Here is a 121,902-nt window from a genome sequence, read left to right on the forward strand (position 1 = left end):
TAGCTTTCTTTAAGATTGTACTAATTGAACTGTTGCCAGCATACAAGGGCTACGGCATTCTTACCTGTCATTATATACCATGGCTCGAAATAATAACTTGAAAAATAAGTAAATAAATAAATAACTTGTCCATTTCAATAAGTGACTAAAATGTAAATGTTTATTCCTTCTGACCCACCAATTCCCCTGTGAGAATCAAGGACATAATCATCAATGTGTGCTGCCACAGGCACAGATGTTCCCAAAGGTGACACTGTGATACCAAGGATCTTAAAAGGCAGAAGTGTGTTAAATCCATGCAGAGGGGCATTATGGGAGAAGACTTAAATATTTTTACTTTACACTCTTCTATATCGTCTTAATTGTTCTTAGTAAGCATGTGTTACCTTTATAACTAGCAAAATGAAGATATTTCCATACCGAGGAAAAAACCTGCAGAAACCAGCACCCCCTTTCCATTTGCAGTTAGGGTGCTGGTTCCGTCCATCAGAACCCCAGCTCTAAGCCTTCCATGACCTTGAGTTTTCTGGCAAAAGGCTATGCTACTCCTGATTTCATAGGGTTATTGTCACTTAAATGAATTCATTCCTGTAAAATGCTTAGCACAAAGTCTTGTGATTAGTAATTATTAATATTAACTATATTGCTATTTTATTCTGATATTTCTTTTAGCTCCTTACAACCTTAGCCACTATTTCCTTTTATTGTTAATCCTCATCCTAGGGTATTTTTCCATTGATTTTTAGGGAGCGTGGAAGAGAGAGGGGAAGACAGGGAGAAACCAAAGGCCTTGGGGAAGGTGGGAGACCAAGTGTGGATAGGAAGGGAGGGGGGGGCTGGGGGGGGCAGCGGTGGGGAGCTGGAGGGAGGAGGGCGAGTGGGGGAGGGCCGGAGGCGGGCCTGGCCGGAACCGCAGGCCGCCCTCCCCGTGTGGACTGAGCCCCTCCTTCCCCAGCAGCCGCCCGGCTTCCTGGCCTTTTCTGGCCGCTGCGTCCACGCCTCTGACGCGCTTGTCAGGCCGCCGCTGGGGAGGACTCCGCAGGAGCCTCAAACGCCACCTCCTCCCGGCCTCTCTCCCAGCGCTGCGTCTATTTTGGGCACCGCATTATTTCCTGCTGTGATTTTCAGCTTCTAATTCGGGCTCTGAGGTAAGCCGTGACATCCGCTGCCTCCCGCTCCCCGGCCCGCGCTGCGCTGGGGGCTTCGGGGATCATCAGCCACAGCGCCCCCTCCCCACCCCATAAGGTTTCCAGGAGGAGGGGCTCTGCGCCCTGTGCAGGGTGAGAGTCTGGCTAGAATATATTTCTAGGAAGATTTAGAAAAAATGGCAGGGACTGGGCATAATTTATACCGTCGTGTCCAGATCCACCGAGGGGACCGCAGATGCTAACATGTCAATGGTTTTCTCCTTTGGACAAGGCCCCTGGGAGAGTCTGATGAAGGATCTGCACCCTCTCCCCAGAAAGTACCCATGTGCACCCCTTCCCCCCAAATGCACACAGAGATGCAGCAATTCTGCTTATCATGGCAGGGTTGTGCTTGGGACCCCAGGGGAGAGGACCCCATGTGAAAAGCCCAGCACAAAGGCCCCTAGAATCCCACAGATGGCCTCCTCCAGCCAGTTTCCTCCGGATCAGATTCAGTGCCCCCCCCCCCCACCTCCTCCCTCCCTGGGATCAGCCTCATTCTGTCTAATCCATGCGTCTTTGTGCAAGGATCTCACCCCCAAATGGGTAAAACGGGAAGTTCGATGGTAAGTGCTTACTTGGTGTAGGTGGGCGAGCCCCTGAGTCCGGCCTGCCTGGTGTTGACAAGAACGCGGACTCCAGTTCAACACCTAGAGCTTCAGGTCCTTGGCCTCCGGAGCCTCCATTTCACTGGCACAATGGGGCTCGGTTATAAAGCTGGAGTTCAGCTTCCCTCTCGGGACTGAGCATCGGTGCAAGCTGAGGCTCCTTCACAGGCGTGTCTGTGTCAGGGAAAGGACCGTTCGTTTCCTTTGAATCACTCACACCTGGGCTGTTCCCCCTCAGAGTGGGCAGCTCTCCACAGGTTTTTGTTTTTGTTTTTAATCCAGATCGGTAAAATAGGGAACAGTCCAAAATAAGAAAGTGATGTCAGATGACACCTCTCTAGAATGATGAGAAGACCACCACACACACACACCCAGCAGCTATCACAGGAATCAAGCCTTGGAAAGCTGGCTGATGTTGACTCAGCATCTCCCCCATCCCGACACCCCCCCCCCCCGCCCCGCCCCCGATGTTAAAAGGGGATCCTCCATCTCTTCCTCTCTGACCCCTCCCTAACACCTACAGGTACGCCTCCCACCTTCCAGTCTCTAGGCCCTGTGCTTGCTATCTTAGTTCTTCCTCCCCCCCCCCCCCCCCCCCCGCCGTGAGATGCCTCTAGAGTGCAATACGCATGCTCAGTGTGATGGCCCCACGCTCTGGACTCTGGGGCCTAATTTCTGACACTCTCTGACACTGTAAAGGGCTCTTCTCAAGCTCTCTCCTGAGCTTCTCCAGCGACACCCAGCTTGGTCCTCTTTGTCCCAACTGTGCTTTCCCTGTGGCTGGCTCCTCGTCCTCCTCTGCGCCTTGTTAAGGATGGCCATCCCGCAGGGTTCCTCACGTAGCCTTCAGCTCGCTGTCCTCTGCTCTTGGGAGAGGGGTCTCATGGACTTGATGGTTTCACTAGCCCCTCTAGGCTACCAGCTCTGACCTCTCAAGTTCCAGTCCCAATTTCAGCTGTCCACTGGACAACCGTAAGCCCTTTGTCATCTCAAATTCAACAGATCTTCCCCAAACCAGCTTTCCCTTTTCTGTTTGGGGTTTGGCCATTCTCCTGGTCACCAGGCACAAAGGATCCATCAACGTTGACTCTTCCCTCTCCTCTCTGTCCACCTCCATGCAGAGTCCAAATCCTGCCCAGTCCCCCTCTGGGATCTCTCTCTGGCATCCATCTCTTCCTTCCTTTCTCACCTCCACTCACCTGACCCTGGCTCTCAGTTCTGATGGCCACAGTAGCTTCCTGGCTGGTGTTTCTGTCTCTGGTCTCTCCATTATTTAATACAGGTTAACTTCTGGGTCAAGACCCATCTCATTATAACTTTCTCAACCACCTGAGCTGCTTTAACACATCTCACCTGGTCCATGCACTTTGCCAGTGCATCTTATCTTGCCAAGTGGTATCTCTCCTACTGCTATTTAGCTTTTCACATTTCTCACCTAAATGGGAGCTCCTAGAGCCCTTTCTCAGCCCTTGATCTGAGCTTACCCAGGGCCAGCCGGGATCCCTGGTGCTGCACCCTGGCACTTAACACAAGTGCTTCTGATTCCTCATTGTCTCCCCTACTTTTCATTCTGGCTCACTTCAGCCCTCTTTTTTTATTAACCAAGGAGTGTGCCCTTCACAAGATAGAAGAGAGGCCAAGTCCCAATGCCTAGAGGGACCAGCAGGTCGTGAAATGGGTGAGGAGGGCCAGGTGTGCAACGACAGCAGTGGTGGGGTATGGCATCTAGATCCCATGTCCCCAGTCCACAGGGGTTGCTGCCACTCAGCCCTCCTTTGTTGACATTAGGCCCCGTGTGGCCAGGTTATCCAGTTTTACAAAAAACAACAAGTTTGGATTTTTACAGGAAACTTCCCTATTTTTAAAAACATGGTGCAGACCAAATAAAACACCACTGCAAGCTAAATTCAGCAGGTAGCCCTGGACACAAAGGTTTCCTGCCTTGTAAGTATTGGTGACGTAGCACAAAGCACTGTGGACTAGGAGTTTCTCACCATGGTTATGCCAGTCAGGGGCTGTGTAACCTTGGGTAAGTTGCATCCCCTCTCTGGGCCTCAGTTTCCTCATCTGTACAATGAAAGATCCTATTAAATGATCCCCAACGCCTTTCACCTTGGTAAGTCTGTGGTTCTATGACTGATCCCAAGCGGTGGGGAAATCCTGTTTAATGGAGTCGTCTGGCTATTGAGATTTACCATAAACACACACCGAACATCGCTGACCACATTTCAAAGAACTAGAACACAATAAGGCATTGGTTAACTGAAATTCTCCAGGGTTAACGGAAAATCCCCTTTTAATCAAGCTTATTGTTGAAAGACTTTCTAAAACACCGGAGTTCAATTTCCTGCCTTTCTAAGCACAGGAGCGGCGGTGATGCTGGGCAAGGGGAACTGATGAGTCAGTGTCTGGGATGGTTCTGCCACCTGGGCTGAAAGGGCAGCGCAGAGGGACCCCGGGGTCCTCGCAGGACACTCCCAGCCCGGGGGCTGCTCAGAGCAAGGACCACCTGGCTGGGGCCCCACCAGCCTCTTTGTGGGACTCAGACTCCCGGGCTTACCAGCCACTTTGGAAGAATACTCACTTGTAAGCTGGGGATTCGCTGGAAACTGGCACTGCCTGGGACCTGTGTCAAGGCTGAATGTCGTGACACAACCCAGAGCCCCTTCCCACCAAAGAGCCGTGGAGCCCAGCAGGCCTTGGTCGGAATCCGGACTCTTCCGGGCTCTAGCTGTGTGAGTGAGCAAACGGCCAGTGTCCTTTGGCTTCAGTATTTGCCACAAGATCTCCCCTCTCCTGGCCTTAGCCACACTGCATAGCGGAAAGGAAGGAGGCTCCTTCGGAACCAGTAGCTCTGGAGTTTCCCCCTCTACGGGCCACTTGCTTAGATCACAGAGCTGGAAGGGACCCCAAAACTCCCATGCTCCCCCCTCTCACATTCCAAGGAATAAGCAGAGGCCCAGGCTCAGGCAGTTGCCGGAACCCGTGGGTCTGGTTGGAGGCCCCTCTGGTGCTTTCCCTGGCCCGCAGCCTGCCTTGTTTATTTGTTCAGCATGTTTGTTTCGGCCGTGGCACAGCCTGTTCTGGCTCTGGGACATTTAAGAGGTGAGCCAAGAAAATCACAGGAAAATGGTTTGTTCTTGGAGCTAAGGTGCAGGCAGCCAGGGTGGGAGACAGGTTTCAGGCCAGGTCTCTTTCCTTCTGCTCTCGGGAACCAAAGGGACTCCGGTGGGGCTTCCTGGGCCTTGGTTTTCCCAGGACCATGATATGGAAAGATTGGAACATGCAACCATAAGATAGCTGGTTCTCATCTCCGTCATTGGCTCCATTCCACACCCCAGCTTCCACCCACTGAGCTCAAGCTACAGCCTAATCCACTTGATCAGCCAGGAGTGGAGGTGTTGGGCTCAGCACCTGTGCTTCTGCCCCTCTGCCTGCAGCAACCTCCTTCTCTCTGCTTGTGAATCTTATTCTTCAAAACCCAGCTGTTATATCACTACCTCTAAAACCCTGAACTCCCTCTCAGATAGTCTGCCAGCAATTTTGCTTTTGTCCAATGGGTAGTCAGTGTAGTAATTCCACTTACTAGCTCCTGTTCACAGAGCACTTATTTGCAGTTATATAAATATTTGACTACCAAAAACTTGGAAATAAATAATAAGTGCACTTGGGGGGGGGGGGATTCTATTTTAATTGATTTCAGAGAGGAAGGAAGAGGGAGAGACAGAAACATCAATGATGAGAATCATTGATCGGCTGCCTCCTGCACGCCCCACACTGGCGATCAAGCCCACAACCCTGGCATATGCCCTGATTGGGAATCAAACTGTGACCTGGTTCATAGGTCGATGCTCACCCACTGAGTCATGCCAGCCGGGCTAAATGCACTTTTTGGCTGACAGAATAATTAATATCAATCTAAGTCCAGGGTGGTAGAGGGAAGAAAGGATGACAAAAGGAATTCTGGTGGCAAAAAACGTCTTATGCAGCCCTAGCTGGTTTGGCTCAATGGATAGAGTGTTAGCCTGTGGACTGAAAGGTCCCAGGTTTGATCCCAGTCAAGGGTACATGCCTGGGTTGCAGGCTCGATCCCCAGCAGGGGGCATGCAGGAGGCAGCCAATCAATGATTCTCATCATTGATGTTTCCATCCTCTCGCCTCTCCCTTTCTCTCTGAAACCAATAAAAATGTATTTTTAAAAAAGTCTCATGCAGCCTTTTGACACACATGGCCGCCTCATTTGCCCAAGAGACGTGGCACATAGTAGGTGCTAGAAATGTTCTCTGAATACCATGGGCATGTGCGGATGGGGGAGCGTGTAATGAGGATGACATCCCCTGGCCCCGGGGTCACTGACGCCTCTGTCAGTCCTAGCTGGCTGTCCCCAGGGGGCCAGGCTAAGAACCAATTAAGAACTGTCCTAGCCTCAGGCTCCTTTCCCCTCACGGGTGACATGCCAATCCTTAGCCCGCATCCACGCAGCACTAACACTGGTGAGAACCTGGGGACAGCGCCATGTGTTCTGGAGCCCGCTGCCCGCTGCAGGCCCTTTGCTCCGCAGCTCTGCAGAGTCTGGCCAGCTGTGGGAGGTGCTGTTCTCCTTCACTTCCAAGATTAGCTCAGACCTTAAAAATCACAGCCTGGCGCCTGTTCCTCTCATGCCAAGGAAAACAGTAGATGTCAGAAACCTCCTTAGGTATCTGGAAGTGAACAGCTCCTTCTGCTCCCTCCCTTCCTTGTATGAGGTCACTAAATCAGGATGACAAAGCACACAGTGACATGTACTGTTGGGACTTGTTCCCACATGGATTCCAGGCCTTCTCCAACACCTCTCTTCCCCATGCTCAGAGTGGCAGGCCCAGGTGTGGGCAACCAACTGAGTTGGATGCTAGGGATCCTGGGAAATGGAAGGCATCCACTGTAGCGATAAAGAGTAGGTCCTGGATGGACCTGGGTAAAAGAGGGAATCGGATGTTAGCACCACCGGACATCTGCACAGAGGCTCCCAGGCATCAGCATGCTCTCATTTGTTCTCATTGGAGGTAAGGAGCGTGAGAATTCTTTTGACTTCACAGATGAGAAAACAGGTCAGCAACTTACTCAGGGCTACATGGCTTAAGGGTCAGAGCCAAACGTGAAATTAGTTTTATGACTCTAGTGACATCTTCCCACCTCACCACAAGTCCTCAAACTTCAGTCACTGGTAAACCTGCTTCATACTTTTGCCTCATTGCATAGCAGCCTCCTATTATTTCTTAATGTTTTTCTTTAAATAAATTCACTTTGAAAATTGACCTTGTTCTAAGCAACACGTGTGTGTATGTGTGTAAATAATAATGTATGTACTAGTGTATGTATCATTGCTAAAACTGAACGTTTTCATCCTCCTCCCCTAAGTCTCCCCTTACTCTTGTAACACCGGGGAGACTGGTGCCCCCTTGGAGAAACTGTCCGTTGCCCTGCACCCGCCTGCATGGCTAAGAATGCACCTTCACAGGCTGGCAGTAACTAAGTGGCCGCCAAGCAGGATCGCTCGGGGCCATCACCGTTGTTGTTAGGGCTGTGCCTCCAAATCACCGAATCACTGAATCCTGGAGGATAAGAGAGACATCACAGAATCCAACTCCTAAGGGGCAAGGCCTTACACAACGTACCCAGTCACAACCCTAAAGATTACGGAGGCACCATTCAAAGGTATAAAGATGAATCAGATGAGTCCTTGCTCTTAAAAACAAAGGTTACAGAGAAACCAAGATGGCGGCATAGGTTAACGCTGGAGATTGCTGCCTCGAACAACCAATCAAAAATACAACTAAAAGACGGAACGGACATCATCCAGAACCACAGGAAGGCTGGCTGAGTGGAAATTCTACAACTAGGAGGAAAGAGACTATCATACCCAGACTCAGAGGAGGCGCAGTGCTGAAGTGAAATACTAAGGTGCGGAGTGCACGCGGAGCGGGCTGGCGGAGGAGGGCGCGGTTGTTGTTTTCAATTGGGAGGGAGTTTCAGACTCTGAGCTCCAGATCCGGGCGAGTCTCTAGGGACCCAGACTCAAACGGGAGAAGCGGGACTGTCTGGCTTCGGTCAGAACTCGAAGGCAGCTTTCTCTCCGAGGTTTGCAGCGGTTGCTGGGACTCTGAGAGGCAGAGCCCCTAGGGACGGAACTGAGAGCAGCCATACCTGCTCGCTCTGCCTGCCCTGTAGGTCCCCGGGGACCCGCCCCGCCCAAGCCCTGTGCAGAGCCATTTGCCGGATAGCCTCAGGCAAACACTAGATTAGCACCACCCTAGAGATCCAGCACAGAAGTTCTCCCACTGCAGACACAGCTGACTCTCATAGCCAGTTGACCTGGAGGTCAAATCACCCCCAGTATTGCCGACAACAATTAAGGCTTAACTACAACAAGACTGCGCACAAAGACCACAAGGGGGTGCACCAAGAAAGCATAAAAAATGCAGAGACAAAGAAACATGACAGAAATGGAGGATATAGAGCTAAAAACCGCAATTTTAAAGTCTTTCAATAATTTTTTAGAAACTGCCGATAAATGTAGTGAGATCCTCAAGAAATCTAATGAGACCCTCGATGTTGTGATAAAGAACCAACTAGAAATTAAGCATACACTGACTGAAATAAAGAATATTATACAGACACCCAACAGCAGACCAGAGGAGCGCAAGAATCAAGTCAAAGATTTGAAATGCGAAGAAGCAAAAAACACCCAACTGGAAAAGCAAAATGAAAAAAGAATCCGAAAATACGAAGATAGTGTAAGGAGCCTCTGGGACAGGTTCAAGCGTACCAACATCAGAATTATAGGGGTGCCAGAAGATGAGAGAGAGCAAGATATTGAAAACCTATTTGAAGAAATAATGACAGAAAACTTCCCCCACCTGGTGAAAGAAATAGACTTACAGGTCCAGGAAACGCAGAGAACCCCAAACAAAAGGAATCCAAAGAGGACCACACCAAGACACATCATAATTAAAATGCCAAGAGCAAAAGACAAAGAGAGAATCTTAAAAGCAGCAAGAGAAAGAAACTCAGTTACCTACAAGGGAATACCCATACAACTGTCAGCCGATTTCTCAACAGAAACTTTGCAGGCCAGAAGGGAATGGCAAGAAATATTCAAAGTGATGAATACCAAGAACCTACAACCAAGATTACTTTATCCAGCAAAGCTATCATTCAGAACTGAAGGTCAGATAAAGAGCTTCACAGATAAGGAAAAGCTAAAGGAGTTCATCACCACCAAACCAGTATTATATGAAATGCTGAAAGGTATCCTTTAAGAAGAGGAAGAAGAAGAAAAAGGTAAAGATACAAATTATGAACAACAAACATGCATCTATCAACAAGTGAATCTAAGAATCAAGTGAACAAATAATCTGGTGATCATAATAGAATCAGGGACATAGAAAGGGAATGGACTGACTATTCTTGGGGGGGAAAGGGGTGTGGGAGATGCGGGAAGAGACTGGACAAAAATCGTGCACCTATGGATGAGGACAGTGGGTGGGGAGTGAGGGCAGAGGGTGGGGCGAGAGCTGGGAGGAGGGGAGTTATGTGGGGGAAAAAGAGGAACAAATGTAATAATCTGAACAATAAAGATTTAATTTAAAAAAAAAGGTTACAAACATAAACAACTGAAAACTAGAAGAATAAGCAAAGGGTCTGGAATCAGAGAAACTAGACTTGGTTCCACCACCAACTTGCCTTTGAATAACCTCCTTCATGTTTCTGAGCCCGTGTCCTTAAACAGAGATGATAGTATTCCTTCTTTTTACCTTTTAAGACAACAGGAGATTCAGATCTTCTAAATGGGTGTGATATATCAAAACATCAAGTTTTGCACCTCAATTCAGTACAATTTTTACTAATTATACCTCAATAAAGGGAGAAATGGGGGTGAAAATGCTCTGTAAAAGACCATAAAGCTATAATATAGTGTGTAAGTACTAGATAGGCAATGCCCAAACTCCTGAATAGAGTATTTGCATTATGACTGCAGAATGACTCTCTCCAGTGAAAACTACCAGAAATAGCTTGGGGAGAGATTTGGGGAGACCATATGGGCCTGACCAGTGTCCCTAAATTGCTGCTTCCAGGTCTTGGGCCTATGAAGACGATGGTGAGCTGCACCAGCTTGCTGCCCTTCACTCCTTCAGAAACCTGCTTTTATTCGGATTCTCATTCTTTCTGCTTTGAAATATGTCTTTTAGCTTCCCACCCCATGGCCAATTTTTTGCATAATAATGGATCTTTGCTGCCCTCTGGTGGCCACTCCCTGCAATAGCTTCAGTGACTTTTTAAGGGCTGTGCGTGACAGCCTGAGGAAACCAGAGCCAACCCTCAAGATCAAGATTTTCCAGGGCTGACAGAGGGCTTACAGCCCAATTAAAGGCAGCTGCTAGAGTCCAGAGCTCCTTGACGGGAAGGGGCAGTTCCACAGGGTTTTGCCCAAGTAGGACAAAAATCCAGGCCTCTGTCTGCATTAACGCCGCTAACATGTTCAGTTCCTTGACTGGAACTGAAGCTTGTCTGGAAATGAAGATGGCCCTTCTTCCCTCTCTGCCTAGAAAACCCCAGGGTAGGAGGGCCGGGACTAGAACCTGCCCTCCAACCTTTTTAAAGCAACAGTTAACTGAGCACTTGTTTGTGAACTGGTAGATGCCAAAGGGTGCAATGCAGGTGGGTACAAGATAAGATATATAGTTCCTGTCCCCAACTCATAAATGCTACAAGCATACTAACCTAAGCACACATATCATTTAATGGACACCCGGCAAGTCGCCTAAGGGCTATTATAGAAGTAGAAATAGCATGCTACAGGGCTGGTGGGGAAGGAGAGGCAACAACCACAGGAATCGGGGTTTCCTCAAAGTAGAGTCACTCAAGTTGGACTCTGAAAATGAGTAGAGCCTTACCTAGCAGACATGATACTAATAATTACATGTTGGGGGAGCTGTTTATGTGCCCAGCATGGTTAAGGATTGTGTAGCTACATCAGTTATTTAATCCAGCTGCATGTTATGAGATAGGTACTATTTTCTCTAGTTAATAGACAAGGAAACCAAGGCTCAAGGCCATGTATACAGCAAGGATTAATAGAAAACAGAAAGTAAAAGCAAAAGTGTTTGGGGCAAATTATTAGCATTACAATATCAGGTACACCTGGTCAGGTGGCAGAAAGGAAGGGACAAGGGCATATGGAGGGGGTGGTTATGATGATCAAAAAGTACAAAAACCATCCTAGCCAGTTTGGCTCAATGGATAGAGCATCCACCTGCAGACCAAAGGGTCCTCGGTTCGATTCCAGTCAAGGGCACATATCTTGGTTTCAGGCTCCTCCCTGGCCCAGACCCTGGTCAGGGCTCATGCAAGAGGCAACCAATCAATGTTTCTCTCTTTCCCTCTCTCTTCCACTCTCCCTAAAAATCAATGGGACAATATCTTTGGGTGAGGATTAACAAACAAACAAAAATGTACAGGAACCCAAAAGGTGAAGGGATTAAGTACAAATTGGTAGTTACAGAATAGTCATGGGAATATAGAGTACAGCATAGGGAATATAGTCAATAATATTGTAATAACTATGTATGGTATCAGATAGGCACTAGTTTTATGGGGTGACCCACTTTAGTAAGTTATATAATGTCCAATCACTGGGTTACATACCTGAAACTAATATAATATTATATGTCAACTGTAATTGAAAAATAAAAAATTATTTTAAAAAAGTACAGAAACCCTATGATAAGGGATTTGAAAGCCTCAAGTGAATTTAGACCTCACTCTCTGGATAATGAAACCCTTTGAGCTTTCAGATCAAAGGATTCTGCTCAGGATGCACTTTAGGCTAATTCAGATGTACTTTAGGCTCCTTCAGGGAGGAGGCAGATAAGAGGAAGAGAGATCTGTGCGCAGTCAGCATTGTGCAGAGCGTGGGTCAGGTCAGTGGGCGATGCAGACGGAAAAATCCTAAAATCTCTACACAGAGAACCTGTTCAGATTGACTGGGGGGACAAAGAAGGTGCAGCTACCCTCGGTGGGAACCACTGTCTCCTCACACACTGAGCCCACCAACCTGCATCATCAAAGCCAGATCCAACTGGAGAGAGATTTCTGGTCTCCCATGGACTGGAAGTCTCATTCTCACCCTTTTTTTTTTTTTTTAATATATTTTATTGATTTTTTAATGAGAGGAAGGGAGAGGGATAGTTAGAAACATCAATGATTGAGAAACATCGATCAGCTGCCTCCTGCACACTCCCCACTGGGGATGTGCCCGCAACCAAGGTACATGCCCTTGACCAGAATCGAACCTGGGACCCTTCAGTCCACAGGCCTATGTTCTATCCACTGAGCCAAACCGGTTAGGGCTCACCCTTCTATAGTTGTGCCAAACCTCTAAAACCAAAGCAAGGCAGTCTGTTCAGATTGCAGAGAAAAAAATCTTGAGAACTGTTCTCAATGCCCACATCAAGTGAGGCATCTCAAGATCAAAAAGCCTGCCACAAGAAGACATCATACCAGTTTGATGCTGTGACCTGCCTCCCAAAGGTCAAGGGAGTTTTATGTCATTTCCCAGCAGTCCCACCAAACCTGCTTGGGTCCAAACCCTGCATGGGAAGTCAGCCCACCAGGGGCTTGGATTCCTGCTTCTGATGCCACCGGACGGGCAGGCTTCCCCTCTGGCTCCCACTCTCAGGAACCAGCCACAGCGGCTGGTCACTTGTCACACCCTATCCAGGAGGTGGCAGTATGTCAATGGTAAAGCAACAGATCCCCAGCCTGTGACTAATGGTTTCATAAGTTGTTAGGAATTGTGTCACATTTCCCAAAAGAGCTACGCCAATGAAGTTAGTAATGAGTAAAGGCTTGGGCTACCAGGACATGGTGTGGCTTCATACTTCCTATCCTAGATTAGGACAGTTCCAGAGAAAATATTTATAGCAGGCACTCAGCAAGCATTTCTTTTTTTTCTTTTTTGGTTAATCGTCACCCCAGGATATTTTTCCATTGATTTTTAGAGAGTGGAAGGGAGGGGGAAAGTCAGAGATAAACAATGTTGTGAGAGAGATACATTGATTGGTTGCTTCCCGCATGCCCCTTGACCAGGGCTGGGGATTGAGCCCACAACCCAGGCATGTGCCCTGACCAGGGGTCAAACCATGACCTCCTGGTTCATAGGTTGATGCTCAACCACTGAGCCACACCGGCCGGGTGATATTGTTTTTTGAGAAATGAAAGACTTACCACTCTTAGCAGACCAGACTTCTCACACCTGTCAGGATAACTAAAGTTTCTTCTTACTGCGTCTTGCCCACCTCATGGACACTGTCTGATCCCTATGAGGAAAGCATCGTCCTTGCCCTCTCGCTGAGCACAGCATTTCTCCTGCCTGCTCAGTATACCTGCCTCCAGCCCAGTCCACAGCTCTCTACCTGCTTCCACACTTAGGCTTCCTTTCCTGTAGAAGTGAGGCGTTAATGATGGGGGTGGCGGTGGGGTGAGATAAGGCATCCTCTTGCATTTCTTCATGCCTCCAGAGAGAAAGGAACTTCTATTCCTCTCTCCACAGAGGTGAGAAGCCCCACACTGGGCAAGACACATCCAGCTTTTCATTCTGTGACCTTATTTGCACCTTTCTTTCCACTGGAGGAGTAACTACTCTGATTGGTCAGAGTCCAGGACATTCAGAGGGCTGAGTTTTTATCAGGACTGTGCATGAGGTATGCTATGGTCCTGAACCGGGTCCTGGTAAGTCCCGGTCTGTTCTCAAATCTGGCAGGAGGATTACAGTGGGAGGGAGTAAGAAACCCCCACTGTGCATCTATTTTTCAGTTCCCAGAATGACAGGGACCCCCAGGGTCACATCTATGTGTGACCTTATATTTCAACACTCTTTGAGGAGGCAACATCAGTGAATCCTGGGGCCTAACCGCCAGAAGCACCCCACCGCTCGGGAAAAGCACAGGCCCTAAAACTTAATGAAAGACGTGTGGCCTGAAACAAACACGAGCCATCTTCACCGTCTCACTTTCGCAAAGACATGTCTCTTACTTTACTAAGTCTCAAAATATATGGTTCCTTTTTACATACATACACAAACACTTTTAAACATAAATATCAAATTCAAGAAAATCAGGTGGGTAGATAAATTTAGGAAGCCAACAGGATAGGAGAGAAGGCCAATCACCAGATTTTACAAATGATCATCTGAAATCCTTCTCTGGACATTCAACTTGATATGTTATCCTAAATATCCCATATCACATGGTCCGCAAGGTCTTCCTTTAGGATTCTGAAGCAATTAGTAGCCATACTTGTCGTTAAGATGGGTCCTGCCATCTCCACTTTGACCTACATCAGAGTATAAAAAAAGAAAGGAAGACATTCAATTTTCCAAGGTCAGGAGGGAAAAGAAAAGACATCAGTGGACCAAAAAGTAAGACACAAAGCACATAAAGGTTTCATTTGACTTTTTGCATACAATTTCAAAATATGGTCCTCTTTTCACTTTACCCTAACATTAGCAGACAAAAGAGCATATGTGAATTTCTATTAATTACTAATATATTAGAAACCCAATCCACAGAAAAATCAACCTGTGATGAGCATATGGGGAAACAAGAATCTTCTATATGGCCATAAGGATATATGTATGAATGTAAATGGCCACAATGTCTATAGAATTCGATTTATAGTATCTTTAGCCCTAGCTGATTTGGCTCAGTGGATAGAGCATCAGCCTGCAGACTGAAGGATCCGGGTTCGATTCAGGTCAAGGGCACATGTCAGGGTTGCAGGCTCAATTCCCAGTGGGGGGTGTGCAGGAGGCAGCCGATCAATGATACTCTCTTATCATTGATGCTTCTATCTCTCTCTCCCTCTCCCTTCCTCTCTGAAATCAGTAAAAAAAAAAAAAGTTCATAGCCTCTGATCCAGCATGTAATTTTTATGAATATTTTTCTACACATGTAGCTCTGCACTTGTAAAATTACATGTTAGAGGTTACTTATTACAGAGTTGTTTGTAATGGCAAAAGAATGGAAACACAGCAAACATTCATTAAATAAATAAAGGTATATCCATACCATAAAAGAGAACTATGCAACCATACATACACACACCCCTATAAATAACTATGGAAGAGTCCCTAATATAGTGATAAGTACAAAAGAGCAAGGCACAGAATATGCTTCCAATTTTGTAAATTACATTGTTTGCCTTATCTGGAATAAGAAAAACATTTATATGAATAAGCATTCAAAGTGACATAATTAGAAAATATTTCATTGTAGGAAACCCCAAATAACACCCCTTTCTGCCTTATTTGGAAAACATCTCAACAACGTTTTCTAATATAAGTTTTGTATAGTATGAAAAGAAAGGGTTGATTAAAAGGATAAACTTATTTCTATGATATCCTACTTGAGAAAGAAGGCGAATATTCTTTTTTTTAAAATATATTTTATTGATTTTTTACAGAGAGGAAGGGAGAGGGATAGAGAGTTAGAAACATCGATGAGAGAGAAACATCCATCAGCTGCCTCCTGCACACTCCCTACTGGGGATGTGCCCGCAACCAAGGTACATGCCCTTGACCGGAATCGAACCTGGGACCCTTGAGTCCACAGGCTGATGCTCTATCCACTGAGCCAAACCAATGAGGGCAGAAGGCGAATATTCTTATTTTATTCTTGTGTTATTATTTATTAAATATTGTATTATTTATTTGTATTACAATTGTAAACCTACTTTTGTCCAGCCCTATATATTACATATTCGTAAGTGTACATAACTAAATCTTAGAGGAAAAGAAAAGTAAAAACAATCTACCTTCAGGTGGGACCCACACACAGTAGTCTGGGTCATCTTCTGGATATGTGGAGGAAAGTGTTGGTGGAAGCTGGAAAGAAAAGATAGGTTTTTTTATTCAAATTTTTTTAACTCTTTAAAAAAATTTTTTTTAACTCTAAGAATTATTGTCCTATGCCTGTCAGAACATCCCCAGGTTATATGTTAGGTTTCTCTCTGCCTCTCCCTTTCTCTCTCTCTAAAATCAATTTTTAAAAAAAGATATATTTATTTTTTTTTTTTATTTTTTTATTTTTTTTTTTTAAGAGAGAACAGCCCAGCCAGAGTGGCTCAGTGGTTGAGCATCAATCTATAAACCAGGAGGTCACTGTTCGATTCCAGGTCAGGGCACATGCCCAGGTTGCGGGCTCAATCCCCACAAGGGACATGGAAGAGGCAGCTGATCAATGATTCTCTCTCTTCATTGATGTTTCTATCTCTCCCTCTCCCTTCCTCTCTGAAATCAATAAAAATCTATTTTTAAAAAAAACAACAACAACAAAGAGAGAACAGTTCCCATTAATGATCTTGACATAAGTAATCAAAAAATGGGAGCATTCTCTCTCTGAACCTTGATTATTTTTTTTCCTGTAAAGCGTCAACGAGCTGATTTCAGAGAGAGTGAAGTGATGTTTTTTAAAAGGGGCAGTTAACACAGGTCTGAGTTCTTTCCTGTAGAGAAAACTTTGGCATTTGCCTTTTGATCTAAGTACAGGAACAAATTAGCATAGCTGACTTGATGGTTATCCTTTGAAAGACCTGTTTGCAAGTTGGTCTTAGCTGGCATCTGGGAACTTGGATATCAGGAAGGTTCCTACTATCCTAACTGATAAGAGCGGCTCACTGTGCCTGAACTGTTAATAAAAACAATGTGATTGATGCTGAACACTTGCTTTCCTTCTGGGAGAATGGAATTTGGGTACATGCCAGTCATGAGGTGAGCCTATGTGATCTCAGTCCTTAATAAAAACCCTGGATACTGAGTCTCTAATGAGGTTTCCTGGTTAGCAACATTTCACAAATTGTCACAACTCGTTGTCAGGGGAATTAAACACATCCTGTGTGACTCCACTGGAAAAGGACCGTAGGAATTTTGTGCCCCCGACTTCACCCCGTGTGCCTTTCCCTTTGCTGACTGTGCTTGGCATATACTTTTGCTGCAGTAAATCACAGCTGTGAGTACAACCACATGCTGAGTCCTGTGAGGCTTCTTGTGAATTACCTAGCCTGAGGGTGGTCTTAAGGACCTCCCCACTCAACCCAGCAATCTCATTTCTGGGAACTTACTATATCCATACAAAATTATGTTTATACAAGATTATTTATAGCACTGTTGTAATAAAAGACTGGAAACAACACAAGTGCCTGTCTACAGGGAGCTGGTTAAATAGAGTAGATTCATACAGTAGGAAGCTCTTGGTGTACTCATAAACAGTGATTTCCATGATAGGTTAAAAAACAAACAAGATGTAGCCCTGGCCGGTGTTTCTCAATGGTTAGAGTGTCGGCCTGCACACCAAAGGGTTGCAGGCTCGATTCCCAGTTAAGGGCACATACTTGGATTGCAGGTTCGATCCTCCGTTGGGGTGCGTGCAAGAGGCAACCAAGTGATGTGTCTCTTTCACATCAGTTTCTCTCTCCTCTGTCTCTCTCTCCATCCCTCCCTCCTTTCCACTCTCTCTGAAAAACAATGGAAACAATATCCTCAGGTGAGGATTAACAACAACAAAAAAATAAGATGCAGAATGCAGTACATTACATCCTACCTTCTGTGAAATAAAAGGAGGAAAATAAGAATATATTACTCAAGTGACTTTGTATGGCATACTAGGATATGAAGATTCACAAATTAATAAAAGAAATATGTGAGCAATTCTAAGGAGCAGAGTAGATGGAGATAATAGAGAACTCAAAAAGTAAATGCTCAAAAATAAAAATAGAGCCCAGGCTTCTAGAAGAGAGGATATAAGGCAGTTGGGAACTCTGCTAAGACAGTCCCTTCAGATTCATTCGTTTGGATGTGGTCCATGACAAGGGGATTCATTTCTACTTCCAGAGAAGTGAAGATTATGACTAAAGCACTTACTTTGCCTGGACCAGGAGCTTTCTTTTTCTTCAATTCATCTCTATTTTTCCCATATTCATTCTTTGATACTAATTTAAGGAAAAGAAAAAAAAAGAGGCAATAGCTATTTCAAAATAAATAGAAAAAACATTCTTTCCACGAGAGCATTATATTTAGTGAAGAAAACATGTACCAATCAAATTCTCAAAAATTCCTTCTACTATTGTAAAGACTATATATTAAGATAATTTCCCCTTCACTAATAACCCTAGTTTTCAAATCCTAAAGCTATTCTACAAACTTGAATATAATCACTCCATTTGAATAGGTGAAGGAAAATGGAGCTGACTTTACTTACCACAGTTTAACCATTACAGTTAAAAGCAGTAGAAAAACAGAAAAAAGTCCTTTGACTAGGCCAAACTGTCAACCGATTTCTTTTAGTAGTTTTGGAATCACTCCCATGATAGGCACGCATTCAATTTGGGGAAAAGTAAAATTGTGGAGGGCTTTGCATGGCCCGAGGAAAAGAAAGACAAATGGGATGGTATCAAACATAAACCTCTCAGATATTCCAGGTCTCCCCAGGGCCCGGCAGCAGCATCCACCCAGTGTCTGAAAGGCCATTCTCTGTGCTGCCTCAGGCCAGCTGCCACCCCTCCTCTGGGAAGAGCAGCAAAGGAGTCGGCTGTGCCACTTGCCTGAGGGTTCCTCACGTGATGCAGCTGTTTCACTAATGTCTTGATCATCTTTATTCTGTTCCACTTGGCTGAGTTGAGACATGTTTTCTATAAAACACAAAACCAAAGCATATTGTTATTATTTAATTCCTGGTGGGAAACCAGGAAAACAAAAACAGAAGCAAGGAAAGCTAAATACACAATCATCCAGTTTTACTATCATTAGCTTCAACTAAAATTAAGTTTTCAATAAATGTGCCTCCAGATGTCTAACATAGAATCACCAATTTCCCACTTTAAAAACTGGCCACTTCTAAGATAAAACTTTTAGCAATACTTACCAAAGCCTTAAAAATGTACATATTCCTTGAAATGTACATATCCTAGAAATTCTACTTCCAGGAACATATTCAAAGAAAATAATCAGAGATGAGCACTAAGATTTTATTATATACAAGTATGTTTAAAATAGCCAAAATTAACAGATACCTTCCCTGTCTAACAACAGGGAGTTGATTAAATAAGTTACGGCACATGCATGTAATGGACCACTATGTCCCTTATTGAACCACATTTTTAAAGTATATTTTAAAACACAGGTTATAAAATGGCATGTACAATATGATCCCAATGTTGTTAAACAAACAAACAAACAAAGTACAAAGTACAATACTAGCTTTCCCCTTTCTGCTGTACGGACCAAAGACCGGCTATAAAAGTAATGTAAGAGCCATTTTTGAAAAGCCTAAGCATTTTGCCAATAACTAAAGGAGAACGGGAAGAAACAAGATTTACCTCTCAGAGAAGGAAATGGTAATTTTTTAAACTGAAGGTGATTCAAGAGAAGGTCTCCATACCAGGCCTGGTGTTTTATGCAGACAAGACATGCACACACTCTCACACACATTTAATGCCAGTTCTTGGTTGTTTTCCCCCCTTGCTCCCTATTTTCTGTGCAGACTCAATCCTGCTAGGCAGTTTGGCCATAAGGAAAATAACCCTGCAGTGGACCAGGATAAGAGGATACTAGAAAGATAAACAATCATCTTTCGGGATGGGATCATGGGCGTTTTCTATTTTCTTCTTTGGCCTTTCCTGTATGATTCAGTTTCTAAGTGAGCATAAATGCCTTTTACAACTGAAGAAAATACTTTTAAAAACTGATCAATTCCCTTTTTCTTCAAACTTTGCTGTGGTGGGTAAATGCTATATGCAGGTTCTCTGCTAGGCACCATGGACAAAAAAATGAATGTCATGATGCTTCCTGAGAAGTATGTCCAGTGGGTATAATTATGCTTAGCATCTGCTTTGGGATGGGTGACAAATGAGTAAGGGAGGCTTGTCTTGAGACCACCTGACCAGGACTCACCATCTACCATATTCCACTGCTCTCCAATCATATAGTGGCAACAGCTCAGGACTCACCACAGTAGCCAGAGCTTCAGATTCTATAGCTTTCAATTTTCCATAATTGAACAGACTGAACATACCTGCCCTTATTTTGCAATGAGGATAAAAAATGACTGGCAGTTAAAGCAAGCATGTTTACAAAATCAGTTGTATCACATATCACAAAGTATTGCAAAGTCAAAACGTGCACAGGCAAGAACTAGCTCTGCTTTTTCAAAGCTACCCACAATTAACTCAAATGCATTATATAAAGAAATACCTTACCATGCTGTTTTGTTTCTTTAGAACACGTGAGATCAATGGGAGGACTCATCTCCTGCACTGCTTCTTCTGGCCCTCTCTTCTGCTGTAGCCTACTGCTTCCAGCCTCCACTTTGTTCTCTTCCTGATCCTCCTTTTCTTTCTCTTCTTCCTCTTCCTCTTCCTCCTCCTCCTCTTCCACTTCAGGCTCATCCTTCATTTTCATTAGAGCTGGAGGGAGTTCAGGACGCTTGGGGGGTAACTTCTGTAAGGGAAACAAAACCCTGAACAAGCTGTTCTACATAATGAGAAAGAAACAAATCTCTCCAGAGTTAAGCTAAATGTGTAGAATGTCTAACCTCAATATGCTGATAAACCCTGCAGAAGTTTGCTGGAAGTGAGACTTTCACCTGAAATTTTATCCATCTATGAACCCTTAACGAGTATTTTTGTTAGTTTCTAGGTCAAAGAATATTAAGTATGAAACACTGGAAACAGCATGTAAAGAACTAAAGCATTTATTCCAGGTGAGTATCAGCTACAGGAATTCTGTCCTGTTACCCACTTATGATGTTAAAGGATCTTAATTCATTACAAAACCTTCTAGGGAGTAAATCAGACACACATTTCTAAGAAATAAATCAGTGATTCCAAAACAATCTTTTCATCTTAGATCTAACACAATTTCAAGGAAATAAGACATAAGTAAAATAGGTCCCGAGAAAGGCATTTCTTGAAGAATAAGGCCAACTATTCTTATATATATTTTGTTTTGTTTTGTTTTTTTGAGAGGGGGGGAGGGGAGAGAAACACTGATGTGAGAGAGAAACATCAATCAATTGCCTCCTGTATGTGTCCCGACCAGGGATCAAAACCACAAACTAGGTTTGTGTCCCGACCAGGAATTGAACCCCTACAACCTTGGGGTGTATGGGACAACACTCCAACCAACTGAGCCACCAGGTCAGGGCAAGAACTTTCAATAAAATTATTAGGAAAAGTAGATCACAGCTTAAGGAATAGAGAGAAGGTACCAAAGTATATGTTGGGTATATTATGTTTTAAACAAAGGATTTATTTCAGTAATCATCTAAGAAGAGCTTTTTAGTCAAGGTTTTTCTTCTAACTAAAGCCTAAGTATCCTCCTCCCAACCCCCTCCCTCCCCACCCCACCCCACCCCATCCCTGACACACACAAGACAGAAAAGCTTCCATCTAAGATTGGGAAACCACATACTCACTCAGAACATATGGGTAGGATTTCAGACCTCTGCCACCAGAGGGCAGTTTTCCCTAACTGTTGGCTGAATTAGGTACCCCCAAGATTCATATGTGAAGTCCCAATCCCCAATACCTCAGAATGTACCTATATTTGGAGATGAGATCTTTAAAGAGGTGACTAAGTAAAAATAAGGATGGAGCCCTAATCCAATATAAGAAGGGAGGTGCACATGCACAGAGGGATGACCATGTAAAGAGGCAACAAGAAGGCAGCCTTCTATAAGCCAAGGAAAGAGGTCTCAGAGGTAACCAACCAACCCTGCTGGCACCTTGATCTTAGACTCCTAGCCCCCAGAATTGTGATAAAATAAATTGCTGTTGGTTAAGCCACCCAGGCTGTGGTATTTTGTTATGGCAGCCCTAACACACTAAAACACAAGGTGTAGCTCTTTGGGTTGATGAAAACCTTTTAAAAGCTGAAACTACAAATAGGGATGGATGTACCTAAAACAAAAATATACATAAGTGAATATTAGAGAATAGTAGAAAGATCACAAACTCAACAGACAGAAGACCTGAATCTGACTGCCAGTCCAATTACTTACTAATGATGTAATCTTATATGTAACCTCTCTGACCCAGTTTCCTCCCGGTGAGAGGTAATAATTCCCACACATCACAAGGTTTTAGAAGGACTGAATAAAGGAAAAACCACATGACAGAGCCAGGTGCATAGACTATGCTACTAACAAGTGTTAGCTGAGCCTGGAGAGAAGCATTTAATGCAGGAGACCCTTTCTTAAATGTAATAGTCATCACATATTAGTCCACTGGTATTCTAATTTATAAATCAGTTACATGTAAACTGATTGGCATAAAAGAATTCATTCTTTTTGTTTGTTTTTCTCTTTTTAAATTCCTTTTTTCTTTTTTGGGTTTTTTTTCTTTCTTTCTTTTGTTTTTTTCATTAATTCTTGATAACCCTAAACTGAAGAGAAAAAATCCAAGAGCCAAGACCTGGGAAAGATGTGATCATACCAAGTTCACAGCCCTTTTCCACATTACTATGAAAAAAAAATGACTCATTCTATGAAATGAGTCATTTGAGCTTTGAAAAGAGAAAAATTAGCTCAGATAACTCAAAAGCTATAAGTTTAACACCTTGACCCACAACTTACCCCTACTGTCCCAGTTTTTAATTTGAATTTGCTTCCTCCTTTCATGGCACCAAAGAGAGGCAATGTAAGCTTTTTAGCTTTGTTTTCAGCATCTATAGTGTGACTTTCAGTCCTAGAAAGAAAGAATAATTATACAAATCTATTCCAGTGAGGCCAAGAATTTATCTAAAAACACAATGACACTGACAAAGAAACATTTAGGAAATCAAAAATTTCCACATATGAAAGAGGACTTCAGGCCAGCAGAGTCTGAATGGACAATGACACTACAGATAGTCAAATACAGAGCTATTAAGGACAAGAAGAGGCTCCGGCTCCTACCTTAGTCTAGTAATTTACACCATACTACATGATTTCATATTCATAAAGTGATGCTTACAGTACAAAGGTCACTGGCAATGTGTAAGATGATCCCACCCCCATTAAGTGGCAGGAGATGGATCCATGGTGTAAAGCCCTATTTTCACCAACATCTGAACAGGGGACTCAAAGTACCTTACTTACCTGGAGTCCACACTTATAACCACACAACTCTGAGCACAGTTGATTAAAAAGAAAAAAAAAGTGTGTGTGCGTGCGCGTGTGTGTGGTGGGAGGCAGGATATCCTATGTAGTGAGTAATGACAAAAACATAATAAGAGACCCTACAATGATGAGTTTGTCAATGTTCTCATTGGCTTGACGACGTCATAAAAGCTAAGCCCACTAGGGTAAAGTTGAGGAAGGGCAAAATGAAGATACTGTAGAAAGAAGAAAAAAATAGTCTCTCCCCGCCCCCCCGCCCCCGGCCTGTACCACCCCACCCCCCCCCCCCAAAGAATAGCAGCCTGGCCAGCATGGCTCAGTGGTTAAGCGTGGACCTATGAACCAGGTCACAGTTTGATTCCTGGTTGGGGCATATGCCAGGGCAGTGGGCTCAATCCCCAATGTGGGGCATGCAGGAAGCAGCCAATCAATGATTCTCTCTCATCACTGATGTTTCTCTCTCTCTCTCTCCCTCCCTCTCCTTTCCTCTCTAAAATCAGCAAGAATATATATTTTTTTAAAAAGAGGTGCCTCTCAATATGTAAATATTCATCTGCAATGCACCCAGCATCAAGTGCACGTTTTGTACTCAGTGGTGAGTACGAAGAGAGAGATACAGGAATAAACGCTGACAATCTAAAGCAGCACTGTTCAATATAGAATTTTCTGCATTGATGGGAATGTTCTATTTCTGTGCCGTCCAATACAGTAGCCACTAGTCACATGTGCCTCTTGAGCACATGAAATTGCCTAGGGTGACTGAGAAACTGAAATTTGAATCTTACGTAATTTAAATATCATATGTGATTACTGGGTGCTGACTGGACAACACTGACCTAAAGGGAAAAAAACTTTCTGTAGTTAACTACCTTTGTAAGTGAATGAACCCATCTAGGCAACACCACTTTTGGAGATGCTCACCTGGTTTCTGTTTACTACGAGTTGCTTAATTCTAAAACAACCTACTCAACATTTTCAGTATCTGTTGAGACCACATAGAATAAATCTTTTAAAAATATTGTCAAGTTGTAAGACTGGGATGGAGACTTGACTTGGGGTGGTGTACAGATTATGTGTTGTAAAAGTGTGCACCTGAAAACAGTGTCGCCCCAATCAGTTCTATAAAAGGAAAAGAAAAAAAAATATTGGATCTCGCTCTCTCTCTCTCTCTCTCTCTCTCTCTCTCACACACACACACACACACATACACACACACACACAAACACACACACACTAGCCAACTTTGGGAAAAATTAATCTCGAAATCTTATTTATAAATTACTCAAAAATCTTCTGGATGTCTGCAAATGGATTTGGGTTAATCTCTTCTAATAATTTCCCCAAAATCAGTTCACAATAGAATCAACTTCAGGGGATTATGCTTTCTCCCCTTTTAAAGGAAGAAATTACCCATTTTTAAAAAGTATTTTTATTAAACTGTAATCAACTGGTTCTTAGGAATAAGAGATACAGGCATTAGCCCTGACTGGTTTGGCTCAGTGGATAGAGCGTCAGCCTGCAGACCGAGTGGTCCTGGGTTCGATTCCGGTCAAGGGCATGTACCTTGGTTGTGGGCACATTCCCAGTAAGGGGTGTGCAGGAGGCAGCTGATCGATATTTCTCTCTCATCGACTTTCTAATTCTCTATCCCTCTCCCTTCCTCTCTGTAAAAAATCAATAAAATATATTTTTAAAAAAAGAGAGAGATACAGGCATTAAAATGACTATCTGTGTGAGCACACTATGCAATAAACAAATCATGTGTAATAGAATTGTAAACTTGAAACTTATGTAATGTTATTAACCAATATCACCCCAATGAATTTAATTTAGAAAAAAAGAATTTAAATAGTCTGTATTCACCTGTAGTTTTAAAATCATAGATGGTATTACATTATAGTATTTGTATTTCTCTTATGAGTGAGGTTGAGCATCTTTTTATGTAATTAAGAGCTATTTGTGTTTCTTTTTCAGTGGCTGTCAGTTGACAACCTTTGCCCATTTTTCTCTTGGGTGTATGGTTGTCTCTTTATCATTCATTAGTCTTTACACATTAGGGAAATGGGCCTTTTGCACATGTTGCTCTTTAAAAGGTTTACTCTGCACTAAAAGATGAAGTATAAAATTCAGAGCTTTCCAATGAAACAGATATTAATAGTTTCCTCTAAAAATCTGTAGGTGTCTAGAGTTCACAAATTAAATGAGTTTTTAGTTACTCTATGAAATGACTGCCTTCTGTGCTTTAAAGTGTTTCTTATATTCCATGTCTATTCAAAAATAATTATCTAAAAAGATAAAAATATAATTCAAAATGTTATCTATGCAAACATGCTTATTTAAACTAGAGGCCTGGTGCATGAAATTCGTGCACTGGGGAGGTGGAGGGGGATCCCTCAGCCCGGCCTGTGCACTCTCGCAGTCCAGGACCCCTCGGTGGATGTCTGCCTGCCGGCTTAGGCCTGATCCCTGGCAGGCAGACATCCCTTTCGCAGTCTAGGGCTCTTGCAGTCTGGGACCCCTCACTCCTTACTGCGGGAGAGGCTCCTGCCACCGCCGCCGCACTTGCCAGCTGTGAGCCCGGCTTCTGGCTAAGCGGCGCTCCCCCTGTGGGAGCACACTGACCACCAAGGGGCAGCTCCTGTGTTGAGCATCTGCCCCCTGGTGGTCAGTGCACATCATAGTGACTGGTCATTCTGGTAGTTCCACCGTAATGGTTGCTTAGGCTTTTATTATATAGACTAGAGGCCCGGTGCACAAAAATTTATGCACTCGGGGGTAGGGTGTCCCTCAGCCTGGCCTGTGCCCTTTCACAGTCTGGGACACCTCGGGGGTGACCACTTGCTGGCTTAGGCCTGCTCCCCAGGGTATTGGGCCAGGATGGCAATCAGACATCCCTCTGGCAGCCTGGCAGCCCTCGGGGGATGTCCACTTGCCAGCGGGGAGCAGACCTAAGCTGCAGTCAGACATCCTTAGCGCTGCTGAGGAGGCAGGAGAGGCTCCCACCACCACGGCTGTACTGGCAGCTGGCAGCCTGGCTTGTGGCTGAGCAGAGCTCCCAATGTAAGAGCGCCCTGACCACCAGTGGGCAGCTCCTGCATTGAGCATCTGCCCCCTGGTGGTCAGTGTGTGTCATAGTGACCGTCATTCCCAGTCTTTCTGCTGTTAGGGTCAGTTTGCATATTACCCTTTTACTATATAGGATAGAGGCCTGGTGCACAGGTGGGGGCCAGCTGGTTTGCCTTGAAGGGTGTCCCGGATCAGGGTCCCGCTTGGGTGCCTGGCCAGCCTGGATGAGGGGATGATGGCTGTTTGCAGCTGGTCACACCCCCTTCAGGGTGTGCCTGGCCAGCCATTTTCAGGCTGGCGGGCAACTGAAGCTCCCAACCTCTCCTTTTTTTCTTTTTTCTTTTTTTTATTCTGGGATTTATTTACCTTCTATAGCTGTCACTGGAGCTGAGAGCCGGCTCCAGCTCTGAGGCCCGGCTCCAGCTCTGAGGCTGTGGCTGGCTGAAAGCAGGTATCTGGGTTTGTTTACCTTCTATAATTGAAACATTGTTGCTGCCGAAACCGGTTTGGCTCAGTGGATAGAGCGTCGGCCTGTGGACTGAAAGGTCCCAGGTTCGATTTTGGTCAAGGGCATGTACCTGGGTTGCAGGCACATCCCCAGTGGGAGATGTGCAGGAGGCAGCTGATCGATGTTTCTAACTATCTCTCTCCCTTCCTCTCTGTAAAAAAATCAATAAAATATATTAAAAAAAGAAAAAAAAGCCTTTAAAAAAAAAAAAGAAACATTGTTGCCATCACTGCTGCTCTAAGCTCTGAGGCCGAAGCTGGCTGAAAGCAGGTATCTGGAGCTTGTTTAGCTTCTATAATTGCAACTTTGTTGCTTAGAGTGTAGCTTAGAGCAGGGCGAGGCAGGCAGGGAACGTTGGCTTCCTCTGTCACTGGAGCAAGCAAGCCTCCTGTTCGCTTCAGCTGCCTGGCTGCCGGTCACCATTTTGGTTGGCAGTTAATTTGCATATCTCTCTGATTAGCCAATGGGAAGGGTAGCAAAGTTATGGTTAATTACCATGTTTCTCTATTATTAGATAGGATTCCAAGTATATATCACTGTGAGCACTTTGTAAATTATATGAATGTCTAATCACTATGTTGTACACCTGAAACTAATATAATATTGCATATCAACTGTAATTGAAAAATAATTTTAGAAACTTTAAACACAAATAAATGAATAATGATTACAAAGAAAAAAATTTTTTAAATAAAACTCCAAGTATAACTAAGACTTACTTTTTTAGTTCTGGAATCTCTGCTGGCTTTACAATTTTTATCAACCCTTTCAGTCTCTGTTGTTCTTTCCTCAGTTCAAAAGTTCTCAGATGAAGTTTCTTCCGGGACACACCATCTAATGCACTCCCTGATTTCATTTCCGACATAAATGCATCTAAAGAGTCCTGAGATGCTGACTCAGATAGAGCTGTCAGGAAAGGGATAATGCATGTTAGAAAGATGGTTGCAAATTTTTAAAATACAGCCAAAGTCACTAACATAGAGTTGGACAAATGACATTGATATTAGGAATAAGGAAACAGGTTAGAGCTGGGAGGCTGTGGGACATCACCTTGCCTCATTCCCTTCATCTATTAAATAGAGAATTTACATTAAATAATGTATAATGTCCTTCCTAGCTCCTTAGAAAGGCTCCATATTCTGTATATCTTATTAACCAATGTAGCCCAGTGCCTAGTATAGTGCACTACATATGGTCAATACTCAATAAGTATTTGAGTCATTGCCTTACCTTTGCTTGAGGCTTTCAGTCTCTCAGAAATGTCAGAGAGTTCCCTTTCAGCATCATTCAACTTTGCCACCTGTGACGCCCAAAGTAACAGGGTTAGCAAATGTTTTTCTTCTTTCAAAATATGGTGGCTTCCTCCTCTTATTTTCACTATTGTTATAAGCTTTAAGAAGATTAATTCGAAGTCTGGTTAAATCTGTTCCTTACAGAGTTAACATTTTTCATTTGTCTATTTAATTCTAATTGAGCCCTAACCGGTTTGGCTCAGTGGATAGAGCGTCTGAAAGGTCCCAGGTTCGATTCCAGTCAAGGGCATGCACCTTGGTTGCATGCACATCCCCAGTAGGGGGTGTGCAGGAGGCAGCTGATCGATGTTTCTCTCTCATCGATGTTTCTAACTCTCTATCCCTCTCCCTTCCTCTCTGTAAAAAATCAATAAAATATATTTTTTTAAAAATTCTAATTGAATTAGTTCCTGAATTAAAGAACTCCGAATTAAACAGAATAAATGTATAGAATACAGACTTTATTTTAATCAAAATAAAAAGTTCAAGCTATTTGTTTTCAATAATAAATCAAAAGGATAAATGCTGGTCATGTTTTAAACTCTGAATACCACTTAATATAGTGAAAACACCTGCTACCTTATGATAATTTCATGAAGACTACACTGCTTAAAACTATTAAACATCAACAAGAACAAATAAAAGACTATTATCAAATAATACTCCTCAAAATTCCTTTCATGATTTTTGACTGCCAGAAACCTAAAGTCAGTTTCACCTCAGAATGTCCCAATTTGGAACTTTTTCCTTTTTCTTTTTTGTTTTGTGTGTGTGTGTGGGGGGGGGGGGGGGAGGGAGTGTAACATCATATCCAAAGAATGTTCATTAACAGACCAATATTCACCTAGAGGTGGATAGAGACTCTAGCAGCAAGCCAAAGTTTTTCCCAACTTGCATAAGACTAGTTGTTGCCATCAAATTTGCAGATCACAAACGTTATACTTCAATACCAGATTTCAATGCTATTGCTTTTGTGATTAAAATAATTTAAATACATTATTTTATTTAAAATATTAAACTACCACAGCTACTTCTATAAGTAAAACTTGCCAAGGATTCAAAGGTCTCTGGCTTCTCATCAATCTTCCCAGCCTTCTTCATTCGGTTCAGCCGTTTCTTCTCAACCAGGCCAGTCCGATCAAGAAATGTGTCATCATCACTGTCATAAAAGTCTTCATCTTCCCAGTTCTTTGCTTTCCTTTTCCGAGATACTAGAGGTAAATAAAATATATGGTAATAAAATAAGTTTTGAAAAAGAAAGAAGGCAAGTAGGTAAGCAGCTTAAAATATCACCACCTGCCCTAACTGGTTTGGTTCAGTGGATAGAGTGTCGGTCTGTGGACTGAAGGGTCCCAGGTTCGATTCCGGTCAAGGGGACATGCCCAGGTTGCGGGCTCGATCCCCAGTGGAGGGCATGCAAGAGGCAGCAGATCAATGATTCTCTCTCATCATTGATGTTTCTCTCTCTCTCTCTCTGTCTCTGTCTCTCTCTCTCTCTCTCTCCCTCCCTTTCTCTATGAAATCAATAAAAATATATATATTTTTAAAGTACTTAATAAAAAAAAATCACCATCAATTATTATAAGACAGGATTCAACAAAAGGCAAACTATATATGAAAACAAAGGACTACACCTGGGAGACACTATGCTAAGTGAAATAAAACCAGACACAAGACACATATTACGTGATCCACTTATAGCAGGTACCTATAATAGTCAAATTCATAGAGACAGGAAGTAGAACAGTGATTACCAGAGGCCAAGAGGGAAGTTAGTGTTTAAAGGATACAAAGATTCGATATGGGATGATGACAAAGTTCTGGAGATGGACAGTAGTGATGGTTGTACAACAATGTGAATATATTTAATGCCACTGAACTTTACACTTAAAAATGCTTAAAATTGTCAATTTTATGTTATGTATATCTTACCACAATAAAAAATTAAAACAAAGGGCTAATTTATTTAGTAAGCAAAAGGCTCTAAAAAATCAGTGAGTAAAAAAGGGAAGTGATAAATGAGGAAAAGGCCAATAATCCAAAAGAATATTTGAAAAAGAATAAAAGCAGTTCATGTTAAAAGAAATAAAATGATCAACAAACATTTAAAAAGATGTTAAACTTTTAAAAATTAATTTAATACAAATTAAATCAATGAAATACCACTTCTCACCTATTAGAGTAGAAAAAACATTAAAAAGTAAATAACAATCTAATGAACAAAATAAACTGATGAACAAAATAGATACAGAGACATAGAAGCATCGAACAGACTGACTAATTTCAGAGGGAAGATGGGAGTGGGGTTGGGGCAGGGGGGAGATTAACCAAGGAATTTATATGCATACTAGAGGCCTGATGCACAAAATTCATGCAAGAGTAGGCCTTCCTTCCCCTGGCTGCCAGCACCGGCTTCCCTCTGGCACCTGGGACCTGGGCTTCCCTCCAGCCGCCAGCAGGCACCTGAGACCCGGGCTTCCCCTGCAGCCCCAGCTTCGTCCAGAAGGTTGTCTGCAAGGACGTCCGGTCTAACTAGAATATTATGCTTCTATTATTATAGACTAGAGGCCCAGTGCATGAATTTGTGCATGGGTGGGGTCCGCCGGCCCACCCTGATGGGGGCCCATTGGGCCGGGCCAGCGGGGGAGAGGGGCCACGGGCGGTTGGCGAGCCGGCCCCGCCCAGATTGGGGTGTTGGGGGTCGACTGGGAGATGGGCAGGCCAGGGGGTGGAGGGGGCCGATCGGGGCCCATATCAGGCTGCTGGGCTGCCACAGTGCGCTGTCATAACCACCAGTGGTTCGGGTCGTTCTGGTCGTTCCACCGTTCTGGTCTCTGGGCTTTCATAGAGAGAGATATGCATAGCCAGGGACACAGACAATAGTGTGGTGAGGCCTGGGAGAGGAGGGTAGAGGGTGGAAGGGGATCAATGGGGAAAAAAACAAAGGGGACATCTGTAATACTTTCAACAATAAAGATACATTTTTAAGAAAAGAACCCCTCCCCCCAAAAATTTTAAGGTGTTGTAAAATTGTTTTATGGGGTGAAAAATGTTCATCATTACAGTAAATTAAAGGATTAAAGAAAAAGTATAATTCTATTACACAGAAAAAGTTTGAAGAAACAGTTTTGTCTGTAATACAGCAGGCCCGTGTATAAAGTTATTTTGTTTTAATGTTGATGGAAAAAAAAGGTTAATAACAAAACAAACAACAAAAACGGTTAATAAGCAATTTGGCAAGAGTATGAGGAGATGGACTCTCAAACAGTATGCTGGGAATGTATACTGATATAAACTTTTTCATGTTCAATCTTACATCTGTCGACATTAAAAACATATTGATCCAGCCCTAGCTGGTTTGGCTCAGTAGATAGAGCATTGGCCTTCGGACTGAAGGGTCCCGGGTTTGATTCCAGTCAAGGGCACATGCTCATGTTGCAGGCTTAATCCCCAGTAGGGGGCATGCAGGAGGCAGCCAATCAATAATTCTCTCTCATCATTGATGTTTCTATCTCTCTCTCCCTCTCCCTCTCTGAAATCAATAAATATATTGATCCAACAATTCCACTTCTAGGAATTTATACTATGAAATCAAGCATCATTATTTCTAACTGAAAATGGAAAGCCCATCAACAGGGGACTATGGTAACTATTAGTTTTTTGTCTACTCTATACCATCTTACTTCCCTTGTTATGTTAAAATTTAGAAGTGCCCCCTTTCCTGTAGAAAACTCTTTGACCAAACTATTCACTAAGAGTAAAGCTAGAATAATTATATTTTCAGAATGAAGGGTTTAATAGTTTACTTGCCACATATCTTTTCTTTTTTCAGGAATCCACTAGGAGATGTCCACCAAAACAAGAGAGCAAACCAAGAAAAATGAAAAGATGTGAAATCCATTGAAGACTATCATCATCCATGCCCTCGACTGTTGTATCTTTTTAACCTGCCGAAACCACGGAAGGATGTGTCCCACTAAAACAAAGGAGTAAGCCAAGAAATCTGAGCATATGAGAATCAAGAAACAGAAATTCCAACCCCAGAGAGAGAGGAAGGGAGAGATAGAGACAGAGAGAAACATCGGTCAGTTGCCTCTCCTATGCATCCCAACTGGGGATCAAACCCGCAAGCTTTTTGGTGCCCAGGATGATGCTCCAACCAACTGAGCCACTTGGCCAGGTGCCAGTTTTTAAAATGAGATAAGCAATGTAATGATGTGGATAATTTCCACAACACATTCTTATGTTAAAAAAAATAAATCACAAAAGAATATAAATAATTTAACTGCATTTGTGTAAAAGTGTTTGTTTTTTGTTAAAGGATCCAGTTCAAAACACACATCTGTATGCAGAGAACATGTCTAAAAGAACATAAACAATGGCTACCTTAAGGTTTGAGGTAGAGAATTTTTTCTTCTCACTTCATTGAAGTCTGTACAATTTACATTTTCCCCCTAAAAAAAGGTTTTATCTTTTATGTTAAAATTCCCTTCCCTCTTTCTTTTCCTTTCTTTCTTTTCTTTTTTTTTAACCATTTGCACACCATAAGCATCTATAGAGGCAAGCAGCAGACTTTTTAAATTCAAAATATCGTGGCAGTTAACTGGTTAAGAAAAAAGTGTTCCTACTCACCTGCCTCCTGCCGCAGCAATCCCAAAGTATCAAGGATTCGACAAGCTTCCAGTGAACACTGGATCATTGCTTCTTTTTTCTTTCCTAAGTGAATGGCCTCAGCCACCAGCTGTTTTCCAGTTGAATCATCCACGGGTAATCTGCATTGGTTTAGAGGAAATTATAGCACAGCACTAAGCTCCAATCCTCACACAAAATAATTAATATTTTATGGTAATAGTCATGTTTTTTAAGATGGCTTTTCAAACTCTCGGTTCATTTTGTTCTATCTTGCCACGGTTAGATTTCGAACCTTTTCTTTCCACCTCTTACCCATTCCACCCCACCCCTCAATAATATAAGTGTTACTAAACTATCAAGACCCCAAATCAGGAATAGCCTAAAATTAAAACTAAAGTTACTCTTTGAATTGTTATCTATAACCATAAATTAAACCTGAAATTGTCCACTTTCCAGAAATGGACATTAATGAGAAGAGAACATACCTCACCCTGCAGAGCCAGGTGCTATGTCCCTGCTCATCAAATTCATATTCTAATTCTTCTCCTTTGGGAGAAAGGAAGACAAGACAATTTTAACAGGATCTGAAAATTACTAGTTGATACAAAGGGAAAAGAGAACAAAAGTTAAATAAGAATATCAAGTTCCCCTACTACACTGAGAACTAAATTTCAAAAGCATCTCAGCCCTCATTCCTAGGAACTATTGTCTGATAATAAAGTTAGGATGAGCTTGAAGCACAAAAAAAGCAAACTCAAATCAAAACAATCAACTCTCACCCTGACTGGTTTGCTCAGTGGATAGAGCATCAGCCTGCGGACTGAAGGGTCTCAGGTTCGATTCCGGTCAAGGGCATGTACCTTGGTTGTGGGCACATCCCCAGTAGGAGGTGTGCAGGAGGCAGCTGATCAATGTTTCTAACTCTCTATCCCTCTCCCTTCCTCTCTGTAAAAAATCAATAAAATATATTAAAAAAAAAAAAAAACAATCAACTCTCCATACATAGCGTTGTCCACTACATAATAGCTTTCACTTTTTTGTATAAGTTGGAGACTTAAGTTGTTAAATTGTCACAATTGCCTGGTTTCTAGAAGTATAAATAGTAAGCACAGAATGTAACCAATTCATATCCTATCTAATAAAAGAGTAATATGTAAATTAACCATCACTCCGCACAAAGATGGCAGCGCCCATAGTGGCCACGCTGCCAGCCACGCGGAGAGAGGGGAGGGGAGGGTCCTTGGGCAGGAGGCCAGGGCGAGGGACGTTAGTGTCACTGCAGGCCAGGCTAAGGGACCCGTCCCCCGCCCCGCCCCCCCCAGTGCACAAATTTTGCACTCACACACACACATATACATCTATGCATACACACACTTAGATATTCTTCAACAAATCTCTAATGCAACAATCCTCTGTGGAATTATTTTTTAAATCCTATAAAATCAAAATCCATGCCAAGAATTACAAAAGATCAGGTGAATTACAAAGAAAAAAATTACAAGTTGGCTCAATCTCCTGCCATCAAAATGTAGGATCTTTTGAGAAGAATGAGGCAAGTCAGAAAAAAAAACTTCCATTTTTCCAAGCTAAGAAAGACTAACAAGAACTTCACTATTTTCAAAATAAATGTGACACAACTGACCACAAGGGCAAGTACTGAACAAAGAAGACAGCAGATAAAATATGGCATTCTAAATACCTAAAGATCTAGAAAACAACACTGCTATGGACACATTCTAACAGGAGGGTCAGAATCTGTTTACATACCTTCTCGGTCAAAAAAACCTTGGAGAGCCTTTTTTGGATCCTTTATATAAAAGGCCTCCCTTTCCTGCTGAAACTCTAAAACAATGGGATTCTCTTCAGCCTCATCTTCTACAGCATCTTCTCCTACAGAACATGGGAGAGAAAGAAAAGACAATCATTTATAAAAAGAGACCATCTGAATGACACCCACTATCCTTTCTTCATAAAGATACAGTTATCGGTGATGAAAAGAAGAGGTGGGGGGGCAAACAACCAAAAAAACCACCAGTGTTGACATCTTCAGATTTTCTAAATTGTGTGACAAGTTACAACTTGTTTTTGTGGCCCTTCCCCTCCCCCACCCCATCACTATGTTTTAAAAGCAAAATTACCTACCACATTTTCTATGAAAAAAAAATCAAAAAAAAAAATCTAAGCTCCAGGTCTCATACTTTGCCTCCAATATAATTTCCTAATACTTCTCATATCTGTCAAATAGTCTGGTCTATTCATTATTCCCTTAAAATCATCAAACCCTGCCCTGAACACCACTCAATGCTCAGCTTCCTAAGGGATACTTTTTCTTTCCTTCAAGTCACTACTCAAAACTCTTCTGCTTATAAACTTTCCCAAAGATCTAAGTCAGTGCTGCCCAACAGAAACATAATAAAAGCCATGTGTAAATCTAACATTTGTAGTAGCTATATTAAAAAAAAGGACAAAGCCCGGCTGGCATGGCTCAGTGGCTGAGCATAGACATAGGAACCAGGAGGTCTCAGGTTCGATTCCCGGTCAGGGCACATCCGTGCAGGAGGCAGCCAATTGATGATTCTGTCTCATCATTGATGTTTCTATCTCTCTCTCCCTCTCCCTTCCTCTCTGAAATCAATAAAAGTATATTTTTAAAAAAGAGAGAAACAGGTGAAATTACTATCATGTTATCAATGTAGAAACATTATCAATGAGATAGTTTACATTCTTTTTTCATACTAAGTCTTTGATATCCAGTGTGTTTTTTGCCTTTACAGCACATGATGATTTGGACTAGCCACACTGAGTGTCCAGTAACCACATGTGACTAGTGGCTACCATGGACAGTGCAGGGCTAAGTCCCCAGTGACTGCTCTCTTCTCTGAACCCTTACTCCAGCATGGTTTCTAGATTTTATTTGGCATTTGCCACAGTAATTTCATATTTATCCTGCCCTCCCGACAGCATATTAAGGCCTTTTCTATCTTTTCATATTCCTAGCTCCCGAGTACCCATTCCTAGCTCCTCTGGCAAAGGGTCCAGCTCTCTCTAATGAGATATTTCACACTTCTGGATATTTACACAATGCACAAAATATTCAAGGTCATATCCTACATTGAATAATTTTCCATTTATGTGTTTAAATGTAGTTCCAGCCCTTTCAGTGATAAAGTCGATAATGAAAAAAATATTTTTAAATGGTAAAAACACCAAACTAATTGTATGCTAAGGGAGACTTTCCAACAAGGGAGTGAACTTGTAAAACAAATGAAAAGAAACCCATAGTGTCCATAATTCAATTGTTTTACTGCAGAAAAGTAAATGCATCTCCCTGGGTTTTGGTAACCTCGTGTGAAAATTGTATTTGTCCCATCTATCATGAAAACTTGCTTGATAAAAAAGGTCTGAGTGTAGTAATGACTTTTAAATATTAACCTCAGTAGCGAGTTTGATGTCTTACCCATTCCCCAGGTGCAGCCCATTTCGTCATCTTGACCAGCAGTATTTCTCTTGCTTTCACTGGCATCCATCTCCTCGTCTTCATCTGAGTCTTCCCCTAGCATCTTCTTCTCCAACATCATTTGCTGCTTCTTGCGCAATTCCTTCAACTGCGTGACTGTCAACTCGGACTCGGCCTCTCGGTCCTCCTCTGGTCCCTGGTGAACCAAGCGAAGGGACGCGTTTATTTAGAGTCCAGGGTCGCTGACGCCCCTTCCAGGGAGACGGCCGTGCGCTCTGCGGTCTGGAGACGAGGGGCCAGCTCCCTCCACCTTGGCAATCGCCGAGTAGGGGAATCGCCTTCCTGGGCGAAGGCTTCAGGAGCTCGGGGACCCAGCCCGCTGCGCTCCAGGGGTTCCATCCTGGGTTTCCCTACTTACCTGCAGGAGGAAGAGCCGGGTGCTGCAGCCGAAGCGAAGGACGTGCCCGACGTGGACCCGGCAGTAGGTGCGGGGCGGGATGCGGGCTTTGTTAAGGAAGGTGCCGTGGGTGCTCCCCAGGTCGTAGAGGTAGAAGCCGGGCCCCTGGCCGTCCGAGGGCCCGTCGGGGCCGCCCCCGTGCTGCAGCACGGCGTGGAAGCGAGACACCGACGGGTGCTCCAGGCACACGTCGCAGCTCGGCAGCCGCCCGAAAAGGCAGCGACTGATCCCTTTCAAGCTGCGGGTGCCGAGGATCGTGCCGCCCTTCAGGGTCTCGAGGCTGTAGGGGCCCGAGACGGGGCCGCCCCACGGCGGCTCTCGGTAAGGGGGGGCCCGGGCCGGGCCGTCGGGGGCAGGAGCCGCTGTGGGGGGCCGCGGCTTCTCCTCCGGAGGACTCCGCGTCTCCGCGCGATCCGGCCCAGCCGGGGGGACGTCGGGGTCCCCGGAATCTGCGTCCGGCAGTGCCGCGGGCCCCTCCTTCACCTCCTCAGGGTTTGAAGGATTGGCGGCCGGGAACTTGCCCCGCACCGCCGGGGGCACCGGCTGGGCTGGCTTTTTGAAGTCGCCATTGAGTTCCTGTGAAGCCGTTGCCTCGGCCAGAGGGAGGCTGTCAGCCATCCTTCATCGGGTGCAGCCTCGAAAGCTGGTCCTGGGAAACCTCACCCTCGGTCCCTACGTTCCTCCCCGCGCCCCTCTCTGCCCCTGCTCTTGGCCGCGGAGGTGCGGGTGCGCGAAGAGGTGCAGACGACAGGAAGGTCATAAATAGGAGGAAAGCAACAGAGGCGGTCGGGCGGCTGTCGGACGGGGACGCGTTTAGAGGTTGCACATCGGGTTCTAAAGACTTCCTAGGTCCCGGTTCGGAGCAGCGCTTCCGGCAGCCTCGGACCACTAACCCGTAAGCCAGCCTTCGGGGCCTGAAGTAATCCTGGCCGCAGCCCCGGAGTCGATCCGCTGCCCGGCCGCGCTCCCACGACGCGGCAGTGAATGGTGGCGCCTTCGGGCCTCCGTCCGGGACCAGCCCTCCGTCCGGGACCAGCCCTCCGTCCGGGACCAGCCCTCCCTGTCTCCCACTCCCCCGCCATCAGGCGACTCCAGGACCCTGCGCTCTGTGCCTGCGCCGGCCGAAGAGCTCCCGCGGCATCGGGGCATTCCTGGGGCTTCTTTCGGTGAAGTTAGGGGGAAAGGGCGACTTTTTAATCACTTCGTTCATTCATTAATTCGGTCATCCTTTTATTCTTTGCAAAACGAGTTCCTGAGGCAGCAGAGTGAAGTGGTTCCGAGTGCAGACTCCGAAGCCTGGCTTGGTTTCCCCCTTGGCCGTTTGTGACAGTGGGCAGGACAGGGGGCCTCAGCGTCCACACATGAAACATGGGATGATAGCAGTATCTCCTTCAGGGGGCGGTTGGGGAAATGGAATTAAACAATGAAGGCAAAGTCTGGCACATATAAGCACTCCGTAAATTGCAGATATTACCGTGAGCCAGACGCTGTACTAAGATCATGGTTTTGAGAGGTAGATGGGAGGATAACGTCAGTTGAGGTAAGTACCGGTGTAAATCCAGGGATAAATGCTGTGGTCGCACATGCAAAGGGCTGAGAATATAATGGAGGGAGATGTACAGGGGAGGTTAAGGAGGGCGGCGAGGGAAGCTGTGCTTGACAATGAGTACAAGTCCACCAGGGATGTCACGGGACTTCTGGCAGAGAAATCCCTTAAAGGGTCAGATGTGGGGATTCGTGGCGTTCCCGGGAGACTGAGAAGTGTGCTATGGTTAGAACTGAGAGGGTCCTTTCCCCCCGGAAGCTCCTCTGCACTTCCGCGGCACCGCGTCTGCGCCTCCAGAACAGCACTTCGCACATATTTTCACACAGAAATGTTCTTTTTATGCTTCTCTCCCTCGCCTCAGGTCAGGGATTTTGCCTTGGCCTTTGTCTCCTCCCATAATGCCTGGCATTTGGTACATGTTTGCTGAACTTGAAGAGACATATGAGCAATGAACCTGGAGAGCTGGGTTGCAGACAGATTTTGAACTCTCTTGAATGGAAGGCCAAAGAATTCTGACTGCCTTTTTCCAATAGGCAGAGGGAAGCCATTAACCTGAGTTTTTAAAGAGCAAGTTTAGCAGCACTGGAGAATAAATTAGACACAGGGACAGCCTGGAGGGAGTACCAGTTAGGAGTCAACAGAAATGTCTCAGGTTCTTCCCATATGTATGTCAGAAATTGAACACGTTAAGGTTACTGTTAGTACATTTCCCCCCAGGACCAGTTAAAAGTTTCCGTACCCGACGCACAGAATGAGAACCGCCTCTTCCTGTTTTTCACTCTACTCCCTTTTCTCCTGCTGATCCTGGACATACGTGTGATGATACTCTGAGAAATATTTCAGGTCTCATTTAAGTAACTGGGCTTGCAGTTTGTTCAGGATTGGGAGTGATGGTGATTCTAATGGTAAATTAGTGGAGTGAGATGGAAAATAGAGTCCCAGTTGCTGTAATCCAAATTCCACCTTGTGGTTCATTCAGCCCAGTAGGTATTATCATCATGTGTGATTTGATGACTGTCATGTAACAGTTGTATTTCTCTTCATTTCTGCAGGGAGAACATCTTTGGTCCTACAGTGTTGCTGACACTGACATTTTTCTAAGTGGTCTTGAACAGCCTACTTTTTATGTAAATAACAACTAGACTTCATATTTTCCACTTCAGAAACCTATAAGCTATAGCTGCCAGAGAGTTAAAAAACACTACTTTTAGGATATCATCTACATTTAACTTGAAAGCTCTTCTTATTTAAAAATGTTGAGATACTGGGGAGAGATACCAATCTCATCAAGCCAGACCAACAGAAGTTCCTTTGATTTGCTGCCTCGGGAGTTCCGCCTGGTGGAAGTCCATGACCCACCGCTGCACCAACCCTCCGCCAACAAGCCCAAGCCCCCTACGATGCTGGATATCCCCTCAGAGCCATGCAGCCTCACCATCCATACCATTCAGCTAATCCAGCACAACCGGCGCCTGCGCAACCTCATTGCTACAGCTCAGGCCCAGAACCAGCAACAGACGGAAGGTGTAAAGACTGAAGAGAGCGAACCTCTCCCCTCTTGCCCTGGGTCACCACCTCTTCCTGATGACCTCCTGCCTTTAGATTGTAAGAATCCCAATGCACCATTCCAGATTCGGCACAGTGACCCGGAAAGTGACTTTTATCGGTAAGTTCAGGGTTTACTACATCTTACTTTTCTCAAAACATCTTTCCAACAGCCGTGTTAAGCATGCAATAGCTTTTCCATGAGGAAACTAAGAGTCACTGACTTGGCCAAAGTTGCTCAGGTAATTAATGGGAAGTCTAAGGCTTGAATCCTGATCTCCAAAGTTTGTATTTTTTTTTTCTGATGCAACAAACATTTATTGAGTGCAAACTATGTACCATGCACTTTACTAGGAGCAAGGTACTACACTGTGTAAAACAGGCCAGTGTGGATTTAGCTCAGTGTCCTCAAATTGAGATGCAGAGAGTTATTCTGGCATTATTATTCTGGGATTTTTAAATTATTTATTTTGATAACATAGTTTAAGGAATAATAATATAAAAACATTCTTGATCCTTGCTATTCCATATCTGGTTGAAGACCAGCAGCATCTGCTTCACCTGGGAGCTTGTTAGAAATGCAATGTCAGGCCCCACCTAGACTCACTAAATTATAATCTTCATTTTAACAAATCTCCAAGAGATTCATGCGTGTATTTAAGTTTGAGAAGTCTTGCTCCAGATCCTCTGAATGACTGACTTATAACCTAGTACTGCTACTAGATGTCAGTGTGTATGTTTGCATTTGGTGCCAAATTACTACCTTTTTCTTTTCATTTTGAAATTTGCCAGACCTTCAGAAACATTTTTTTTTAATATATTTTATTGATTTTTTACAGAGAGGAAGGGAGAGAGAGAGTTAGAAACATCGATGAGAGAGAAACATCGATCAGCTGCCCCCTGCACATTTCCCACTGGGGATGTGCCTGCAACCAAGGTACATGCCCCTGACCGGAATCGAACCTGGGACCCCTCAGTCCGCAGGCCGACGCTCTATCCACTGAGCCAAACCGGTTTCGGCCAGAAACATTTAAATAACAGTACAATGAACACCCAAGTACCCTTAACCTGGATTCACCAATTGTTAACATTATGCCATATTTACTTTCTCCCATATGTGTGTGTACACACAAATACATATACACACACTTTTTTATGCCAAATATTTTAAAGTTGCAAACATCACAGTATTTCATGTCTGAATTCTTCAACTTATCCTAAGAATAAGGACATTTTCCTGCATAATCCCAGTGTTATTATTATACCAAAGTAAATGGATGCTAATTAAATGATATCATATAATAAGTCCATATTCAGATTCCACCAGTTATCCCCAAAATACCTTTTGTAGATAATTTTCCACAATCCAGGACCTAATAAAAGATTCATGTATTGCATTTTATTCTTTTAAGCGTTCAGGTCATTTGTTTTGTAGAATGTGCCACTTACTGGATTTGCTGATATTTCCTCAAGATTAGATTCAGGTTAAATTTGTTTGGCAAAAGTCTACATAATATTGTATGTATATCACTTATTGTATCTGCCTATTGATGATAATAGTACTATTTTAATTGTCACAAACTACTGAGAAAAGAACAGGAATAGACATAATACGTAAAAGTTGCAGTGTGCCAAATGGAGGCCAGATGATGTCACTGTGAAGTCTTGGGAATAGTGAATGTAGGAGGAATAACTATGTAATAACATGTATGGCACATATTCTTATAGAGATGTCCAACTTAAAAACACTTGCTCTGTAGCCATCAGTGCCATTTTGAGGGCAATTTAGTGGTAACAAAATAATACCGTCCATCATATTAAATTGATGGTGTTATTTAGAATTTTGCAGTTTGTGTCAATTTTCTAACTTTAATTGTGAAGAAGAGCTATAAACATCCAAAGTTCATACCTAGTTTGTTTTATACATATTTAAGAAGCTGTCTAACAAAAATAATTTGGATCAGTTATGGGAGTGCCAAAAGAATTATTTTCCTTTGAAAATATATAGGTCCATGTATTACTCAAGAGAAGCTATCTGTTTATTAGGCACTTCTGAGGCCTAAAGAGTTTGGCATAGATCTGGCCTGGGAAATGATGATGGAAACAGTAAATGGAAAGTTATTTGGCAGTTGGTTTTCTTATAATCCAACTATTGTGTGAATTGCAGTAGTTGCTACTGAGCAGATAATAGTAGTGGGTGGATAGTTCCTCCAGCACTCTTTGTACAGCAAATGGTGACACGTGCCAAGTACGGAGCAGGGAAGAATCATTTTCTGTATCCTATTTTTTATATTTTAACTACTTATTTACTTCCTTTGTCAAGGGGAGGCAGAGGATAGATAGGAAATCTCAGGAGACAGGTACATTATTACAGTATTGTTAGAAGTTATTTTTTAGGAGACCAGCTTTTGAAGTTTTTTCTTGGAGAGATTAAGATTTGTGCAATAGTGATTAAGTGCAATTTGTTGTATTATGAAGAACATGGGATCTGGAGTCAGAAGCTCCACATGACACTTATTAATAATACCCAGACAGCTTTTGGCAAGTGAGCCCCTCTGAACCTGTTTCCTCACCTGCCAAATAGGAATAGTAATATGGATGCTACCCATTTCACAGCATAGGAGAGGATAAAAATGCTGTGTAAGCTGTATATGTTTTGAGTTGCTTTTATAAAATTGAGTTGCTTTCCCAGTTTTACAAATGGACTGTTGCAGTTATGTAAGAATCTCCTAACTGGGACTGTAAATTTTGGAAAGGCCATATGTTGCCCAGCATGTGAGGAAACGATGTTCTAGTGAAATAACCTGAACACCATTGAGCAGTGTCTGAGCTCTACTGTTAAAGTCAATCAGATCCTAACAGTAATAAAAATTGAGCAATTGGTATAAGAAGGAAACTTCCTTTTTACTAGACACCCTTTTACACTGTTCCTTATAGGTATGTATCGCCTATTCAAGCTTTATGTAATTGGAGGAGCTCAGAGATAAGACTGTGGGTTGCTTAGACACGCCCCATCAAGCAGTAAAGGAAACTGGGGCCCTGACCGGTTTGGCTAAGTGGATAGAGTGTCGGCCTGCGGACTGAAAGGTCCCAGGTTCGATTCCGGTCAAGGGCATATACCTTGGTTGCGGGCACATCCCCAGTAGGGGGTGTGCAGGAGGCAGCTGATCGATGTTTCTAACTATCCCTTTCCCTTCCTCTCTGTAAAAAAAAATCAATAAAATATATTTTTTTATTAAAAAAAGAAAGAAAGAAAAAGAAAACTGGGCTGTGTAACTGCATAGAATTTTCCTGGAAAGCTGGGCCAGTGGTTTGATTGGAATTGTAAAACTTCTAGGGAGACAGGACAGGTCACCCTTTTGCAGGAGCACTCATAACACTACTACCGTGTGTCTGCTTTCAGTGGGAAAGGGGAACCTGTGACTGAACTTAGCTGGCACTCCTGCCGGCAGCTCCTCTACCAGGCAGTGGCCACCATCCTGGCCCATGCAGGCTTCGAGTGTGCAAATGAAAGTGTCCTGGAGACCCTAACTGACGTGGCACATGAGTATTGCCTTAAGTTCACCAAGTTGCTGCGCTTTGCTGTGGATCGGGAGGCCCGACTAGGGCAGACGCCTTTTCCTGACGTTATGGAGCAGGTATTCCATGAAGTGGGCATTGGCAGTGTGCTCTCCCTCCAGAAGTTCTGGCAGCACCGCATCAAGGACTATCACAGTTACATGCTACAGGTGAGGCGACGCCCTGGGGAACGCAGTCTAGGGTGCTCAGCAGGATCCCACAATTGCTGTAGAATGCAGAGCACAGGATCTTGGAACAGAGGACGTAACCTACTTTCCTCATGGCCCTAGATGAGACTCACTGGCCTCATCAATCACCTGGCCAAACAAAACAGTGAAGTGATACTGCCCACGGTGGGAAAGCAGGGAGAGACACCATTTTGGGTTAGAACCAGAAATATCTCCTCTCTTAACCACTGTGGCCTTATGCAAGCAATTTGATCACTGTTTCGGTTTCCCCAAACCTAAAATATCGTAAAGAATTTTTAATGCTGTGTAAGCTGTATACATTTACATATACAACAAAAAGTCTTTGCCAAGTGGTCCAGAGTTCCTATACCATTCATTACCCACCTGAGGTACATATGTTAACTGTTACTCTTTTTTTAAAAATATATTTTATTGATTTTTTACAGAGAGGAAGGGAGAGGGAGAGAGTTAGAAACATTGATGAGAGAGAAACATTTGATCAGCTGCCTCCTGCACACCCCCTACTGGGGATGTGCCCGCAACCAAAGTACATGCCCTTGACCGGAATCGAACCGGGGACCCTTCAGTCCGCAGGCCGACACTCTCTCCACTGAGCCAAACCAGTAAGGGCTTAACTGTTACTTTTATAGCCAAAAATGTGATCTTTTGTCCCATTTCTGATTTATCTCTATTTTTCACCTTTATGTAACTTTCAATTAATGACACACACACACTCTCTGCAAACAAATTTTCTTTACATGTCTATCATTTACAAATGCAAACTCAACATCTGAAGCAGATTCCTCCCATTGGCAGTGGGTGCTTTATTCATATTCTGTTGGCTTCTCCAACTTGTTTCCAACATTTCTTTGGAAAATTGTCTCTTGCTTGCCAACAGATCAGTAAGCAACTTTCTGAAGAGTATGAAAGGATTGTCAATCCTGAGAAGGCCTCAGAGGACACTAAACCTGTAAAGATCAAGGAGGAACCTGTGAGTGACATCACCTTCCCGGTCAGCGAGGAACTGGAGGCTGACCTTGCTTCTGGAGACCAGTCACTGCCCATGGGAGTCCTCGGGGCTCAGAGTGAGCGCTTCCCGTCTAACCTGGAGGTTGAGGCTTCACCACAGGCTTCAGGTAAGAGAAATCAACTTACACTTGATTCTGGGATATCTACCAATCTCAGTACTTTTTACCTTACGGAACTATACTCTGAAGAACAAAAGCAGGAAAGGGCAGAATGAAAAGTCTAAAGACAAGTACAGCTTCACTGCTCTAGAGATACCAACATTCTTCTCTTCGTAATTACAGAACAAGCATTTTTAAAATAATTCCTAGTTAGGATATGGATGTAATATATGTTGTCCTACTGTTTACAAGTTAATGACCCAGCTAGGTAGGCAGATGTCCCCTCCCTCCCTTAGTATCTGTGTTGGTCCTTCCGGTGCTTGTACTCAATTAAGACAACTTCCAGATAAATGAGGAGTGTTAATTGCTCAAGGATATTTGATAGTCGGGCTTCCTTGCTAGAGTAACGCAACAAATTGGAACTAAAAGCGCTTGCAAGGGGCTACACAGGCAGCTGGCCCCTTCTTCCAGATAGACTCCACGATGACCTTACAAACCAGGATGACTTGATCCTTAAGTCAGTGAGACTGCAATTAGTCTAGACACTTGGTTCTTTACAAATATAATTTGTCATTTCATCAATGCTCAAAGGAAGCAAACAGCGAATCCTCCAGTGTGGCATAAACAGAATTAGGCCATACTTCTTATAACTGTGTGGCAGAGCCTTTCACCATGGAGAATGCCCACAGAACAGTATTGCTAGGACACACAGAGGGCCTTGTTGCAGACTTGGGGGCCATGTCTCTTTTCAGCAGTCCATGAACTGCTAGCATTGTGGAGTGATCATTAACTTTTCATAATGAGATAGGACCAGGGACCCAAACAAAAGGCAGGAAAACAAGGCAGTCCCATTAAAGGAAGGAAGGACAAGCAAACATAACTGAGCAAGAGCCTGTGCTTGTGCCTGCCTTTGGGCCATGAGACAGGGACTCTTGCCACATGCATGCAGTTTTACTTCCCTGGTTCAGAAAAATGGGGGTGGATGAGGAAGGGTGAAGGAAGAAGTGGAAAGGAAGATCTTCAGAGTTGGTCTAACTTTTTGAAGCAGAGAATTATAACCATATTCTCCAGCCAATAGTCAAAATATAAGCTGAGCTCAAAGGCCATCAGTCTGCTCTGGGGAGGATATTTATTCTACTTTGTTCCAGCCTCGGCTTACCAGTACAGTGGGTCCTCGGGTTACATCAGAGATCCGTTCCTACGGCTCAAAGTAACCCAATTTTTGCCATAAGTCGGAACCCACCTACATAAGCACCTACGTCACTCACATGGAGCACAGACACAGCAGTAATGAAGTGAAACAGTAAAAAAAATTTAAAAGAAAGATAACAATTCCTGACCTTTACTTGTGGTAAATAATAAAAAAAACATAACGCACATATGTACATATGTCGAAATGACAGAACTTTTTTTTTTTTATAAATAAATGGGTGACGTAACCACGAAACGATGTACAGCTTGTCCGACGTGACCCGAGGACGGTCTGTAGTTATATATATGTTCTTCCATTTTTAGGTACAGAGGTAAATGCTTCCCCTCTTTGGAATCTGGCCCACGTGAAAATGGAGCCTCAAGAGAGCGAAGAAGGCAATGTCTCTGGGCACGGCGTGCTGGGCAGCGACGTCTTCGAGGAGCCCATGTCAGGCATGAGTGAAGCTGGAATCCCCCAGAGCCCGGATGACTCAGACAGCAGCTACGGCTCCCACTCCACTGATAGCCTCATGGGATCCTCCCCCGTTTTCAACCAGCGCTGTAAGAAGAGGATTAGGAAAATATAAAAGGAAAAGAGATTTCCTGTCCAAACCTACAAACCCATCAGAAAACCTGATATATTCAGATTTGTTTCCATAGCGATTTGACTCTTAAACACACTGGATTTTCCTGATTTCAGTGAAATTGGACTTAACCAAACAAGTTTGCATATTACTTTTGCATTCAGTTTTTGTAATTTTCCACACCAACCAAGCCACATTTTACAGGTATGTCATGATGCTGGGATGGTAATCAGGAGATCAGAGCACTGTCTTTGACGGCTGTCCTTGTGACTAGACCTGTTGCTTAGCTTCTCTAAGGCCATTTCTCTTGCACAACTGAGAATTGTACCACTTTGACCCATGTTGCAGGGCTGCTGTGAAGACTAAGATGCTATTAAACCTCAAAGTTGTGCTTGAATAAGATTCACAAGTAAATGTATGCTGGTATCAGATGTCAGTTTTTTTAATTTACTTCATGTTTGGTTGCATTGGGAATCCAGTACTAACACCTAGCAAGAAATCGCTAACCTCTGCACAACTTACCCATCTGGGAGTCTTTCTAAAACTTTTGTTGCCCATGAAGTCTCATAAAACCAAATCTATGGTAACACAGCCTTTTTGCTTATCCAGACAGCCTCTCCTATCCCATCCAGATTTTTTTCTTGTTTCTTTAGATTTGTTTCATCTATCCTCATCCTTATCTTTATTTCCACTAAGATTTTTAAAATATTTTCTCTATGTACATTTATTTAATTGCCTCTTTCATTTTCTCCTTTGTGAATAAAACAAACAGGAACTGTCCAAAGATAGGTTTGTGTTTATTTGTTGCATCTGCTCGGCCATCAGAGGCCAGCAGTCCCATTGCTTTGCCAGAATTCTACATCTGCAAATTGTGCTTCTACTAGATGGGTAGCCTCTAAAAAGAGGCTTTCTACTCTACATCATATCCTGAACTTTACTATTGTCACTCAGCCATTCCAGTACTGCCCTACTTAGCATCTGATAGTCTCAATCAGTATTTATTATGTAAATGATGCAGCTTTGGAATAATTAGGAGTAATTAGCACACATGTGCTTTATGCCTTGGTAATAGGTGCCTGCGTGTTAAATTCTGCTGAAGTTTATGGATGCAGATTACTAATCTTGTGCAATTTAGAGCACTCCTTTAATCAAGACCAAAATCAAGACATTATGCCTGCCCTTATGGAGCATAGAGTATAGGCCATACAAGTTATTCTTTAAGGAAAAAGTATTCAAAGGCACTAAGGGGAAAACCATGTATGTTCAGAGTTTTGCTGTGCAAATGGTTTCCTCTTATAGATTCAAAATTTTAGACCAGTGGTTCCCACTAGGTACAGAATATTGAAATTAATACTTCATGGTAAAAAAAAAAAAAGCTTTTATTTTTAGAATGTTTAAATTGGAGAAGAGGCACCAGATGGTCAAAGTTGGGGTCCTCTGATAAAGCAGGTCATATGGCTGATACCTGAGAGTCATCTGGCCTAGAATTGTCCCAGGTTGTTTGGGTTGTTAGATCAGTGGTTCAAACAGATTGCTGGGCCCCACCCCCAGTTTCTGATTCAGGTCTTCGGTGTTCCCTTTCTAACAATTTCCCTGGTGATGCTTATGCTTCTGGCCCAGAGACCACACTTCCAGAACCACTGGAGGACAGATTAGGCAGGGAAAAATTCCTCAGGAGAAATGCACTACATTTTGAGATATTGTGAAGAATGGAGGCAAGGTAAACCATGATTGTTATATATGGAATGTACACCTGACCCAAGTCCATGGCCTTCAGAAAATCACCAAGCATATTTTGCATTAAGTTCAAAGTAAAATGCAAACAGGGCCTGGCGCTATACCTGGTTACTAGGTGTGTGTAACCAGGAAAACTTCAGTAAACATCACCTTACTGAGTCAGGTTTGGACATGTGTCCTTAAACCTCTCTGATCAACAGAAGTGAAATTATTTATAATTATATAATTTTCTTATTTTAAATTCTGACAGGCAGTCTTATACCAAAGTTAAAATTAAAACCTCTATCCAAGTCACCATCAAAAACAGGATTCTTATTAATTATGTTTTGTCCACTTTCTTCAACAAACCTATAATGAGCTACCAAGCATTTCATATCAACATTGACTGGTTGCCAAGGAGACTCCACTGCCACTCTGTACAAGCTCATGTTTCTTATCTCCCATTCTGCTAAAAGGAGGGAAACTCATGGGTCAAGGGCAAGATGCTTGGGAAATAGAGGCTATAAATACAGCCTAAGAATAGAGATCTGAAGTGAACAATATGTTCTCTCTTTCATCCGTTAGCAGCAAAAGTACTTGAGTTCAAATGATAAAACGTGAAGGTTTACAGGCAGAACACCAGCATCCAGAACAGTCAGAAAATCCTTCCTTGCAAAATCCTAGGGAAAGGCCACGGGGAATCAACATCTACCTGCCAGGTCCAAATTTCTTCTATCCTTGGCTTCACCGGAGTCAGGAAAGCTCCCTAATAAGAGAAACTCGGCTATTCTGTACAAAATTGTTCTTTATAGGAACCCCGTCAGAGGTAAGGATAGTTTCTTCACCGAGTTCCAAACCTCTGGACTCTAGAAACTATCTGTTTCTCTTCCAGTGCTGTGCCATTGATTCTGCATAAAATCCTGGAACGCTGGCTCCTCGTGACTTTCCTCCGTAGCTGCAAGGAAAGAAAGGTCAATTCTTTTTCAACTCCCATTAGACAGGTCGGTGAGACCTGCTGCCACCCGTCCATCAGACACAGTACTGTTTCTAAGAAACTAAGTGTTCACTTCTCCCAGTCAGGAAAAATCTCCCAGAGCATACTTACCCTGTGGCCCAAAATGTACAGTTTCTTTTATCTGTAAGTGGGGGAAAAACCCCCCTCATAAAGTAACTAAAATGAGGTCCCACTTCTAAGTATTTTCATCCAAAGGAAATGAAAACGTATGTCCACACCAAGATCTATTAATGAATGTTAATAGCAGCTTTAGTTATTAGAGCTAAAATCTAGAAATAACCCAAATGTCAACCAGGTGGTGAATGCATAAACAAACTGTGATAGATCCATATAATGGAGTATTACTCAACTGTAAAAACACTACTAATACATGCAACAAATCACACAAGCATTATACTGATTGAAAAAAGTTGAATGCAAGTTAAATACTGTCATTCCAATTATAAGACAATCTGGAAAAGGCAAAATTATAGGAACAGAAATTAGATCAGTGATTGCCAGGAACTAGGTATGCAGGAAGGGACTGAATAAAAATGGCTTGAGAGAACTTCGGGGGTAATGGAAGTGTTCTGTATATTGATTATGATGGTGGTTACAAGACTAGATGTGTTAAAACTCCTCAAGAGGCACGTGCGCTCGCTCTCTCTCTCTCTCTCTCTCTCTCTCTCTCTCTCTCTCTCTCTGTCTCTCGCATGCCTGAGTTTTTCCCATCCTTTTCTTCTTCCCCAAAGGCACCTTACCTTTGCCTTTCTCTCTCCTAAGCTCCAAGGGCCGTCTTGGAGGGCCTCACTTCTACTACCTCTGTAACTTTCTAAATAAACTTTCTCTTATAATTTGGGGGGAAAAAATGTACAACTCACCAAACTAGAAACTTTTAAAAGGTGGGTTTTACTTTATAAATTATACTTCAATAAACCTGATTACATGAGGCACTTTACATGTTAGCATCCAGTGCACTGGAATAAAGAGAAGTTTGCTCTTGGTCATAGCGAGGATCTAAAAGGGCTGTTTCAAGAAATAGATTCTGTTCACATTCCATAAAACTATGCCAAGTTAACCCTTTTGGGTTTCCAGAGCCATTTTAACCTCAAAGTGTTACTTGCAGTCTCTTCTGACTAGTTCAGGTCTGCTGAGGCCTCCGTATGTATTCTCAAAGCAATTACAATAAACAAAATCCTAGACTCCTCAGACTGAGTCAGGACCTAACTTGAGAAGACAGACTAATAAAAGGCCTGTAATCAGCTCAATATTAACCATTCAGCAGGAAGGCCAGGCACTCCCAATGCATGAGACTCTTTCCTGGTGCTATACCTTAACAATCTCCTCTCTCCCCAATTTTTTTTTCTTTTTTGTTAATCCTCACCCGAGGATATTTTTTCCATTGATTTTTTTTCTTTTTAGACAGAGTGAAAGGGAGGGGGAGAGAGTGAGAAACATCAATGTGAGAGACACATAGACTGGTTGCCTCCCATACACACCCAGACTGAGGCTGGGGGTCAAGCCTACAACCGAGGTACATGCCCCTGACCAGAATCGAACTTGCAACCCTTCAATCTGCAGGACAATTCTCTAACCACTGAGCAATTGGCTACGGCTCCTCTCCCCTATTACTGGATGCATATTCAAGACCTTCTCTTAACAAGAAGGTCCTGACAAAACTAAATGAGGATAAGCAACTAGTCTGTTTTCATGAGCCACCTCTCACCTCTGTGGTCAATATCATCAGTGTCGCTGTCTGCTTCTTCATCTTCTTCATCCAAGGTTCCCCGAGTGAGGATCAAGTCAGAAGGGTCCCGCCCAGAAGGTAAGCTGTCTACAGAGAAAACACCAGCAGCATGTCATGAACACATGCCTCCTCCAAAAGGTGATTCTGAGTCGGTAAATAACTACAATTTTTAATTTGGCTGGATGAAAGTAGTCATGATAAAATGCAAGATAATACTTCTCCCAAATGTATTGTTAATACCACATAACATTTCAAGTCTAATTCACAAAGTGCTTTCACTATTCTAATAAGAGGTCTTTTTATTGTTTAGGTTTTGTTTTTCTTTAATATATTTTTTTATTGATTTCAGAGAGGAAGGGAGAGGAAGAGATAGAAACATCGATGATGAGAGAGAATCATTGATTGGCTGCCTCCTGCACACTCCCTTTTGGGGGTCGAGCCTGTAACCCGGGCATGTGCCCCTGACCGGAATCAAACTCAAGACCCTTCAGTCCACAGCCCAGCGTTCTAACCACTGAGCAAAACCATCTAGGGCTGAAGATCTTATTTTTAAACTAAGGAAAATAATTCTCAAGTAGCTTGTCTTAGTAGAAATGTCATTCTTTATAAAAATATATATTTTTAATTGATTTCAGAGAGGAAGGGAGAGGGAGAGAGATAGAAACATCAATGATGAGAGAGAATCATTGATCGGCTGCCTCCCACATGCCCCACACTGGGGACCGAGCCCACAACCCAAGCATATGTCCTGACGGGGAATCCAACCATGACCCCCAGGCTCACAGGTCGATGCTCAAACCCTAAGCCATGCCAGCCAGGCTCACTCATTTTTACTAGCTGACAGCTTGGAACAGACGATGGACTTATGCTCAAGACGTTCGAGCAGATCCAGGGTGCTGGTGAGTCAAGGGTCAGTGTGGAGCACCGAGGAAGCTTCCTGGTGGAAATTAAGTTCAGAAAGGGTCGGAAGAGAGCACCGTGTAAAATGACCCAGAGTAGAGGAACCAGGGTATTATTCAGAAATAAGATGGGTGGGGGGAGACTATGGAAAACTGAATATAATAATAGAGGCAAATTCCCTACTGAGGGAAACTCCACAGGGCTGAGCTCCAATAATCAGGAAGAAGTATAATCAGGTTATTCCTTGGCAGGGGATTCCGCCTACAGGGGTCGGTTTCTGTAAGAACCTGAAACCGTGCCAAGTAACCTAAAGCCATGGGAGGACATGACCACTCTCTCTTCAGGTGCCTGAGAGGTCAAGCAGGATGAGCTGGGGAATAGGGCGTCAAAAAGCAGCAACACCAAGGGGCACAAAGCTCAAGTGGCCCGGCCCTGAGAAAGGATGACGGCATGGTGTGCCAACAGTCACTGCTTCATTCTGTGCCCAACTCAGAATTACACAACCATACTTGCGATTTCCCCAAGTGACTGACTGAAACTCCTCCAACTTTTAGCAGGTTATCTAAGGACAGCAGACCCTTTGCAACAGATTTAACAGTTGCCACTTCGTGTATTCATGAGTGATTCCAAGGACCACAGCACATAGAAATTGATGTTGCTGAGGTGTGCAACCAGGACGGCATAGGCAAGTTCATGTAACTGGTCAACCCAGTCCATTTCTCGCATCTCCTCCAAGCAGCTTTGCATGTTCTCTACTAGGAGTATAGCAATAGCTTTCCTGAACAGAACTTCACTCCTTTAAAGGCCAGCCCATCAGTAAGTGTGGATGGGTGGGAGTGTATACATTTAACTATGAGTACCAACCTAGAAATCCCTAGAGAATCAATGACAAAACTAACTCAAAAGTAGCAGAATAAAAAAACTAATGTACAAAAATTGAAAGTTTTGTACACACAAACATCATCAGAAGATATAATCGTTCAAAAAAACTATTTTCAACACTAAAAAGAAGAAAAAAATCCTTGAAATAAATTTAATAAGAAATATGCAAACCCCACATAAGGAAAACATCCCCCTCTTCTCTTTCCGCTCTTAAATATAAGTGTCTTCCTGCCGAGTAGAAATAACATATCCACTTTCAGTCCCTAACACCAAAGACCCTCCAATACCTGTCGCAGCTCCTGTGTCCAAGGCAACAGAGCCCATATCTTTCTGAAGGCGTTCTAGTTGTTCTTTCTGCTGCTGGCTCTGTGCACTGGCCTGTACATGTAGAGAAAGCTATCATTAGATTCAAAAAAGGGCCCCAAGTCAGATGTATCTTCTGACTGGAGATGACCAATTATACAAATGCCAGAGACTTCCTAAACATTGAGGCAGATAAGGGATGGCTGATATGGATAGAAACACTGAGTAGTATGGGCCCAGATTAGCAATTCAGGCTGGAGGGCTCTGGAGACTGAATCAGAAGTTCCAGGAACTGGACACAAAATACACCAAAAGACCGCTCAAACAGATACAGGAGGAAGACTCGGTGATATGGAGCCCAGTGCGGCCAGTGGGGACAGGACACCTGATCCGTTGAAATGAGAGTTGTGAGCCACCTCTCTTTTCCTAAACAAAACTCTACAACTAGCCTTTAAATGGACCTCGGAGTAGGGGTGGGGGTAGGGTGCAATAAGGGCTTAGCACATATCTGATTTTTAAAAGTTTTTTTAAAATATATTGATTTTAGAGGGAGAGGAATTGGAGGGGGAGGACACATCAATTTGTTGGCATATCAGAACGACACTCTAACCAATTGAATTTCCTTGCCAGGGCAGAAAAATCTGGCTTTTAAAACTTCAAATAAAGAAAAGTTAAATAACTTAAGGGACCTTTCTACATCCAGAAAGCACACATAGACATTTACAAATTTAAATTAACAAGTATCTAAAAGACACACTGATGGCCGAAACAAAAGTATTAATGGCAGGAGGATAAGTGTATGGTTTAAGGTTGTTTTTTTAGTGGCCCTAAAACACACAAACAGCCTCCTCTCTTACCAGTGATTTCTTCAGACGTTCATATTCAGGACGATACTCCCTGAAAGAGAAACAATTTCTAAATTGCTGTGTTTAAAATATGTCCTGCCTGCCCACACTTCCCTTCTGTTTTCCTAGGGATCTGAAAATAAAAAAAGGTCTTACTTAACTGAACGTCAGGCATAACAAGTGTAACTCACTGAAATGCTATCCCTATGGAATTAAAAGCCAGGGTACCGCCCTAGCCGGCTTGGCCCAGTGGATAGAGCGTCAGTCTGTGGACTGAAGGGTCCCAAGTTCAATTCCGGCCAAGAGCACAAGCCTGGGTTTCGGCCTCGACCCCCAGTAGGGGGTGTGCAGGAGGCAGCCGATCAATGATTCTCTCTCATTGATGTTTCTGTCTCTCTCCTTCTTCGTTCCTGTCCAAGGTACCTGTCCTCACCTGGGAAACTAGAAAAAAGAAAAATGTCTGACTGCTGAGCTGGAAAGATTAACTCTAGAGACAATGACTAATGAGCTTATTAGCATTCATATGGATAAACATTTGAGATGAGTAAAAGAATCGAGGACTGCTGGGTTCAGGAAGCCCAATATATATTAACTTTTAATTATGTGGTTTTAACAGGGCAACTATGAAAGGACACAAAGCAGTCTTTTCCTAAGGCTTTGATCACACACGATCACACACACACACACAAAACCCTTATCTAATGAATCAAACTCAAAATAATGTGTCTGAAAACCACAATGTGTTTGTTAGGATCTTGCTATTTATGGGGCCACAGGAGCATGTGGGGATGCAGCAACTAACAGGCTACAGACCTACGGAAAGTATCTGCATGCTCTGACTCCACTTTCCTTTAGGTAAATGGAATTCCAATATTAATTATGACAAGTAATAACAATCATTTATTATGAAACGTGCTTACTATGTGTCAGCAATTGCACTGGGTGCTCCAGATGTTTTCTCAAATAATTCTCACAACAACCTTAGCAATGCATGCTATTATCCCTGAACTACAACTGAGGAAGCTTGCAGAAGTTATTCATTAAGTGGAGGAAACAGAAACCCAACTCTTAACTGTCTGACTCCAAAGCATTAAAGCTAATGGGGTCGTCCAATGTGGAAAACAGCCAAATCAAGTCCGCTGCCTATTTTTATAATAATGTTTTACTGGAACACAGCCACGTTCATTCATTTATAAACTGTCTATGGATTCTTTTTTGCTAAAACAGAATTGAACAGTTGCAACAGAGATCACAAAGTCCACAAAGTCTAAAATGATTATTATCTGGCTTTTCACAGAAAGTCTGGTGACTCCTGCCTGCTCTTACTCATTAAATACAGTGAAGATTTTATACTCCTATTTTTTAAAAACAGTTAATGGGGATTAGTTACCCCTAAGTGTGGTCAGTACACATACGCATGGCAAATGTAATATATATGCTATGAAAACCAAAATGCTTTGCCTGGCAAAACTGCTATCATATCAGCATTGTGGGTCATTAAGAATGTCATCAATAGAATTGTCCTTTGTTCTCACCTTTCATATTCTTCCGCAGCACTGGTGACTTGCACGAAGAGTTCATCTAAGCCTGTACCCAGAACAGCAGACACACCTACCACCTGACAAAAGCAACATTAATGCCACTGAGCAAAGAGATGTATATTTTTTAATGGTGTACATTATTTTGTTCAAATTTCATTAAAATCTTCACAAAAAAGTTTAGATACTTAAGTCTCTGGCAAAGAATAAAAGCTAAACCAGAAAGCAGCATGTCTACTAAAAAGTCATGGAAATAAGTCTAAGGCAAATAGAGAATTGAACAAGAAAGATAATTAGGGACAAACAAGTAGCAGGGCTTTTTATCTATTCTCTATCAAATCAAACCACTGTCTGTTCTCTATGAAAATTAGTATGTCAGTGCCTTTACTTGGGCAATTAACATAGGCTCTGGCACTCACACCCACTTTTGCTTATACAAATCTTACCCTCCCTTCAAAGCATACTCTAAAGCTATATCCTCCAACATTTCTCATGTCAAGTGATCTTCCCTCTCACTACCATCAGGGCCAAATTCCAATCTTTCTTAATTCTGTTTTAATTCTGTGTGTAGCTTTCCCTTCTAATTAGACCATAAACTCTCTGAGGGTAAGGTCTCTATCTATTCATCTATAAACCTCCAGTATTTAATAAGTTAATGCTTTAAAATTTACTTTTCAAAAAGTAATGAATTTCCTTCCTAAGATGGTTCAAAGCCAGCCCCATTGGGTTAAGATGTGATCTGGGGAAACTGTCGGTATGAGCAGAAGAGAACGTTTACCCTGAGTGAGCTGTAAAATTCATCTAACACCAAGCTCATCGAACGAGTCAGGTTACTGACATATGTAGTCTCTTGATTCAAGGCATCTTGGAAAGCCTCAAAATCTTGCATCCATTCCACTGCAAAGCTGTGATCAATGATGTCAGTCTGCAACAGAGAGAAGCCAACTATGAGAAACCAGAGATGAGTTTAGAGACCAAATAATGCCCCTCCCCCCCTTTTTTAATTAAGTAGTGATAATAAGCAATTATTCAGGGGTGAGGGGAGGTAGAAGAGGGTATGGGGTACAAATAGTGATGGAAGGAGATTTGACTTGGGGTGATGAACACACAATAGTGTACAGATGATGTATTATAGAATTTTACATCTGAAACGTATACAGTGTTATCAACCAATGTCACCCAATAAATTCAATAAAGAAAGAAAGCAATCATTCATATATTTTCTTTCTCTGCTTTCCCCAGTTCCTCTTCCACTACAACAAGCCATAAAGAACCAAGATTGCTGTATAGTGTTAATTAAATGAAGTTATATGTTCTCCTCACTATCCACTGCCAAGTCACCATGACCACAGTGGATGCCAGCCCATTCCAGGCTCTAAAGTCAACTAGTCTGCTGTATCCTAGCTATCAATCAACAGGGAAGTTTTGTCTTTTTGTTTTAGTTGCCACTTCCAATAGACTAGCAGTCCCATCTCCGCCCATTGTCTCGATTCTGAGGAATAATCCACACCCTACAAGTGAGGGGCTGCTCTATCTAGGCTGAAATAACTTGGGATGAAAGTCAGTGATAAATATTCAATCTGACTGAATCTTCTCCCTAGAAGTGCCCATGACTGTTTCAGTTAAGCTTGAATCTACTCTCCTGCCTCTAAATAACATTTCCCACCTATTCCAAATCTTCCAATAACACAAAGTTCTGATGAAAAACAAATACAGGACTGAATCACAACAGAAGGATCCACTTACTTTATTCATGACCACAATGAAAGGAAGCTTGGTTTTGTACAAGATGCTGAAAAATCAAACATCAAAACATTATCAGTAAAAACACTGCAGCTCTTGTTTACCATGTCAGTCAGTTGGAACTGAGTAAAGGGGACTGAGTTCAGACTCGAAGTATAAGGTATCCATTCTTACAAGGCACAAGTCCTCCTCTCCCAAGAGAAAAACCACCCCCACCATCACAACAAACACACACACATAACTCTCTTTCTTTAAGAATGCTTTGCTACTGATTCTATTTTCTGTGTGTGTGTGTGTGTGTGTGTGTGTGTGTGTGTGTGTGTGTTTGGTTGCTTGTTTTTACCAAATAATTGTCTTTTAAACAACTAATATAAAAATAAGCAAATGGCCCTAGCTGGTTTGGCTCAGTGGATAGAGCATCAGCCTGTGGACTGAAGGGTCCCAGGTTCAATTCCGGACAAGGGCACATACCTGGGTTGTGTGTGGGCTTGATCCCCAGAAGGGGACGTGCAGGAGGCAGCCAATCAATGTTTTTCTCTCATCATTGATGTTTCTATCTCTCTTTCCCTCTCCCTTCCTCTCTGAAATCAATAAAGATATTTTTTTTAAAAAATGAGCAAATGCTGTCAGTCATCAGATTTCTATTTGGACTAGGATTTCTTGCATCAAATAAGAGACATCCCTAATCATACTCAAAGGGGCAAATGTTGGTGATGGCTTTTCTGCACCCCCAAAAATCCAATTCTCTCAGCTTCAATAACGGCATGCCTTGCTCCTAGATCTAATGTATTCACATAACCTAGTGAGGCATGTCCTTCCTCTCCTAATCATCCCGCCGTTGGGGCAAACCTGTGTGTTTTAGAATTATGGATAACCTTTTTACTCATAATCTCTCCCCATGTTATAATTTCCCATGTTATCATAATACAGAAAAGGAGCTCTGTTTTATTTAGACTTGGATCTCACTGAACTGGGAGCAACTACCAGAAGATTCACACTCACACACTACCTCTTTCTGTAGCAAGCACGGAGGAAGATGAGAAGCTGCTGACAGAGAACGCCAAGAGCACATGTGCCTCTTTTCTCTTCTGACCCCTCCCCAACTCACAACCACTAAAGTGAGTGGCAAACCTGAATGAGCACAAATCTAGGGATACGCACTCAGGACTCAAAGAAGAAGAGGAGGCCTCATACCTTGATGTAATATCATGCCCAGCAATAATCAATTACCTGCAGGCATAGAGCATGTTGGACATGAAGGTCACTGGGTTGGTACTTCTTGATGTGTCCATTACATAAATGACAATCGTTGGAAATGAGGATGCCTAAAGCCACAAAATAATCAAAGCCTTAGCCAGAGGGCTCATGATCTGTTCCCAGATTTTTCCTATCTTCTTTAGCAAGAGAGAACCACTTTACAGAGCTTTTATTACTCCCTTCTACATAAGGTCCCAGGCAATAAAAAAAGTCTAGCTCTCAGTAATACCTACAATACTCACCAGGGCCTCTGTGATGATTGTCCCAGAAGCTGACCAGGTGAACACTTCAATCTGCCCAGGTGTGTCAATCAAGACATATCTGTGTCAAGAAAGACCATTAAAGAAGTATTACACTTGTACAATGCTGAAAATACCCCATTACACAAAACATCAAACTACTGGTTATCCAAGATTGGAATACACTCTTCACATTGCCAAGTCTACCTTCCTCCCATTGTCTTTAAAATGCATACCACATTCCCCCAAGTTTTGTTCAATGTCCAATATTCATGCTAATGGATAAGAGCAGCAGTGCGGCCTGAACCGGTTTGGCTCAGTGGATAGAGCGTCGGCCTGAGGACTGAAGGGTCCCAGGTTCGATTCTAGTCAAGGGCATGTACCTGGGTTGCGGGCACATCCCCAGTGGGGGGCGTGCAGGAGGCAGCTGATCGATGTTTCTCTCTCATCGATGATTCTAACTCTCTATCCCTCTCCCTTCCTCTCTGTAAAAAATCAATAGAGTATATTTTTTTTTAAAAAGAGCAGCAGTGCATAAATTACTGCAAATGATCACAGGAGACTGTGTGATAGTTATAGATACACACTGCATTAAAAATGAGATAAGAAAAACCAGAATATAAATCTCTTGAGAAACTATCCAGTTGCTTAGAGGAGGGGGTGGGACAGGCGAGTGATAGCTAAAGAATACAGGGTTTCTTGTTGAGGTGATGAAAATGATCTAAAATTGCTGCTAGCTGCACAATTCTGTGACTATACTAAAAGTCAGTGAATTGTACACTTTAAATGGGAGAATTGCATGGAATGTGACTTATATCTCAATAAAGCTGTTTTAAAAATGAGCAAAGAATTTAAATAGACACTTCTACAATTATATACCAATGACCAATAAATAGATGAAATGATGCTCAATATCATTAATCCTTGAGGGAATACAAATCAAAACCACAATGCAATACCACCTCACACCCACACACCCACTAAGACAGTTATAATAAAAAACAAAGATATAACAAATATTGACAAGGACGTGGAGAAACTGGAACCCTCATGCACTGCTGGTGGGAATGTAAAATGGTGCAGCCAATAGGAGCTGGGGAAAAAGAAAGATTGCTAATGTGTATGACATTTCTTTTGGGATAATAAAAATGTTCTGAAATTAGACAGTAGGAATCAATACACAATTTTATGAGTATACTAAACACCACTAAATTATATAAAGGAGTGAACTTTATGGTATATGAGTTTATATCGCAAGAAAGATTTTTTAAAATATATTTTTATTGATTTCAGAGAGGAAGGGAGGAGAGAGAGAGAGAAACATCAATGGTGAGAGAGAATCATTGATCAGCTGTCTCCTGCATGCCCCCTACAGGGGAGCAAGCACACAACCCAGGCATGTGTCCTTGACCAGAACTGAACCCAGGATCCTTCAGTCCACAGGCCGACACTCTATTCACTGAGCCAAACCAGCTGGGGCTCAAGAAAAATATTTTTTAAAACTACCTCTTTTATGATACTATTTTTGCAAAACACCTTATCCCTCCATTCTTCTACTTATGTATATATGCATAGAAACATGTGAAATGATAGTCACTGGTAGTAATAATAATGATAGTTATTTCTAGTGGGTCTAGTGGGTGATAACTGCACCTTTTAAATTATGTATGGTTTGAATTGGTTTTTTTAAAATATATTTTTACTGGTTTCAGAGAGAAAGGAAGAGGGAAGGAGAGAGAGACAGAAACATCAATGATGAGAGAGAATCATGGATCAGCTGCCTCCTGCAGGATCAAACCCACAACCTGGGCATGTGCCCTGATGGGGAGTCAAACCATGATCTCCTGGTGCATAACCTCTGAACGATACCAACCAAGTTGAATTCTTTGTAAGGGTCATATATCTTTTTTTATAAAAATAATGAATTATCTTTCTTTTTTTTAAAGCAAACCTATTAAAAACCTATTAACAGTTAATCTATTAACAGTGGGTAATAATAAACAAATATTTTATTTTATATTTTGAAACTTTTAAAATTAAAAAACAATTATTCTCTCTGATTTATGTAAATTATATTCGTTTAAGAGTTAGAAAGATGTTTCAGAGATTTTAATGCCAACAAATATGGTTTCCCAAAAGAAAACAGAGACAAAGTTTCAAAATATCTCCTAAGAAGCCATGAGCATATACCAAAGAGGCTGGGGATAGAATACTATTAAATTTAGCTCTACACTATATAGCATCTTAATGATTTTCTTGACTATCTTTTTTTTCATTTCTAATAGTTTCATCTTAACCTAAACTCTTTCAAAACTTAATGCTAACCCAAAATCTTTCCAAAAAGCCTAGAAAAGTGTTAACTACAGAGTAATAAACAGGCGCTAAACTGAAATCACTTACTTAGACATGTTCTGGGCCTTCTCAATAAATTTCATCACCTAAAAGAAAAAGATGCCAATTACAACAGGAGCCGATTTCAGCATAAAATCACAGGGTCCTCTCCAAGTGGCCTGCTTTATAGGTACCATCAACTATTGAATCTCTGTGTTCTCAATCTTAGGACACCAACTAATAAACTCACTGAACCACAGAAACACAGCCACATCAGCAGCACTGCAGCATCCTGGAGCACAGGGCAAGGGTCTGAGAAGCTGATAACTGTCACAAGTTTAAAAAGCCCCATTATTTTTCTGTTCCATGCCTGCTAGCTCATCTCTCCCCTCATCCCTTTACTCCATCCTCAGGGTAACACTATATGCCAATAACAGATCAAGAAACAAACACGGTCTCCTGTATTTGTTTTACTGGCTGTCCCAAATATTAAATATGAAGTGCTCATAAAACTGATCATCCTCTCATACTAGTAGCCTATTTCTCTGTCTACCAAAATGCCTATTTATTTTCTACTGGAGACCCGGTGCACGAATTCATGCACGAGCGGGGTCCGGTCAGCCTGCCCCAGTCGGGGTGATCAGGCTGGGCTGGCCAGGGGAAGGGGACCGCCAGGGGAAGGAGATACGGGAGGTTGGCTGGCCAGCCCTGCCCCTAATTGGGGTGGGGGGGCAATTAGGGGTGGGGGTAGCCAGGGGGAGGGGCCGAAGGCAGTTGGCAGGCCAGCCCCACCCCCTGTCCAACTCCCGGTCCAACTCCCAGTCGAGGGGACAATTTGCATATTAGCCTTTCATTATATAGAAGGATATTTATATCCAAGGTTAATTGCTCTTCTTTCCCAATGTTATCAAACTAAGGTATTTAAGAGCCACTGGTTTTTACAGTCATGCCTATATGAGTGAAAACAGACAGACATACCTGATCAAATCTAGTAGCAAAGAGATTGAGTGAGGTCACTATGCCACCATTGGGTCCAAGTCCATATCTAGACACTAAGTTGAGGATTTAAATTGTTTATAGATGAAATGAGATGATAAAGTTCATACCCAGGACATCACTCACACAAACATTATAATATTAGTGGTCCATTAATGAATATTGGCAAGCTAATCCTTGACTTAGTATGTACTACACAGCTGTAACTTCATAGGAAACATTCATCAAGGTCTTCTTCATTTATTTGTTGTTTTAAGGAGGGCCAGGCAAAATGAACAAACTAAAGGCACCAAAACATAATAGACAGATGCATCAGGCAGTGACAGCCTGCTAGCATTAGCTAGTACGATCATCTATATAACACTCCTTGCTCTGATCCTCACTAATCAAGCAACTTGCTGATTATAATTAGTTTTCCTACCTAGACTTACCTAGAGGGAAAGTACACATTTCACATAGCAATGTACCAAGAGGTGATCCTACTCATTTCTGGGTTTCCCAGTTTGAAGAGGTGATGACCAATGGATGTAGCTTCCAAGGCAATGCTACTTTCTGGGTCCTAGGCACGCTACCAGCTTGCCTCTCATTATCTACGCCCTCTAATTACAACAGCCTGCCATCTGGGAATTTGGTAAAAAAAAAAACTAAAATCGCAAGCCCAAAGAATATTTCTAATCACCTACAATACTTTTTCCCAGCTTCATCTTTCATTTTCCTAATAAAGTGACTTTAAAGTAATCAAAATGATTTTGCTAGTATATTTCACAAGGAAACCCAAAAACTTTCCTTCAAAGCTGCAAAATACAGAGAGAGTCAACACCAAAGACGACGTAAAAAAAGGATACTGTTTCATGACTTCTTTATACTTCACAGTGTCACGAATATCTGGGGAAAGAGGGTGAAGAATTAATTAGAATTTAACACATAAGAAACAATATAGCTTGAGGCTCTCCACCAATAATATCCTAAGCCAAGAGGTCTCTCAAGTCATCTCTGATCCCCTGAGGAAAAAAAATAAGTTTCCCTCTAAGCATGAGTTACTTTTCAAATTTGTTTTGTAATTTTTAAGCCAAGATCATTGAACTGTGATGAAAAAGAAGCAAAATTGTGAGGAAAAGAATAGAAGGGCAGAAGGTGTCCTGTACTTTCTCTACCAGCAAGAAATGAAAAGTAGCTTTTAGTATTCCCTTGTCAGCATTCTCTTCTACCAGCTTCACAATGGTTCCTGTCCTTACAAAGGATAGCTGTCAAGTCCCCCATGAAGAATGTTAGGTTACAACTTCTCAAGCTACGGTTGAGATGTTCTGAGATAGGGAGAAAAGTTTTATGCACTTAAACACCTTGTCAGTAATCATATGAATAGAAAAAGGGCGCTAAATCAAGAAAAAACTGTTTATTTCTTATTAACTGCTACTGATAACAAAGGTAATGCAGACATGATTTTTAAAAAGTAATTAATTTATCCAGTAATATCTAACTAAACCTATCTACCAGTCTATAAACCTACCCCATCAACTATTAGAATTCCACCCTTTAAGTGAGATGGGAGATTTTTTCCCCCAAATCCTTTGCCATATATATATATGTGTGTGTGTGTGTGTGTGTGTGTGTGTGTGTATGTATATATATGTATATGTATACATGTGTATGTGTGTGTGTGTGTGTATCTCCAGCAAACCTTCGGCGCAGAGGACAATGCTCACCTAACTGAGCCACACTGGCCAGAGCACAATTTCTGCTTCTTAACATAAGGCCTTCCTTTGTTTGGGTTGTAAGCATCTTGACAGGATTAAGAAGAGATAAAAAGATTACCACAGTGAAAGTCTAGATCAGGAAGCCTAGATCCTATCAAGAAACATGACATTGGATCACATCCATTCTCACCTTTTTATAGTCACAGATTCCTATTAGGATAACTGGGAACCTCTCCCCAAAACAATGCACATATGCATATCTATGCACATTCTTCCATGTAATTTTGGGAGTGGAAGCAAGGTTCCTACAAATCATTAAGTGAAATACCACACAAAAACCATTATACTCTAACTAAACTTTGAGAAAAATCTATATATATATAAAACCCTAATATGCAAATAGACCGAAGGGTGGGACAACCAAACAATCAGTCACTATGACGTGCACTGACCACCAGGGGGCGCGCATGGAACATAAAGGGCCACGGCGCAATGGGGGAGGGGGGTGGGGGGGAGGCGCGCCAGACCAAGGCGGGGCACCAGTCACTGTCATCCGGTGAGCCTCTGGTGGTTACTGAAAATTCCTTGCTCCTACGCACTGCGGTCCTGCCGCGCTCACACCTGTGCTGGTGTCAGCCCTGCTTGCACCCGCTGCCAGCACCAGCCCCGATCACTCAGCACTGTCAGCAGGTGCGAGCTGCGACTGCCAGCCCCAATCACCCCTGAGGGCTTCTCCACCTCCCCCTGCTCCTGAGGGGCAATCAGGGCAGCAGCCGCAGCTCGCACTCACTGACAATGCCAGCCCTGCTCACACCTGCTCCTGGCGCCGGCCCCAATTGCTCCACATCGTCAGCAGGTGTGAGTGGGGCCGGCACTGTCAGCGCATGGGAGCAGGGCTGCCGGCAGACAGGGAACCGGGGGCCAAGGCAGGAGGGGCTGGGTGGGGGCACGGAGGATGGGCCAAGTCCTGCCTCCATGCCCACCACAGCCTTGTGGTCCACAGTTCAAGGTGCACGAATTCGTGCACTGAGCCCCTAGTAAACTAAATAAAGAGGTGCATATATGAGAGCCGGCTGAAGGGTTTAGGGCCTAGAAGTGAGAAACCACTTCATTTTCCCAAACAACAATAGCCTGATACCTCAGGGTCAGGAAGGAGAAATAACACTGAGTAGAAAGGAAACAAAGGGAAAGGAGTAAACAGAGAAAATGTGAATAAGGCAGAAGCCTGTTCAAGAATTCTAGCAAATCCATGGGAAATGAAAGTAGGTAGTTTAGAAAAAAATGAAAGCATTGAAAACTGGCAGGCTGGAGGGTTTCCATTCCAAGCAACTTTATACAAAACGGTAGTTTACTCACCAATATTGGCAGGAAAGGGAACTTCATGCACAGCTGGGTCGAGATTGATCACATAAGGTGGAGAGCCTTGGCTGTGCAGATGTCCTGTGAGCCTCTACAGAGATGTGAGGTGCGGGATGGAGACAGACAAAGAGGGCATGATAAGAGGACAAAGGACATTTCCCTCCATCTGAAATACTCACCTCCAACATTCAACTCTCAGCTGAAATGCAATTCTTTCTTTATTACCCGTTTAACAGAGCCTCCTCTTCCCTCCATCACTTATTTACTTGCTTTGTGTGGGGTTTTTATCCTATCACCTCCAATAAACCAGTAGTTCCATGAATGCAGAACCTTGTCAACCTCATTTTCACTGTTTCCCCATTGCCGGTGTTAGACTCAAAATGATGACAGTAACCAGGCAGCAAGTGCTCCGAAGAATGAAAGTTTTGCAGTTTCTTTTACTTATGCATTTGGAATTAAGGAGGAAGATGACATAAAGTTGGAGAAAGAAAGGCGGAAAGTGGATGGTTAATAAGATTACATGCTCTCTTGAAAAAGAGGCATTTCAAAGGTGAGTTAACCCAGATGCGTGCACACACACAAAAAAATGAACAGGACTTGCTTAGAGCACATGTAAACATTTTACCAAAGAAGTTATATGCTGGGGTGTGACTACCTACCAAGACCTGCCCAGTTAAGAATTTATGATCCATATTATCTCACTCATATGTGGAATCTAATGAACAAAATAAACAAAATAGAAACAGGCTCACAGATAGAGAACAGACTGACAACTGTCAGAGGAGAGGTAGGGTTGCAGTGCTGGGTGAAAAAGGTGAAGAGGTTAAACAAAGAATAAGACTCACAGGCACAGACAACAACTGGCGATTGCCAGAGGGGGAGAAGGGTGCGGGTTGGTAGAAGAGGGTAAAGGCGGGATAAATGGCGAAGGAAGGAGACCTGACTTGGGGTGGAGAACACGATACAATATACAGATGATGTACTATAGACTGGACATCTGAAACCTATGTAATTTTATTAACCAATTGCACCCCAACAAATTCAATTAAAAACTAATTTATGATCCAATCACCCTGTGAGGTTAGAAATAGAAACAGGCTCATAGATAGAGGACAGACTGACAACTGTCAGAGGAGAGGTGGGGTTGCAGTTATTACACTTATTACGGCACCCCTTTTCTGTTCACACAACAAATAGCTAATTCTTTAGCCATCTATGCCGAAAGCCTGCGTGGTAGCACTCTGCACTATGAATCGCGTTACTTGTAAGTCAGCCTCTGCCTTCAAGTCAGCAATTTTGCCGGCAGGACAACCGCAGTACCAGGTGGTAAGCGGCACCCGGTATGCACTCCAGGCGCCTTGCTGAGCCCAGGCTCCGGTGCAACGTCTCCGAGGACCCCCGGAGCCACGCGCCGGCCCTCCCGCTCCTCGGGAAGCCCTCCCCTCCCGCTTCCCGGCCTTCCACCGCCTCTCGCGCACACCTGCTTCGCCCGCGCCATGTACCTCACCTGTACGAAGGTGGTTTTCCCAGACCCCGCCATCCCCAACACCAACAGACACACTGGGGGCCGAGGACCCCCGGACGCCTGAGGCCCGGCTGCAGCCGCGGGCGCCGCCATCTTCCTCCTGGCTCCGCCCACTCGACCATCGAGACGTCACGTGGCTAGAGAGACTTCCGCCGCGGCGGCTGGGAGACGGAATGGGACTGGCTCCGACCGCTCAGAAGAGCATCCTCCGGTCCCGACCGGGCTCGGGAGGAGCCAACCGGGAGCCTTGTCGGGGGAGTGGAGGCGCTGGGAGGACTGGAGCGAGCGAACCGGAAGAAGAGCACGGCCTGGGTTCGCAGGAGAACGGACGAGATGAGATCCCGAGAGCAGGGCTCCCATGATGCAAAAAAGAGAGTGCGTTTCACTTCCGTCCCCCAAAGGAGCCAGGACTAGATTCCGGAGAACCGACTGCTAGGGCTGAGCCGGGCGAGGGGTTAAGCCGCGAGGGGGGTGGGTGTGGGGGGAACCGGCCTGGACTGGAGCGGGATGCGAACCTAGGGGTTGCCGGGCGGTGCAGAGGCCCGTTGAACCGAGACACTTGGCTCACGGGAACCCCGTCCCCGCCTGGCGACGCCCCTGACACTGGCCCTAGTCCCTCTCGGTGGACTTACACCAACGCCCTGACACTAGCCCTAGTCCCTCTCGGTGGACTTACACCAACGCCCTGACACTAGTCCTAGTCCCTCTCGGTGGACTTACACCAACGCCCTGACACTAGTCCTTGTCCCTCTCGGTGGACTTACACCAACGCCCTGACACTAGCCCTAGTCCCTCTCGGTGGTCTTACACCAACGCCCTGACACTAGCCCTAGTCCCTCTCGGTGGTCTTACACCAACGCCCTGACACTGGCCCTAGTCCCTCTCGGTGGTCTTACACCAACGCCCTGACACTTGTCCTAGTCCCTCTCGGTGGTCTTACACCAACGTCCTGACACAAGTCCTTGTCCCTCTCGGTGGTCTTACACCAACGCCCTGACACTAGCCCTAGTCCCTCTCGGTGGTCTTACACCAACGCCCTGACACTAGCCCTAGTCCCTCTCGGTGGTCTTACACCAACGCCTGACACTAGCCCTAGTCCCTCTCGGTGGACTTACACCAACGCCCTGACACAAGTCCTTGTCCCTCTCGGTGGACTTACACCAACGCCCTGACACTAGCCCTAGTCCCTCTCGGTGGTCTTACACCAACGCCCTGACACTAGTCCTTGTCCCTCTCGGTGGTCTTACACCAACGCCCTGACACTAGCCCTAGTCCCTCTCGGTGGTCTTACACCAACGCCCTGACACAAGTCCTTGTCCCTCTCGGTGGTCTTACACCAACGCCCTGACACTAGCCCTAGTCCCTCTCGGTGGACTTACACCAACGCCCTGACACAAGTCCTTGTCCCTCTCGGTGGACTTACACCAACGTCCTGACACTAGTCCTAGTCCCTCTCGGTGGTCTTACACCAACGCCCTGACACTAGTCCTTGTCCCTCTCGGTGGTCTTACACCAACGCCCTGACACTAGTCCTTGTCCCTCTCGGTGGTCTTACACCAACGCCCTGACACAAGTCCTTGTCCCTCTCGGTGGTCTTACACCAACGCCCTGACACTGGCCCTAGTCCCTCTCGGTGGACTTACACCAACGCCCTGACACTGGCCCTAGTCCCTCCCGGTGGTCTTACACCAACGCCGGGGGGTGGACGCTAGGATTCCCGGAGCAAGCAGGTACTGAGGGGCGTTTCCCTGCACGGAAGCGTCCTTGGAAACCGAAAAGGTGATGCAAGAGCTGAGACATGTATTCCTGCTCCTTACCTCCGAGTCTGTTCTGGGCCCTTTGTAGCCAGCTGTTCACCAAGTCGTAGATAAATGTGGGTTTCACACCGACCCCGGCTCTGCCACTTGTTAGCAGTGTAAATCGTGGCCAAGTTACTTAGATGCTCCAAACCTTTCTTCTCTTTAAAATTGAGATATCTCATAGGGGTGGTAGTGAATGCATTTTGTAAATTTTAAACTACAGTCCTTCACCTTTACCCCTACCTGCATGCCCGGTGCCTCGCCGTAAGTGCTCAAAAATATTTTGTGTGAATAAAAGTACAATTGTGCAGTTTTTGTTTCCCAAATTTTCATTAAGAATTGATGGGGGAATGTTTCACTTGTTCTTCCTTCAGGTTTACTGAGGACTCTAACAGTACTAGTACCCCTACATGGTATCTTAGTTGAATAATTTTTTTGAAGCCAGGGAAGCCACACACATACACACACACACACACACAGGCAGCGATGGGGCTTTTAAAAAGGACAATGATTAGCTGGTTTGGCTCAGTGGATAGTGGGCCTGTGGACTGAAGAATCCCAGGTTTGATTTCGGTCATGGGCACATGCCCAGGTTGCCGACTGGATCCCCATTCTCATCATTAATGTTTCTATCTCTCTCTTCCTCTCTGAAATCAATGTTTTTAAAATGGGCAATGGAAATGATAAAGCCGAACAAGCAAATGAAAGAAGATCAAATCCAGCAAAACTGCTAATGCAGGAAAACAGGCAGCTAATCAATGAAAAGTTACATGTTCAGGCTGAAAATAAACTCTTGCTGGAATAACTGACCAACAAAACTGAGTATAGAAGGCAACTTCAGAAGCTGTGAAACAACTATGTACAAAAAAAAGTGGGGAGATTGAACGAAGGAGACAAGAGTTAGCCTTCAGCCGAAACCGGTTTGGCTCAGTGGATAGAGCGTCGGCCTGCGGACTGAAAGGTCCCAGGTTCGATTCCAGTCAAGGGCATGTACCTGGGTTGCGGGCATATCCCCAGTAGGAGATGTGCAGGAGGCAGCTGGTCGATGTTTCTCTCTCATCGATGTTTCTAACTCTCTATCTCTCTCCCTTCCTCTCTGTAAAAAATCAATAAAATATATTTTTAAAAAAAAAGAGTTAGCCTTCAAATATGCAGAGCAAACTGAGAGCTTAAAACAGCTCTTGGAGAAGGAAAAGAGTCCATCCAATTTGAAGCAGCAGTTGCTGGCAATGAGGGATATCACTATTAAAGGAGAAACAGGAAGAGAAAAAGCCCACAATGAGAGAGGTGTAAAGGCGCAGGAAATCCAGGCCCAGTTCCTTTAGGAAAAAAGCATTACTGGAGAAACAACGGAGTGAACCAGACAGAAGGCTGTTGGGAAAGAGAAAAAGTTTAAAAGGCAGGCCCAGGCCTTGGAGGTGGTAGCAGAGGGGCGTACTTCTGAGTTCTACTGTGGCATCTGCGGAGAACCAGCAGTCACAGAGGGAATAACTGCAGCGATCTCAGCAATGCCAGGAGTCGCAGGTGCTCAAAGCCTGCTAAAAAGTCAGAAGCAACAGCTGCAGCAGGAACAGTGGTGTATGGAGAGCTTAAGGGAGGCAACTACTGCAACAGGGTGCCCCGAAAATCACAAGAACCCTTTCCCTGGGACCCCAAATCAAGGTTAATCCACAGTAATTCCTAAATATCACTGGTTAAGGACTAGAGAAGTATTCCTTAGGTGCTGCACAAACCTGGTTAGGAAGGCTTTTGGGTCTCGTTGCTATGGTAGAATATCCATCAAGACATGTTAGTGTGGAGGATTAGATGCTCTTTTCCAGCCATACTACTAGATACTTGTGTGAACCAGCTTTCCTTAGATTTTTAATTAGCTCTTGTTAATAAGGGTGTTCCTCAAACCTCCAGATAACCTAACACCATTTGCCAGACACTCATATGTAAAACCAGGTTGAGAAAACCACCTTGAGGAAGTGAAAGGAAATAGTTGCATGATTTATTTCATCTAGCTGAGTCAGATTTCTTTATAGAAAAATCACCTTCAACCCTAACCGGTTTGGCTCAGTGGATAGAGCGTCGGCCTGCAGACTGAAGGGTCCCAGGTTTGATTCCGGGTGAAGGGCATGTACCTTGGTTGCGGGCACATCCCCAGTTGGGGGTGTGCAGGAGGCAGCTGATCGATGTTTCTCTCTCATCGATGTTTCTGACTCTATTCCTCTCCCTTCCTCTCTGTAAAAAAATCAATAAAATATATTTAAAAAAGAAAAATCGCCTTTCAGGATAGCATCTCAGATTGACTTTTCAGAGCTTTCTCCTCTGTAAACAACCAATCTAAGTTTATCCTCGTTCCTTCTGGCCAACTCAGAACACAAAGGCAGTGTTTTTAAGGTGTTTTTTTTAAGTTTGTGCCAATGACCAGGTAGCTCCTATAGTTTTCATGAGGGAAAAAGTACTCTAATAATAGCAAGATCAACACTTTGCAGAGTGACCTATTGTCTGATGCAGCCCTTAACAATTTTAGCTTTTGAGTGATTTGAGAAAATAAGGGAACATATATCAGCTTTTACTTTTGAAAATGTTTATTGTGAAGAAATACCTCAAGAATTAATGAGGTAGCAGAATGCCTCTGCTTGTTTTAGGAAAATGTTATCAAAACACAGTTTTTAAATATTTGGATAACTTTTAAAGTCTCATGCCATCTATTTCCCTAGCAACATCCTAAATCCTAAGATGATAAGTAAAATTACTTAGTGTTAAATATAGTAAGTACTATATATATTTTCTTACTATATATGCACTTAATAATACATTAAATGCTGTAATTATTATGTGCCATATATTTAGGCCTATTTAATAGAACTGGGAATAGTATTTTAAATTACTGTAGACATTTAGGATAGGTGTTTTTTTGTTGTGGGTTTTTTTGCACTTATGATGGTTAGATCAGTGATTTTTTTGAATGCTGAATCCTAATAAAACCTCTTATTTTAACATTGCTCCCCTATGAGAAGATATAATCAACTTTGTTCTCCAGAAATTATCAGTAATAAAAAAACTTAAAAAATAATTTTCTTGAATTTAGTCTTATTTATATGTAAAATGGATTCCTTTAAATTGGTTAAACAAAGGTCTCTCCCTCAATGTACCTTTAACTTCTAGCTTTAATAATGTTTCTGCTAAGTATGTAGTTTATTAAACAAGTTTTGTTGTTAAAAAATAAAAGCCTACTTGGATTATAATTTACCCACTGATTTTATTATTGTTCCAATGTTTTTTACTTCATCACTTTTCTCTCATTACTTCTGCTGTCGTATACTACTATGTATGCAAATAATAAAACTGGAACTTTAATGCAGAAGACTTTAGATAACATGCAGTACCTTAAACTGAATACTTCAATTCATGAGTTGAAAATACAGAAAGATGGCACTTGAAAAGCATGGTATCCAAGATAAATTTGAAACCTTAGTCTCTCTGGATGCAAAAACCCTAGGAAAATATATACCCAGGCTGATGAGATATTAGACTCTTTACTCTTCTGCTCTTAATTCCCCTCCTGCCATTGCTGACTCAATTATCTAACTCAGGAGTGGAGAACTTCTATCTCATCTCAGTTTAGTTTTAATTCCTATGGGCAAACTTTTTGACTCGAGGGCCACAATGGGTTCTTAAACTGGACCGGAGGGCCGGAACAAAAGCGTGGATGGAGTGTTTGTGTGAACTAATATAAATTCAAAGTAAACATCATTACATAAAAGGGTATGGTCTTTTTTTTTTTAGTTTTATTCATTTCAAACGGGCCGGATTCGGCCCGCCGCCGTAGTTTGCCCACGGCTGTCCCAGATAGTGAATCTGGTGTTCTGTTCTCACATCAATCTCTCTCCCTTTCTCTAAAATCAATTAAGAAGAACAAAGAGTGCCTATAAGGGCGTGGCATGAGATTGGGCAAGTTTCCTATACTTAATTCAATTTAATCTCAAATTATTCATTTTAGCCAGCAGATTTTTGAGGCTTAAGAACTGAGATAATTGCATTTGGTACTTATTTCAAACTCACTCCACTCCCTAGCCTTCTTATCCTATATGCTGTATCAGCAAGGAGTCAAATACAGACAGTCCTCGGGTTATGTCGGACTCGACATACGTCATTTCGTGGTTACGTCGCCATCTCCTATTTATTTTATAATAAAAAAAAATGTTCCGTCATTTTGACGTATGTACATATGTGATTTATGTTTTTTATTATTTATTTACCACAAGGTCAGGAATTATCTTTCTTTTAAATTTTTTTTTACTGTTTCACTTCATTACTGCTGTGTATGTGCCCACGTGAGTGACGTAGGTGCTTATGTAGGTGGGTTCCGACTGACGGCAAAAATCGCGTTATGTTGCGCAGTAGGAACGGATCTCCGATGTAACCCGAGGACCTACTGTAGCAGGTTGGAGTCAATGAACACTAGAAACATCAATCTAACAGTCATTTATTTCTTTTGTCATTGCCAAACATTTCCCAAGTCTTACCAGAAATTAATATAGCTTCTTCATTTCTTCTCCCTGACAATCCTCATCTACTGAAAGGGCTCTAAGAGCACAACTGCAAATGACAATGTACAGCGGATATACCATGTCCTTCACTTATTTCAAAACATCTAACAGCCCATTAGACATCAGCTAGGCATGAGGTACAGAAAAAGAATTTTTCTTTCCAACTCCAGGTAAATATCAATATCTGGTGTCAAAGTCTCAGGATTAAAGACGATAGAACACACATAAAAGAGGATAGACAGCAATATTCTCAGAAAATTCAGACAGGTTGACTAAAGGGAGGGATGAGGACTTAGTGGGGTGTAGACTAGCAAGTGAGGTCAAGTCCAGGAGAGAAGGAACGAGTGTCTTGGCTACCGATCTAGTGGCATTACCAGGAACACTAGGATTCTGTATCAAAAAATCAGGGGCAATCAACCTGGTTATTTCTCAATCCTTAGAACCAAGAGGGCAAAACAAACCTCAGGAGGGCACCAATTATAACGACAGATGAGGAGGCCTCAAGCCACAGGAAAGTTGAGGCAGTATTTATTGCTTCTTCTAGTTTCTTCTTTCCAGCCACTTCAATGTTTGGTACATACTAGTCCTAAGGCTGCTTTTTTATGCCTGTGGGTCTAGTTAGTCACTGCTACTTGGGGCAGACAAAACACTTCCCAGCAGAATTAGTGTAGGGAAGTTCTAGCTTTTTCATTCTAAACCCAGTTCTTTCTTTCAATCCTAAAACCATATTGAGAACAACCTCCATAAAGTTTGTTTCCCAAAGAGGGTAATGTTATTCTAGCTTCTAGGCTTGTTATAGCACAAATACAAAATGATTTATCAGTATGGTTTTAAAAATGTAATGTGGAATTGTTTTATAAACTTGACGATGGAGACTACTAAATCAATAGAACTTCCAAGAACATTCTACACCCCAGGAAGAAAAGAACAACCAGTTTTCTTAGTCTTGTACAAGGCAAGAGGGGCCTATGGTTGGCCTTAAGAGGGAGCTCTTTGGGCAAGATAAGAGAAAAATAATAGACTCCAATGAGGAATAGCAGGAAAACCTACCAAAAAAGGGTTGGGGAAGGGAGGTTGTCAAAGTGAGCAAGTAGGGAAAGCAGTGAAATTTATACAGGAGGAAAGAGTTGAGAAAGTTGTAGCTTTTCACAAACAACTAAAAGAGGACATTTCTCTTCACGCAGCCCCATAACTCAGTCCTCCAGCACAGGTCCCCGTGACAAGAGCATCCATCCACTCTCCGAGGAGCGCTCTCACTCTGACTGCCTATTTCCTTCCTCGTTTATGATTAGCCTTTGGGGGCTTTACTTTCTGGAACTGTGCTGGCACTGGTTCCTGCTCTGGTTCTTTACAGGAGGTCGACACTAGCAGTTCCTCGTTATTCCTCCTCTGATCTTTCCCTGCTCTAAGGCTCAGCTCTGCTGGCTCAGGAAGCTCCATGCCAGCCTGCTGCCGCCTTCTCAGAGACCTCCTGCTCCTGTGCTGCTGTCTCCGCTTTTCTTCTTCTTGCTGCCGCTGCTTTATCTTCATCAGCTTTTCAAAGCTTTTGGTTGTTGCTGGGTTTACAACAAACCAATCCTACAAGGCAAAACAGAAACACTATCCAGTCAAAACATTCTGGAAAGCATAAAGAGGTGTGGGAAGAATTTAAAAAGGCATGGTTAGGGCAAAACACAGAGTTTTTTAGTTTTTTATTTTGAAAATTTACAAATCTTCAGAAAAGTTATTAATTTAATGAACACCTAGATTTATCATTGTTCACCTCTCTCTCTTTTCCTTCCTTCCTTCCTTCTTTTTGCTGAACCATTTTGCAAGTTAGTTGCAGACATGTTACTTCATCCCTAAATACTTCAGCATGTATTTGCCTAAGAACAAGGGTGTTCTTCTGCATTACTACAATGATCACATTTTGAAATATTAACATGGGCACATTGCTATTATTTAATATAGTTAATATTCAAAATTCCTCAATTGTCTCAATGTCCTTTATATTTGTTTCTATGCAGTATTTAATTTATTATTTTCTCTTAATATGTTTTTATTGATTTCAGAGAGGAAGGAAGAAAGAGATAGAAATATCAATGATGAGAGAGAATCATCAATCAGCCAGCTGGGCTCCATGAGGTATTTTAAGTAGCATTAAAAACAGGTCGCTCAAAGACGTTAGAGCAGGGGTCCTCAAACTTTTTAAACAGGGGGCCAGTTCACTGTCCCTCAGACTGTTGGAGGGCCGGACTATAGTTTAAAAAAAAACTATGAACACATTCCTATGCACACTGCACATATCTTATTTTGAAGTAAAAAAACAAAACGGGAACAAATACAATATTTGTATTTGCATGTGGCCCACGGGCCATGGTTTGAGGACCCCTGCGTTAGAGTAGTAGAAGCCCAGATGTGGCTCAGTGGTTGAGTGGCGACCTATGAACCAGGAGGTCATGGCTCGCTTCTGGGTCAGGGCACATGTCCAGGTTGCAGGCTCAATCCCGTGTGGGGCATGTAGGAGGCAGCCGATCAATGGTCCTTTCCCATCACTGGTGTTTCTATCTTTCTCTCCCTCTCCCTTCCTCTCTGAAATCAATAAAAAAAATAACTTCTTTTTAAAAAGAGTATTAGAAAATGGAAGTAGAGAGACTGCTGTTAAATAAGAAGGTGTAAATTCAGCCTGGTTCCCAAATGCCTGATTTAACTGGATTGAACTCCAATGTCTCTGGTAACCACTTTACTTTCCCTGACTGTCCTAGCCCACAAAACAGACACAAAATCCATCTCTCCTACGGTGTATGTATGGGAAAAGGAAATATGATTAGAAGAGAAAAACACTGAGAGAAAGCAGGACCCTCACCTCAGCATGGACAGAGTTGATGTGATACTTGACACCACTCTCTGACACAAATTCTTTCTGACATAGAAGACACTTGTATTTTCCAGCCACAAAGTTTCCCTGTTTTAAAGAAAAGAGTATTATTGGCAAACTCAGGAACACATACCTGGGCCACATGTAGGGACTGTTATTGATGAAAAGAAGGGATTCTACTTCAGCAAAGGTAAGAAGGAAGAAAATCCAAAGCAGCAATATATTTAGGAAAAACAGCTCGGGCAGACTATCACCACTATGTATCTATCCTAACGCAATTCTCTACCAAAACCTCCCACCCCCTCAACACAACCCAAAATCCTCCTACTTTCATTATGTGACATGTCACATCTTTCTATCTTCTCTTGTTTGTTACTTCACTTCCAAGGTTCTCTTGGTTTCAAACCAAAATTATCAAACTTCTGAACATCACTATAGCCACCGAAGTATAATTCTCCCCAATATACTCCATTGCTGCAAAGAGTGACTTAGAAATCCAGGATTAGGAGAGTATCATCCATAACAGAGTTTAAGGACTCCGAAACCAAGATCAAGACGACCAGCTCTTAAGCATTCCTGGACAGATCTGGTTTGGATGCCTACAACCCTCTTATTGCCTTGAACTGAGACTCCTCTCCCCTCCTGAAGCTGTTTCCATGATGTTCATTTTGTGTGAAGAGATACTTCTAAAAGGGATTGGAAAGTGGCACCAATCCCCATGGCTGGTGGGTTGTAGGGCACCTGGGTCAACATGGAAAAGACTCAGTGAGGTGACCTTAACCTGACACCCAAGGATCCTACTTCCCACCTCCTGAGGCCAGTACAGTTCAGATGCATTTAAGGATCTTCACTAGTCCGTTTAAGTGCATGTAAACTGACTCTAGAAAGTTTAAGGCCCAATTAGACAGGTCAGGTCCAGTGTGGTAGGGATTCAGAACTAATATACTTTTCTCCAAATTCTTCAATTGATATGACTTATGGCTATGTTGGCCTTTTCTGCACTTTGGACATAACCTGGCATCCCACCCAATAATAGACCAAGATTCTTTGGGGCATAAAAAACTAAATCAGCCTCTGAAGACAACAGAAAACAGGACAATTAGCTGTTCATCTAAACTGAGTTCTCTTCTAGTTCAGAAGTCATGTTAAGATAAATAGTTCAGAAAGTTACAAACCAAAGTACAAGAGCCCAGGTGAGCTTTCAGGCCAGATACACTACTGTAGACAGCCTCACAACCCTGAAAAAAAGAAGAAAAAACAACATGAGGACTATACAAAAGAGCACCCTTCTCTCAGCAATCTGGTTGTTCACTAGGACCAACCTTACGTTTATACCACAACCAAACAGGAAAAGAATTCACATGCAAGCCACAAAAGCAAGAAGGAAAACCAACAAAAGGTAAAAATAAATAAAAAGATAAAGAGGTAAACAAGTTGTTTACAAAAGCTTAACATATTCCTATCCCTGGTACTTTTTCTGATACTTAAAAACATAGAAAATTACACAGATTTTGTTAAAAATCTGCTTTCTTTAGTACAAACATCTTCTATTTCTTATATATCTACTCCTCTGCAAAGTACTGTATAGATAGGTAAGTTAGATTAAAGATGGCTGGAAATTCTCTGCCACTCTTCCCATCAAACAGTAGAGTCTGTTTATCCTCTCCTTGAATCTGGGTTAGCACTGTGATTCCTTTGACCAATAGAATGCCATGGAGAGATGCTGAACAAATTCTGCAACTAGGTCTTAAGAGATCTTCAGCTTCCACTTTCATATTCTTAGAATATGTACTCTCCTAGTAATCTAACTACCTGCTAGAGAGAGAGGCCATGTGGAGAGCCAAGCTACAGATCAATTAGCTGCATAGACGCCATCTTGGACATTCAGGTCCCATCTGAGTTTCCAGCTGAATGCAACCTATGCGTGATCTTAGCTGATGCCATGTACAGCAGGAAAACTACCCCGGGCCTGACAAAATTATTACAGAATTGTAAACAAATAAAATAATTGATGTTAAGACTCTCAGGTTCAGGGAATTTGTCACAAAGGAATAAATAACTGAAACAACAGGAGATGCCTGATAAACATTTACTGAATAAATGAATGAGAAAGAACCACCTGGTTAGGACACTCAATACGATGGTACTTCTTGATATCTGACTTCCATTTATGTAGTACTTCCTGGCTGAAGGTAGGTAGCCCAGGGCGAGTGTATTTTAACTACAAGATAAGAAAGATTTTATTGAAGAATCCAACTTCCAAAACACCCCAAAAGTTTCAACCCAACTCTTCAAGTAATTCTGGAGTTCCACAAGTATATCTTCATATTAAAAAAAAACAAAATTGTAATATGTAAGACCCTTTAAAGTTCCTGAAACTACCCTACCCAGTTTGGCTCAGGGGATAGAGTATCAGCCCGCAGACCAAAGGGTCCCAGGTTTGATTCTGGTGAAGGGTACATATCTCAGTTGCAGGCTCAATCCCCAGTGGGGGGGTGTGCAGAAGGCAGCCAATCAATTATTCTCTCTCATCATTGATGTTTCTATCTCTCTCTCCCTCTCCCTTCTTCTCTGAAATCAATAAAAATATATTTTTTAAAAAATGATAGGGGAATGTTAAAAAGAGCTTTTGATGGCCAAATCTGGGGCAATTTGAGCAGCAAAAGAAATAATAATAGCATTGAATAATAGGCCATTGAATAAAATAAATACCCATGAGTCTATACTCATATAAAACAAATTAGAAGAAAAGGACAGAGCTGTCTCTTAATAACTGTAGAAGAAATGATGGAAACAAAAAAAAAATCATTAAGCAAACACCACAGTAATAACAGCTGCAAGCATGAATCACTGATGGATGCTAAAGTAAGTGGGTAGAAGTATGATAAAACACAGGTTAATTATGTAGTCTCAATCTCTCCACAAAATATTCACTAATTAGAAAGGGGAAAATTGTAATTTTGCCATGGAAAAAAACTGGACAACACACCCTAATCAAGCGTTTAGCATTTACCTCAGTTAAATATAAACAACTACATATGAACTAACAAAGTGGAAACACATTAGGCAAGGACCAAGCAAAAATTAATTTGGGAATTTAGGTACCCACAGGAATGGTCCAAAATTAAGAGGCTCCTTAAAGGAGCTTCTGAAACATACTGTTTCTCTAAGACCTACATGATCAGAAACACTGGAGCTGGATCAAATGTACTTAATCTCCAAGGATAAAGAAGCAAAATATGCCCTAGCCAGTTCTGGCTCAGTGGATAGAGCATCAGCCTGCAGACCAAAGGGTTCCAGGTTCAATTCCGGTCAAGGGCACATACCTTGGTTGCAGGCTCCTCCCCGGCCCCAGCCCTGGTCAGGGCTCGTGCAGGAGGCAACCAATTAATCTGTTTCTCTCACATCAATATTTCTCTCTGTCTTTCCCTCTCACTTCCACTCTCTCTAAAAATCAATGAAAAAATGTCCCTGGCAGAGGATTAAAAAATAAAATTAAAAAAAGAAGCAAAGCATTGTTTATTGTACACTCACTCAAGTGCATTTACTCTTCTTTATGTAACAAGCATAGTATCAGACATACTCCTTCAAAAGTAATACAGGTTTCTACCTTACCTTCCGATCATCAGGTATCAGATCCTGAAGAACCTTCCTCTTAGGCCATTCCTTGGCCAGCTCCACAGAGGCCAGCTCCTGCAGGTGGTACACAGCTATCTTGGCAGAACGCCTCTGAACTCTGCCCCCACTCTTTGGCTCCAGGCTCATCTCTTTTAAGCACTCTGGCTGTCCTGACCCTGGAAAGACCTGTAAAAATGAAACATAGCAAAACACAAGCCTGAGAAGTGTCTTCCATAAGAGGTGATTAAAGGCTGTCCTTTATGCTCTCAATAGCAAAAGAGCTATTCATTAGCTTGTAATCACTATCATAAAGCTCCACCATTTTAATGTACATTTTACCTCACATTACAAAAATTAACTCAAAATGGATAAAAGCCCTGTGTAAACCATAAAACAACAAAACTTCTAGGAGAAACCAAGGGATAAATTTTTGGTGATCCTAAGTATAATTTTGTTAAATGTATTTTTCAGTTATAATTAACATACAATATCATATTAGGGGTCTGATGGTTTATTGATGTGTCAACTTGGCTAGGCTGCAGTCATAAGTTATGCAAACACTAATCTAGGTGCTGATGTGAAAGTATTTTATAGATCTAATTAAAGTCCATAATCAGTTGACTTTAAGTAAGAGAGATGTGACAGAAGAAGAGGCAAGAGAGATTCAAAGAATGCGATAAAATCAATACTGTTGTTGAAAATGAAGGGTCCATGAGCCAAGGAATGTAGGTGGCCTTTAGAGCTGAGAACAACTCCTGGCCTACAGCAAGCAAGGAAATGGGGTCCTACACCTGCATGGAATGGAATTCTTAAACAACCTTACGGAGCCTAGAAACAGATTTTCCTCTCAAGCCTCAGAAAGGAATGGCCCTAATGAAACTTTGATTCCAGCCTGGCGAGGCTCTACACAGGGGAGCCAGCTTGCTGGGGTCCAACCCCAGCAGGTCCAGAGGTCCCCAAAGGTGTGGACAGAATCGGCGAAGACTATCCACCCTCTTCCTACGGTGGAGTCCTATCCATCCCGAGAGTGGGGATTACTTAGGTGTCCCTGTTCGGGCGCCATATGCCAGGGTCCAACCCCAGCAGGTCCAGGGGTTCCCAAAGGTGTGGACGGAGTCGCCGAAGAATGACACAGAGACAGCGTTCAGTTGATCAACAGCCTAGCCAGGATCTCTAGCCAAGTTCTGGTCAGGATCTCCAGCGAAGTTCTGGTTAGGATCTCCAGCCAGGTTCTGTGTCCATGTTCCCTCGCTAGGTTCTCCAGCCAGGTTCTCCAGGTTCTCCAGCCAGGTTCAGTCACCAGGTTCTAGTCAGGTTCTCTTGCCATGTTCTATCCAGGTTCTGTAGCCAGGTTCTGTCTCTAGGTTCTTCAGCCAGGTTCTCTCGCTAGGTTCTGTCTCTAGGTTCTGTGGCCAGTTTCTGTCCAGGATCTTCTGCCATGTTCTCTCGCTAGGTTCTGTCTCTAGGTTCTGTGGCCAGTTTCTGTCCAGGATCTTTTGCCATGTTCTCTCCAGCGAAGTTATTCTGTCTCTAGGTTCTGTGTAGGTTCTATGTCTAGGTTCTGTGTCCTGTTGTCTCGTTACATCTGTATTTATACCAGTTGATTCCAATCCTACCAATCTCTATTCCAAAGGTTAGGGCGTTTCTTATCTCCATTCCAGGGAGTAAAGATTATGTAGCTTAAGCGTGATTGTTCGTAGTTAAAGTGATTAATTACCCGCCTGGCACTTAGTTAAGGGGTTTTATTCCCTCCCTAACTTCAGGGGAAAATCCCTACCTGGGGAAACAACCTTTCTCAGAGAGGTGACCTTGGTTAAAACACACAGTGCCGAGAAGGTGAGCAAACATATTAAGAACAGTATGCCATATATGCCAGGTCCCTTGAAACAGCAAGGATGGACCAGATCCCGGCACCAGCTGAACCAATTGTATCTGGACTCCTGGCCTAATGAACTGTGAGATAATATAGTTGTATTATTTAAGCCATTACTTTGTGGTGATACTTTTTACAGCAGCAATAGAAAATTATACATTGGGCTGGGCAAAAATATCTTAGATACAAAAACAAAAGCATTATCCATAAAAGAAAAAAAGATAAATTGTACTTGATCAAAATTAAGAAATCTGCTCTTTGAAGAACACTATAAAATATGAAAAGATGCTACAGAATGGGTGAAAATAATTGCAAAACACATCTGATAAAGGACTTGTGTCCAGAATATGTAAAAAACTCTGAATATGATCAAAACTTAATAGTAAGACAACAAAAACTCCAATAATAAAATGAACAAAGGATTTTAACAGACACTTCACAAATGAAGATACTTCACTAAAGATTGACATTGCCAATAAGTACATGAAAAGATGATCAACATCATTAAATCAGGGAAATGCAAAAGTAAACCACAGTAAAATACCACTACATACCTCAGAATGGATTTTTTAAATGAAACTGACAATTACAAGTGTTGAGGAGGATGCAAAGCAACTGGAATTCTCATCCTTTGCTGGTGAGAAGACAAAATGGCATAGCCACTTTGGAAAACAATTTGAAAGTTTCTTATAAAGTTAAACATACATTTATCATATGACCTAGTAATCCCATTCCTAAGTATTTACCCAAGAAAAGTTATTTTCATAAAATAACTTTTTTAAAAATCTTTATTGTTGAAATTATTACATAAGTCCTCTTTTTCCTCCTATTCATCCCTTCTAGTCCTACCCCACCCCACCCCCTAGGCCTTCACCACCCTATTGTCTGTATCCATGGGTTATGCATACATGCATACAAGTTCTTCAAACCCACCCTCCCCCGCCTCCCCTCTGTTCCATGCTTCTATGTCTCTGGATCTATTTTGTTCATCAGTTTATTTTGTTCATTTGATTCCACATGAGTGAGATCATGTGATATTATCTTTCTCTGACTGACTTATTTCACTTAGCATAATACTCTCCAGGTCCCTCCATGCTGTCTCAAAGGGTAAGAGATCCTTATTTTTTACTGCTGCATAGTATTCCATGGTGTAAATGTACAACAGCTTTTTTATCCACTCATCTACTGATGGGCATTTAGGCTGTTTCCAGATCTTAGCTATTGTAAATTTCACTGCTATGAATATAGGGGTGTGTACAGTCTTTCTGATTGGTGTTTCAGAACTCTTAGGATATATTCCTAGAAGTGGGATCACTAGGTCAAATGGCAGTTCCATATTTAATTTTTTAAGGAAACTCCATACTGTTTTCCATAATGGCTGCACCAGCTTGCATTCCCACCAACAGTGTCATACAATAACTTTTTTTGTTTTTGTTTTTATTGATTTTAGAGGGAGGGGAAGAGGGAGAGAGAGAAACCTCTATAGGGTGCCTCCTATACTCCCCCCACTGGGTACCAAGCCCACAACTCAAGTATGTGCCCTGACGGGGAATTGAATCGGCAATCTTGGTGAATGGGACAACACTCAAACCACTGAGCAAAACCAGCCACAGCTCATACAATAACTTTTAAGTAAATGTTTATGGCATCTTTATTCATAATTACCCACAAATGGAAATAACCAAACATTTTTCTACTGGTAAATGGATAACAAATTGTGAGACATCCATATAATGGAATCCTAGATACAAATTAAAAGGAATAAACTAATGATACATGCCAACATATAAATGAATCTCAAATGCATTATGCTAAGTGAAATTAGCCAGACTTAAAAGTTTGCATACTGCATGATTCCATTTACGTGATATTCTAAAACAGGCAAAACTATAAAGACAGAAAATAAATCAGTGATTGCCAGGGGTTGGGAATGGTGAGAAGAACTGATTACAAAGAGACATAAGGGAATTTGGGGGAGATTATCAAATTGTTCTATATCTTGATTATGGTGGTGGTTACATGACTATATGAAGTTGTCAAAACTTTTTTTTTTTTAGACAACAGATTTTTATTATTTTTTTTAATATATTTTATTGATTTTTCACGGAGAGGAAGGGAGAGAGATAGAGAGTTAGAAACATCAATGAGAGAGAAACATCGATCAGCTGCCTCCTGCACATCTCCTACTGGGGATATGCCCGCAACCCAGGTGCATGCCCTTGACCGGAATCAAACCTGGGACCTTTTAGTCCACAGGCCGACGCTCTATCCACTGAGCCAAACCGGTTTCGGCTTGTCAAAACTTTTATAACTGTACACCAAAAGGGTGAATATTAATTGCCATATGTAAATTATATCTTGAAACGTAACTCTTAAAACAAACATGAGGTGAGGGGAATGTAGAAATGTAATCAGAAAAAAAAGTCAAGACAAATAAATTGGAATACAGAAAACAGCCGGACAGATTCCCACAAAATTTCTAGCTAAGGGATTCAGAATGCCTTAAGCTTTAAAAAATAATAATGTGTTTACTTCTGCCTAGACAGTACAATGAACTTTGATTTCTCTAAGCTAAGAATATTCAAAAGGCAGAAATAAGAGAACAAAGGAAGAACAAGGAAAAGAGAACAAAAGCATTCATAATTAAATGAGGATACAAACGAGGAACCAAGAATGTATGGAAAGATGTAGGGCTAAACAGCTACCACAGAATATATCCCCAAACAGGGTCTGGAAAGTAATCAGTACTCACAGGCCCATGCTCTGACCTCAGGTGATACGCAAGTCCAGCCTTCGATCTATATGGCTTCCCACAGTGGTGACACTTCAAGATCATCTCCTCCAGCTCCGCAGCCTCTTTGCCACATTTTCTGACATGGTACAGATATCCCATGATGCTGGTGAAGCTACTAGAGCAACTCTGAACACAGGAGAGAAACAGAAACTATAATCTTATATCTTTTGACATGATCTCTTAATTTCTCCACAGCCACAGGCAGTCAACCACCACCATTCCACACAAATAGCCCTCTGATGTCACTAGACCCTCTCCAGCATTTCCCATTGGCACACCCCCGTCTTGTCCCTGGCCCGACGGCTGCTCTGTCTACCACCAAGCATCACATTCAATGTTCAGTCCACATTTAACAAACTAGAACTGTGCACCTCTTGTGTGTCAGAGCTTCCTCCTTAGTCTATGATCCAATATCAAATACCCAGCAATATCAAAGTTCCTCACGGTGAGGTTACTAGGATCTCTTCATCACACCAAAGAAAGGGTGGCAAAGAACCCCCTTCAAACAAAGTATAAAGGGAAAAAAATAAATTTTTGGAGATGAGAAAGAAAATAAAGACCTATTCATGAGTTCAGGAGACCTGGAAAAGCGGGAGCCACTCTTATGCTGGAAGATGATACCGAACCAGGTCTACAAGGAAGGAGGAGGAGGAGAAATGGAAGAGAATAACAGGAAGACATGGACCTAAGGCTCCGGGCAGAAGGAGTGCTGTCCTCGGGTTCTTACCTCACGCATGCACCTGAGCTTTCCCAGTCTCTTTAGAACTGTTCGGAGCCGTTCCCTCTCACTTGGCTCATCTATTTCATCTCCGGCCTTCAAAATGGGCTAGAAAGCAAGAGAAGCAAACAAGCGGATAATTCATGGAAAAGACAGATATAGAAAAAAATTATATCGTAGAAGAATCAAGGACTAGACTAGCACCTAAGCTGATGCCCATGAAGCCTATGTCATCTGACTCCTGGCTTTCTCTGTCTCCTAGACCTAGACAGACAAGGAAGTGAATGTAATGGAAATTAGAGTTCTAAGCCTCTACCTCCCAGGGTATGAACCTTTGGGACTAACCTAAACACACAAATACCAATATATCCACCACAAAGGTTTCATTGTACATAGGTCTTCTATTGAAAGGGTCTTCTTACTCACACCCCTGTAAAGTCCCAAAGCCTTAGCCATCTCCGCTGAGTTATCTATACTCATCTAAGACACCCAAACACCACGTAGGCTCATATGGGACAGAAGACACTCTTACCAAACTATTATGATTTGCCATGACGTGATACTTCATCCCTGCCAGTGAACGAAGTTGTTTCCCACAATGATGGCAAGTAAACATTTCCTACAGAGAAAAAATACTGCTCAGTGCCAGACTATTCAACAGAGAAAAAGAATGCCACGAAGTCCTATTCAAATGCTGTCCTCTGTATCTCCTTTATTTCCCAAACTCAACAGTCAATAAATCTCAAAATCCCACAAGCTCCATGTCACATCCTCAAGGAAAAAGAATTAAAGGCAATTCATTTCTTAAAAAATAGAAACTACCATTTACTGAGTGCCAATACTTGCCAAATAATGGGGTAGGGATTTAGCATGTATTATTTCTTTCTTATCCTCTAATAAACTACCCAAAGTAGTAATTATTTTATTTCTATTTTATAAATGAGGAAACTGAGTCTCACACATAAAAAGCTAAATGATACAACTAGTAAGTGGCTGAGTAAAGATTCAAACCCAAGTCTGCCACAGTCCAAAGCCTATGTTTTCCCTATGACCCAATGTTGCCTCTTCTCCATGGTAATCAACATACCCAACACAGCGCCAGATGTCTAAACTTTGGGTAAAAGATCATAATATAACAGTCATGAAATGCCACGAAATATCTAACCTGTTTGCAGTTTTCCATGTGTTTCTTTAAGCCCTCTATGGTCTTCCTCCCCACTGCCTGGCAGGTAGGACAAGAGACACTGCCTTTATCCACAATTTCTAAGTACCATTGCTCCTCTAAACTGCCTACAAAGAAGATAAAAGAACATGATATAGTCTGTGGTACTCTCCAGAAACAAAAAGCACAATTCCAGCACTTAGGAAAAGTATCACAAAATGGTTTTTCCCCTTCCTGGGGAACAGTCTCCTATTGTTTATAACTTCTAGAAATAATTTTTTTTCAGACAAGTGAGGAGTTTCTGAAACTTCTACTCAATTCCCCATGATTAAAAAACATCGAAGAAACATCCAAATCACAATGGCTTAAAGAACTAGGCAACATTTATTTTCCAGCTTTATTGAGATATAACTGACAACAGGCAACATTTTTCATAGCAGCATTTAATAATGGGATACTGAGATATGTAACAGCCAGTTTGCTGAGTGCTTCCTATGTCTGAGACTTTGTTAAATGTTTTCACCCCATTTAATTCTCACAGTTCTGACTGCCTTTATTATCCCTATTTAGAGTCAGGGAAATTGAAGCTTGCAGAAATTAAATTGAGGCAGATGAGAAAATTAATGAAGAGCCAAAACCTGAACAAGGGTCTGTCTGACCTTCAAACCCATGCTATTATTACCTGTGCCTTCTTAAAGAAATGCTTTTCTACATCATTTCTTTACCAACAATAACAACAAAAATCAGAATGAAAGAACTAGATCCCACAAAGCTTCCAACAGAACGCATACCTGCTGCATAAGCTGGTGGTTCCTTCCGAATACGACGAGCCTGGGATTTGGGGTTAGGCTGAGTTTTAGGCCGTTGCTTCCTCCCTGACGCAAGACAGAAACTTGAAGCCCAACATATCACCTTGGCTAACCCCTCTCTAGTACCAAAATCTCTTCCCTCCTCTCCTCAACACCCTGTGCCCCAGTCCCTTAACCAACTGACTCCATAAATCATGACAGAAGGAAAATGAGGGTAAAATAAGGCAGGATGGAAGCCATGCCTTGCCTAAAAATTCAAAGGGTTCAAGAGTGTTTCAAGGGCCAAACCCTAAAGTCTCTCTCCCTCAGAGCAAAGCCCAGGTGCCCAAGGGAAAAAGAACTAGCCAAGTTACTCCATTACCATACAGCTTATGCTTCTTCTGAGGAAATTCTCGATAGTCTTCATCTTCTTCCTGCCTGGGTTTCCTTTTTCCTTTGGTTGATACTCCACCTGACCCTGAAATATCATACACACGAGACCTAAGTAGGGTCGAGAAGTGAACATCTGGGCCTGCCCTCAAGCAGTGGCCCTCAAGCAGTGGTTCTCAACCTTCCTCATGCCGCGACCCTTAATACAGTTCCTCATGTTGTGACCCAACCATAAAATTATTTTCGTTGCTACTTCATAACTGTAATGTTGCTACTGTTATGAATCGTAATGTAAATATCTGATATGCAGGATGTGTTTTCATTGTTTGCGACCACAGGTTGAGAACCGCTCAAGGAAAAAAGCGTTAGCAAGCACAGGCCTCAGAAGTGCCTGTGACATTGTTAAAGAAGTTGGTATAGCCCTGACTGGTTTGACTTGGTGGATGGAGCGTTGGCCTGCGGACTCAAGGGTCCCAGATTCGATTCGGGTCAAGGGCATGTGCCTTGGTTGCGGGCACATCCCCAGTAGGGGGTGTGCAAGCAGCAGCTGAATCGATGTTTCTCTCTCATCGATGTTTCTAGCTCTCTATCCCTCTCCCCTCCTCTCTGTAAAAAATCAATAAAATAGATTAAAAAAAAAAAGAAGTTGGTATAACTCTTTATTAACCTCCCCTCTTCCTTTTGTATTGCGCTCTATCACAAGTGATGAACAGTTCCCTGTGAATAAGAGCCTCCAGGCAGTGCACTTCGTTTCATCTTGATCTGAGGGTAACACTGAGGCAGAAGTATTCAAAATAATGGGCTACTAAGGACCCTTGAGATTATGAATATCAAGAAAATACCAGCCCCTAAACCCTCAGCAGAGGATCAAACTAGAACAAGGGGAAAGAGGTTCAAATCATGCAGAGGAAAGATTGATATATCCTAAAGGAGTAAGATCAGCAAATTTTATTCTATAAAACAGAGAGACCATTCACAAAGTTAACAGTATGTGATAGCCTTAAAAAAATTAATCACTAACAAGGAACACATATGTGGTACTTAATAATCGAAGGGCCACGTATAGCAGCTACCTCAAAATATAACTTTAGAGAATGCTCTGTCTTTGGAATAGGATACAGAGAATGAGTATGGCTCAGTGGTTGGACATTAACCCATGGACTAAGAGGTCACCGGTTCGATTCCTGGCCAGGGCACATGCCCAGATTGTGGGCTTGATCCCGAGTAAGGGGCAGGCAGGAGGCAGCCAATTGATGTTGATGTTTCTCTCTCATCAATGTTTCTCTCTCCCCCTCTCCCTTCCTCTCTAAAATCAATAAAAACATTTTTTAAAACTTATGAAAATGATACCTTCAACATGGGGAGTAGCAGCTGGCTTGATCCTTCTCATCTTCATACAGTAGGTAGATTTTCGGAAGGTTGCTGGAAAATCACTTACTGGTTCACATGACGAGGCAGATGATGAGCCGCTTAAGGAATCATCGTGAGGAATAGTGTACTGGAAACTGTTATCCTTTATGGAGCACTTGGTCCTGCTACTAATATGACACAAAGATATATACCGTAAAGGAGGGTGTGGAATAAAGTTCCTATTATTTTATATCATTAAGAAGATAACCAACTTGGTTACCTTTGTAAAAACAAAGAAGTCTGATAATAAAAACAATTTAGATTATAATCTTCAAACAATTACAACAGTTGATCTAACACAACACATACAACTAGTATTATACTTCATTATAACCAGAAAGAGTAAGCTGTTCACATAAATGAATACTCTGCAGCCTAAGAAGGCATTCCTTCCTAGATTCATCCAAGAAAACAAAGTAATCTAAAGTAATAGGGTATTCTGTGGCCAGATCCCCTGGATCTGTAACCAGGTATGTCCAGGTCTCCTTATTTCTTAGAGGGTCAGTAACTAGGTAATATATCTGAGAATAAAGGAACAGAACAGTTTGTAGGCCCTAGTTTGATCCATGTGCCTTCTCCCTAAACCCTGTCAGAGCTACCCTATCTTACTTAGGCAACATGATACTTAGCTCCTATAGCTAAAGGAAGGGTGCTATCTTGTCTTAGTTAAGCTGGCTAAGAAATCTGATATACAGTTGAACCCAAATTCCCAAATCCAAGACAAGTCAGTATGTCATTAACAAACTTAATGATTAACTACAAAATATCTTCTAGGTGGCTCAGGATATGGTAGAACAACAGTTGTCAAGGTGTGAGGCCACTTTATTATTTTTTTTAATGTTTTTATTTATTTATTTATTTTCCATCTTTATTGTTGAAAGTATTACATATGTCCCCTTCCCCGTCTCCCCACCCCCTCCAGCCCACCACCACCCCCTGCCCCAGGCCTTCATCGCCCCACTGTCTGCATCCATGGATTAGGTACATATGCATACAAGGTCTTTGGCTGATTACTAAGTGTGAGGCCACTTTAGATTTATGGTTTAGAAAGGTCATTCTGGATGCTGTATGGAAGATGATACATGGAGGAAAAATGAATTAAGGAAGTTGTATGGATGAGATGATGAGGGCATGAACGATAAGGTTTTGTAGTAAAGATAAGCTGACATATTCAAGATAACACTTTAGAGGTATAGCTGGTAAGAATTAAAGATAGAAGTTTAAGGAGCAGGGAGTTGGAAGAAATACAGGTGACCATTCTTAAGAAACTATGTAAGTAAAATTGAGAGAAGTAATAAACCATTTCACACAGAGACATGAACATAACTAAAAAGCATACTATTTTTAAAAAATATATTTTATTGATTTTTTTTTTTTACAGAGAGGAAGGGAGAGGGATAAAGAGTTGGAAACATCGATGAGAGAGAAACATCGATTAGCTGCCTCCTGCACACACCCCACTGGGAATGTGCCCGCAACCAAGGTACAAGCCCTTGACCGGAATCAAACCTGGGACCCCTGAATCCGAAGGCCGACACTCTATCCACTGAGCCAAACCGGTCAGGGCTAAAAAGCATACTATTGAATGAAAAGACAAACAGAACAAGATCTATAGTACAATGTCAATTCAGTAAGTATAAAAAAAAAATACACATGTAAATATTACTAGCTATTTTGCAAGAATTCATAAATACTGGAGTGGGCAAAAGTAGGTTTATAGCCCTGGCTGGTGTGGCTCAGTTGATTGGGCTTCATCCTGGTTGGGCACATGCCTGAGTTTTGGGCTTGATCCCTTGTAGGGGCTGTGCAGGAGGCAGCCGATGGATGATTCACTCTCACATTGATGTTTCTTTCTCTCTCTCTCTCCCTCTCTCTCTCTCCCCCTCCCTCCCTCCCTCTCATTGATATTTCTCTCCCCCCCCTCCCTTTCTCTCTCTCTCTAAATATCAATTTAAAAATCTAAAAAAAAAAAATAGGTTTACAATTGTTTGAATGGAAAAATATAATAATTACTAAATACTTATCTACAATAATAAAAGCATAATATGCTAATTAGACCGGACGTCCTTCCGGACAAAGCCAGGCTACAAGGGAAGCCTGGGTCCCAGGTGCCTGCAAGGGGCCAGAGGAAAGCCCGGGTCCTGGGTGCTAGAGGGAAGGCTGGTGCCAGCAGCCGGGGGAAGGAAGGCCTACTCTTGCACAAATTTCATCCATCGGGCCTCTAGTACAAAAATAAACTCTGTATTTTGCATACTCACAATTGTAAACCTACTTTTGCCCACCCCTCTATTTAAGGGTATATATCAAACTTGTTAACATGGTTATCTACTGGGAGGAAAGGGATGGAAATGGAAATAAGAAAAAATAACAGGGACTGATAATGTCAAATGTTACGAAAAGGGCAGAATGATTTTCAGCTCTCTGCACATGAGCTCTAAGATTATCAATTTAATACAAAGAAGTCCTGGTTGTGGCATAGTGGCGTAAGCCCACCATTCCTGCTGATTATAACTAAGAACTCTGGACTCTGAAAAGCAAGTAAAATCACGTGGGTTGAGGAGAAGACTCAAAAAATGAGTGTGTGTTTCCCAGTTTTTCCCCCCTCACGTGTGGCTTTGCAACAAGGGTGGACCCCACTTGCAGAGCATCATGGCCAGTCTAAATTCCAATAGAATCCACACCTTTCTGGCCAGGAAACCAGGAAGAGGGATACCTATAGAGTGTGGGTGTGGTGAGGGGAGTCATAGAGAAGAGATAGGCAAAAAAGGGATCCCATAATTTTGGGTATGAATCCACACAAATCACAACTTAGCCTGAGCTATGTATGTCTGGAGCATACCCAAACCAGCTTTTGTAAAGGCTTAGAAAAGAGAAATAAGATTTGAACAAATATATAAGTCTCAGACCAACCCCTGAGCCACTAGTGTGAGATGGACCCAAACCAATGTATCAAAAGCTTTGAGAGCAAAATCAAGTTTTGAAACTCCCCAAAAAAAGTCTCAGACTAACCCATGAGCTATTTATGTACAAAACAGACCTAAACTCTCATAGCAAAGACTCAAAGAATGGAACTGATATTGAACCAATGCCCTCAAAAGGCAAAACAACTTATGGTCTGAACCTAAACAGGTTACCTACTAAAATAAAAACATTAACATTTCCCAGAAGATTCTGAAACAACCCAGAGTCTATATATATATCATTCACAATCTTGAGAATTCCAAAATTATGCAATATACAATCAGGAAAATGTGAGCAAATTCTCAAAGAAACAGATGATAAAGAGATGACAACCCCAAGATAATCTAGATGTTGGAACTATCATAGACTTTAAAACAACTATTATAACTATGCTCCATGAAATAAAGCACATTTGAAATGAGGGAAAAGGTACTGGATTTATCAGGGTGATTACTTTGTAAGTTATATGTCTAAGCACTATGTTGTACACTTGAAACTAATATAATGTTGTATGTCAATTGTAACTGAAAAATAAAATTTAAAAAAACACACACAATGAAACAATATTATATACCCACTAAATTAGCTAAAATTAAAGACTTACTCTCATACACTGCTGGCAGGAATGTAAAACATTCCACAACTTTGGAAAACAAGTAATGTCTTGTGAAGTTAAACACACTCCTGACATATGACCCAACCATCTTAAATGCTAAATACCATCCTAGTAAATAAATACCATCTCAGATACTTATCAAGCGAAACGAAAACATTTTTCCACACAGAGACTTGCACAAGAATGTTCATAGCAGCTTTACTGTAATACCCCCAAATTGAAAATAACCCAAATATTCATCAAGGTAGATGGCTAAATAAATTATGGTCTGTCCATAATGGAATTCTATTCAGTATTAGAAACTAACTTTCATTCAAAATCATTATTCTGAGTGAAAGAAATCATGCAAAAAGACAACATAATGTATAATTTCATTTATATAAAATCCTAGAACATGCAAACCACTGTACAGTAACAGAAAACAGGTCAGTGGTGTCTGGAACATAGAAATTCAGTAAATGTTATCTGAATGAATTAATCCCTTCCAATAAATACCTAGTTAACTATTTTTTGCATTAATATGTAAAAGCTTAGCACATTCAATATACAAAATACACCAGTCTGGAAGCCAAATAGTTTGAAAATACAAGGATGTCTTATAGTCATTTTTATTATTCCTTCCTATGTTCATCAACATATCCATGAGTACATAAATGGAGAGCTACACTGAGTCCCACCTTCCATTTTTATTATAATTCGTACTTTTGCCAGCTAAGTTTTTCTCTGGGTTTCGACCTGCCCTGTCCAATCAGGTAGACATTAGCTACAGGTGGCTATTCAAATTTAAAATAATTCAAATGAAAAGCAACTTAAAATAGTTTCTCCCACTAGCCACATCTCAAGAGCTCAAAAGCCCTAGGTGGCTAGTAGCTACAGTACCGGGCAGTGCGGATACAGAAAATTTTCACCATCACAGATAGTTCTAATTACAAACGGACCTCAGAAAACCTCACTTACGTCTTCGTTCCCACGATCCTCGTGCTCCTCTGCTGCTTAAAGGATGTGGGTCCCGAAGTCTATCAAACGCAAGCACATGAGTGAATGCCGGGGACCTCTGAACCTTGACCACGAAAAGACAGTTCCCCCGAGCCCAGAAGACACGAAGCTCTCCCGGGGCAGCTACCTCAAACCGAAGGAGGCAGGGCTTTTTTTAGGAAAAGTGTGCCGTCCTATCTTCCTAGGGCAGGTGACAACACCAGAGCCTTCATCTTCCCCATTCTGAAAACCCTGTCTGGATAGAGGCTCTAAAGGGAGGAGAAAAGAGAGGACAATGGATATGGGAGGCATTGGATTATGTGAAAAGAATAGAAACGAATGGCAATGTGGCGACGCGCTGACTCCAAGGTGGGGAGGCACCGGCAGCGGAGGAGTGGGGAGAGAGAGGGGCACAGGTAGCTCTGACCTAGCGGGGTGGGGCCTGCGAGCGGCTCGGATAAAACCAACGGTGAGCTCGGGACAAAAGCGAGGCCCGCGGGCTCCACAGCGCTCCCGCGGAAGCATAACGGCCAAACCGGGAAACTCACGGCGGGTCCTGCACCGAGCCTGGAAGACATCACTCCCTCTCCGCGCCTAACAAATTCACCCCGGGGCTCCAGCCAGACCAACGCCACTTCTGCTCGCCTCGCCTCTCCCGGATGTGGAGCCTGCGCAGTCGGCGCCGCGCGACTCCGGCCCGCACGCCCACTTCCGCCGGGCGGCTTCCGAGGGGGCTTCTGCCGCCGCCGCGCGTCACGTGACGAGCCGCTCTCCAATGCCTCGGAGACCCCGCCCCAGGACTGCGTGGTGGGACCCCGGGGAGCAGTGGAGCCGTAACCTGGCCTCAGGACCCCCTCCCAATCCGTCATGCCCACCCTCCATTCCCAGCACGACGAGTGGTCTTTCTAGATGCACAGGAGGTTAATTGTTGCCCCTTTATTTATCGGAAATGGCAGACCCATTCCCGCCGGCCCAGCCCCCGGGTAGAGAGGCATAGGCTCGTTCATTGCTGAGGATGCAAGAATTGGGGTCCGTTGGCTGAGCAGGAAAGAAGCCCGGAAAGGCGAGCTTGGTGAAGACTTGCGGGGATAAATGAATAATGGGGGCGGACATCTCATCTGCTTCCTTCAGGGCTCCCAATTTGCCCTGCTTGGGGGGGGCTTTTTTTGTGTGTGATCCCTAGGAGATATTTGAGTATCTCATGAAATCTTTAGAAAAAGTATGTCTGGGCCTCTCCCAACGCGAGCTGTGTCTGAGTCTCTCCTTGGGGCGCCTGTGAGTTCTCTCCGAGGGCCTCCCATGGGTTTTCTCAGATGGACTGTGTCTGCCCCTCTCAGCATGACTATGTCCTCTCCTCTCAAAGGGGCTGTGGTTTCTCCTCGCAGAGAGTCTGCGGCATCTCCGCTCAGAGGGACTGCGGCATCTCCGCTCAAAGGAGCTCGGATGGCTCATCTGAAAAGAACTTTGATGGCTCCTCCCAGAGGGACTGCGATGTCTCCTCTGAGGTGGACTGAGATGGCTCCTCCCAGAGGGACTGCGATGTCTCCTCTGAGATGGACTGTGATGGCTTCTTCGAGGTGGACTGAGATGGCTCCTCCCAGAGGGACTGCGATGTCTCCTCTGAGATGGACTGTGATGGCTTCTCCGAGGTGGACTGAGATGGCTCCTCCCAGAGGGACTGTGATGGCTCCTCCGAGGTGGACTGAGATGTCTCCTCCGAGACAGACTGTGATGGTTTCTCCCAGAGGGATTGCGATGTCTCCTCGGAGAGGGACTACTATGTCTCCTGTCAAAGAAATCACATGGGGCTCTTTCCCTGTGGAAGCTGCGGTGGTTTGGTTTCCTAGGCATGAGTATCTCTTTAAAGTCACTGTAGGAGGTTCTCTTCTTAGGGGTTCCATGTAGGAGTCTCCCTTGGGCCTGAACTGGGATTCCTCTTTTGGACTCTGGGCTAGAGATTTCTTTTCCGTACCAGTTTTCCTTAGGCCTGCTGCCACTCTCATTCTGAACAGTACCCAAAGGGTGTCTGATTGTGGTGATACTTCTTTGGGAAACTCTGCACCTGGGCAGTGGGGAAGGTGTGGATTGGAAAGAGCTATCTGTTTTTGGTGGTTGTGCTGAGCAGAACTGTTCTAATTCTTCCCAGGGCATGCTCTCCTGTTCAGTGGTTGGGTCTGTTGGCTTTAGCTTGACAACTGGCATCCTGTCTCTTTCGCTATCATCTCCTTCTGAACTATAGTCAGAGGCTTTTTGTTCTGGTTGGCAGTTTTTGCTCGACCACAAATGGTCCGCCCTTGTCCTGTCCTCAGGCTTTGGCCCAACAAATGCCATAATTCTGCGTGCGGTTTGGAATGCCTTTCTTAGTCCCTGAAAGAGCAGTTTAATGAATTTGGGTTGGGAGGGTTTCTTGGGGTGCCTTTTTAAAGAGGCAGTAGCTGCCTGAGATGCTCCATTTCTTTTCCCTTTCAACTGGGATGGTAATTTCCTAGAGAGACTCTGCATTATGGTTCTACTGTTTGTATAGGACTTTTTGTTTTGTGTTCCAAATCTCTTGTTGATTCTTTCCATTGGATTTTTTGAATCATGGGCATTTTTGCTTCTCACTTTAGTCCACTCTTCATCCTGATTGCTTTCAGAGTCACTCTCTGATAACGAGTGAACTTCAGTGAATTCATAGTGCCCAGGCTCTCTAATATCTGTCTGTCCTTCTAAGTCAGGGATAATGTGGACTTGTACAGAAGCAGGAGACTGGGAAGACTGAGAAAGGAAATCTATGGTAGAAGCAGGACTCTTGGAAGCTTGATTACAGATTTTAGCTGCTGATCTAGGGCTCCTAGGTGTCAAGGGTCTGTCTCTTCTATAATACTTTGGAACTTGGGATCTTTTTCCAATTCGTAACCTAAAGCCAAGACGCAATCTGATCTCTCCATGGCCTTCAGGAGTGCTTACGAGGTGGAGCTGTGGATAGATAAGAAGATAAGGTCCAAAAGTAGTCTGTAATTTATGACAATTAAATCCTGAACATCGGCCACACTGTAGGCAGATAGGGTATTTTAGGACCAGACCTGAAGTGAGAGGTGGAGGTACATTGTGAGGTATTTGACTCCTTAACAGTTTTGCTGCTATTTTTAGCTGCAGATCTTTTAGCAATTGGAACTGTTCTGAGAGGTCAGCCTGGGCCTGGGAAAGAAAACTTGGCTCCAGTGGGTGTTGGGACTCAAAAATCCTTGTCTGTGAATCTCTCTGTGAGTTCTCACTCTCTTCCACTGGAACAGGATCTTTCACAGTGAAAAATATATTGAAGGAAGACTCTGACTCTACTGGGTCAGGAAGCTGACCCTCTGTATATGAAACAGGACTGTGCTGAATGACTTCCTGGGGTATATCATTGAGCTTTGAGTTTGTTTTCTTTATTCTCACTCTAGTGCCAGAGTATTGCTGTATTATGGAGGACATAGAACCACGTGTCCATACCCTTAAGGCCATTCCTTTCTCATGACCATGGCATGAAGTATGTCTCTGAATGTAGTTTTTGACCATTGAAGCCTGAAAAATAGTGCCTCGACCCGTCTCTAGCAGACTCTGGGAAAATTCCATCAATTCAGCAGGAACCCCAAATAAATTCTGAATAGACTGACAGGTATCAGCAGTAGACCTTTCTGTTACAGATGGTTGAGAACAAAGCTTCCTTCCCATAGTGGTTCCCAAGACATTCCCCAACATTAGCATATCGGAGAGATACTTTCTAGGTAGTCTCTGCTTCCAGGAGTGACGCTCCCAGACATTCTGTTGTCTTCCCAGGACAGACCAGGTTAATCCTCTTCGAGCCCCTGATCCTGCCTGGAAGGTCTTAGATGGTGATCTCCAGCTTTGTGGTGGATGTTGGGAGAGGCCCTGGAGTGAGTTCTCTAACTCTGCTACCTGCCTCGGTTGAACCCTTTCCTGAAATACGTTATACACCCATGGGATCTCAGAATGGGAGGTTTCTACAGTGTTAGTTGTCTTCTCAGAGAGTTGGTTATGAAAGAAAAAGGGAAAAGTTGAAGCAGGATCTATAAAGGACTCTTTAGGCTGCAAAATATCTGTCCAAAGGTTTTTTATATCCAACGCTCTTGATACTTTTGTCATCTCAGAATCCCAAAGACCTAATTCAGATGTTGTTTTGGCAGAACTTGAGATGACTGAGTTTGAAGAGTTGTGTAGAAGCCTAGAGAAATAATTCCTTATTTGTAACTCTTCTCCTGATGTTAACCCCTCAGAGTCCCCCTTCTGATATACCTGTCTTAACTTCAAATCCTCAGAGTCTATAACTTGAGGAGGCCTTATTTTTATCCCCATAGATTTCACAGCCTGATGCCCTTGTTCATGAGTCAACACTGTACGATCCTCAAATGGAGATGCTGGCTGTGAGGTTAATTCTGCAGATTTCACTTCAGTATTTGACTGTGGATTTAACTCCACAGATTTCACTTTTTGAAAACATGATTCTAGTGCAAACACCTCACATTTTAAGTCCTGCATCTCAGAGCCTGAAATCAAGTTCACAGAATTTGCACCACAAAGCAATGGCTCTTTGTTCATCTTCACAGACTTTGTATCTTCAAACAGTGGCTCTGATTCATATAACACAGATTTTGTACCATTTAACTGAGGATCCAAAACAGAGTGTCCAGCTTGTTGCTGTGACCCCAGGTGGTTCTGCAAAACTTGGCCTTCTGGAAACTTTATCCCTGGAGTTAATTTAGAAGATTTTACACCTTGCAAATGTGATCCAGGATTAAATAAAATAGACTTTGTGCCCTGAGATTCTGGCCCAGCGTTCAATTCAGAAGGCTTCGTGCCTTGTATCTGTGGCCCTGGATTAAACTTTATAGCGTTCATGCATTGAAGTTCTGACCCTGATTTCAATTTAGAAGAATTCACACCTTGCAGCTTTGGGCCAGAGTTGAACTCTGTTGTCATTATATCTGAAGTCAATTCAAAAGATTTTACACCTTGCAAGGGTGGCCCACAGTTACATCTAGTAGAATTTACACATTGTAATTTTGTCACTGTATTCAACTCACAAGAATTTTCACACTGCATCTGTAGCCTAGGGTTGCATTCCAAAGGTGCTATGTCTAGGAACTTTGAACCAGTAATCAATTTAGATTTCAAACCTTGCCAATGTGGTCCAGGGTTGAACACCATAGATGTCTCACTTTGAATCTCTGGATTCAATTCAGAAGACTTTATACCTTGATGTTTTGAATCTGAAGTTAATTCAGAAGAGTTCACACCCTGAAAATATGGCTCAGGGTTGGACACCATAAATTTGACACTTTGAAGCTCTGGCCATGGATTTAACTTACAAGATTTCTCATCTTGCCACTGCTTTCCATCATTGAACTCAGGAGATATCACACTGTGAACCTCTGATTCCAAGGCCAACTCAGAGGGTTTTGCAACCTGAAATTTTGGGCCATCATTGACCTCTGTAGAGTTCATTATTTGAAGGTTTATCGACTCAGAGGATTCTGTACCTTGCAACTTTGCTCCAGAGTTGAATTCCATAGATTTCATACCTTGAAGGTGTGTGCCTCGTGTCAACATAGACAACATCCTATTGTGTGGGGCTGAGTTGAACCCCAAAGATTTAACATCTTGTACTTTTGTACCTGGAGTCGATTTAGAAGATTTCATATCTTGCCACATTGGTCTAGTGGTGAACTCCACATATTTTTCACTTTGAAGCTTTGTCTCTGGTGTTAACTCAGATGTCACAACTTGTGACTGTGGAACAAGTTTTAACTCAACAGATTTCAAATCTTGAAGCCTCCACTCTAGTGTCAAATCAGATTTCTCACCTTGTCCCTGTGGTCCAGGGTTGAACTTCAAAGGTTTCACCCCTTGAAGCTTCTTCCTCTGGGTTAAATCAGATGAGTTTCCACCCTGTAACTTTGGACCATGGTTGAACCTTAAGGTGTTCACATCTAGAAGCTTTGTCCCTTGAATTGACTCAGATTTTTTACTTTGTATCTGTGATTCAGAGTTAAAAAAAGATTTCATTTCTTGAAGCTTTGTCCCTGGGATCACTTCAGAAGATTTTGTACCTTGAAAATGTGGTCTAAAATTGGACCCCAAAGATTTCATATCTTGAAGCTTTATACCCATGACCAAGTCAGAACATTTTATATGTTGTAACTGTGGATCTGAGTCCAACTCTACAAATTTTGTACCTGGAAACTTGCCCCCCAGGGTCAAGTCAGATTTCTCACCTTGTAACTTTGGGCTAGGTTTCAATTCTACAGATTTCATATCTTGAAGCTTTTTTTTTACCACTTCAGAAGATTTCATACTCCCCAAGTGTAGTCCAGACCTTAAATTCATACATTTTACATCTTTAAGTTTTATATCCATGAGCAACCTAGAAGAGTCTATATCCTGCAACTGTGGGCCTGTGAATTCTCCTGATGGGGCTTTTTCAAGCTTTGTCCCCAGTATTTGCTTAGATTTCACAACTTGCATCTGGGGGCCAGGGATTAATTTTTTATGTTTTTCATCCTGAAGATTTGTCTTTGAGATCCCTTGAGAAGATTTCATAACTTGTAACAATGACCCAGGTTTGAAATCTGTAGATTTGACACCTTGAATCTTTGTCCCTATAGTTGATTTAGAAAAAGTTGTACCTTGCAACTGTGAGCTAGGATTTAACTCTGTAGATTTCATATCTTGGGACTTTATCTTAGGTGGAAACTTAGAAAATTTTAGACTTTGCCACTGTGACCCAGTGTTGAAATCCTCAGATTTCACACATTGGAGCTTTGTTTGAAGAGCCAACTCAGATGACTTTACACTTTTCAAGTGTAGTAGAGAGGTGGACTCTATAGTTTTACCACTTTGTGACCCTTGGTTTAATACCCTACATTTCACCTCCAGAAGCTGTGGTTCAAGACACTTTACACCTTGAAGCTGTGTTCCTGGGGATGACCATAATGGTTTCACTTCCTGAAGCTGTAAACAAGGTTTCAAATCAGAACCCTGAGGCTGATGTTCCTGGCATGATGCCAAAGATTGTATACCTTGAAGCTCTGGTTTTGAAGTCAGTGTAGATGATGACTTCCTATCCCTTGACTGTATCACAGTTTTCCACTCTACTGGTTTGACACATTGAGATTGTAACTCAAGATTTACCAGAGATTTTATACCTTTAAACTCTAGTGCAGGTATCCACTCAACAGATTTTGTACTTCTAAGCTGTGGTTCTTGGTTTAGCTCTACACTTTTCATACGTTGATGCTGTGGCTCTGATGATGATGCCAAAAATTTCCCTTTTTGCAGTTGTGATCCTGGGGGCAACTCAAGGGTTTTCACATTCTGCAAATGTGGCTCACAGTTGCACTCCATATACATTGCACCTTGAGTTTTTGGCCCTAGAGTCAACTCAGATGATTTCACATCTCTTGACTGTATAAAAGATTTCAACTCTACAGATTTGACTTTTTGAGGTTGAGACCCAAGATTTAACCCTATAGATTTCACATTTTGGAACTCAGGTCCTGGTATCCATTGAATACATCTCATACATCCAGGCTGTGACTCCTGTTTTAAATCAACAGTTTTCACCCCTTGAAGCTGTAGTTCTGAAGTTAACACCAAAGGTTTCACTTGGTGCAACTGTGGTTCAAGTTTAAACTCTTTAGATTTTACATCTTGAATATTTGATTCTGGGGTCAATTCAAATGATTTCATTTCTTTCGACTGTAACTCAAAGTTGAGGTCTACTAATTTTCCATCTTTAAAGTTTAGCTCTGGATTTAACTCCAAAGACACCCCATCTTCTGACTTAGACCCTCTCTTAAATTGCTCTGAATTCACACATTGCTTCTCTGGTGATATTAAAGGTATCTCACCATTCTGTTCTGTCTCAGTACTTACATTCACATTTGATACCCCTTGAAACTGTTGCCTTGGTGCTGAATCCACAGATTTTACTCTTTGAAACTTTCGTATTCTGGTTATATCTACCTGCCTCTTTAGACTTCGGGTCAGCTTCACAGATTTTATACTTTGCAGTGGATCTGGAGTCTCCTCTAATGATTTTAAATTTTGAAGTTTTAAACATGGGGTAATTTCCAAAAATTTCATGTATTGCATTTGTGGCTCTGATGTCAATTCCTCAGGTTTTATACCCTGCCATTTAAGCCCTTGGAGCAATGGCCCTGGTACAAAAGGCACAGAATTCTCACCTTGCAACTGAACAGATTTTATACCTTGAAGCTTGGAATCTGGGGTGGTTTTTACAGATTTGATATCTATCTCTGGGCTTAAGGTTGTTTCCACAGATTTCTCACCTTCCAGCTGTGGACTTGGGCATCTCAGGCATTCTCCTGGAGTTAAGGCCACAGATTTCACATCTTCCAGCTGTGACTCTGAAATCAACAACTCAGACTTTAAACCTTGAAGTTCTGAACCTGGAGTCAGCTCCACTTGTTGCACACCTCCCACCTGTGGCCCAGGGGTTAGCACCATAGATTTGACATCTCCCGATTGTGGCTTTGGTGTTAATTGCATAGATTTCATATCTTCCAGCTGTGGCTCTTGGATTAGTGCCTCAGATTTTAAACCTTGAAACTTTGAGTTTGGGGTCCACTCCACAGTTGTTACATCTTGCCACTGTGCTACTTGGATAAATTCAGAAGATTCCATACTTTGTAACTGTGGTCCTCTGGTCAACTCAGAGAAGTTTAGACTTGGCAACTGATGCCCAGGAGTTAACTCCATAGATTTTGAATCTTCTATCTGTGGCTCTGAGATAAATTTATGAGAAATGTCATTGTCAGAGCTTGGGGTATTTCCTAAAGATGATTGTATCAACCCCACAGATTCTTTGTTGTGGTGACAAATGTCAGAGGTCAACTTTGTTTCTGGTTCTTGATATCCTGGCTCTGAAATCATCCCTAAAGATTCTGAAGCTTGCCATGGAGTCAATACTTCAGGTTCTGTGGCTTGGTGATTTGATTTGGGGATCAACTTTACAGATTTTACTCCTGGAATGTGTATCCCTGGTGTCTGCCCTTCACATATCATACCTTCTACCTGTGTCTCAGGAATCAACCTCCTACTTTTTACCACTTGAGGTTCCACATCTTGAAGCAATAGCAGTCGGTCTGTCTCATCAGATCTTATGTCTTGTAAGCATGGCTTTGGGGTCAACTTCACAGATTTCATATCCTCCTGTTGTAGTCCTGGGGTCAACTCCACAGTTTTTATACCTGGCAACCCTGGTGGTAGGATCAAATGAACACATTCCATACCTTGCAACTGTGAACTGGAGGTCAAATCTGTAGATTTCCTACTTTGCCACTGTGGTACTGGGGCTAACTCATCAGATTTTTCACTTTGCTGTTGTGGTCCGAGGGTCAATTGGATAGATTTCTCTCCTTGAAGCTGAGATCCTGGGTATGACTGTACAGATTTCCCACTTTGCAACTGTGGTATAGGGTTCGACTTATCAGCTTTTACACTCTGCTGTTGAACTTCTATGGCCAATTCTATAGAGTTCACAGTTGGAATCAGCTGTTCATATTTTACTATTTGTGGTATTGAACCTGTGGTTATATCTACAAATTTTATATTTTGTAACCCTGGTCCTATGGTCTGCTTCTCAGATTTTACATTTGGCAACTCTGAGGATAGCTTCATAGAATCTACAACTTGAAGTTTTGGCTCTGACTTTGCCCCCATATTTTTCACACCTTGAAGCTGTGGTGTAATAGTCATTACTGTGGATTCTGTAACTTCATGTGCTGGTTTTTGACTCATTCCCATAGATTTTGTATCTTGACCCAGTGACTTTGGTATTGTCCCTAAAGATTCCATTATTTGGTGATGTGACTGTGTCAACTCTAAAGATTTCTTCCTTTGTAGCCATATGTCAGAGGTCAATTCTATAGTTTCTATAACTTGATGGCTTTGCCTTTGGCTCATCTCTGGATATTCCAGGATTTGATGCCTTGGGGTCAACCTCAGAGATTCTAAGTCTTGAGTTGACACTGGGGTTAATGTAATAGATTCTGTGCCTTGATGATATGGTTGTCGAGTCATCGCCATGGAGTCTAGCACTTGAATACATGGCCCAGGAGTCAACTCCAGAGATTCCTTGACTTGAGATATTGGCTTTGAGGTCAAATCCTGGGATTCTACAACTTGTGACTGTGGTTCTATGATTATTTCAGTGGATGACCCCAACCTTGGGGTTGTCTTCAGAGAATGTATGGATTGAAGTGATGGCATCCCTACTGATTCCATGACTTTAGGTGGTAGGTTGGAAGGTACACTCACATACTCTCTAATTCCATGTGGATCAATAGTAGTAGGAGAACTAGAAAACATCAAATCATCTGGTTGAGTTGCTCTTAGGGTCAAATTTGAAATATGAGTCTGTGAATCTGGGGTACCATCTGGCTGTGCTGGTGGAATTATTCCCATGCAATCCATAGCTTGTAATAGTGCCACAGGAGTTATTTTTATGACATCTATGAATGGATGCAATGGCCTGGGTATCATGTTCAATGATTTTTTGTTTTGACATATTGGTTCTGGAATAATTTTCACTGGTTTTATGGTTTGAGTTTGTGGCTTTGAAGTTATGCCTACTGATTCAATAACTTTATGCTGTGGCCCTGGGGTCATTTCCACCTTTTCCATTACTGTATGCTGTGGCCTTCTACCCATCTTTTTTGGTTGTATGACTTGATGGCCCAACAATGTGTTAATTTTCACTGACTCCTTAACTTGATATTGTAGCCTTGGGGTCATTTCCACTGATTCTGTTATATATGATTTTTTAATTTTCCCCATGGAATCCATGGCTTCAAGCAGTACTTCAGGAGTTACCTTCACATTATCTGTGACTTGATTCAGTAATCTTGAGGTCATCTTCTTTGATTCCATAACTTGATGCCGAGGCCTTGGGGTTACCTCTACAGGTTCAATTATATGATATGCTGGTTTTGATCTTACACTCGCTGTTTCTATTGGTTTCACAACTTCATTTGGCTGTGGAAACAAACCTACAGATTCTGTCAATTCTGAATGTGATTCTGGATTCATCCCCATTGAATCCATGACTTGAAGTAATGCCAGTGGTGTTACCTTTATGCTATTTGTGACTTGATATGGTAGCTTTGGAGGCAACTCGACATTAGTCACTTGGGTCTCATGCTGCTGTATGCTTTTTTCTCCAAGACCTCTTACCCTCTGCTCTAAATTAAGTTCTAGCACATGTTTTGGGTCCTTCTCCAGTACAGTGGTTTCCTTTTGAATTATGTCAACTCTTAAACTTTTGGGAGGTGGAATGCCGATTGATGTAACTACCAGCTTAGATCCAAGGACTTGGGGGCCACCACCAGGTTGTGACTGCTTACCTGGGATAAGTGATTGTGAAATTTTTGTTTCTGTTCTATTTAATACAGATTCCACTCCAGTGTTCACATGGCGCTGAAATGATGGAAGGTCTGGGGATTTATTGTTGATATTTTGCTCAGTGCTTTGATTAATGGGCATAGATAACTGGATTTGGGGTTTCTCTGGTTCAGGGATGCTTCCATGTACTTCAATTAAATAATTCAACATTGCCCATGATTCCCTCACAGGCAAAGGCACTGTTTGTTTCTGCAAAGTACAAACCTTCCAAGCCATATGTCCCTCTAACTCTCTCCTAGCCAAAGGAGAGAGCTGGGTTGAAGCCCACCCTGGGACTCGAGGTCTCTCTTTGAAAACAGAATTTGGCCAATGATCTGATGTCAAATGATTCTTCCTCCTTCCCTCATACTTCGTTTTTACTTGCTTGCAGAAATCTGAGGATTCAAAAATAGACTTGATTAAAGAGCTTTGAGGTCTTAAAGGTGAAAGAGCTGCCAAATTTGGAAAGATTTTTGATTTCCCAAGCTCTGAGAGCTGAAAAGGAGGCAGGGATGTGCTTTGATTCTTGAAAACAGGTGGTTGCTTTTTAGATAAAATAGGTAAACTGTGGCTCCGGGATTGCCACGTTATTCCTTCAGAAAAGACAGAAGAGTGAGACAAATTGGAGTTGCTGCATGATGATCCAGAGGAGATGCAGGGCACAGTAGAATATGTTGTCATCTTACAGTCACAAAAGGGTAGAAGAGGCTTTTGAGTCACACAAACACAGGAGGTGGAGGAAGAAATATCCTGCAGGTCAGGAAAATATGGTTCCATAAGAGCTGATCTAAGGAATAAAGAGAAAAGTTTCATTTTGCTTCAAAACAGAAAAAGGAAAAGTAGAAAGGGGGAAAAATAATGGCCATTTCAAATGCAAAATATTTTGGACTGAGGGAGAATAACAACAACAAAAGGTTAATTACTTATGGAAAGAATTCCTCCTCCAGGACAAAGGGAGACATTTGTCCCATTCCAGTCAGAAATGATCAATAGACCAGTGGTTCTTTAAATTCTTTTAAACCCAGAACTTTCCCCTATTTCCAAAATATCCAACTAACTCACTCTCTTTTTCTTCTCCCTCTCTCCTTGTTCATCTTCCTTCCTCTCTCTCTTTCACTCCCTTCCTACCTCCCTCTTAAAAGCTCTATCACCTTCAGTCCCCACTCAGAAACTACATTCCCTGACCTTGTTTTTTCCAGATGCTGGGAGATCTGTTGAAGACGGTGTATACATTCCTGGGTCCATCGCTCAGGGAAGCCTGAAAAGCTGGATGAAAAAGAGTATGTCAGTGTAATGGAAGTGACATGGGAAACCAATAAGAAGAGAGACTTAACTTAGAAAGGAGGCAGCTATGATAGAGCGGGAAGAAAAACAGAGTCCCAGGTATCTTACTCTAACTTTTTACAGTTTATCAGTAGAAGAGGCTGAAGAGAGGAAAAATAGACACAGTGAAGATGGATTTTACTCACTTGGTCAGATTAGTTTTAATGCAACCCAGGCTGAGATTTTCTTCCCACTGTTGAGCTGGGAGTAGAGGTGAAGAATCTATTAATGTAACGACCATTGACATCACCTGGTCCAAACCCCTTATTTTGCAAATAAGCAAGCAAAAATGGAATCATGCCCAAGATCATAAAGCTAATTAGTGGTAGAGCTCAGGTTTAACCTAAGTCTCGAGTTTGTTTTTTAGGAGTCGGAGGGAGACCGCGTGGCAGACAGCCGCGTCCCTTGGGACAGGCACAGCCCCTGACGGGGGAAAGGAGAACCGCGGGATTCCTGGCGCTGCCGGGGGAATTGAGAGCTCGGTCTGTGATCACAGAGGACTGAGCCTAAAGGGGGCAGCCTGAAGAGCTGACCAGACCATGCAGTCCCGGTAAGAGAAGAAGCTTACAGAAACCAAGCCTTCCCCGTTTCCGCGGCCGGCGTTTGTTTGTTTGTTTTCACTGAACCCTGTTCATGGGACATTTCGGATACAGACACTCACCTGTGCTGAAGAGAGGGAGAGTGTGCGGAGGAGTGGAATCTGGGGAGAGACTGAGGAGAGAAGGGGGGCCGGGAGAGGTGGCAGCGAATTGAGTGCTGAGACACCCCTGAGCCCACGTCTGAGGCAGCCATTCTCTCCGGAGAGTGAGACTCCTCCCCCCAGCCCCCAGGCAAGGAGCACAGCCACACCCAGATTCCACCCTGTAGGAGATCAAGGATTAAAATAACCTGATCAGTCCCTGGGAGTTAACAGGGTCTGGCCTATAGAGGGATTTTCAATCCCAGCAACAACACAGCACTGGTAACTCTTACGCAGCCAGCTCTGGGCAGTGAACTTCCACTGGACAGAGAGGCCCTGTAGCCTCAGAGGCCAACCCCAGAACACTGCCACCCAGAGGCTGACCCACAAACTGACTCTTTGCTAAACACAAAATAAAGCAGTCTGGGAAACAAATGCGGCTTGCTTTAAAATAAGGACTGTGGTTTACAACACAGAGGAACAGTGTATCGCAGGGAAACTCAACACTCTCCTGAATACCGGGCAGGTCTAAGGCGAGCCACACTGAAGAATAGAAGAACCGAAGGACCTTCACTACTGCAATATTTTTTTTTCTTTTCTTTTTTCACCTTTTAACTAAGAAACCAATTTTTTTTCTTTTTTTTTTCTTTGTTTTTTCTTTTCCTCTTCTTCTTTTTTTTTTTCTTCTTTTTTCCATCACCTGATTTTACCCTTTTAATTACTACCTTCTTATTTTTAACCAGTATTATTACTGCTACCATTTTACCATTTTTTTTAAAGTGCCATTTTATTTTCTCTTTATTTTATTTTGGGATTAGTGTTCTCCATTCTATTTTCATCGTTATATTATTGGTTGTTTCTAGTTTGCATTTATCTCCAGGGAGCTGTTGCTGGAATTTGTTGGGATTAATGGCTGTTCTATAGGAGCATTCTCCTCATATAAAAAGTCTCTTCCCCTCTTCCACTTCATTCTCCCTTTTCGCTCTTTTTTTTTCTTTTCCTTTCTTTTCTCGCTTTTACTTTCCCCCCTCCTTTTTCCCACTTTCATTTTTGCACTCCTTTTTTTGGTCCCTAATTTTCTTTTCTTTTTTCTCTTTTCTCTTTTTCTCTTCCTTCTTCCTTATCCCCTAATTCTCTTAATTCAGGTGGTCACCTTTATTTGGGGTTATTAATATCGTGAATATATTTGTGTATAGTGCCTGGTACGTGGTGCCTTGTTGTGTTGTATTTTGTGCCTTTAAATCAACACAGCAGATCCAAGCAACAGCAACCTCCTGAGCACCACACCCTCTGCTGAGGAACAGCAGCTGTACGTGAAACCTCGCCCCACCAGCCAGAAGAGCCACCACAGCTGTGAACAGCACCCACCAGAGGAGTTGCTGCCAACTGAAGAGTTTGTTTTTTAAACTATACTATGCTGCCTTCACTGTGTAGTATAGATGGAAGCCATTGGAAAGCAGGGATAATCATAATAATAGGACTTAGAGTGGAGGAAACAGAGATGATAATACATGTCTTTTCCTCCAAAAGAGTCTATCCAATGTCTATGGGAGAAAAAAAAGGTACAGAAACTTTCCACACCAAACTCTTGATAATTACCCCTTCTCAGTTCTCCAACCTCACCACGTTTCTTTACTGATACTTTGAGCATTGCACAAAATGAGATGTGGAAAGGAAGCATGGAAAGAACTAAGGAGCCATTTGCATCTCTTTGGAAGTAGAGATGCTAGAGAGAATAAGCACATTACTTTCATTAACATTTCAACCTCCCGCCCTCCACCAGCTATTAAAGGCTAGAGTCTTAAAAAAAACAGTTGCCCTGTCATTAGCCTTGAGCTTAAGAATAAAGCATAAGGAAAAAAAAAAAGAAGAAGAAGAAGAAGAAAGCATAGGGTCTTTCTGACCTGTGAATGGCTGGATCTTTTCCAATCTATGCTGCTTTGAAGTCTAGAGAAGCACAAAAAGAAAGAAAAAAAGCAGGTAATATTCTAGGTTAGAGAATTAGTGCATTTTATCGTATAGACACAAATACTGACATAATTTGCATCCATAATCACAGCAACAATTACCACCCCATTCATTTATTCATGAATCATTTATTGAGTACTTACTAAGTTCTTGGTATTGTATGGGGTGCCAGGACTACAAAGATAAATATGATCCCTGTATTGTAGGAATTTACACTAATAAGGAAAACAGATCAGATCTCGAAAGAGATAAATTATAATACTGTGTGGTAAATGCTGAAACAGAAATATAAGTGCTATGGAATACAAAGGACAGTCATTAACTACTTGGGAGAGAAAGGAAGAATTACTCAAGAAGTTGCCATTTATATTAGCATTTGGAGAAAAAGCAGAAGATTTTTAGGTAAAGAAAGAGCATTTCAGGCAAGTGGGAACATCACCGAGATTAGGTCATGATTGTCAAGTGCACTTTTACTAAGTAGTGAGAGATGAAGCTGAAAAGGTAGGAAGAAGCCAGATTATGCCAAGTATAGCATTTTTATTTGGTTTATAGAATTTCCCAACCAGTAGTTAGTAAACTCCTGGGTTTTTTGCAAGGGTGTTCTCCATCATTTTAAAAGCAAAAATGACATTTGTTACCATTTCAAATCCTAAAACAATTTTTTATTCCTTCCCTTTAAACTAGAACATCAGTCTCTGAGAGTATATTAAAAGAGCTTCCACAACAATTACTGAGGAATTCATGAATGTCCACATTATTCAATCACTCAGTTTATTACTCAGTTGAATACCCCTAGCACAGTGGTAGTTTTAACTTTTAAACAGTTTGGTTTTTTTAAAATATATTTTATTGATTTTTTACAGAGAGGAAGGGAGAGGGAGAGAGAGTTAGAAACATCCATGAGAGAGAAACATCCATCAGCTGCCTCCTGCACACCCCCTACTGGGCATGTGCCTGCAACCAAGGTACATGCCCTTGACCGGAATTGAACCTGGGACTCTTCAGTCCACAGGCCGACACTCTATCAGGGGTGGGCAAACTTTTTGACTCGAGGGCCACAATGGGTTCTTAAACTGGACCGGAGGGCCGGAACAAAAGCATGGATGGAGTGTTTGTGTGAACTAATATAAATTCAAAGTACACATCATTACATAAAAGGGTACGGTCTTTTTTTTTTTTTTTTTTTTTTTTAGTTTTATTCATTTCAAACAGGCCGGATCCGGCCTGCGGGCCGTAGTTTGCCCATGGCTGCGTCTAGCCACTGAGCCAAACTGGTCAGGGCATTTTTAAACAGTTTTAAATTGATTTATACTTAGTCATATATTTTTTATGTCCATAATATGCCATTGATTAAAAACATCAAACAATAGGAAAACTGATGTTAAAATACAGGCTAATATATTTACAAATGATCTTTCTATATATTTATCTCAAAATGACCACTACATATCACAGACCTAAATAATCCCCCACTACAAAAGCACTTGGAAATGCTGAATAAAATAAACAAATATCCTTTGAGCTTATAAAGCTTAACCTCTGGGTAGGTGGGGGGAAAACTCACAACCTTCTCAAAGAATTTTATCCAATAGTCTATCCTCATACTGGTTTGGAATACTAATTTATGCTCACTTTGTAGTCAGTAACCCTCAAAAGGAAAATAAAAGTCCTGGCAAAAGGCAAAAATAAATATAAAATCTTTTTGGAAATTGGAGAAGAGAAAGGAGAAGGAAAACAGTTTGAATAATTATACCTTAATAAATGAGAAATATTTGATGACGTGGTTACATTCTTTTTTTTTTTTTTTTAAATATCCTCACCCGAGGATATTTTTCCATTGATTCTTAGAGAGAGTGGAAGGAAGAGGGAGAAACGGAGAGAAACATTGATATGAGAGAGACACATCAATTGGTTGCCTCCTGCAGGCACCCCAACCAGGGCCAGAGAATCTGCAACCAAGGTACATGCCCTTGTCTGTAATCGAACTCAGGGCCCTTCAGTCAGAGGGCTGATGCTCTATCCCCTGAGCCAGGCCAGCTAGGGCAAAGTGGTTAAATTCTTAGTAAAAATGTAAAATGCCAAAAGTAGGCAAAAAAAAAAAAAATATATATATATATATATATATATATATATATATATATATATATATATATATATATTAAATATATATATATAAAAATATATATATATACTCATTTGAGTAGACCAATAAGTATTAAAGCGGAAACCAAGATGGCGGCATAGGTTAACGCCGGAGATTGCTGCCTCGAACAACCATTTCAAAAAACAACTAAAAGACGGAACGGACATCATCCAGAACCACAGGAAGGCTGGCTGAGTGGAAATTCTACAACTAGGAGGAAAGAGAATATCATACCCAGACTCAGAGGAGGCGCAGTGCTGAAGTGAAATACTAAGGTGCGGAGTGCGCGCAGAGCAGGCTGGAGGCGGAGGGCGCGGTTGTTGTTTTCAATCGGGAGGGAGTTTCAGACTCTGAGCTCCAGATCCAGGCGAGTCTCTAGGGACCCAGACTCAAACGGGAGAAGCAGGACTGTCTGGCTTCGGTCGGAACTCGAAGGCAGCTTTCTCTCCGAGGTTTGCAGCGGTTGCTGGGACTCTGTGAGGCAGAGCCCCTAGGGACGGAACTGAGAGCAGCCATAACTGCTCGCTCTGGCCCGCCCTGTAGATCCCCAGGGACCCGCCCCGCCCAAGCCCTGTGCAGAGCCATTTGCCGGATAGCCGCAGGCAAACGCTAGATTAGCACCGCCCTAGAGATCCAGCACAGAAGCTCTCCCACTGCAGACACAGCGGACTCTCATAGCCAGTTAGCCTGGAGGTCAAATCACCCCCGGTATTGCCGACAACAATCAAGGCTTAACTACAACAAGACTGCGCACAAAGACCACTAGGGGGTGCACCAAGAAAGCATAAAAAATGCGGAGACAAAGAAACAGGACAAAACTGTCAATGGAGGATATTGAGTTCAGAACCACACTTTTAAGGTCTCTTAAGAACTGTCTAGAAGCCGCCGATAAATGTAGCGAGATCCTCAAGAAATCTAATGAGACCCTCGATGTTATGATAAAGAACCAACTAGAAATTAAGCATACACAGACTGAAATAACGAATACTATACAGACTCCCAACAGCGGACCAGAGGAGCGCAAGAATCAAGGCAAAGATTTGAAATGCGAAGAAGCAAAAAACACCCAACCAGAAAAGCAAAATGAAAAAAGAATCCGAAAATACGAAGATAGTGTAAGGAGCCTCTGGGACAGCTTCAAGCGTACCAACATCAGAATTATAGGGGTGCCAGAAGATGAGAGAGACCAAGATATTGAAAACCTATTTGAAGAAATACTGACAGAAAACTTCCCCCACCTGGTGAAAAAAATAGACTTACAGGTCCAGGAAGCACAGAGAACCCCAAACAAAAGGAATCCAAAGAGGACCACACTAAGACACATCATAATTAAAATGCCAAGAGCAAAAGACAAAGAGAGAATCTTAAAAGCAGCAAGAGAAAGACAGTCAGTTACCTACAAGGGAATACCCATACGACTGTCAGCTCATTTCTCAACAGAAACTTTGCAGGCCTGAAGGGAATGGCAAGAAATATTCAAAGTGATGAATACCAAGAACCTACAACCAAGATTACTTTATCCAGCAAAGCTATCATTCAGAACTGAAGGTCAGATAAAGAGCTTCACAGATAAGGAAAAGCTAAAGGAGTCCATTACCACCAAACCAGTATTATATGAAATGCTGAAAGGTATCCTTTAAGAAGAGGAAGAAGAAGAAAAAGGTAAAGATACAAATTATGAACAACAAACATGCATCTATCAACAAGTGAATCTAAGAATCAAGTGAATAAATAATCCTTGATCATAACAGAATCAGGGACATAGAAAGGGAATGGACTATTCTTGGGGGGGAAAGGGGTGTGGGAGATGCAGGAAGAGACTGGACAAAAATCGTGCACCTATGGATGAAGACAGTGGGTGGGGAGTGAGGGCGGAGGGTGGGGCGGGAACTGGGAGGAGGGGTGTTATGGGGGGAAAAAAGAGGAACAAATGTAATAATCTGAACAATAAAGATTTAATTTAAAAAAAAAGAAAAAAAAGTATTAAAGCAATCAAAATTAAAATCAAAGACATTCTCCATCAGACCTAATAAAAGAACTCAAGGTTTCTAAATATCAGAACTTATGAATATCTATAGCATTTCTTTACTGCAGCAAACAAACTAGGAAAATATATAATTTTAAATAATAAAAGATATGTCCTTCATAATAGGAATAAAAATGATAGAGTATCAAGGTATTAAGTTAACCAAGACTACAGAAGACCTCTATGTAGAAAATTATGGAACTTTAATAAAAGATATAAAAGATGATCTGAATAAATGGAGAAATATTCTAGACTCTTGGTTGAGATAATTTGAATTTATAAATATATCAGTATTCCCCAAATTAAATTATACTTTAGTGCATTCCCAATATAAATTTCAGTTGGAATGTTTCAAGAACTTGTTAAACTCCCTAAAATTATGTGGCAAAAAAAAAGGCCCACTAATAGCTAAGTCAACCTTCAAAAGAAGGGCAAAGAAAGCACCTGCTGTAGCAAACGCTAAAACACACTACAAATCTAAAGCAGTAAATACAGGAACAAACCAACCAATGGAACAGAATAGAGAACTCAAAGATGGACTCATGAATATGGTAAAGGGAGTTACACAAATCAATGGGGGAAAGATTATTTAGCAAATAGTGATGAGAACACTGGCTAGCTATAAAGGGAAAAATAAAATTGGATCATTTCTTAATCCTAAATATACAGGTGGACTCCAAGTTGTATTAAAACTTAAAATGTGTGCCCTACCTCAGTGATCAGCAAACTCATTAGTAACAGTACAACGATTGAAATTTCTTTTGAGAGCCAAATTTTTTAAACTTAAACTATATATGTAGGTACATTGTTATTAACTTAATTAGGGTACTCCTAAGGCTTAGGAAGAGCCACACTCAAGGGGCCAAAGAGCTGCATGTGGCTCGCAAGCCACAGTTTGCTGACCACTGCCCTAGCTAGTTTGGCTCAGTGGATAGAGCGTCAGCCTGCGGACCAAAGAGTCCCCGGTTTGATTCCAGTCAAGGGCACTACCTTGGTTGCAGGCTCCTCCCTGGCCTGTGCCCTGGTCAGGGCTTGTGCAGGAGGCAACCAATTGATGTGTCTCTCTCACATCAACATTTCTCTCTGTCTTTCCCTCTCTCTTCCACTCTCCCTAAAAATCAATGGAAAAATATCCTCAGTTGAGGATTAATAACAACAACAACAACAAAATTTTAGATGTGGCCTTGGCTGGTCCCACCAGTGGTTAGAGCGTTGGCCTACGCATCAAAGGACTGCAGGTTTGATTCCTAGGCAAGGGCATATTCCTGGGTTGTAAGTCAGACACATATGGAAGGCAACCAATTGATGTGTCTTTCACACTGATCTCTCTCTCTCTCTCTATCCCTCTCTCCATCCCACCTCCCTTCCACTCTCTCTAAAAGTCAATGGAAAAAAATATTCTTGGATAAGGATTAACAAAAAATTAAAATGTGGAAGGTAAGACTGGAATATCAAAAAAATAAATAAAGTAGGAGAAAATCTTTGTGACCTAGGGCACAGAAGAACTTTTTTTAACCTTTTTTTCTTTTTTTAATTTAAATTCTTTATTGTTTAAAGTATTACATGAGTCTCCTTGTACATCCGTTGACCTCTCCCTAGCTGCTCCCACCCCCCAGCACATGCCCTTACCCCCCTATTGTCTGTGTCCATTGGTTATGCTCATATGCATGCATACAAGTCCTTTGGTTGATCTCTTACCCCCTCACCACCCCCCTGCCTTCCCTCATAGGTTGGACAGTCTGCTTGATGCTTCTATGTCTCTGGTTATATTTTTGTTAATCAGTTTATGTTGTTCCACAGAAGAACGTTTTGTTTTTTTTAATAATTTTATGGTTGGGTCACAACATGAGGAACTGTATTTAAATATATTTTTTTGATTTTTTACAGAGAGGAAAGGAGAAGGATAGAGAGTTAGAAACATCGGTGAGAGAGAAACATCAATCAGCTGCCTCCCCACTGGGGATATGCCCGCAACCAAGGTACATGCCCTTGATCAGAATCGAACCTGGGACCCTTCAGTCCACAGGCCGATGCTCTATCCACTGAGCCAAACAGGTCAGGGCCACAGAAGAACTTTTTAAAGAAAACTTCAAAAATACAAACCATAGCCCTAACCGGTTTGCTCAGTGGATACAGCGTCGGCCTGCAAACTAAAGAGTCCCAGTGCCGGGAGCCGGTCCATCCTTGCTGTTTCAAGGGACCTGGCATATATGGCATACTGTTCTTAATATGTTTGCTCACCTTCTTGGCACTATGTGTTTTAACCAAGGTCACCTCTCTGAGAAAGGTTGTTTCCCCAGGTAGGGATTTTCCCCTGAAGTTAGGGAGGGAATAAAACCCCTTAACTAAGTGCCAGGCGGGTAATTAATCACTTTAACTACGAACAATCACGCTTAAGCTACATAATCTTTACTCCTTGGAATGGAGATAAGAAACGCCCTAACCTTTGGAATAGAGAGTGATAGGATTGGAATCAACTGGTATAAATACAGATGTAAAAAGACAACAGGACTCAGAACCTAGATACAGAACCTACACAGAACCTAGAGACAGAAGAACTTCGCTGGAGAGAACATGGCAAAAGATCCTGGACAGAAACTGGCCACAGAACCTAGCGAGAGAACCTGGCTGAAGAACCTAGAGACAGAACCTGGCTACAGAACCTGGATAGAACATGGCAAGAGAACCTGACTAGAACCTGGTGACTGAACCTGGCTGGAGAACCTGGACAGAACCTGGCTGGAGAACCTAGCGAGGGAACATGGCTACAGAACCTGGCTGGAGAACCTGGAGAACCTGGCTGGAGAACCTAGCAAGAGAACATGGACACAGAACCTGGCTGGAGATCCTAACCAGAACTTCGCTGGAGATCCTGACCAGATCCTGGCTAGGCTGCTGATCAACTGAACGCTGTCTCCGTGTCATTCCTTCTTTGCCAACTCCGTCCACACCTTTGGGGACCCCTGGACCTGCTGGGGTTGGACCCCAGCATCCCAGGTTAGATTCCGGTCAAGAGCATTTACCTTGGTTGAGGGCTCATCTCCAGTAGGGGGTGTGCAGGAGGCACCTGATCAATGTTTCTCTCTCGTTGATGTTTCTAAGTCTGTCCCTCTCCCTTCCTCTCTGTAAAAAATCAATAAAATGTATTTTTTTAAAAATACAAACCATAAGGCAAATAAATAAATATCCAGTAGAAGACCCTGCCACATTCAACTGGAACCTCATGACACTGAGAAGTTCAGAGAGCTAAAGGGAAGTCCTTGGGAAGTTGTAACCATAGGTTGACTTTCGTGTAATTTGCAGCTCAAGTTCACATCATCTACATGGTTCCCAAAAACTCTTAAACCATGAATTTAAAGTGGTCCTGGATTGATGCTGCCATAGTCAAAAGCAATTGAAATACTCTCTATGGAAGATCTTTATCCTAGGCCTCAAAAAAAAAAATCCATGAGTATTATATTTTATTGAATGGATTATTTCTGCAGAAACAAACCTACAGAGATGCCAAGTATTGGAATCATCAGATCTAGATAGAGTAGAAAACAACAATGTATATTACATTTAAAGAAATAAAAGACAAGCTTAAATATATTTATAAGGAACAGAAAACCATAAAAAGTGATCTGATAAATTTGAAATAAAATCCAATGTTATTTCTAAAAATTAAGAATGCAGTGCTGAAATTAAAACCTCAAAGGATGGATTTATCAGCATTAATAAAATACTTCTGAACAGAGAACTGGATAAGTATGCATATTGTAATTCTTGGAGTAACTACTGGAAAAATAGGAACGAAATACATAACTTTTTTTTTTAATATATTTTATTTTATTTTATTTTTTTAATATATTTTATTGATTTTTTTACAGAGAGGAAGGGAGAGAGATAGAGAGTTAGAAACATCGATGAGAGAGAAACATCGATCAGCTGCCTCCCGCACATCCCCTACTGGGAATATGCCCGCAACCCAGGTACATGCCCTTGACCGGAATCGAACCTGGGACCTTTCAGTCCGCAGGCCGATGCTCTATCCACTGAGCCAAACCGGCCAGGGCGAAATACATAACTTTTAAGCTAGTAGAAGAGGGAAAATTGAGATAAAAATTTAATCCAGGATTTCTGTTTATAATAATTGTTTGAATCCTCCAAATGAAAACATCTAGAAAAGCTGGACACACAAAAATTTAAATATCTATTTGAAGTCATGGAAGAGCTTTCAAGGCATCAAGGACCATAGAAGCCCAAGATCCCAGAGAAAAGAAGGAATTGTAGAGAAGTAAGCCCAGATTGCCCCCTCAAAGCATTTGCCAGTTGTCATGCCAAGGCTAAGCAGCTAAGCAAAGTGCTCAGGGGTTTTATGGAGATAGATGAATAAAAAATGACTAGGAGTGATAATAAATACAATATTTATTATATATTATATAATAAATATTTCAGACTTTCAGCTGAGACTCCCCAAGGGTTATACCTAGGAATAGGAGTATACCTGAAATAAACTAGGCTCAAAAACTGAAACTCATATGGTTTAAATAATTTTTTTAATTGAAGTTTATCCTCTGATAAATTTAATCCCTAATTGGATTAAGATGAGTTTCTCTACTCTAAATGACTTCTGGAAGCAAAAATAACTCTAATGCCCTAGCTGGTTTGGCTCAGTGGATAGAGTATCGGCCTGTGAACTGCAGGGTCCCGGGTTCTATTCCGATCAAGGGCATATGCTCGGGTTGCAGGCTTGATCCCCAGTAGGGGGCGTGCAGGAGGCAGCCGATCTGTGATTCTCTCTCATCATTGATGTTTCTGTCTCTCTCTCCCTTCTCCCTTCCTCTCTGAAATCAATAAAAATATATTAAAAAAAAATAACTCTAATGTCTGGAGAAAAGTAACTTTACATATAACATACCTGGTATTCAATAAAAAATTGCCATGAACACTAAAGTATAAGACTAAATGGTTGAAAACTAAGAGATAAACATGGGCAATAGAAACAAACTCACAGTCAATCAGTACAGACATTGTTAAAAGACATGTACTGTAGCCCTAGCTGGTTTGGCTCAGTGGACAGAGTGTCAGCCCACAAACTGAAGGGTCCAGGGTTCGATTCTGGTCTAAGGGCACGTACCTTGGTTGCTGAATCCATTTCCAGAAGGCAACCAATTAATATGTCTCTCTCACATCAATACTTCTCGCTCTCTCCCATAACCTTCCACTCTTTTTAAAAATTAATAGAAAAATATCCTTGGGTGAGGATTAACAACAACAAAAATCGTATGTACTTTAAAATACATATCATTGCCCTACCAGCATGACCTATGAACCAGGAGGTCAGTCACTGGTTTGATTCCCCATGATGGCACATGCCTCAGGTGGCAGGCTTGATCCCCAGTTTGGGGCCTGCAGGAGGCAGTCGATCAGTGATTCTCTCTCATCATTGATGTTTCTATCTCTCTCTCCCTTTCCCTTCCTCTCTGAAATCAATAAAAATGATAATAATAATAATATTAAGGGGGAAAGCTGACATGATTATTTCAATTGATGTGGGAAAAGAACTCGATAAAATCTAATGCCCATTTATGATTTTAAAGACATGCAGCAAACTAGGATTAGAAGGGTACTTCCTCAACATGATAAATGGCATTTATGAAAAACCCACATCTAATACCATACCCAAAAGTGAAAGACTGAAAGTTTTCTCTCTAAAATGAGGAACAAATCAGGTATGACTGCTTTCACTACTTCTCTTTAACATTGTACTGGAAGCTCTGGCCAGAGCAAGTAGGTAAGAAAATAAATAAAACACATCCAAATTAGAAATGAAAAAGTAAAACGGCTGGAGGCTAATTCCACCATGTTATAAATGTAAGAAGTTTCATCAAAAGGTTGATGGGCTTCTATATTCAGCAGGGCTGAGATACATGTTATTGCCTGCTGGAATAGCTGAAAGCATTTCCCCAAACCTAAAGATTTGCATATATCTTTATATAAAAAATATAAATATAAATATAAATATAAATATAAATATAAATATAAATATAAATATAAATATAAATATAAAAATATAAATATAAATATATATAGCCAGGTCTCCTCTGGCTCCCCCATGTATTCCCAAATTTATATTTCATGCCTAGTCTCTTTATTAATTTATGCACAGCCCTTCTCCAGATCCCGGAACCCTTCTAGATGCTGAGAAACACCCCGGCATAAAACTACCTCTATTCACATACAACAATCTTATTTACAGAAAAGCCTAATGAATACACACAAACTATTAGAGTTAATAAATTAATTTAGCAAAGTTACAAGATACAATATCAATGGAATACAAAAATCAGTTGTATTTCCATATACAAGCAGTAAACAATCCTATATAATAAAAGAGAAACATGCAAATTAACCATCCCCCTGCTACGCTCAAGCCACACCCACCAACCAATCAGGAGAAAGTATGCAAATTAACCCAACTAATATGGCAGCAGCCACAGAGCTGGAGTGAGCAGGAGGCTTGGGTTGTCCCCGGTGATGGAGGAAGCCAAGCTTCCTGCCTGCCCTAGGCAGCCCTGGGCTCCACTTGAGGATACAAAGTTTCAATTATAGAAGATAAATAAATCCCAGAAACCTGCTTCCAGCTGGCTGTGCCCTCTGCTTAAGGAGGTGCTGGGAGCCTGGGTTGCCTTGCTCTGCTCAAGGCTACAAAGTTTCAATTATAGACGATAAATAAATCCCAGAAAAAAGAAAAAAGGAGAGACTGGGAGCTTGTGTAGCCGGGGGCATGGACAGCCTGGAAATGGCCCTCAGCCCCTCACCCAGACTGGCCAGGCACCCCAGTAGGGACCGCTACCCGGAAGGGGTGTGGCCAGCCTGCAAACTGCCATCAGCCCCTCACCCAGACTGGCCAGGCAACCCAGCGGGGACCTCCACCCTGAAGGGGGTGTGGCCAGCCTGAAAACAGCCCTCAGCCCATCACCCAGGCTGGCCAGGCACCCCAGCGGGACCCCCACCCTGATCCAGGACACCCTTCAGGGCAAACCAGCTGGCCCCCACCTGTGCACCAGGCCTCTATCCTATATAATAAAAGGGTAATATGCAAATTAACCCTAACAGCAGAATGACTGGGAATGACTGGTCACTATGACACACACTAACCACCAGGGGGCAGATGCTCAATGCAGGAGCTGCTCCCTGGTGGTCAGTGTGCTCCCACAGGTGGAGCTCTGCTCAGCCACAAGCCAGGTTGACGGCTGCCAGCACAGTGGTGGTGGTAGAAGCCTCTCCTGCCTCCTCAGCAGTGCTAAGAATGTCCAACTGAAGCTTAGGCCTGCTCCCCGCTGGCAAGTGGACATCCCCCTAGGGATCCCGGGATGCCAGAGGGATGTTTGACTGCCAGTTTAGGCCCAATCCCCCGGGGAGCGGGCCTAAGTAAGCAAGTGGACATCCCTCAAGGGGTCTGAGACTGCGAGAGGGCACAGGACGGGCTGAGGGACCCCCCCCCGAGTGCACAAATTTTTGTGCACCGGGCCTCTAGTCTGAATATAATAATACTATTCACTTGAAACAGCCGTGGGCAAACTACGGCCCACGGGCCGGATCCGGCCCGTTTGAAATGAATAAAACTATTGAAAAAAAAGACCATACCCTTTTATGTAATGATGTTTACTTTGAATTTATATTAGTTCACACAAACACTCCATCCATGCTTTTGTTCCGGCCCTCCGGTTCAGTTTAAGAACCCATTGTGGCCCTCGAGTCAAAAAGTTTGCCCACCCCTGACTTAAAATCATTTATATATTATAGAAAAGGGATAAAATGATTTTTAAATTACTATGGGGGTTGAAAAATTATGAAAATAAAAAAAAAGTTTGAGAGTCAGAAAAGGTTGGGAAATGCTGCTGAGAGATTTTGTTTGTTTAGTTGCTTTTAGCAGAATGACACAAAAGCACTCCCCTCTTCCCCCCCCATCCAATTTCCCCCATGGCCCAAGATGTGGGAGTTTCTATTGCTCCAGGGGTAGGGGCAGGGAGCAGTGAATTTCAAGAGGGTATTGCATCACATACCTCTGAGCCTGTCTCTGCTGCCACCTGTTCTGAGCTCTGTTTCCCAGAAAACAGCACCCAAAGCCCCCAAACAAGGAGACCAAATAACAGTAGAAGACTGACATGTGGTGGCAGTGGAAGGGCCAGCCACCATGTCAGCGCCATTACTCAACTCCATGCCCCTCTCCGTCAAACAGTTTTCTTTCTCAAGCCTGTGACTCCATATGACATCACAATGGGCATTGCAAGGTAAACCTGACAGGTCACTGCACATGCTGCTTGAGTCTCATCTCTGAGCCATGCTCATCTGCTGCTCCTTCCAGCAGCTGCCCACAGTCTTTGCTTTGACAGCCAATACTTTTACGACTCTTCTAGAATCGGGCTGGAAAACTTGTCATCAAGTAGAGAGTATGGAGGCAAGGTTTCAAAGGAGCAGGACTCCCAAGTGGCCTGTCCTGCCCTACAAGCATCTTCTCTGGAGCCAGTTATTCCCTAGAGATCCAGGTATGGTGTCATATGTTCCAAATCACAAGTTACAATGGGTCAAGTACATTTGAGAAAGCTAGGATATCTTAAGTAGGTACTCTCAGAAAATGTAAGCTATATGCTTTCCTAACTCTAAGCCTTGACACATTTCTTAGTTGCTGTTGCATTGAGACAGACAAGAGGTGTCATATAGGGAAATTAAATGACCTTAGAGCAGTGGTTCTCAACCTGTGGGTCGCGATCCCTTTGGCGGTTGAACGACCCTTTCACAGGGGTCGCCTAAGACCATCCTGCATATCAGATATTTACATGACGATTCATAACAGTAGCAACATTACAGTTATGAAGTAGCAACGAAAACAATTTTATGATTGGGCCACAACATGAGGAATTGTATTTAAAGGGCCAGAAGGTTGAGAACCACTGCCTTAGAGGCTCACCCTACTCCAGAATCCATGGTCTCATTTATCTTGTCATTACACCCAGTTGACTGGATTCTCTGTGGTTAATTCACTGTAAACAAAATTTGCAAGGAATCAATTCATGCTCTAACAAAGATAAATAAAATAGGCCAGGACATTTTTTTTTTTCCTTAGAGAAAAGTTAACCTGGAAAATCAATTCAATTAAATAACTTGAATAGCAGACAAGGTCTTAGAAAAAGACATTCATGATCTCTTACCTCATAGAATTTTCATACCTCTGAGTCTGAGTCTGTCTCTGCTGCCACCTGTTCTGTGCCCTGTTTCCCAGAAAACAGCCCCCAAAGCCCCCAAACAAGGAGACAAAATATTGGGGCAACCAAAGTAATATTCTTGTAAAGCCCATTAACAAGGAAGAGGTTAAATAATATGGTATATTCATATTATGAAATAATCTGCAGTCACTATATAGATTTTAACAATAAAAATAAAGATAGCCCTAGCCAGCTTGGCTCAGTGGATAGAGCGTTGACCTGTAAACTGAAGGGTCGGGTTCGATTCTGGTCAAGGGGAAATGCCTGGGTTTCGGACTCGATCCCCAGTAGGGGACATGCAAGAGGCAGCTGACCAATGATTCTCTCATCATTGATGTTTCTATCTCTCTCTCCTTCTCCCT

General features: G+C 42.5%; 6 protein-coding genes and 1 long non-coding RNA gene across 12 annotated transcripts; 3 read left to right on the forward strand and 4 right to left on the reverse strand.

Annotated features, from left to right (window-relative positions):
• The first annotated feature begins 962 nt into the window (after positions 1–962).
• LOC118669158 lies at positions 963–32,131 on the forward strand. The gene is made up of 3 exons (XR_004971900.1): positions 963–1,148; positions 20,516–20,586; positions 31,682–32,131. It is a non-coding gene; the product is annotated as an uncharacterized LOC118669158 (long non-coding RNA).
• LOC118669155 (solute carrier family 4 member 1 adaptor protein) lies at positions 13,832–37,071 on the reverse strand. Its single transcript, XM_036335017.1, has 14 exons — positions 36,357–37,071; positions 35,939–36,134; positions 34,249–34,371; positions 32,967–33,027; positions 32,482–32,621; positions 28,900–29,060; positions 27,788–27,857; positions 27,277–27,463; positions 22,459–22,570; positions 20,084–20,324; positions 18,431–18,517; positions 17,751–17,818; positions 15,647–15,716; positions 13,832–14,167 (listed from the first exon to the last, which is right to left on the reverse strand). Exons 1-14 carry the CDS (start codon positions 37,011–37,013, stop codon positions 14,118–14,120), a joined length of 2,223 nt encoding a protein of 740 aa, XP_036190910.1. The 5' UTR covers positions 37,014–37,071; the 3' UTR covers positions 13,832–14,117.
• On the forward strand, positions 36,595–46,565 carry SUPT7L (SPT7 like, STAGA complex subunit gamma). Of its 4 annotated transcripts, none has more exons than XM_036335021.1 (5): positions 36,595–36,716; positions 38,994–39,607; positions 42,890–43,214; positions 44,131–44,368; positions 45,875–46,565. In XM_036335021.1, exons 2-5 carry the CDS (start codon positions 39,195–39,197, stop codon positions 46,135–46,137), a joined length of 1,239 nt encoding a protein of 412 aa, XP_036190914.1. In that variant the 5' UTR covers positions 36,595–36,716; positions 38,994–39,194; the 3' UTR covers positions 46,138–46,565. The 4 variants fall into 4 exon arrangements, with proteins under 4 accessions (XP_036190914.1, XP_036190912.1, XP_036190913.1 ...); XM_036335019.1 differs by lacking the exon at positions 36,595–36,716 and adding an exon at positions 37,424–37,561; XM_036335020.1 differs by lacking the exon at positions 36,595–36,716 and adding an exon at positions 37,431–37,935.
• A 923-nt stretch (positions 46,566–47,488) lies between these two features.
• GPN1 (GPN-loop GTPase 1) lies at positions 47,489–66,336 on the reverse strand. Its single transcript, XM_036335022.1, is given in 15 exon segments — positions 47,489–48,761; positions 48,764–48,805; positions 50,571–50,678; positions 52,661–52,751; positions 53,534–53,573; positions 55,057–55,139; positions 55,838–55,984; positions 56,806–56,851; positions 58,033–58,127; positions 58,302–58,380; positions 60,699–60,736; positions 61,608–61,674; positions 62,471–62,510; positions 64,676–64,769; positions 66,186–66,336. Coding segments are annotated over 15 exon segments (1,119 nt in total). The 5' UTR covers positions 66,297–66,336; the 3' UTR covers positions 47,489–48,723.
• A 1,913-nt stretch (positions 66,337–68,249) lies between these two features.
• CCDC121 (coiled-coil domain containing 121) lies at positions 68,250–69,679 on the forward strand. The gene is given in 6 exon segments (XM_036335554.1): positions 68,250–68,266; positions 69,120–69,312; positions 69,394–69,461; positions 69,463–69,524; positions 69,527–69,593; positions 69,595–69,679. Coding segments are annotated over 6 exon segments (492 nt in total).
• Positions 69,680–72,463: 2,784 nt separating this feature from the next.
• Positions 72,464–93,401, reverse strand: ZNF512 (zinc finger protein 512). Of its 3 annotated transcripts, XM_036335024.1 has the most exons (15): positions 93,254–93,364; positions 92,854–92,974; positions 92,688–92,746; positions 88,094–88,281; positions 86,736–86,831; positions 86,357–86,440; positions 85,569–85,693; positions 84,936–85,022; positions 84,413–84,511; positions 83,644–83,811; positions 79,016–79,204; positions 77,520–77,621; positions 76,576–76,638; positions 75,389–75,487; positions 72,464–74,121 (listed from the first exon to the last, which is right to left on the reverse strand). In XM_036335024.1, exons 4-15 carry the CDS (start codon positions 88,137–88,139, stop codon positions 73,810–73,812), a joined length of 1,470 nt encoding a protein of 489 aa, XP_036190917.1. In that variant the 5' UTR covers positions 88,140–88,281; positions 92,688–92,746; positions 92,854–92,974; positions 93,254–93,364; the 3' UTR covers positions 72,464–73,809. The 3 variants fall into 3 exon arrangements, with proteins under 3 accessions (XP_036190917.1, XP_036190919.1, XP_036190918.1); XM_036335026.1 differs by lacking the exon at positions 92,854–92,974 and having other exon boundaries at positions 93,254–93,401; XM_036335025.1 differs by lacking the exons at positions 92,688–92,746; positions 92,854–92,974 and having other exon boundaries at positions 93,254–93,371.
• Positions 93,402–93,716: 315 nt separating this feature from the next.
• CUNH2orf16 (chromosome unknown C2orf16 homolog) lies at positions 93,717–101,366 on the reverse strand. The gene is made up of 2 exons (XM_036335027.1): positions 99,879–101,366; positions 93,717–99,485 (listed from the first exon to the last, which is right to left on the reverse strand). The coding sequence occupies exons 1-2, from the start codon at positions 101,265–101,267 to the stop codon at positions 93,885–93,887; spliced, it is 6,990 nt and encodes a 2,329-aa protein (XP_036190920.1). The 5' UTR covers positions 101,268–101,366; the 3' UTR covers positions 93,717–93,884.
• Between the last annotated feature and the right edge of the window lie 20,536 nt (positions 101,367–121,902).

Source organism: Myotis myotis, unplaced genomic scaffold (assembly GCF_014108235.1).
Source record: "Myotis myotis isolate mMyoMyo1 unplaced genomic scaffold, mMyoMyo1.p scaffold_m19_p_14, whole genome shotgun sequence".
Taxonomy (NCBI): Eukaryota; Metazoa; Chordata; class Mammalia; order Chiroptera; family Vespertilionidae; genus Myotis; species Myotis myotis.

Bases quoted from the DNA above. Each gene is read 5' to 3' on its own strand.
- LOC118669155 (XM_036335017.1), bottom strand. From the start codon at position 37,013: ATGGCTGACAGCCTCCCTCTGGCCGAGGCAACGGCTTCACAGGAACTC. The intron at 36,135-36,356 runs GTAAGTAGGGAA...TTGGTTCACCAG, and splicing joins CCCGGCTCTTCCTCCTGCAG to GGACCAGAGGAGGACCGAGA. The intron at 32,622-32,966 runs GTATGTTCTCTT...AAACCAATGCAG, and splicing joins ACCTGGCTCTGCAGGGTGAG to ATTACCCGTGGATGATTCAA.
- SUPT7L (XM_036335021.1), top strand. From the start codon at position 39,195: ATGTTGAGATACTGGGGAGAGATACCAATCTCATCAAGCCAGACCAAC. The intron at 39,608-42,889 runs GTAAGTTCAGGG...GTCTGCTTTCAG, and splicing joins CCGGAAAGTGACTTTTATCG to TGGGAAAGGGGAACCTGTGA. The intron at 43,215-44,130 runs GTGAGGCGACGC...GCTTGCCAACAG, and splicing joins ATCACAGTTACATGCTACAG to ATCAGTAAGCAACTTTCTGA.
- ZNF512 (XM_036335026.1), bottom strand. From the start codon at position 93,283: ATGTCTTCCAGGCTCGGTGCAGGACCCGCC. The intron at 84,512-84,935 runs GTAAGAGTGTCT...CTTGCTTTCTAG, and splicing joins TGGCAAATCATAATAGTTTG to CCCATTTTGAAGGCCGGAGA. The intron at 77,622-79,015 runs GTAAGGTAGAAA...CTTATCTTGTAG, and splicing joins TGATACCTGATGATCGGAAG to TTAAAATACACTCGCCCTGG.
- CUNH2orf16 (XM_036335027.1), bottom strand. From the start codon at position 101,267: ATGAAATCTATGCAATTAACACCAAAGCCACAATCGGGAGATGTCAAA. The intron at 99,486-99,878 runs GTAAATCTTGAG...GTGAAATCTGAG, and splicing joins TTAAAGGTATAAAATCTCTG to GATTTCAACACTGGGTCACA.